General features: G+C 37.9%; 11 protein-coding genes across 12 annotated transcripts in view; 5 read left to right on the top strand and 6 right to left on the bottom strand.

Moving 5' to 3' along the window:
- The window catches only part of LOC147236589 (mechanosensitive cation channel TMEM63B-like), an 8,134-nt gene extending 8,063 nt beyond the window's left edge, over positions 1-71 (top strand). Inside the window, exon 22 of the mRNA XM_086162873.1 lies at positions 1-71. This exon is cut by the window's left edge and continues 349 nt beyond it. Coding sequence (XP_086018999.1) covers positions 1-71 — 71 coding nt within the window.
- A 10,242-nt stretch (positions 72-10,313) lies between these two features.
- prokr1b (prokineticin receptor 1b) lies at positions 10,314-16,879 on the bottom strand. The gene is made up of 3 exons (XM_086162040.1): positions 16,788-16,879; positions 15,190-15,843; positions 10,314-11,556 (listed from the first exon to the last, which is right to left on the bottom strand). Exons 2-3 carry the CDS (start codon positions 15,654-15,656, stop codon positions 10,851-10,853), a joined length of 1,173 nt encoding a protein of 390 aa, XP_086018166.1. The 5' UTR covers positions 15,657-15,843; positions 16,788-16,879; the 3' UTR covers positions 10,314-10,850.
- Positions 16,880-22,905: 6,026 nt separating this feature from the next.
- Positions 22,906-30,664, top strand: bfsp1 (beaded filament structural protein 1). 2 transcript variants are annotated; one of them, XM_086171259.1, is made up of 8 exons: positions 22,906-23,427; positions 24,473-24,533; positions 25,084-25,179; positions 25,884-25,976; positions 27,331-27,438; positions 28,432-28,652; positions 28,865-28,956; positions 29,160-30,664. In XM_086171259.1, exons 1-8 carry the CDS (start codon positions 23,054-23,056, stop codon positions 30,146-30,148), a joined length of 2,034 nt encoding a protein of 677 aa, XP_086027385.1. In that variant the 5' UTR covers positions 22,906-23,053; the 3' UTR covers positions 30,149-30,664. The 2 variants fall into 2 exon arrangements, with proteins under 2 accessions (XP_086027385.1, XP_086027376.1); XM_086171250.1 differs by having other exon boundaries at positions 22,907-23,427; positions 27,325-27,438.
- Positions 30,665-34,872: 4,208 nt separating this feature from the next.
- On the bottom strand, positions 34,873-60,843 carry pcsk2 (proprotein convertase subtilisin/kexin type 2). The gene is made up of 12 exons (XM_086171238.1): positions 60,281-60,843; positions 58,455-58,556; positions 55,467-55,580; positions 54,926-55,034; positions 53,645-53,682; positions 50,404-50,480; positions 49,305-49,393; positions 48,642-48,817; positions 47,194-47,409; positions 44,543-44,643; positions 42,919-43,146; positions 34,873-35,767 (listed from the first exon to the last, which is right to left on the bottom strand). The coding sequence occupies exons 1-12, from the start codon at positions 60,461-60,463 to the stop codon at positions 35,281-35,283; spliced, it is 1,920 nt and encodes a 639-aa protein (XP_086027364.1). The 5' UTR covers positions 60,464-60,843; the 3' UTR covers positions 34,873-35,280.
- A 14,405-nt stretch (positions 60,844-75,248) lies between these two features.
- LOC147236585 (otoraplin-like) lies at positions 75,249-76,768 on the bottom strand. The gene is made up of 4 exons (XM_086162029.1): positions 76,585-76,768; positions 76,317-76,456; positions 76,087-76,197; positions 75,249-75,984 (listed from the first exon to the last, which is right to left on the bottom strand). Exons 1-4 carry the CDS (start codon positions 76,694-76,696, stop codon positions 75,961-75,963), a joined length of 387 nt encoding a protein of 128 aa, XP_086018155.1. The 5' UTR covers positions 76,697-76,768; the 3' UTR covers positions 75,249-75,960.
- A 2,452-nt stretch (positions 76,769-79,220) lies between these two features.
- gtpbp2a (GTP binding protein 2a) lies at positions 79,221-89,614 on the top strand. The gene is made up of 12 exons (XM_086171273.1): positions 79,221-79,694; positions 80,783-80,809; positions 81,149-81,333; positions 81,609-81,717; positions 81,803-82,000; positions 82,170-82,344; positions 85,232-85,451; positions 85,609-85,744; positions 85,852-85,910; positions 85,993-86,164; positions 86,471-86,635; positions 87,551-89,614. The coding sequence occupies exons 1-12, from the start codon at positions 79,518-79,520 to the stop codon at positions 87,731-87,733; spliced, it is 1,806 nt and encodes a 601-aa protein (XP_086027399.1). The 5' UTR covers positions 79,221-79,517; the 3' UTR covers positions 87,734-89,614.
- Positions 89,615-90,417: 803 nt separating this feature from the next.
- polh (polymerase (DNA directed), eta) lies at positions 90,418-95,831 on the bottom strand. Its single transcript, XM_086171187.1, has 10 exons — positions 95,594-95,831; positions 94,946-95,080; positions 94,635-94,867; positions 92,834-92,997; positions 92,651-92,754; positions 92,445-92,564; positions 92,197-92,320; positions 91,831-91,896; positions 91,539-91,711; positions 90,418-91,443 (listed from the first exon to the last, which is right to left on the bottom strand). Exons 1-10 carry the CDS (start codon positions 95,728-95,730, stop codon positions 90,537-90,539), a joined length of 2,163 nt encoding a protein of 720 aa, XP_086027313.1. The 5' UTR covers positions 95,731-95,831; the 3' UTR covers positions 90,418-90,536.
- Positions 95,832-97,309: 1,478 nt separating this feature from the next.
- On the top strand, positions 97,310-102,677 carry vdac2 (voltage-dependent anion channel 2). Its single transcript, XM_086171190.1, has 9 exons — positions 97,310-97,455; positions 98,785-98,857; positions 98,965-99,014; positions 99,568-99,720; positions 99,831-99,883; positions 100,626-100,853; positions 101,189-101,339; positions 101,423-101,480; positions 101,719-102,677. Exons 2-9 carry the CDS (start codon positions 98,791-98,793, stop codon positions 101,808-101,810), a joined length of 852 nt encoding a protein of 283 aa, XP_086027316.1. The 5' UTR covers positions 97,310-97,455; positions 98,785-98,790; the 3' UTR covers positions 101,811-102,677.
- Positions 102,678-107,181: 4,504 nt separating this feature from the next.
- tmem216 (transmembrane protein 216) lies at positions 107,182-118,051 on the top strand. The gene is made up of 7 exons (XM_086171226.1): positions 107,182-108,047; positions 113,671-113,733; positions 114,437-114,450; positions 114,539-114,632; positions 115,133-115,225; positions 115,743-115,944; positions 116,051-118,051. The coding sequence occupies exons 2-7, from the start codon at positions 113,724-113,726 to the stop codon at positions 116,064-116,066; spliced, it is 429 nt and encodes a 142-aa protein (XP_086027352.1). The 5' UTR covers positions 107,182-108,047; positions 113,671-113,723; the 3' UTR covers positions 116,067-118,051.
- LOC147236581 (catechol O-methyltransferase domain-containing protein 1-like) lies at positions 107,954-112,310 on the bottom strand. The gene is made up of 7 exons (XM_086171214.1): positions 112,226-112,310; positions 112,009-112,127; positions 111,339-111,444; positions 110,794-110,912; positions 110,467-110,521; positions 110,241-110,374; positions 107,954-110,155 (listed from the first exon to the last, which is right to left on the bottom strand). Exons 1-7 carry the CDS (start codon positions 112,278-112,280, stop codon positions 110,003-110,005), a joined length of 741 nt encoding a protein of 246 aa, XP_086027340.1. The 5' UTR covers positions 112,281-112,310; the 3' UTR covers positions 107,954-110,002.
- A 145-nt stretch (positions 118,052-118,196) lies between the features above and the next one.
- On the bottom strand, positions 118,197-120,585 carry LOC147236579 (catechol O-methyltransferase domain-containing protein 1-like). The gene is made up of 7 exons (XM_086171203.1): positions 120,463-120,585; positions 120,246-120,364; positions 119,576-119,681; positions 119,025-119,143; positions 118,698-118,752; positions 118,471-118,604; positions 118,197-118,385 (listed from the first exon to the last, which is right to left on the bottom strand). The coding sequence occupies exons 1-7, from the start codon at positions 120,581-120,583 to the stop codon at positions 118,233-118,235; spliced, it is 807 nt and encodes a 268-aa protein (XP_086027329.1). The 5' UTR covers positions 120,584-120,585; the 3' UTR covers positions 118,197-118,232.
- Between the last annotated feature and the right edge of the window lie 23,594 nt (positions 120,586-144,179).

The following is a 144,179-nucleotide window of genomic DNA, read 5'->3' as shown; positions in this document are numbered from 1 at the left end:
ATGCAAGGAGGTCTGCCATCTTGGAAAGATATATACAGCAACACAACTTAGACATATCACAGTCAATCTGAACCAAACATCCAAGGACATACATTTTAACAAATATTCTGCTAATATGCATATCAAATGCGTTCTCTTTGAGAAATCTTTGGTCAATATGTCCATTCAATTTAAAGTTCTACTTATAGATATGTATTTTACTAGAGTGGGCAGATCCAACAATAACATTGATTTTATGCATCATCTGCATTTGCTTATGTTTCTTATTTATCTTTGGAGATCAATTTTAATTCATGGCCCCGGACCTGTGACTTTTCCTGGGGCCCCTGGTTTTTTGCAATAAGATTATGAAATATTCATATTTCTAATTATTCATCTCACTACAATTCACTCATTCTCCCTTGTCCTAATTAATCATGACATGACCATTTGTATGACTACGCAAATGTTTTTGTATGTATGTATATGCAAAGATACAAAAGTGAAAGAACAGTAATACAAACATGCAATGTATGCACACGCATATGTATGCTTATGTATGAAGTTTTTTGTGTCTATTGAAGAATAAAGATGGTACTTTTTGAAATCACATTATTTATCTTTAGCATTACTACAGAACAAACCATACTCTCTTTTAGGATGACTTTTGTCAGATTTTTACGGAAAACAAGGATAACTACGCATATGAGGGAAACAATAATCCATCCCAAGTTTTCAGTTTGCACTCTGTCTCATATACGGACATGCCATATTGAATTTTTGTTGTTGTGATTGTGCTCTGCTCTCAAACTTGAAATTGTGAACACAATTGAAAATCATCAAATGTCCACCATTTTACTAGGAAGGGGACTCATATAAAGATTTCATGAGACAATGTGTGAATATTCAGTAGTTTGCAGAGGCATGGCGTGTTTGTCAGAAAGAGGTAAAAGGAAACTATTGGACGGATAAAAGAAACCTCTTTAAATTATCAAGTTCTCTGTTACCCTTTGAATTTAACCACAAAAAGCAACCGAAAAACTATTTGAGCAATTTTGCCCGAAATTAATCCATCATGAGATTGTGAGAAACCAACATCTCATTATTTCTTGTCTAAGGCTAACAATTACTCAGAGTTCAGAGTTACTCAGAGTTAACTAAGCAGTATAACATGCTATAACCATAGTCTTTTGTAACTCCACAGCCAAATTTGTAGTTCCAATCAGCAAAATATAAAAAAGGGTATAAATATATAAAGTCAAACACCTACCTTCAAAACTAGTTTAACTTTGAAAAAAATAAAAAATAAAAAATAAAATAATAAAAAATGTTGAAACCAGATTTATAAGCAAAAGCTGTAAAAAGATGTAGAAAGCTTCTAACTGTTAAATATCACTTCTAATTGAGAAAACTACCACTACTCATCACCAATGATCCAGTCTTGTCAAGTCTCTTTTGAATAATATTCAGGGAATCGGGGGCTAATTGGAATTGGTTGTAAGCCTCTATTCAAATATAAAGGCCACTATTTACAGAAAGGGATTCTCAAGTCAGCTCTTTATATTATCTCACCTCACTTTCTAACCCAATTCACAGAGACGTGAGATGAGGTGAAGGGCAGACACAGGAAATCCTTTATATCACACCAAAATAATTTCATTTGAATAATGCATTTGCACTGTCAGAATGAGTTGCAAAACTGTATGACTTTGCCGGTTTTGAAATTAGCTTTGTGAAACAGCTTTGCTAGTTGTCATATTTACTTCTTGTAATCACTGATTAAAGATCTTGCAGAAATAATAGAACATCCCATTTTCAAGAGAAAACTAGAGACTATTACAGATTACTGGCACTCGCCATTCACCATCATTACATTTGCACACATGTGTGTGTCACAAGTGAAACACAGGGGGGCACTATAGATCAATTAAGGGCTTTAGTATTTGTCAGCAAAGTGAGATCTGGCTGTTAATATCCTATGGGCAATTTACAGCATTGAAATACATTTTGAAAAGTAGATTACATTAATCAGCCGGCTGAATGTCTTTCATGAGCCTGCTGTGATATGTATACATCCTGCAATCAAGGACCCAGCTTTCCCTCAAATTTTAATATACAAGAAGCACGGCTGTGTTACTAGATTTCACAGATTTATTTATGCATAATGACTTGACAAGGCAGATTTGTATCTTTTATCATGGGCATGTACTATATGTGCTGTGGATTCAGGAAATAAAAAGATCAAAGTAGGTCAAGTGAAGTGAATACTGTCAAGCCGAAAACACTTTTTCCTTCAAGCCTCGACTCCTACTCAAGTTTTACTGCACACGCTTGTCTTCACAAGTGTTCAATAAATACTTTTCCCCAAATTTAAACTGTAAAATGGAAAATGGTTCAAAATTTATGAACAAAACCAGTTCTATGCAATAAATTTTATGGCTGTTCCCGTGTCAAAGCTTTGAGAGAGAGACTATCTTCCTTTAACGGCAAGGTCTGTGTTGCATATGTTTATAAAATTAGCGTATGTTTCTTTTGTATTCTAACTTCAAAGATACGTTGGATTCAAAAAGTGGATGTGTAAGATTAAGTTCTCTCTTTCAATAAAAAAGTTTCAAATCATCTTGGAAAACATGCACTTTCATTATGTTGCGTGATCATCTGGGGTTCAGAGGAGACGCAGTCTGACAGCAAACCATGAAAATCTGATGAGACAAAGCTACTCAATGCTAATTCCATTATTGCCTGCGTTTGTACAAGTATGATTTAATAGACTTCACAACAGTGAAACAATTTATGACCTGGAATATAAATATGTATTGAATTAGTAAAGCCAAAGATGATGATAATGCTTTTAAAAAACAACTACAATAGCAAGAATCATTGATACAAGTATTGTTTTAGTTAAAATAAAGGCCTGATTTAAGTCTTTAAGTCAAACAGAATATCCACCACTCAAACAGAATATCTAGATGCCACCATGTTATACAATATTGAACCTGAAATATCCACCTACTTCATGACCTTTTCTTGTTGACACTTGACAAATGGAAAAGGAGACAGTCTGACATGATCTGGGGTACATAGAACAGCTTTTAAGAGGAAACAAGGTCAGCTTGCGTCTTGCCCTCCTAGAAATGTCGAGGTATGGCGTGGCCCCTTCGCATAACGAATTCAGTACATCATGAGAAAGCAATGAGAACGTTGACTGATAATTGCAATTTTCAAAGATTTTTATCTTTGTTGAGAAAATGCAATTAGCAGTGCTTTAATTTGTATGCTGGAACAATCCCACCATAATGTCATATTTGACAGTTTTATTCAAAAGCATAAGCTCATACTATTTACATATAATATTGATGGCTAAATTTTCACCCACTCTGGATCCATTTTCACTATCCGTGGAACATGACAGCTTCATCAAAGCTTAATTATAATTACTTTGTGCATGACAATGAGAACCAGACTCTCCATACAAACAGCTCAGCTCCCTTATTGGTTCTGATTATGGTTCTTGCATTTTTGAAATATTTTATGTGAATATTTCAACTGGCAATGTCTGGTATCTGCGGCCTTCACCATGAAAATGAAAATGTCTCTGTGTAAGGTCATTATTTAACATTCAGCTTGCAAAGCAAAGATGTTCTTTTTTAGTAAGCATTGATACTGACTATTTCAGGAGGGTGTGGTGAGATATGGTAGTAGGGCAGGCAGTAGCTGAAAGAAAAAAATGTTATGACCAATGATTATCATTTAATAGACCCAAAGCAGCTTCATAAAGCAATCATATTTTATGACATGCTTCAAAGTAATGCATTGTTGCTATTTGTGCTACTCACAAATTTAGATCGCTTAGAAATTATTTGTCCAGCTTATGTCATAATATCATGAGACTCTTGATGCATTTTACCAAAAAAAAAACAAAAAAACTGTCACTTAAAAGATATGATTGCTTTGTCTGCTTGTGTTTGAGCAATTGTTAATGACAGGGAATCTTGTGGTGGTTGATGGATATGAGAATGTTTACATGCTGACTTAAGAGGGTTAAGTCACAGTTACAACTCTTGATAATGGGATGGAAAGTCTGATTTGATTCTTGGTGGGGCTGAAATGAAAAGGGATGCTATGTAGGCTACTGCATGATGCTGTCCTTAAAGTTAGGAATGACTCAATGTCTCCTAAGCACAAAAAAAACATTGGAAAAAAAATGGCTTAATTTTACCCCTGATAGTTCATGATTAAAATACTTAAGAAAATCCAATCATTCAGACAGCACTGCATCAAGAACCACCATTTTCCTACAATAATTAAACCACATGGACTCAACATTACTTTGGAAAAGACAATTGTGAAGCACCGCAATGTAGAGATAAATCAAGAAATAAAAGTTTAAATGTGAATGTACCATACCAAAATCCTTATTTTTAATGTAACAAGAAACAGAACGCATAGGTCTGTCATGGATAAAATAATCATTTTTTTTGAAAATGTGATACAATTATTATGAAAGGGTATTGAATCCTGAGATTCTCGGTTTCAACAAATTAAGAAAATTGTAAAAAATGTAAAACAATACATACACAGTAGCAAAATATGTTACTGCTCCAGAGCAACAATCGACAAAAGGTAAAGTTGACAAATCAGTAGTTGTTCATTTAAGCTGTTAACAGAACAGTATTGATCAACTGTATGGAGGGGGGCACTAACTGAGGTGAAATTACTATCATTATTCATGGCTAACCAACGATTTGCTGTCACCAAAAGTCTCCTGCCTGCAAAGCTTAAGGCAATGTGAGTATAGGGAAGCAAGCGTTACAAGTGCTTCCGAAAATGGGTTACCTAAGAGCACTGGATTGCATTTGATAATCATTTGAACATGATTGCTGCTGGCAACAGCAACTTGATGTGAAATGGGTTCTGCCATTTGCTTTTAAATGGAGTAAAGTGAGAGGAGCAAGGTGTATCCTAACACTGCCTTTATGCCAGTGGTTATTCACAAATCTTCTTTAAAAATAAAAAAAGATGTGTGTATCTCTTTAAAACCAAAAAATAGGTCTTTAGCTTTAAATGTTAATAGCCAATTGTTATGTTGTTGTATTTTCACTATACAATAATGATTAAGCTTTTCTATGAAAAAGGGATGAAAATGTTAAAATAAGAAGAAAGTCACTTTTTCACAACAGGCTTTAGCTAGATCACGATGTTAATTGTAAGCAGATAATGGATAACCAGGTAGATTTGCAAATTATTCACTCTACAGTTAAAATTTTTCTACAGGGATTAAAAAACCAGACCCAGGAGGACTGGGCTATAGCAACCGGTGGAAAACAAAAGTATCGCAAATGTACAAAATGTTATTGAGCAATTTTGGTTCTAATGAGCAAAAAGAACAAAAACACAGGTTTTGCGGTCAAGAAACATTTTTGGAAGACTTGACGACACCCAATGTCAAAATGGAACCATGTTGTCTATTTACAATTTCATGCCAGAACTTAAGGGAAGGCCCAGGTTGATGGCTTGGATTTTGGCCTCTGCACCAGCTAAGAATCCAAGTGAAAGTTCACCTCTGCCATCAATTCACTTTCAGAATACTCCTTCCATCCATTTCACTACCATGTCCTTTTTGGCAAATCTCCAGAGTGTGATTAAAAAAAGCGACTCAGAGTCTGTGTTGATAGATGTTTTTGTAACCCATGAACGCTACATACAAGCTTTGCTAAAAGCTCGAATCACAGGCCAGAATTACATTGACACTAGTACTTAAGAGTTCCTCCAATAGGCTTTGCAACTCAAACAAACCCTTTCCCCCGAGTTACTCTGAACACAGATTACACTCCTGAATGAAATTTCCATCAGAAATGATTGAGAGCAAACAAACAGCTTGACAGGCTCATCAATCGAAACATTTTTACACAGAGTCACTCTGGTGAAACATATGTCACACTTTGTTTCCAGGTTTGATTTGAAAACACACCATGCTAAACCAGTGTCAACCATCACTTTATTGCAAGATAGCTGCGAGATGTTTCTTGTTAAATACCCCAGTGTTTTCTTTTTTAACCCCATATTGCTTTATATTACATTAGTCATTTGGCAGATGGTTTTATCTAAAGCGACTCACAAAAAGTGCAATTCAGTCACCGGTCCAAAGTACCAGTAGTCGGAAGTCAGAAGTGATCACACTACCAAATAGCCATCTCAAAACCATATACAGGATGGTCTCAGAAAATTTGAATATTGTGATAAAGTTCTTTATCTTCTGTAATGCAATTAGTAAAACAAAAATGTCATACATTCTGGATTCATTACAAATCAACTGAAATATGGCAAGCCTTTTATTATTTTAGTATTGCTGATTATGGCTTACATCTTAAGAAAACTCGAAAATCCCGTCTCAAAATATAATATCATGAAAAAGTAATTTTTGTTTTTTTTAATTGCATAACAGAAGATAAAGAACTTTATCACAATACTCTAATTTTCTGAGACAGTCCTGTACACACACATTAATTTCTTCCTTTTTTTGTTTATTTTGGTTTTTTTTGGGGGGGGGGCTAAGTGCGATTAGTATGGTAGTGCTTAGTGAAGAGGTATGTTTTCAGCTCACGGCGGAAGATTGGGCAGCGACCCTGCTGTTCTGACCTTTTTCGGGAGTTCGTTCCACCACTGAGGAGCCAAGACCGAGAAGAGCCGAGACCGGTTCGATCGGCAGCCAGGGGCTCCGAGAGATGGGGTGGACAATCGCCGAGGGGGGTGGCTGATAATGACAGGTGGCTGTCTAGGACCACACCCAGGTTTGCAGGTTATGATGGGGGGGACAGTGATGTTCAGAATTCTACCCCTAGCATTTGCGAGTCCAGATAAAGAGACCTCAGGCTTACCCCTTGTGTTCTTGTACAGCCTCAGTTCTTGTACAGTGTTTCCCAACCTTTTTTGAGCCACGACACATATTTTACATTAGAAAAATCAGACAGCACACCACATAAAAAGATGTTTTTGATTAAATCAAATGAAACTTCGGTCTCAATTTACTTACCTTGTGTGAAATCTGCCCCCGTTTGGTTGAACACAAAGCTGATATTATTGCAGGAATTGAGGAAACACAATTAACCTTTCATTGTACTGTCTTGAGCTCCCCTTTTTTTACTTTCTTCTGATCACTACTCAAACTTCCGACCCTTCACCTGGGTCAGAATGTTGTAGACCAGCTCGTCCTGATTGAATACTTTTTCTTTTAAAATGGTTTTCCATTCCATATCACTGTTGTTGTCTCACTCAAAGCTTGAATAATTACTCTGCTGTTTGAGCAGCAGCAGGTAGATACACAGGTTAATTTACTACCTGTTGCCATCTAGTGGAAACGCATTTAATTGTTCTGCCTGTCACCGCATGCTGCCAACACAGACAGATGTACAGACACATTATTTCTGTTGAATAAATAATTTTTGGACCAATCAGGTGAAAGTGGGGACACCTGATAATCTGTCATGGCACACTAATGTGTCATGGCACAGTGGTTGGGAAACACTGCTCCAACCAGCTAATGCAAAACTATTCAATCCTCCACCTGTCTGTGTGTCCGTGTGTGTGTGTGTGTGTGTGTGTGTGTGTGTTCTTGGTTGTAACATCAGAAACAGGTGAAAGAACCAGGCTGCCAGCTGCTCCTAATCAAGATGGCACCCAAAGGTCACCTCAGAACTCAGTAACTTCCCGTTTGGATCAGATGATGGTGCTGCATTCAAAGGCCGTGCCCTGTTGTTATAATTTGACTCTGGTGCATTCAAGCCCTTTCAGCTCCTTTTCAACACATTATTAGAATTTTGTGATGTCACTTTGTAGCTGCTTGTCTGGCCTCAGTTTAATTAAATGTGGTGGGGCTGCGGTGTGATAACAGCAGAGACAGACATAACTGTTAGGCATGTTTATTTATGCCAATTATATCATGTTCTTCATTCATTTATAAGCACAGCGGAAGTACATTTCATTTTAACAGCAAGAGGGATGTTTTCTCTGGGGAAGATCCAGAACCTGTTGCAGGGAAAGGCCATCTGTGTGGCATGGTACTATCATTGTGTACTTAATTTCACATGTTACATTTGAATGAGTGATTAGTTGGAAAGGATCTAAAAAAATTAATTGAGACTTCTTTAAAAAAGTGCATATGACTGAGAAGTATGCAGAGACAGCAGAGTTGTTTCTGGCAACGTGACAATCAACTTTAGATGTTACTTTCATATCTATAATTGCATTTTATGAATAATTATTGAGACACAATCATTGGATATATTTTCATGAACTCAGATGATTATCATCTCTAAACTGATGATATAAGCATCTTTTTGTCACACATTTGAATCCTTTCCAGTTATTTTTTTAAGACTATCCAACCCTGATAAACACAGAAAACTGTTTCCAACTTTTTCAAGCCCCCAGGAAAAGCAAAGGTTGCTGCCTGGAACATCTCTATACATGTCAGTCACCTTTTTTACTAAGGTAACACACTGACAGTTAATCTAAGACAATACTTCATTGATCCCCTTTGGGAAAATTCCAAACTGTATAAACTGTTAAACCTCCAATAACAAAATTATTTTTAAGATGAAACTATACTTACAAACACTATTGAAAAGAACCCCTGTTTTATTCATTGTATTGACAGAGCTACACTCTCCCAGAACCATCATGTTCCAGTACACAGCTCTGATTAAGCTGACTGGCAACTAAACATGTTGTTACACAAAGAGGGAAAGAACAGTTTAAAAAAAAAATAATTGAAAAAGCAACCGGACATTATGTTCAGATTAAATTAAATTCTTGGTCTGCAGGGCCCAGAACAATTTTGGATCATTGTGCCTTAAACCAAAATACTGCAAGAAGTTATATTTGTGTTGCATATGCAGAGAAATTGAATTTCTTGCGGTAGTGGTGAGTCCTAGTTAATTTCCCCTCTGATTCTTTTACACATTTGAATTACATCTGACATTTGGTAAGGTCACACAAAAACACCAATGTGTCGCCTCGATACAAGGGGTCCAAATATAGAAGGTCAACAAAGACATATAGATTAGATGGCTGGCCTATGTGAACTGTCTGTGTCTCTCTAAATAAGTGAATAAATGAGTGTTAATTGCTGTACAGAGATGATAAGTGTCTCCTTTTGTCCTGAGTAAACAACTCAAGAGGAGTGCAAGCAGATGTTGACTTGATGGTCTAGAAAAAGGGGGTCCTCATGATCAACAAATGGAATATCGAAAGATACGAATTAGAAATTGATGGGTAGAAAGGCACAACAAACTATGGATCCTAATACGAACAACTGCAATGAGGTGGAGGGCAGTCAAAAATCAACAATAAGTGGTTACTCTGAATGACTTTGTATGAATTATCCACATCTGTACATAGTAGGATTATCTTGCTATGTCCTACTTTTAATTTGGACATTTATGTAATTCAATCAAAATGGTAATAGCTGTTAGGGCAAATCTGTTCTTAATTGATACCATGGGCTTGTTAAAAAAAACAGATGAATAAAACACAAGACCAAGTCAACTTCTGAGCTTATGAATACAAAATTGCCATTCTAAACCCCTGTTTAAAAAAAAGAAGTTATTTTATTGCCAAACTTATGTTTTCTGGATCTATAATCCATACACCATTGTTTTGAGTACAGTGTCATGCAGACAAGGCAAAAAGTAGATAGGTTGAGCTCTAATGGAAATGGACAATGGCTCACAAGGGGTGATGAAGTGATGAAATATATAAATCACAACATAAAAGTAAACAATGCAAAAAGCTTATACAGAAAAGCCAGTGTCCAAAACTGAAGCAAACTAAAAGTCAGATTGAGGTCTTTCACCTATGAGTGGATGTAAACTCCTAAGTATGACTTTCAAAGAAGAGGTCAGAATAGTTGAAATCTGCTTTAGTGTACTTTTTAATGTGCATTCGGTAATAAAATGTCAGAACATGATTATCTGACAATTTTGATTGTTGATGTGTTCCATGTCAGATATACTTGTCACATAAAATGCATATGAATAGCTGCAATGTATTGTTTTGGGGAAAAAACGCTTGGAACACTAAGGAGTTTTTGCTTTCTAAAGAATAGAAGTAGATAGTAAGCTTCTTGGTCATGTGGTTTATTTGTCTCTCACTGCAAGAAAGGGTTAAAGCCACTTGCCAAGAAAAACACCTTTTGACATGAATTACTAAAAATGAAAAAAAAAAAAAAATTCTTGTAAAACCAGGTTCTTGTAATTTATCATTCTTTATTACCACAATATTTTGAGGAAAAAAGAATGGCAGAGATGGCAAATCATGTAAGAAGAACTACTACAACTACCGCCACTAGTGCGACTACTATTTTATTGGTCTGTTACAAAAACAATAAAATACAAGTCACTGAATGGTCATATTCAAGAGAAAAAAAAGACACACAAAAATATGTAATCCATGGTCAAAATGTGAATTTTATTCAGATCCTCCTACAAATCTATTACAATAAAATAAAAAGTATAGAAATATAAACATTACAGACAAGACAAAATTATTTTTAACTTGTAGTAGCGTCTTTTATGTACAAGAGTTCCATTTGATCTAACATTTCACAGTATACGTTGTAAACTCACAATATTCATGGCACAATAAATACATTCTCCTAATCCCTCTCGTAGTAGTACTATAGTATTTTCCTTACGACCAAAAACATTTGAACTGTTGTCTTCTTACTTCTTCTCTAAGGATATGATTATTTTTTGTGCTTCTTCTTTACAATCTTCCCCAATTTAAAATCGAACCGGTTGAACATATTTTATATCAACATCACAGCGAAAGATGTAGTATGGGTAAATGAACAATCCGAATCGCAATAGCCCTCAGCTTAGATGGATGCATTCAATCTCCTCTGTCACTGGCATGGACATGGTCCTGATATCAATTTCATCAACAGGTTTACTTGGGGCATATGTTGACCTCCAGCGCAACAATACAATTTTCTTCAGATACTTAACTGTGTTGTTTTTAACACTGACAAAGCAAAAAGTGTTGATCATGCTGTTGCTCATGGCAATACATTCAATTATATAGAAGGCCACCAGTGAATTCTTTTCACGGGAGATCAGCGTTGGATGGAAGTCTCGCAGGATCGTGAAACCATAGTATGGTGCCCAGCACAGGATGTAGGCTGTTAAGATCCCAATGAGGACCATCACGGTCTTGCGTCGACAGCGCAGTCTCTTTCTAATTTGCACTGTCTGGAAACCGGGAACATTCTTGAACCAAAGCTCACGGGAAATCTGGGTGTAACACAATGCCATTATGAAGACAGGCCCAACAAATTCTACCGCAAAAATGAACATGAAGTAGGAGCGGTAGTAGGCCTGTTGGTCAACAGGCCAGATCTGAGCACAGAAGACTTTGTGAGTGGTTGGTGTGGTACCACCATGAGGATACATGGTTTCAGAGGCAAAGTAGGCCGATGGAACTGAGATCAAAATGGGAACAATCCAGACACAAGTTATCAGGCAGTAGGCTGTTTGATACTTCATACGAGGTTGCAGAGGATGGACTATGGCCATGTACCTGGAAGAAAACACATAGATTTGTATCTAAAAGGTAGGGGAAAGATTCGAATGCAATGTAATAAAACAGTCTGCATTATTTGGCAGTCCAAGTGCTGTGCATATTCAATGGCTTTGGTGAATTGCTTTTGGTCATTCGTTTAAGATACATTTTCAATATATGACCCATTCACATTTCTACATTATTCAGTGAACTGAACTTTCATATTGGTCGGTGCTATTTTTGAATGAGGGAAACTTTAAAGGGCTTTTTTCGCCATTCTTTAACCCAAATGGAAAGCAATAGGGATCGAAAACCAATTCTTTCTTCAAATTAAATCAATCACCATCATAAATATAAAACTATTTTCTTTACAATCTAAAGAGTCAGCTCTTTAGCTGAAATTCTACAAGCTCGAAGACCCATTATATTTTTTGCAATTACCCCTCACTAAAAAGGGTATGTATTATGGATAAAATCTCACGGTATAGAATGTTCTCTTGTTTACAAACCTATTTTGGGCTCCAATGTGATCCAGGTGATCATGAAGTATCAAATGCAGTTCAGTCAGTTCAAATCAATTTCTTGTAGTTGTTATGTTAGCTAAGAAATTATATTTTTAGTGCTGGCAGATTGTCAAATCCCAAGAATCAACACATTTTTATTTTTACATTGATTGCTAATCTTCACGAATCCCAAACCATAACTATTGACCTTGGCTAATTACTAAGGCATGGGTATTAAGTTTGGAATTTCCAACCTGCTAAATATAATTTTATTTTGCAGATGGTCAGCAGTCTTCTTAATTCATTTTTTTGTTTGTTTGGTTGGTTTTGTTTGTTTCTATCATGGACACTTCAGGCTGTGGTCTGATGGCTGTCAATGTCTTTATCAAATATTTTTCCTTTTTTTACTGAAGGAACATTTGCAATACACACTATATATTGTTTTGAAAAGGGACACGTGCCACCAGATGACCTACTTTCAAAGCGTTTTCGGTTTGCACAATAGATCCCGTGCACACTGAACTTAAACGCTGTATTTATCTACCCATATATAGATAGGCTAGGTCAAAAATATTTAAAAATTGATTAACAGTTTGATTAGAAAATTACACTAAAATAAGAAAATCTGTCTCAGCTAACAGTATCCTTGGAATTCACATCATATTGACAGACTTTCAACTGCAAAGACTAGAACTCATTGGAAAATTATGTAGTTTGAGTGTGGGTTTAGAACTGTGGAATCTTCACATATGCATTAATGTAGTTCTGAAACTAAGATTTAACATCATTCTAATTTAGAACTAAGTGTTGCTGAGTGTTTTAGTTTCACCCAACAAATAACAAATTCTTTCATACCTTAAATCACCCTTCGATCAGCTAGGTGATCTGGTGCTATCTACCACTGACTGCTACAATCTTGCCCATGGTGGGGGAATACAAAGGTTGTTACAGGTTTAGCAAGAAGATTAAAGAATAGATAATAATATGATACAGCAGCTTGGACGCTGAATCTATGCACAACGGGACTATTTGGAATAGATGCCCACTATCAGAAAAAATCAGTTGATATCAATCCACATAAATTAAATCCACATGGGGCAAAGTCAGGAAAACAGCACCAGAACTTTTAAATTGGTGCAAGATTATGGAATTTATTGGATATAATTTCTCAAGTGTTTGACAATTAGTATTAGAATTTACAATTTCCTGAAGTGAGATGATGAGACATGCAAGAATGTTGGAACACACAGTGGAGGGGAATTGTCAGGTATGGTGTGTGACAGAAAAGGATCGCCAAGAATGAGGGGAAAGGTGCGCAAGATGGTGGTGAGTCCAGCTATGTCGTATGGTTTAAAAACAGTAGCACTGAGGGAAAAACAGAGATCTTTGGGAATGACAAGTATGAGCAAAATCTGGAACAAGTCAAACAGAGCACACATTAGATGATTTGGAGATAAAGTTTGAGATGGTTTCATAAATGTACAGAGGAGGAATGTGGAGTATATTGGTCAAGGGATACTGAGGTTGGAGCTGCATGGCAGGAGGCCTAAAGGGCAAACCAAAGAGGTGATTTATAGATGTATGTGGAAGAGCATAGATTAGTGAGTTAGTGTGCGAGGAGAGGCTGCAGAGTAGTGTTAGAGGGTAAGCTGTGGCAACCCCTGAAGGAAACCGCTCCAAGGAAAAATAAAGTAGGAAAGTATTATAAATTACAACGGATCTTGTATCCATTAATGTGTCACAACTTTATAGCTATTATTTTCGATATGATGACTTTTGTTCTATTTCACAAAAATGATTGTCTGACAAGCAGAGTCTGTGTTACTCGATTGAAAGAGGATGAAAAATCTGATGCTTTGATTAGTTATGGACATATCATGAAAAAAAATTGTGAAATAATAAAATAATAACTGAAAAACTGACCGCAGCTCACAGCGAAAATGTATTTATGACATTTTCATGGCTGAACAACCTACAAAAAAAAAAAATGATACTGGAAAAAAATATATTGTTCTGGTTGGGACTGATGTAAAATAATGGTTCCCCTGATAACTTTATCCTATCTATTTTTATGATATGGTATTTGCATTGGCTTCACTATTATAAATCTTTGGCATACATATGTCACAGGTCTGTCAACAGGACTAATGGTACTTGACTGTTTTGTTTTATTTTGCCTCTGGTATTTCTTCAACTACATCAAGCAATTCTGCTTTGCAACATCATTACAGCAAATCATAAAATTACATGTGCTGTTTTTCAGCTTGGGAGTTCATAGTTTCAAATTCCACTGCAGTAAAACATACACATTTGGACTTGGTTAGAAATGTAAAACAACAACTACAAGAATGTAGGGCTTTTTATTTGCTTGAGACTAGTGTGCTTTGATTCAGAATTCAAACATGAAGACATAAGCCCCATTCAAAACATAACAATTGATTGCTCCCACATCGGTAATTTGTACTTGTAAAGATACATGTAAACTAATGAGGAACAAGAGGCTAGGCCAAGGCCTGGCCAAAATCCCGAGTGACTTATTTTATCCAGCAAGGCAGTATGCTGTTATTTACAGCAGATTTTAAAATGTGCTTTGTCATCATCTCAAAATAAAGAAGAAACCTGTGATTACCTTTAAATTTTTTATACAATTTCTAAGTATTTGAAATATCTGAGGTGTGTCTTGCATATCTCACTGACTTGGAGCATTATAGCTTGAAGCATAGAGCTGCTGTCCAAGCTGTCGTATTTGAATTGGGAATAAAAAACATCTTGAACCAAGAACAGAGGAGGGCAATTTGCTGAAACTTCTGAAGGAGATTTTTTTCACAGCAGTTTGTTTGTTGATTCAACTGGATGTATCTTTATTAAACCTTGACCAAAACAAATAAAGTTGAAATGTTTAAAACACACAAAGAAAATCAGATGAAGGAAGAAGATTTTTTACTATTTGTTAGATTTTGAGTCTGTTTGAGACTGAATACACATGGTACTTCCTTTGACAAGCAGTCTTTCATATTAAAAACTGGCAAAATTAAGGGAAAAAATACAAACAGTAATGGGTGTTAATCTTTTTCTTGCAAAAAGCATACCTCTGACACTCACAGATTCCCACTCACATACAGAGAAGACGCAAAAAGAATGGACCCACCTGTCGATTGCAATTGCAAGCAAGGCATTTGTGGACACGTAAAGTGACACAGTCCGGAGGTAGTTGACAGAGGCACACAGCACAAGCCCGTGATTCCAGGAAAGTTGTTTGACTACATAGTAGTCCACTAGGAAAGGGCAACACACCACTGCCACAATAAAGTCTGAGATAGCCAAGTTTGCAATGAGCAGGTTAGTTAGGTTACGGAGCTTCTTGTAACGTGTCAGTGTGGCAATAAAAATAAAATTTCCCAACCCACAAACAAGCATAATACATACTAACACCACACCGATTACGATGGTTGCCACAAAGAAGGCCTGGCCCTGTGTGGTGTCTGGGATCTCATCAGGAGGGATACCATAGTCCATATCATTATAGTCAATATAATGATCCACTTTAATGGCTGGGACCGTTTCTTGCATTTCTGTGTAAGCAATTACCATATGGCTGATGTTTAATTCCCCCATGTTTCTGCACAAACACTTTTTTTGCTTCAGTAAGAGATCAATTTATGTAAAAAAGAATTTGATCAGCTAAATTAAATTATGTTTTACATTAGCCTAATGGATCAATGGAAATACAGCTGTTGTAATGCTTGTTTGAAGGCAACTACATGAGGGCGATGAATCACCATTGGAAACACCTCATCTTCACCTGAAACAGAAAGGCTTTATCTCAGCATTATTCATGCCGATCAGGAGTCACAGCAATATGATATGACACTACGTGATATCAGTGCAATAGATGTTACATTGATGGTGTACTTGATGTTTTACTGACATTCTGTCCTGAAGAATGTATATTGGTTGGATCATTATTTCAAGCAAATGCCTTTTGGTAATTTATCTCCACCAAAAGCTTAGCCCGGCGTGATGACTAGGCATTTAATTTTAAGGTACTAAGGTGTTCAAATTCATACATGTTAAAAAGCAACCAAATAGACATCTTAATTTTAATAAAAAATTAAATAACAACGTATGTGAAGTATATCGGATATTTCTTAAATGCAAATATGATGGCAAAAAGAAAGGCAAAGGATGACTTTGCTACAAATGTCAGTGTCGCATGACGTCGTTTAGTTATCTTCGTTTTTATCTGTCCTTAACTTTTTAAAGAACTTCTGGTGATGCATGCAAATGAGGCATCTTACACTAAAAATGCACCATTATTTAAAAAACACAGATCTGACCATGACAGCCAAGTTTAATAATCTTGTGACATATTCTTAATATATCAGTATGAGTGGAATATGATGATGGGATTTTCAGCACACACATTCACACAAAAGCATAAACACATATTTCACATTTTGCATTACTCTGAAATTGTTGCATGCATATCTGAACATTTTAACGCAATCATATATTTCAGTTTCATCACATCTAAAACAAAAATATGAATTGCAGTCTATCTTTTTGGAGGTTTTCTCTGAAAAAGTCTGAATATTGCCAAAAAAAACAGCCCAAATCTCCAAATAGACGACTATGGAGCAAGGCAATTCAAGACAGAATAGTAATGAACCAGCCAAAGAAATATCTGTGTTCTGAAGGGGATCATTTGTTCTGGAGGGAATGAATGCAAACAGTCAAAGCACTTACCCCAGTGCTGTAGATTATGTAGAACATGCAGTCTTTTCTGCCGGGCGTTAAGTCCCTTTTGACTTGATGGTCTTTCGAGGATCGGAGAAAGGTTGCTCTTCCCGCAGCTCTGGAAATGACGGTCTGCTTCCTGTGTGATTTGATCTTCACTGAAGCGCTTCTTTGGAAAAAAAAAATATTAAAGAAGAATAAAAGTCTGTTTCCTTGCTCCAAGCGAGTCAATCGGACGATGACGCGCAGCGCGTAACACGTAACCCGAAGCGCGTGCAGGTGTAGGAGGTTGAATCGGCTGAAGAGGCGTTTAATCCGCCTTGTCAAAGTGTAAAATTGACGTGCGCTCAACCCACGCACAAACGCACACACACACACTTTTTGCAAGCACTTCAGGATGCTGTGTTACGAATACATGTTGCAAATACATAAATGCATATCACTAATTTTTATTAAATTCCATGTTGGAAAGGTGTGGCCATACAGAACCTCATGTTTTACTGGTGCAGATGTGGAAGGATTGACTCCAAATACTATAACTTGACCCATTGTGTGCAAGAAATAGATGTCCCAAAATCCGGTTGAGTGTTGAAGCCACATGAACCCAGGCTAGTGTTCTCAGAAAGAATTTACAATTTCTTTGAGTGCTCACATAATAGGAAGTACTGGAGCTTTTCACTGATCCTCAATCGGGTTTCGAAAGCATAATGTGGACTTTGCATTCTGAACATGAAGTGTGTCTCCAAAATTGTTTATGGAACATGCTGGCAAGGTTGAAAAGTTATGCTATTACATTTTGAGGATATGGGCTGAAGAACCACGGGAAAGAGCTGAGAGTCAATGAAGGGCATTAGAGAAAAGCTAAAAATATACAATGGAGCAAATAGTTGCCCATCAGTTGCAAGTAAAGTCAAGAGAGCAGAATATGGCAATAGTTAACTCACTCATTCCTCCTATTCTTCCTAAAATGTCTGCACTGCTGTTGCATGAACAAAGAGTAACCTCACATCTTCTCACAAGTTCTTTGGCTCTCCAATGGTACGTGGCTTGATCTACTGCAACGGCCCCACCAGGTGTCCAACATTGCTATTCATTTGATGACTATTAAAGTTAAAATTGTATAATTTTGGTTATTACCATGTAACTGTCGGTGCTAATGGTATTAATAGCGATAGATCCATGTGCCTTTGTATCTGTACTTAACTCTCGTACCCTTCTCTGTTCTCTGTTTCTATAAGACACTTGCATTCTCTCTCAATGTCACCCTCTCTCTCTCACGCTCTCTTTCTCTGTGTGACTGTGTATCCTCTGTAAAATAGTTTGATACAGATAGATGTTAAAAAGAATTCCTGAGGTTTTCTTTCTGAAAAAAGGTAGTTTTTGCCTGCCGCTGTCGCCAAGTGTTCGCTCATTGGGGAATGGTGGGCTTCCATTCATCAATTTAAAGAGTATGGTCCAGACATGCTCTACATGTAAAGTGTCGTGAGACAACTCTGTCGTGATTTACCGCCACATAAATAAAAACTGACTTGACTTACTGTACTTAGATATTGATTATTCTGTTCTGAATCGCATTGAATTATAGTCTACCGCTGGTGTTTGCTACAACCTCAGTTTCTGCAATAGGCCCTGCTGTAGTTCAACCGTCCTGTCTCTGAGAGAGTGAACAGACAGGGAGGATCATTAAGGTTATACAGTACCTCTCATCTGCCAACGCAATGATTGCAATCATAGTCTCAGCTGCCCTATTCAGACCTGATATAACATGCATTCTGTGTGATCTGATCACAAGTGGACAGATCCACATATATCCCAAGATGTGTGTGGGTAAGTGATAAGGGCTTATCACTCACCATGGGGGTGATCTGAGTCACATGGGCCACATTCTTTAAAAAGTGTGATTACAGCTGTAACTTAGGTCACAGCGATGGAACATTACAATCAATCTACATGTGCCAGGTACAGACTTTGCTATCACTGGCGATATAGTCACTTGCCTTGGGTGGCAAATACTTGTCGGCTCTTGCATTCTCAGTTTCTTCTCAACTAGTGCTAATGTCTGTGGAGCAGACATGAGAAAAAAATACTTTTTAGCCACATCAAGAAGTGGCCATTATCACATTGAAGGACCAAAATCATCCCTCTTGTAAATGCAAGTCTTGTCATTTGAATGCTGATGAGAAAGAATTTTTTGTGACACACCTGTTTAAAAAAACTTATGTACATATGATTAGTATAGTCATGGACACATATAGCTCCACACTGCAATATATCCCACAAATGGGCTCTTGTTTGCCCTTGTAAATAGCTAGTTGAGCATTTTGAATGGGCGATGGAGGCTGCTCACCTGATATTCCAAATTTTTGTGACAAAGTCTACAAATCTGAGACCAACACCAATCATTAACACGTGTCATGGTTTCTTTCAGTAAATGTGGAATGTTGTTCTTTGGTTTGACCATACTAAGAACAAGTGGCATCGAGATCTTAAGTTTATAACCACAGTTAGTTCTCTCAAATGTTTTGAGCATTCATTGGTGTAGTGTGAGATATGCTCTGGTTTGTTCGCGGTTGTAGCTCATCTTCCTGTTTGGTCTTGATTTATCTCACATTGTAGTCAGTCATAACTTTGTTTTCTAAATGGGTAGGTTATCATAAAATTAGCTGACTTTATAAGTAAATATGCCTAAATAGTCTTATTCAATTCAATTTTGTATTTTTTTAGATGTCTAAATAGAAGTACCACCACTTTGTATCAGAAAAGTAAAAGGATAAATGAATAGATATAGTGATATGTTTGTTGGGATTTCACTCCAAAAAGTAGCTTTACTAATTTGCCATATTTTGGTGTTTAAAATAGCCAGGCCCACACGTTTTCAGACAGTCATTGTTTATTGTGGTCATAGTTAATCAACAGGGAGAGATAAGGTGAAAGAAAAGCCAGCAGGATATTTCTATAGCGCTACTTAGGACTGGCAATAGGAACTAGAACATGTTGTGTGAAAGATTACAATGATTGCAGAGAGCCTGCAAGTACACAATACTTAGATTAAATAAATCAATTTATATATCTTTCATCCATAATGGACACACAGGAGAGGAAGAAAAACATAATGAGCTAACTGATTTCCCATTTTTAAAGATTTATTGTCCTCTTGATATCAGGCTGGACTTGGATAGACTTGCTAGATTGTATCTACGTGGCACAAAAGTCCCAGCCAGCAGGATAAACTGTAGAGTCTACAGTTTATGTACACAGTGTAGACCCTCATTTCCAGCACTGGCGAGCTCCCTAATCTCACCCTGACCTTATATTTACAACTCTCTAGCAGAATGAACATAGATGGAATGGCGGGTATTATGATGGTTGAGTCTCCTCTAAGTGATTTATGGCTTCTGTGAGACACTGGACAGGGAGAGATGCTCTTTCATTCATTCTTGCATTCATTATCCATACCATTTATCCTGTAGTAAGGGTTATGGGAAAGCTGGTGCATATCCCAGCTGCCAGTGGGTGAAAGGGGTACACCCTGGAATGGTAGCCAATCAATCACAGGACCACAAATAGAGACATACATTAACTCCCTCGTTCACATTTTTGGGAAACTTGGGGTCTCTAATTGACCTGTTGCATGCATATAGACTGTAGGAGAAAACCGAAGAGCCCGGAGGAAACCCAAACTGACAAAGGGGGGACATGCAAACGCCACACAGAAATTTTCCCAGGGACATTTTTGCTGTAAGGCAGAAGCGCTACCTACTGCGCCTCTTCTGGTTAAGATGTTAATTTCTGAAAATGTTATGGGAGAATAGGTAGCACTGAAAATAATCCAGGCAAAATATATAAATGAGATTTTATATTTTGTTGAGCTTGCCGACGTTTGTGGATCATGGTTTGTCCAAAAATTGCTTTTTAACAGTTTTAGTTTTTTCATTCTGTGCAATGTGAAAAAGCGACCTATTTGTATGTTTAAACAGAATAATTCACACCAATCTGCCACACACTTAAAACTACTCACAGTTTAAATTCAATGTCATTGCAGTTACTCCTGTTAAAGTTTATCTTATGGCAAGCAGTGAGTGGTCCGATTTCTTGAAGATAATTTGTGAGACACAGAAAAAATTGTGTTGCTAGACACCTGGTAAAACTGTGTGGCCTTCCATGTAAACCACAATTTATGACACAACAAATCCAAACGGCAATGCCTGGTGAACCAATAACAGGCCAATGATACCCTTATGCTAGTGGGGAGGGAAGGATCACTCTCTGCACTAAAGTTAATGCTGGCTGTGATATAAAGTTGTTGGTCGGTACAGGAAACACATTGCACTTTGCTGCACAATGAACAGCAAAGCCACAGAATTATCCATGCATTGAAAAAAGGTGGCCTTGCCTGATGAATAATATTTTCATCTGCATTATTACTGTGGAGTAACCTGTCCGAAAAGGATTCTGTAAAAGCTGTGTCACAACAAACTACAGTGAAAATCTGCTGTATGAATACTGGCTTATATTTTACCTATACACATTGATATGTTGCTTTTTCCTCAAAAACAAGGCATTATTATCCATCCATATGCTTGGGAAGTTGATGTTATATCTCAGGCCGATAATTTTATTTATAAAAGAATCACTGGCCTATTCACAAATCATAGGTCGTAAATATTGTATGATAAGATATGTCTTCATGTTAATAACATTTTTTTAGGAAAATTAAAATGAAACCAGATTACAGTTTGAAGTTTGTGCCGGGGCCATCTTTTTAACCTTTATTTTCTACAAAATTTACTTAATGTTCTGGGAAAATGTTATGAGGATATTTGGGGCTTTGAGATCTATTTTGCTACACACAAATAAAAATATATTGTTTTTTTTTAAAAATAATGTACAACTGGACTGATTCAGCTATTTTGCCAGATGTTGCATGAAAAGCTTAGTCAGATGCCCTTCAAGAAATATAATTTTTTTAGCCATACTTCTCGAGTAGGAGTGGTAAGAAGTAATTGGTGAAGGCTAAACTGTGGCAGTAAACCATCATTTAGATTGCAGTATATTCAGCTATTTTCTTATAGTCATCAGCTCATATATCTGAAATAGCTTTGACATTCATTTATGCTTCTACAAATGTGTTGACCTTGGTATATGTTGATCTACACTTATACACATTTGGTCAGAGAACAAGATAGAAAGCAAATGTCAAATTTTTTTAATGAGCATGTGTCACTGTATGTAGCAGTTATTGCTTAACATTTATACTGAAACCATCAACCCTTGAGACATGTCGGTTTATAGCTAGGGGTTGAAATAAACAGAAGAAGTGATGTGAAGCCATGTGACGTTGACAGCACAGGCTCACAAGAGAGTAAGTGCTGTTTTGGAGAAGGGATTTTACACACATTGTGACATTAACTCGTTACCGTTTCACCTTTCTGTTTTCTTTTTTTGTTTTACTACAGATCGTTATTTTAGGTGTTTGCCTGCTTCCGCTTGAAGGCTTTCAGTACAAACTCCTTTTTTTACAGAAAATGCTCGGATTCGCGGAACATCACACTTATAGTACCTCGACTCCAAGCTTATAAAACAGCAAAACCTTTTTTAAATTGAAAAACTTGTATCTGTTTAGCAAAGTCATAGGTTACACTTGACTGCTTTGATCTGATTGAAGTGTTATTGTCCATTCTTAACACTACCATAATATTTTTCTGATTGTAAAACCAAATTTCTCGCACTTTTTTAGGATTATGAGTTATGCATTCGTGATTGTGACTCAAAACAGGATTTGTATCGACTTGTAAACAACTGTTGGTTTCATAAGCTTGGGTCATTTTGGTCTGTTTGGTTCTCTACAGTCCACAAAATTTGCACAGCAGGAAATTTCGCGTCTATCCTGTCGTTAGCTAACAGCCTCCCATATCAAACAGGGATCTAAAAATAAGCTGACTAAGAACCATAATAATGGTGTGTGACCACCCAGTGCTTTCCTGGACTGACCATTTGTGTGTTTTTGTAGTTTCGCTTTGTCATCATCAGCATGGCTCTTCTAATCTCTGCCACAATGGCAACAATAAACTCTGGAAGGCCCCAGGCTTGCAGCATGTATGGCCACAGCAAGGGGGTGGTTTTCTGGGCTATTTCGCCACCAGCCAGTGCTGTGCAGTGTTTAGTCTAGCATGAGACAGCCAAGGGTGAGCACCCAAGTTTTCACACAATAAAGGAGCTGAAGGGGAGCTAAAACTCCAGGGAGAGCATCTGCCCGGGGAGAGACGCATACTACCATGTTCAAGACCAGCTACCTGCGTGAGGTGCGCAAGGAAAAGTACGAGCGCTCAGATGTGTTCGATGAGGAACCGGAGTGCTCAGAGTCTTCAGCGGGTATCTCAGCAATCCAGGGCTGGGAGAGCCTTCAGGAGCTCAACAGCCGTTTTGCCCGGTACATCAACAGAGCCAGAGTCCTGGAGCAGCGAAATGCTGTTTTCCGAAAGCAGCTGGACACTCTGCAGCGAATGGAAGAGGCAAGTGGCCTAGAGGAGGCCTTCACAGAGCAGATCGAAGTCAACAGACAACGAATCCGAGAGCTGTCTTCCGACCGCAACAAGTTGGAACGAGAGCTGAAGGATGCTTGCAGAATGCTGGATGAATATACAAGCAAGTAAGAAAGTGTGGGATTTGGTCTTCTTTGTACGTTAAGGTCAGACTCAGCCTTGAGGGATTGCTTAGCTTGACCTAGATGTTTAAAGATTTCACAAAACAGCGTTTTAGATAAAGGTAACACGGACACTGTATTATACCTTCCATTAATGTTCGTTGCCACCCAATTAAGTTGGGATTCAAAATTAAATTAATTAAAATTAATTAAAAAATTTCCTTTGTAAAGGTCAATTTCTTGCTAGTGTTGAAGGTCCCCATTACATTCTCAATATTCATATAATATTTAGGTACTATTCGTTGACAAGGACCTTTGTAGTGTTTTGGAATAGGTTTACATTTGTCTTACACAAGAAGCTAATTGTTTTTACAACAATCTGATGACAAGAACAAAAACTGCTCCATTAAATGAGTGATGCATCAAGCAGAATATTGACTGATTGAGTCAGTGGGTGAAGAGAGATACATTTCAACGCGTGAAGCATTCTGTTCACCGGTGTTTGCAGGTGAGGGGAGTTGGAAACATGTCTTATGTAACTCGGATTACCAAAATAAATTTTGAATTGGACAGGGAATGTTCACTTTCACCTTTTTCATAAATGGGTGCAATACAACCTTGAAACAGCACATATGTTGAAATAATCAGGACAATTATGTTTTTTCAAAAACTTACAGAACCTTGAGCAAAAAAAAACAAACAATATAAAGAAAAGTATTTAAGAGAGGATATGAAGTTAGTTGGTGTGAGAGGAGGATACAGAGAATAGAGTTAGATGGAGAAGTTTGATTCGCTGTGGCGACCCAGCTCAAAAGCTGAAAGAAGATCTGTCATTGTAAAATGTCATGCCTATAAAAATATTATCTTACATTTGCACTTATTGTCTTCCACATATGAACTGATGAATGTAGATGAAACTGCTTTTTTTTTTTGCATATGTCCTTTTTTTCCTTATTGTCTGATTGTTTAAAGTATTTGCTCTATGTATAACTTTCCCCCCTTGCTTCACATGCATAGATTCGGCACATTACTGTTGCATTTTGTGTTACAGATACAGAAATGAATGTGACTTTCAAGAGCAGCTCCGGAGCACTCTGGAACAATTAAATAAGGTACAGCACCAGTTATTTATTTTTAACATTTTTTTCAACTAAGATTTTACACACAGAAAAATATTTTTTTCTTTCCATGTTAGATCAGGTAAACTTGTAACATTTCCAGCAAACAAAAACCAAATTGTTTTGATGAAAAATTTAGGATTCTTTCCAAGCCCTCATCATCATGCCAATCCCCTGCTTTGACAGATGTTAACAAACTCTGATGTGACCAGACAATAGCTTCGCCATTTTCGAGCCACTGGCTCCTTCTGTTCTCTTCTTTGTTCCTTTCGTATAGTCATTGTATATTGATTGTTTTCTCTGCATCATATTGAACGACTTGTTAGCTTAATGGTTTTGTTATTTTCTATTCTAAGTGATAAATGAACCATTAAAGAACACTGTAAACATCTGTTCTTTTCTGTTCTCTTCTCTTCTGTTCTGTTCTGTTCTGTTCTGTTCTCTTCTCTTCTCTTCTCTTCTCTTCTCTTCTCTTCTCTTCTCTTCTCTTCTCTTCTCTTCTCTTCTCTTCTCTTCTCTTCTCTTCTCTTCTCTTCTTTTACAGGAGGCAGACAGTGCTCTGTTGAGAAACTTAGAGTTTCAAATACAATCCCAATTCTTGCAGGATGACATTAACTCCACCAGAGATAGACACAAGAAGGTCAGTGGTTCTAGAGTAAATTAAAAACCAAACATAGCTTTTTCCCTTTATACTTACCCAAGATGATACACAATAGTTTATCATAAATGTATTCTGTATTCCCCATATTCTGTTCTTATCGATGTATACACCGTGAAAGGTACATGAAAGGTACAGCAAAATATCAAAGACATCACAAAGAATATGCTTTGTAGTTTTCTTGCTGATGTAAAAATGAAATCATGACAGCCTCAGTGAGGGACCATGAAACTTTAACATACTACTTGGGAAAGATGTACTTTTTTTATAATATAATAAAAGGAAAAGTACACTGCCCAATTAAATGGTAGCACAGTGTGTGGCCACAAAAGAGCTGAGACAAACAAAAATGCTCTTGCAAAATGCGTCTGACAGAGGTTTCTATAGGCAATAGCCTTTCTCTGTTTTTTACCCTTTGTCTTACCCTTACACTTTACCCTTTAGTGCTGCTTTTGAATATATATAGATACAACATGTAACATTGGATTTAATTCATTATCAAAATGACTTATGCTCCAAAGCTTATTTATTTCTCGGTGTCAATTCACCTATGTAAATTTAGAAAGGGAATCCTATTTTCTGCATTCCAGTTAAAAATATACAAAAATAATTTTAGAGCACCATATTTTCAGGCTTTGTATTCCTTTTGATACCCTTCTGAGTTTTCCTCTATTCTGTCTTAACAGAACCTTGCAGAGATTCAGACCTACGTAAACATTTTGCAGCAAATCAACCAGACACTTCCCCTCGTTCCCAATGTGTCAGTGGGCATCTCTGAGGTGAGGTCACTAATGCTGTCACTGTGGGTCTGTGTGTGTGAGTGCCTGCTTGTGTCTGTGAGTCTGTGTGCTATAGTCCCCGAGGGAGAAGATGGTGCTTGCATGTGTGTCAACCCTGGCTATGTGTCTGGGGTTGATGAGGTTACTGGCTTCTTCTCCCAATTGGTTGCCTGAAACTGCATTTGTCTCTGTGTTCCTGAAAGTGTTGTTGTGCTTGTGCAGCAAAATGCACTGACAGAAAAACATAGCATACATGAGCAAACCAGCAGAAAATTCAAATGAGGCAAAAGTCAAGAACAAATACTAATATGTAAATTTCTTAATTATGTCTCAATTATGTGATTGACATTCTTTGAGGCAGCACGGTGGTGCAGTGGTAAGCACTTCTGCCCCGCAGCATAAAGGACCCTGGTTCAGTTGCCACTTGGGGGGCTTTCTGTTTGGAGTTTGCATGTTCTCCAATTTCTGCCAGCAGTCCAAAAACATGTAGAAGGTCAATTGGTAAAAAGAGTGAATTGTTGATTGTCCCTGCGTTTGACTGGCGACTGCCCAGGGTGTACCCTGCCTCTAGTGCACCACTAGCTGGGATAGTAGTGGGCAGGAAGATAATGGTTGGATAATTGAATTGTTTCAGCAGAATTTACAAACATCTTAGATGCAATGCCACTCTATAGGTTGAAATTATTGAATTGGCTAAAGACAGTAAAAGAAAGTATAGATCTTTTGTGATCTTGTGGATCTCTTCCATATCACTTCTATATGTACTATATTGATGACCAGTTAATCAAAGCATATTCAAGAGGAGAAATAATGTCAAATGTTTCTTCACCAGGGTATCACTTAATTATCTAATGGAAAATGAGAGCATTGATCATATGAGAAGGTGCCTTCTCACTGCAACCAGATAAATGCACATAGATGAGAAATTATGACTTAATAGATATCACCCTTCATTTAAATTACATTTATGTGTTTCCTGTCAACTTAGGTGCACTTTGTACTCACCTTTGTATTTGTTACTCATGCCTTCTTGAGAAAAATGCCCAAAAATGTTGAATGGCTTGAGAAGTATATGGAAACAAAATAAGTTCAGGTCAACCTCTCACAAAAGTAAGAACATGCGAAAACGAGATCTCCCCATGGATTTCAAGTCAAAACAATTGAAATATTTTAATTAATTTCACTTGAAAACATTCAGCCTTCTTTAGTTAGTTTGGTGTCTCAATGTTAATTATGAAAGACAGTGCCTTGGACTTTCCGGATCTCGGTCTGTGGTGTGTGTGTGTGTGTGTGTGTGTGTGTGTGTCCTAAATCATTATTTGTTTATTATATTTGTTTCTATACGAAGGAGCAGGAGAAGCTGTTGGCTCAGAGAAAGGTGCCGGGGCTCCAGAGTCAGCTGGAAGAATATAAGAGCGCCCTCTGTCAGCTGCAATCTCAAAAACAGCGTCTACAGGCTGAGGTGGGTCAGATGATCACCATGACAACATGACCTTTACGGACATTTCCCCCCTCTTTCAAAAGCCAATATACATATTAAATACATAACAATGATTTTTGGTCCCTTTTTGACAGATAAAGATAACAGATAAAGACATCACATGTTTGGTTCGAATGCATTTGTCCCCTGCTGAATAAACTCAAAACTATATTGAAAAGTTTTCTGTAATCCATAGCCTACAATTCGAGAAAATTTAAAGCAAAGATCATAGACTGGCATTTTTAATAAAAAGGGGAAAACAAGGGAAGCAAGTGAAAGCAATTTCAAGAGATATTTTGTCAAAATAAATAACTCACCACTGTTTATATAATTTTTTTCCTTTCCCTCTGTCTTGCCTATCAGGTAAAGCCTCCATTATAGAGCACCTGCTTACCACAATGAAGTCTAAAATTTTATAGCATAAATATGCCACTAGATGTCAGTTGCTCCCTACTCATTTCATTTAAGTACACAAGAAATCAGGTGTTTGATAGAATGGCTCGCCATTGAATAGAAACACTGATGCCCATAGAAGCGGTATTTGTTATTTGTAATGACTGTTTTGTTCTGACAGGCTCATTCCAACAACATTCCACTGAAAGCCGCAAAAAATTCTTTATTTTGTTATTCACCATTAACGTCTGATCTTTTTGGATTAAGTAGTTTTAAGATGGAAAGACATGAAGACACATAGATGTCGTATATTGACATTTTGGTTCTGTTATCTAATCAGAAAAATGCATTGTTTTGATAGAAATTACTCAAAAAGCAGTAAAAGTTTGTCATTACACTTTGCATTTATTATCTCCATTAAGTTTTATTATCTTCCCTACTGTCATCGGCAATAAGTGATATTGTATTATTAATGAGTTTTGAGGGCACTGTTATAGTAAACTGCTGTAATGGGCTATGCAATTTTGTAAAAATCATTTAATCAAAATGCATTAATTGAAAAAACTTGCCTCCGTCCCTCAGACTGCAATGCTGGAGCAAGCCATTAAAAATGCACAGGAGAGTTATGACGATGAAATCCAGATGTACAATGAGCAAATTGAATGTCTGCGGAAGGAGATTGAGGAAGCTGAGAGGTCCCTCGAGAAGTTTACCAGTGAATGCCGCCACCTGGCCATGTACCAAACATCTCTGGAGAATGAGTTGGAACGGTATAAACGGATCATTGAGAACGAAGACAACAGGTAACGATGACATGCGCCCACAGACTCATACACTTGAGGTATAATTGTAGAGGTTCATATAATTGGATTCATTATAAGTTAAACTGTATTCACTGTGAGGGAAATACGGAAAACTTTTTAACAAAGTAAAAACTGGTAGCAGAGTTGGTTCACAAATGTCCCAAAATCATGTGCTGGTACATTGGTAAATGTTTCCTTGCTCTCTCTTGCAGGTTAAATTCAGCAATAATTGGCACTCCCATTACCCTGTTTACCACGAATTACCGCTATACGCATACACCCTCTGCATCAAATAGAGGGAGAGGTAAGGACATATTCAGCACATTATTTAGTTTTTTTTTTAATGCATATAGTAATCTGTAATTTTGTTCGTGCTTTATCTCAGAGATTAAATCTCCGTGCTCTTGTCTCAAACGATGTCTTTGTTTGCCTGTGGACAGGCTATCTCTAGCTTTTTCTTTTAGTCTACTAATTCAGTATTGCTGAGTGCTTAGACTTTGTTTGCAGATCTCACCCAGGCCATACAAGATATCACAAACATCAAGCCCCGCCAGAAGATCTTGGCAAAGAAGGTCCTGAAGAAGAAAGAGTTGACCCCCAAAGATGTCATGGATAGTGGTATAGAGGAGAAAAATGGGGCAGCCGCTGGAGAAGCTGCCGATGAGGAATCAAAGGGAAACTTCTCTGAGGAGGTGCAGGAGGAGAGGGTGACAGCTAGAGAGCACAGACCTGCACTCACTGTAATGTCTCCACAGGACGTTCCTGATGGAGCTCAAATAAGTAAAGCCTTTGACACTCTTTGTAACATCGTAAGAGATAGAATGAGGAAGTACAAGAAACCTGAGCCAATTGCTGACTTTTACACAAAGGGTCGTTATGTCCTTGTAACTGGCGAAGGAAGTTACGTTGACCCCTGCTTCTGCACCTCGACTCCATCTGCTGGCCACATCTTTGTCACTATCAGAGATGGGCCCTCTCCAACTGAACCTTTCAGACATGACACACCATCTCCCCCACCTCCCCAGCCCAAACCACTGCCCAGACCACTAAGTCCTGAGCAACCTTCCAAGGAGGGAAAGGCAGATGATAAGGGAGGCAAAGGAAAGGATAATGGTGGCAAAGACAAACCGAAGAATGGGGAGCCTCAGCCTATGTCGAAAGATCCAAATCCAGTACCTCCACCTTCCGACCCAAAGTCTGGCCCTAAAGATACTACTCCAGCTACCGATCCTGCAAATACAAAAAAAAACAATGACAATGGCCCAGGTGGACCCATTCCAACCCCAAAGCCTGCTCCTCGTGGCGCCAGTACCAGCTCAAGTTCCAGCACTAGCACCAGCTCAAGCAGTTTCACCCCAGATGCCATGAGCTATGAGAAGGTGGAGGTGGTGGAGTCAGTAGAGAAGTACTCAAATGGCCGCAAGGTGAAGGGTTATGAAGAAACTTCCATGGTGGTGGAGACTATGATTGAGAAGTCCAGCAAGAAGAAACATTAAAAGCCACCTGAAATCATCTGAAAGCTTCGGTCATATCCATCAAAGTCGAATATGGACTACACCCTCAAGAAAATAGTAATGGAAACAGACCATCCAAACACTACTGTCCAAAAAGAAGACAATGTGTTTGTCTTTAACTGAGACCAACCATGATTCAAGACCAACTTCACATTCCTGCTCTGATATTCAATGCTCTATTTGCTTGCAGTCTCTGGTCTTGCGTTCAGAACACGTTTTGATGATTTCATAAGTTATGCTGTTGTTGTTCGACTTGACATGCATGCTCATGCTATAGTCCTTTACTGTCTGAAAACTTGGGAGAAATAATACACAAAGCTCCATGCCACCTCTAAAAAAATTACAAAAAGTGAGTTGTGCCACCCCTCTGAAATCTGTCTTAGAATTCCAACTTTTCCCCTAAGCTCATTTGTTCAATTGGATGCCACTGCCTGCCCTCAGCACAATTTTGCTGTGTATTAATTTGCTTTGATAATCAAAATAAAGAAAATTCAAACATCAATTGGCTCCCTTTTTTTACTTGGAGTCTGACTGTGCGCTAAGAATCTCACAAACCCAGGGCTATGAAAGTCAAAATTGAACTATCTACAAGAATGTATATTCTTAAACTCTATCACAGGTGGTTGCAAATGTTCACTGCCTTCCAGTCGAATATGTCTCAAGAAGAAAGACAATATTAACACAATTATTTGCAATGAAGAAAGGGTATATGTTCAGCACAACTATTCAATTTTAAAATAGATTTTAAATCTATCTTGGTTCATCAAGGGTTGAATAAATCAATTGATGAACTGAAAAAATGAATAACAAATTGGCTTCATTGTGAATTATGAATAAAATCTTAGGTGTATTACATTACATTAAATTACAGTAATTTGGCAGACGCTTTTATCCAAAGCGACTTACAAAAAGTATAGAATATAAGGTATATAATACAAAGTGTATATAATCAAAGTTAACAACTTTTATACAGGAATAGCATTCAGCATACACCTGCGCTTACTTAATTAAATAAAGGAACTAGATGTTGAACTGCTGTTTTTCACTGCCATTATGTGATTTTGTGAAAAAAGTGTTTACTTGACCTTAATTGAATATATATTGCAACTATTTATATTGCATATGCATCATCTCAGTGCCAGTGTGGGGCCCATCCATGTGCGTACTCCCATCTTTATCCTACTGAGCAGAGTCCAGCAGAGATCACTTGTGTGTCTATTTGTGTCCATCTGGTCAAGGGTGTACCTGCGTCTTACTCAGTTCAAGTTGGGATTGATTGTAGGCTCCTGACGACCCTGCATGCAGGATAAGCAACATGAATAATAAATGAAATAAAAATTGTTACTTGCCTCAATATAAGGAGGTGACAAATAGGCTTTCCTCTTCATGGACTGAAATTCCATCTCAAAGGAGCTTTTGAACAGATTGCCGAAATCCAAACTGCAATTCCCAGATCATTTGGTTGGTTTCTTACTTGCAAGCTTTGTTAGTATCCCAATGGTACTTGCTATTTACAAAAAAAAGTTTTTAAACTTCTATGAATCACATATTGAGCAGAAAATTATTATTATCACAGCTTGCCACTCCGATGCCCAACCTTTGGATTAAGAAGCAGCTACTCAATTCAGAGGCAGTGAGAGGACAACATGAGCCGTGTGAAAGCAAGATTTAACAAATATCACATCCAGCGCATTACAGTTATCAGCCAGTCTTTGGTTCTGCGGAAGGAATGAGTGCTTCACATGTTATTGTCACAATAACAGATCACAAACAATATGCTAACACTGATTTACCCCACCCTTCAACTTCAAGTAATGTTGTTTTCATCTGTGATCTGGGTAAAAACCAAGATACATTTTTTGGCCCATATTTGCTAATTATTTTCCCTTATGACATAAGGGAAAATAATTGGGTGTCACAGGGTGTCACGGGGTGTCAAACATACGGCCCGCGGGCCGGAACCGGCCCGCAAAGGGGTTCGACCAGGCCCGCAGGATAATTTTGAAAGTGAAAAAATGCATAAGAGACAAGGATTTATTTTGTTAATTAAATGCAATTCAAGAATTTTCCGCTAGGGGGCGCACTATTTTGGTCAGAGTAGACGGCAATCTGCATCACTGAGACGGACCAATCAGCAGACGTTATCAATGTACCACCTGCTGCTTGTTATGACGTTTTTTCTACCCTGTTCTCCACCTCCCCGCTACGCCCTCATTAGCCAAAATGTCGTTATCAAAGTAGAGAAAAGTAGTTAAAGAGTGTAGAATTTTCAAAGAAAAACGGACTACGTCCTATTTATTTACGGAGACGCATGGGAAACCTTCCAACAAGTTTCGGTATTTAAAGAATATAATATACGGCGCCACTACGAGACCCATCAGAGCGAAAAATATGACAGCTTGCAAAGACAAATGAGCAGAGATAAGATCAACGAATCGCTGGCCGGTCTGAGGAAACAGCGTCCACTTTCACCCATAGCCGAGAAATCAGCGAAGCAGCGGTAAAAGCCAGCTAGCTAATTGCTAGTGAAAATGTGCAATTTAAAGTTAGTCACCAGCTTCACTACAAACGAGTATGGTGGAATTCAATTTTCATGCAACTCCATACATTTTCAGTATGTATTGTATGTGTATGCATGTTTCATGTATGAAGTTTACACATTTACAGGACAGGTGAACACTTTCTTCCTTACTCATTTAATAGCACTCTTTAGTTTGTAGGGTGTAGGCAGGGATTCAATTCAGATTTTATATGCACATGTGTAAATTGTTTAAAAATCCCTTTCTTTATAAGTCTCATTTAATCTTAAAGTGCATTACTATATCTTTCAATACCAATTACTTGTTAAAGTTTTGTGCCTTTGTACAATCAGTGGGATCGCATGATCACATGATTGCAATGCATACATGTGAATGATAGAAGTAAATTTCACTTTTGTCGAAGGAAATATGAGGTGTTTCATGCAATGTTTTGTAAAGGGATTGTTCATGAAATTCCAAGATTTTCCAAATGTTCTTGTACTTCTTTACACCAAAACAGAGGAAAGACATGATATTTTGGTTATTTATTGCTGAGTATGCCATTATTTTATTGGTCCGGCCCAGTTGACATCTACCTTGGCCGTATGTGGCCCGCCATGGGAAATGAGTTTGACACCCCTGCCTTATGTGCTGGATTTGATCAGTCTTTGTTTCATGGGACAACAGTGTAAATGTAACACTTTGCACATCAACCCATAAACTGATCTCACTGATAGACACGCTTAGCTAGGACATTAGTGTGTTGTCTGTTTGCTATATGCTGTGTGTTTGTTTGTCAGCTTCATTTTGTTGCCATAAAACTATTACTGGTTTTCTTTCAGAAATCCACCCATCTTCTACCGCTTATCCTGCATTCAGGATCACGGGGGATGCTGGAGCCTATCCCAGCTGTCATCGGGCAAGAGGCAGGGTACACCCTGTGCTGGTCACCAGTCAATCGCAGTGGTAGGCAAATAACAACCACAAATTAAAATTTAGAATTATTAAAATTATTATTTAGAAGAGAAAATGGCCTGCCATCCGTCAAGAATTTGAACAACAAATATTCTGTTCTGGGGTCTGATTTGAAACCCTTGAAATTTGATTTAGATCAACCTTAAAACTCTGAAATTCTAAAACAGCAAGTGTGAACTGAGTGTGCGTATGCTAATGTGTGTTGAACACCATACCCAAAAATGGAAGTCTCACAAGCAAGCTTGAATTTTTTGTGTTCGTTATTATGGTGATCCCAAGTCTGCAACTAAACTTTGTACCTCAAGGGCCAGTTGACACTGTGAAAGGAAAGAAAACTGAAAAGGAAAAAGCTCAAACACATTTAAAAAATAGAACTCACATTAACAACTTTGAGCAATTTGTGCATACATCTTGGCATGTGATTCATTTGAAGAGAAAATATTACAGCGTAATAATATCAGATAATACAACATTTTTTTATAATTGAGATGACTACCAGTCTGTTTATTCGATATAGTTAGACAAAATATAATACTTTATTTCCCATTATATGTCACCAGATTTCTACAAAGTATGTTTGCCCTGCTCCTCTCCTTCCTGCCATAAGGCAATGTTTTTTTCCCCCTGGTGTTTAGGCGTTCAAGGAGGCAGCAGTAAACATCTTAAACATGCAGTGAAAGCTACATTCCCTTTATGTTTTTCTCATTAACTACAATATTGATATGTCAATCACACATATATGCTACATTTGCCTAAAAATAAGGAGTACTTTAGCATGAGTCTCAGTACTCCTCCTTGTATAAGGGAATTCCTCCTTTATTCAGCAGCACATTATAACAAATAAAATCAAATAAACCTTGAGTAAGATTCAACCTGGACTGCTGCGATCAAGGTGCTGTTTGTGGTAAATGCTGCAGACTTGTTTACATAATGGACATTCTATCACACATTCTCATCTCTGTCTATTTAACTATTTGCTTTGGTCAAAGTTTTGGAACTTTGACAGAGCATGGCATGCTACTTAAACACACATGGTTAAGAAGTGTGTTGCGAATTAATCAAGTGCCTTAATAAATAGCTGAATAGATTTATTATCATAGATTATGAAATATGAACTGAGAACAACAAGCTGCAACTCAATCATATTCCTTTTCTCTGTTATACAAATATTGCATGTCACAAAAATATAAACAAAAAGAAGTATCACTGATCTGTTTGCAAGATAATAAACTTTAAGTTGAATGACACAGAAATTTACAGTCACAAACTGTACAACAGTTGGCAGAAGAGAGGTACATGGCGATTAAAGCAAAATCATGTTAGAGTGGATCTCATTTGGCTTATGTACAATTGTGTGAAAGTGTAAAAATGCAGTGGTATATTTTGCTTTTTCTGTGTAGAACGGATTACTGGAGGCTGTACCTTTATTAAGATTGATAACAGGCAACTGTTCGAATGTTGGGGCTTAGCATTGAAATGCCTTATAACAAAAAGCAGGGTGAGGAAAGGTTGACAAAAAGGGAAAAGGAGTGGCAAGAACATAGGAGATGCACTGAAATTTAGAGAATAAAAGCACAAGAAAAGAGGGAGTGGTAGAGTTAGAGACATGCAGATAAGATTTTAGTTTTTACTCAACAAACTCTTCAAACTTCTCTCCACTGCCTCATCCAGCTCCTCCTCCAGCTCCTCCTTTTTTGACATGGCAAGTTTGGACTGATAATCACGCACTATCTGGTCTATGTAAGGGGCACTTTGTGTTCCATGCAGCATGAGGGTCCACTCCTTCAGGACACCTCGCTGAATCTCCTCACCTCGAAAGCCCACCTCAAGGACCCAGGTCCCACGAGGGTCCTCGCCCCAGGTATGTGTGGTCATGAAGGGCCACTTGTCAAACCCTACTTTGGAGTCATCATCACGGGGCCTCCGGCTCAGTAAGATGGACTTTGTGCCCATGGGAGAGGTCATGTTAATGTTGAGGTCACCACGACGACTAGCGTTGACAGTGACCACTGCTTGTACGTGTTCTAAGTAGCGGACAAAGTTGTCCTTGCCTTGGCAGGCTTCAGTGGTGATGGCTAAAACCAACTTATTGCCGGACTGGATTTTACTGCAGGAAGAGACAGATAAATCACATTAAGACAGTGTGGTACAGAGACAAATAATATATCATCCACATTATCCTCACAGTACATTGGAATTTAAAATGGAAAGCAGTGGAAATCAACCAAAATGTCAAACATTTTGACAACAAAGTCTGTTTTAATGACACCATCAATCATTGGAAAAGATATAAAAAAAATATATTTGCACTATTTTATTATCTGTCAAAGAAGTAGGTACTGTGCGGTGACATGTATGAAAGACACAAGGAAAAAAAAAGAATATTGAAATGCTCAGAAACCAGTTATTTGGCTATCATATTCAAGATTTAAAGATTCAAAGTGTTTATTGTCATTTGTACAGTGTGGAAACCTGTCCCTGTACTATGAAATGCATTTGGATTTGTATTGGTATGGCATCAGTACGGTTCATGATATGCTCTTTTTTATAGAAAATCATAAGTTCAACCCATCCCAGAAAAATGGAAAACTCTGTTCATTGCGTCATTTTAATGTGTTTAAGCTTGGATAGCTAGTTCTATTAACTATACAATTTGAGGCATTTGAAATAATTTTTTTTTTTTTGTTCTACAATTGCTCATTTTTTCCTTCGACCATTTCTTGTGATTTTTAGGTTATTTCATACCTATATGAGATAAGTAATTTGGAATTCTCAGAATAATTTCCTTGAGAATGTTATTTCTAGATATGGGATGACAGGGTATTTTCATATAATTTTATCTAATATTATCCTTTCTAATATTTTACACCAGACATTTGATATTATTATATTATCCATTATATTAAAGACATATCTACAATCTTAAATCTTTAAAAAACATTTATTGGGAGGAAGTGGATGGAATATCAGGTATCCAAGTTAACAATATAGAAACATATTCCCTGCCTAAGCCGCAAAATGAAATAAAACAAATACCATATTTTCTGAACATAATCCGCACCAGCAAAAATAAACAAATAAATATATTGTAAAGACCCTGCGGTACTGTTAGCGGAAGTTTTGAGTTCTGTGTTTTCCAACTGGCAGTGAATGTTGCAAGGGAGCTAAGGGCATGGTGGGTGGTGTGAGCACAGAGATAGAAGATAAGTGAAGCCGCCGTTGTTTAATTGCGAAAATAAAGATACAGTTTGATAAAATTACCAAATCATCATTGTTGAGCATGTCGATGCAGACATTACTTTGGTGTCAGAGGTAAAACACCGGAGTTTAAGCGACCAAACTTTGCAGACACTGTGAGCCCACACAAGCTTACTTCTTCAACTGGAGGTATGGCGGCACAGTGAGAAAAGACCAACGCTCGTCTGTCAGTCAAGGAGTAGACAATGGACAACGTTTGTCCGGGTACGTCGGGGCGTGAGGCTGAATCTGACTGTGTTACAGAGCATTATGCTCGCTTGGGACAAGCGGTAGAGAAGCTAGCTGCTGATCCTGGTTTTGGCTCACCAAGTGCCGCAGGCAGCAGCGCCGGGAAAGGTGTAGTCAATGAGAGACTGGCCGGTCCCCACCAGTATTCGAGAGCTTAAGAGCTTCATTGGGCTGGTGTCCTGCTACAGGCGGTTCGTGCATGGGTTTTCTTGCATTGCCACACCCCTGCTCCGCCTGCAGCAAAAAGACAGTGATTTTTCCTGGACGCCTGAGTGTGAGCAGACCTTCGGCTCCTTGAAGGAGGCCCTGACTGAGTCACCCATCCTTGTTCCCCCAGACCAAAATCTGCCATTCATCCTGGACACAGATGCTTGGCAGGATGAGATGGGGGTGGGCAGTGTTGAACCAGGTTGAAGCACAGGAGCCCCTGTGCTGCCAATAGCTGTCAGTACTGTGACAAGAGGGAGGCTTGCAAGAAAGAGCCCCATGCAGTTTAGAGAAGGACCAATCTGCAGAGAGATGCTGGTTGTGGACGAACCATATTTGAGAGCTCAGCAGGGACAGGATGCTGACCTGAGACCAGTGCTACAGTGGGTGGAGTCAAGACAGAGGCCACAGTAGAATGCTGTGTTTTCGCCGACAATTAAAGGTCTGCTCACAAAGTTTGAGGCTCTCCGGGTAAAAGACGAAGTGCTACTGGAAAGGGCCTGGGAAGAGCCAGCTACAGGGGAAGAGAGGTAGCAGGGGGTGGTTCCTAGAGCACTGAGATCAAGTTAAGAGCCTCACATGAAACCATGGGGTCAGGTCACTTTGAGGTCACAAAAACCCTACGTTGCATCTGGCAAAGTTTCTACTGGGGTGTGCTCAGGACATATGTTGAAGACACCAGCGATGCCACCAGGACCAGAGTACGCCCTATGAAACTATGAGATGGGGGCCGGGGTTGGGGACTATGTGGCTAGGGACCTGGTGTGGGTGTACAGTCCAAAGAGGAAGAAGGGTCGGAGCCCTAAGCTTGACAGTCAATGGGTGGGGCCTTGTGAGGTATTGGAGTGACTGGCGGAGGTGGTATATAGGGTTCAGCTGCCCCCCAGGGGAGGACGGGTCATCCTCCACAGGAATAGGTTAGCCCCATACAGAGGTGACGCTCATCCATGTCGGAACCCTGGGCCTCCAACACTTACCCAGAGAAGTAAAGCAGCCACACCCCCTGGCCCAAGGACTGCTCCCATCCCAAAACTCACCACAACTGCAGGTGCAGCCACTCTCATTCATTCAAAGGCTTTTTCTGGCTATATCGATCATAGACAAATGTTCATTTTGCTCCAGTCATGTTTATTTTTTTTTTGCAACTGTCTTACAACTGAAAAAATATAAAGGAGAGGGAAAACATGAGAAGAATGAGAATGAAAAATCATCACAGATAAATTACTTTGGGCATCCCCATAGCTGTGAGTGAGCAAGCACAAGTGCAACAGAAGAAGCTACTTGCAGCCCACCTGTCTTGTCTCTGAATGCCTCTAGAAGTATTTGACCTATTTTCCCTTAGAACTATCACCACTAACAAAGCATCAAGCGTCTTTTTGATCACATATCCCTGTAGGATAACAGTGATGAAAAGTGTCATGTCTGCTCTCCTTACTGTGAAATTTGTCTCTGGCAAGGCTTTTCTTGGGTTTTAAAGAAATTGCTTTATCCTGAAAAACGATCAGGATCAATCCAAAAGATTTACATATGCTGGATAACTAATTCAGTATCTGTTTCATTGTGTTTTAATGGGAATATTTATTTGTATTTATATTAACTTTAATTTTCAGTATGGTCAATTGGGAAAGAGGATTAAGAATTTGAGTTTTCAATTAATTGAGTATATTTCACTTTGTTGATTCTAGCACGTGTCAAGGGTTTTCAGTCATCCAGGCCAGCGTTAATCTTTGTCAATTTTTGTCATAGCAACTGAACTAAAAGTTTTTCTTCTTGAAGATGAGTTGCAAGACCTCAACAATAGCAGCCAAAGAGGTTATTGAGAGGTTATTTTCTTAATTTCGGCTTAATTTTTCATTCTTTCTTTTTGTCAAAATAGGATCGTTCAGAGCATAACAAAAAAGTAGGTTGGTGTCGGTTTTGTTGGTTTTTATTAGTTGGAAAGATATACTGCTGTTTCTAACTCTTCGGGTAATGGAAAGAAAGAGCGAGAACACAGCAGGACAGGAGTGGTGTACAAAGGCGATGAGGACTCTTAATAACATTATTGGAGGCTCAGGCTGCAACACAGGCAGAAGAAAATGGGGGGAAGGATGTACACTATCAGGGTCAACATGGAATGGCAGAACACCACTCTGTCGGAAAAATGATTAAAGGAGTATGATGCTGAGCACAGCGAGGACAGTACACTAGTGAGCTGATGAAGTAAACTGCAATTCCTAGAAAAACAGAACAATTCACAGTAGGGTGTTTTACAGTTACACCCTAGAATTCATGCAAGGAGACCTTACAACATGTTTTTTGTAATAACATAACTGTTATTTTTTAAAATGAAAATGTATGTTTTGTGCAAGAGGAAAAAAAAAAGTGTGGGAAACCTTGTTTCTTCCTATTTTCAACAAGGACTTTATATGACTCATTTACTGTATGACAATGATGATGTTTACTCATTTGTAGGGATTTATAACCACATGCAGGGTTTGATTTGTGTCCAAGTACAAAACATCTCTTTGCTACAATAGCTCTTTGACAATCAAATGTATAGTACAATAGATAATATTACATAATACAATTTTTTGAAAATATCTAATCAGACTCCCTCTTCTCCTTTATGCTTTTCCCTTCAGGGGTCGCCACAGCGAATCAACCTTCTCCATCTCACCCTATTCTCTTTATCCTCCTCTCTCACACCAACTACCTTCATATATTTAATATTATAAGCCTATGACACTAAATCACACCTGCATAGCATTGTGCACAGCCATCACTTTTTCTAGAAAAGTCATACCCAAAATGTCTGTGGAGGTTCTCATTCATCCAGGTCACAGTCAAATTATTGTCAAAATGCTACGCAAAGAAGATTTTGACAGCAATAAATCATACCCAAAATGATTTTCATTGTGTTGCACAATCTGTCAATTCATGAGCAAGAAATATAACAAAGTTAGGTCATAAGGCAGGGAGAGAGATAATACATTGCTCTATGTTTTTCACCGTTGACACTTTATCATGAGGTGGGCTTGTAGTAATTATCGCTCTACCAACCACAATAGACATAGCAGACACCCTATGGAACTGCTATGGAAACAATGAACTGATGAAAAAAATATGACAAAGCCAGTAGCATAGCCTCTAAATCACGGCTTTAAAATCAGCTTGTAATACAAAAATGTTATATGTTTGAGGTGCTCTGTTCAGGTCGAGCAATCTGGAGTGTTATGAGTTTTCTTTTCATATAATTATTGAACAAAATAGCTTTGTGCCCACTGTAAATCTGGTTCATTAACATATGAAGGGTGTTTGACTTCACAACAAACTGTGGGCTAAATTTAGAATTTAATCGCTCTTGAATGCTTGAAACATCTAGTCCATGGTGAAGATGATCAATGTAAATATATATATTTATATTTATTTATTAGGATATTGCCTAAATCTCAAATTTACTTAGAAAAAAATGACACAACCTTTGTATGGATATTACAATTACCTTTGAATATGTGTGTGTGTATGTATGTATGTATGTGTGTCTGTTTGCGTGTGTGTGTTGGGGGGATTGAGTGAGGATTCGTTCAAGGAAATAAAATCGCAATACTCAAAGAGCAAAGATCAGTTTTGTCAGTAGATCGTGGAGCCAATCTTATATTGTCATACGTCCTCTGGACATACATTGGAGAGCACTATAACTGAATCATCAAACTGGAAGAAGTACAGGCAAAACACATCTTTAAGTGACGAAGGGGTTTGAATTATAACCATGCCTGGGGAAAAGTGGAAGTGCTACATTCTGCATAGCTAGTCCGGTTCTCTTGGGGATGCAAAAAGATAAGGGTAATCTGGTACTGCACTCAAGAGAGGCCCTGCCATATGTTTATAGTGTTTTCAGGCACTAATTAGATACACTAAGGAGAACTGGAGATGATGATGATTGTGTAGAGAAAGCCACCTGATGTTGATCAGAGCAACATGCTGTTAGTGTTCACTCAGCAAAGGGTTCACACAAGCAGGCAATCACTCCTGAATCCCTTCATGCCCATCAGTCATTCTAATTGACAGAGTTTCCAGGGCATACTGAGGCATTCGTCGCAGTGTAATTGAAGAGAATAAGGGGACTAACCATGGCAAACCACCAGGCCATCACATGACTCTGACCCTTAGCTTCTGGTAGGTGGATTGAATGCACAATCTTAGTGAGGCAGGCAGAAGGTGGCAAGAAAAAAACAAAGATAAAAGTGTGAGGAAACAACGGCCCCATGAAGAGATCAGGTGGAGAGAGCGAGAGACAGACAGTGAGACTGTGAAACCAAGATTGAGCAAACCAGTGAGAGATAGGGACAGAGATAGCCTGCAATTTGAGTGAAGGGGCCTATAGATGAAAACAAAAGAATATAGTGTGGTACAAGGAGAGATAATATCAAACACAGATGGGATAAGATGCCAAGACAGATGTTTTAACCGCAGCTGCTGAGGTAAAAGATAAAGGGAGAGACTTGGAATTCATTCAGAGCTGCAGCCAGTTAAGGGAAATCTTATTAAAATATGCTTCTCGATGACATAGCACCCATAGATTAATCATCAATACAAAATGTAAGAAACACTACATTTTACAACTTAGTAAGATATTAAAAAAAAAAAAAAATTAACATATTAAGACATATGTCGTGGACATGGTGCAAGCAAATGTGGGCCCTATTCTGTAGTCTTTCCTGGGCAGTTATAGCATTCAAGAATAGATCGAGATGCTGAATTTGTATTTCTAAATTCTCGAATATCTGCACAATGTCCATTATGTTGTTTGACCTTAACTGTAAATATCTATGGAATATCACTATTGAAATTTTAACTGAAGAGAAGTCATTTGAGATAAGTTTCTTTTTGATTTTAAATTGGATTCTTGTTTCTTATGTCTGTGGTTTGGAGGTTTTGTTTTAGTAGGAGTGGGCAATTTCTGCCTGGTTTATGGTTCGATTCTGACAGGGGGCCTTTCTGTGTGGAGTTTGCATGTTTTCCCCTTCTCTGCATGGGTTTCCTTTGGGTTCTCTGGTTTTCGCCCATAGTCCAAAAACATGTAATAGGTTAACAGAGACCTCAGGTCGTGCACTGTCGTGTCCCTGACAACAAGATACTTTGGTGCGCTTTGATAAAAAAACACTTTATGACTGAATATGTTAAAATTATTGGTAGACATCATGACCTTTTTTAAAATTTGAATTTCAAAACATTTTTATTCCGTAAGATATCAAGCCATAATCACAACAGTATAAAAAAAATTAAAAAGATAAATTACATTACCACTTATTATTTAACATATCCCATGTTTGTATATTTTGTTTTAAGAATTCATGTAAGGAGGCATACTCACCTTAATTCATCAAATGTAATGTGTTAACCAACAGCTTTATGAAGCACATATTTCACTTGGTTACATATCATTTAGGTCCATTTATGCATTTTGTGCTGATCTTTTTTTTATTTGTTTATTGAGGACATACAGAGTGTCATGCCTAATGCAACATGCAGTTGGAGCTGATAAAAATACATAACTAATGTCATGATGGTAAAATGACTTACTGGGACTCCTGGATGGATCCAGCTACACAGTGGAAACGCTCAGGCACTGTCTTCCACTCTTTGGCCATTTTCACCATGCCACCAGCATCAAGCACGCCATATCCAAACAGGTGGTTGAACTCAAGACCCACACCATTCCTCCTCCACTGGTGGACTTCGTCATGGAGCTGATTCCTCTTTGAGGTCAGTACTGACAGGTGCTGCATGTCTCTCCATGTCAGGTTTGGGCTAATGTATAGAAGCAAGTAACCAGAGAAGAGAGGAGTTATGTTAAACATAGTCCATAGCCCGGGAGACAAATGCAACCTGAGCAACAAGTAGTAGAAAGAAGGTTCATGTTCTGAATAAAGCCCATGCTTTCAAATGTCTAAAACCTGAAGACTTTGCGCTTTTAAACAGATAACTACCTTTTCTGTGTACCCTTTATCTTGGCCATAACAGTTTTGTTCTGGCTGACTCACTGACTCCTGGTGTTCAAGTGTGTTTGGGCAGTTAAAAGGCTCTACACACATTCAAACTGCTTTTGGTTATTTGCTGTTGGACAGGATGAACATCCGCGCCTCCCGACAGCAACATCATTATGGTGTGTGCAAAGCAAACAGTGTTCTTTACTCAACCCCACTAGCTGGTGTTGGTTAATGGCAGCAGATTCTTTTCAGCCTTTAATGTGCAAAATAAAGTGCCCGAGAGGAAGGCAAGGGTCTCCACGGAGGTTTGAGAAGCAGTAGATCAACAGCTTGTAGAATAAATGAGTCAAAGCTTTGGAAAATTGTTTCTAAGAATTTTTCTCTCCTGAAAAGAAAAAAAAAAGGTTCCATATACAGAAAGAACTTCGACTGAAATACTGAAGTCAGGTATTTAAATCTATATAATTTTTTTATCAATGTGATAAATGTGCATGTGTAAATATGTCCTTCTTGTGCGTACGTGAAGGGAAAATTGTAACACTGAGCTGAAAGTGTAAAGATACAAAAACAGCAGAAAGTGTTAAAAGCAAATGCATGATTTATAAAATGCCCAGTTCTTTGTTTTCTCTCATGATTTAATTTTTAATCCAAATTTTCCAAGTAGGACTCACTGTCAAAAACAGTTTTATTTTCTGATGACAATGAACAGTTTGTTTTGACCCATCTCAAAATTATTGAGTGAAAATATTGAAAATACTACATCAATCTATGGGCTTTGGCATTATCGAAGATAGCAACAGTTTCAAATTTGAATCAAAATTCTATGCTGTAATTATTCATTGGCACAAATTAGCTGATGAAAATATTACTTATTATGATTTATTCCCCAAGGCTTTACAATCCACATTTACACAAATCTATGAACACTGGTTTCATGATTCAGATAGGTTAAGGATAGGTCAACATGGAGACTGATCAAAGAAATCAAGGTCATCAATTCAACACCTGAGCTGAAGGACTCACCAGCTCAGCCATAAAAACACCCTCATTTTGATATCAATAAAATAATCTGGTATAATGTGGTCATTCAAATACTAGTGGTATCTAGCATTCTCGTGAGGGCTTCTCCCTCTGCCAGATAAGTTGAATAAGGTAACAAAACACAAGTCAGAGTTGTTGGGGCAATTGTTACAATATGAAGACAGTGAACTACATACTTAGCTTCAAGAGCCAGAGCAAAAACACCAGCTGCCTCTGGCGCTGCTGCAGATGTTCCAGAGTGACGTAAAGTGCAGTTTCCGTACAGGTCTGTTGTGGCCTGATATAACCAAAAGAAAAAGAACAGAAGTGTAGTTACGAGAAGGCGGTACCTTATCCACTGAGCCCCACATCCACTGATTAACAAAAAGGAAATATACTTAAATGCTTTTACATTACTGGTGGGGGTGTACTGCAATTCTTACAGCAGGCTCTGTAAGTCAAATCTCTATGAGAACGTGTTACATTTTGAATTGTAATTAAATATGATAGAGTGGTACATTTTAATTCTTGCCTGATATTAAACATTGGAGAAGAATATTGTAGTATTTATCCCACACTGACTATCTGCCAATAATATAAATGAAAATAAACCACCGAAAGTGAAATCCTTTGAGAATGTTGGTGATTTCGAATGCTGAATTGTAAATGATCACAGTGCAGAATTTAGCTTTGACATTCAACTGTAGTGTCACCAGAATTAACTTAGCCAATTCTATAGCTCAGCTCATAGTCAGCTGAAAAGGATTATTCATGATCATATGATGCCCAGCATTTAGAAATCAGTTCAGGAAACAGTTTCAAAACAGTAATTTAACTGTCTCTTGTCTTAATAATGCTTAAATTCATGTTTTTGCAAAAAAAAAACTTGCCAAACTTTTTAAGAAGCATGTGAAAACTGAATCAACATGATCTCACTGTCCTTTGGTACTAATGTGAGTGAATTGTGAGTGAATGCAGTAAATGTAGTAAATCAGTCATGTTAGGTGAACAAATGTTGGAGCCATAAAGGTTCATTGTATTTAAGGACATGAAGAGCTCTTGGATTAACATGTTAGCAAACAATTTATGGTTGTATTTATTACATAAATCTTTATTTTTAATGTGATGGTTAATTAGAAGTGATATGAGATTGATTGCAATTAGAGTGGAAACCCTGGGGAATATCTGCGGCTTTGTCAACAGCCAGAAGAGATTTGCATAATCACAAAGACAAATATTGCTTTCTTTGTGCACTGGGATTTTTTATATATACAAGCATAGTATAGATTGTAAAAAGGCTTAACAGTTCAGCTGGTTTACAAAATAATCCAGTTTCATAACTTTGACCAGAACATCACCATAGGGCCCTAAGTCAGGGGAGAGAAGCATCATATATCAAACAGTCTGCATCTATCACATAGATAATATGACTATGTATTATGAAGTTGAAAGGACTATTGAATTAAACTGACTCATCCACTCATTTTTCCAGGCTTTTTCCCCTGGTATTAATGTTTCTTCAGATACATCTCAAATAGCTATGAATGAGCCCATGAGCTACAGGCCATTTTTCTTCTCTGCATTTAATCCTGACATTCTCTTCCTTGCCTTCAAAATGTCATTAATTTAATCATCCATGCATTCATTATCTATACTGCTTATCTTGCACTCAGGGTTGCAGCGGGGTTGGGATAGGTCCCAGCTGTCACTGGGCAACAGACAGAGTACATATACAGTAACAATTCAGCCTCTACGTTTGACCTAATGCATGTTTTTGTACTGTGGGAGGACACATTGAACCCTAAGGAAAGTCATGCAGACATGGGGAGAACATACAAACTCCACACAGAAAGGCCTCTTGTCAGAATCTAACAAGGGACCTTCTTACAGTGAGGTGGAAGCATGAACTGCTGAGCCACCAGACTGGCCTTAACAATTTTTGGAAGAAAATAATTTAATAGATTAATAAATAAAACACTTATCAAACCAAAAGCCAAAAGTATGAAAATACTGTACCACTGACAATTAATACTTTGAGTTCCCTCTCCTAAGTTAAAAGAAAAATCTTTATTACCTGCTAATACAACTATAGCAATATCCTATATGGAAACATATATAACATTACAAACATATTCAAACAAATAGATTTTTCTGGAAACAAACCTTGGGATTTCTTTATTGCGATACTGATACCGACTTATGACTATACTCTGTCTTTGGTACATGAATACATTAATTGAAATAACACTGGTGATGAAATCAATCACACTAGACGAAAATATTGGAAAGCACAGACCACAGACCACAAACTTAACCAGTAACTCTTTAAGCCATAGCATTTTTTGTCATGTTTTTGTTTTTTGTCACGTTTTTATATTTTTGATAAAAACAACCTGGCAAAATGTAATACTGTAAGTGCTTATTTCTCCACTCTGCTTTTTTTTAAACAACCTTTTCATTATACCTTCAATATCAATATAATAGTGAAAGCAGTGAAATAATGGCACAGGTGGATGTGGAAGATGTGGAAGGAGAGAGCTAGTCCTCTACCGTGCCTCTAATTTTCAAAACCCGTTAACAATTACTGCACAACAGTGCCTCAAGTCTCATCACTGGTTTTGTCAAATCCCCTGTACGGCAATGGACATAATGCCTGCTGGCCAAACTGAAAACAAGCTATTTATTTGTCAGTCTATGAATAATGGCTCACTTTTGAGACTGAGTATTTTGGTGATGTAATTTTATTCGTCACCATCAGCAACTTCTGAATGTTGAACCAATTTTTTCTTAACAACTTAAACACCAAATATGTTTTTATGTAAACAATCCGTGTTTCAGTGATACTCACAACACCAGCCTCTGGGTTCCTCTTGCGTCCATTGCTGAATGTAGATGCCAGAGTAGAGGAGCAGCTCTCATCATAGAGGGCTGTGCGTCCATCATTGATGGCTGAGTTGATGGAGATTGTCCACATACTTGAGGCATAACCATCACAATTGCAGTCGTCATAGCTACCACCATCTCCTGATGCCCACACATAGATGCTGCCTTTTCCTCCCCGCCCCTGAAATAGTGTTACAACCATGCTATCTGAGTGAATAAATGATCTTCTCTGAACCACATTTTAGAAATCTATGAAAGTAGAAATGTATGAAGGGTCAGAAATTGATACTCTGGGAAATTTGTCCTGTCTGGAATTATAAGCAGTCATTCATGAAATCTACTAACACTGTGGCTACAATAGAAAGAAAACATAACATTTTTATTGAAATCTAAAATCAGTAAATTTACATTTGTCGCCACTAATGAGATACATGCAGATTTCAATTCTTCTTGAAATGTTGGTGCTTCTAGTAGCGCATGTTCCCATATAAAAGCTGAAATATAATAAGATAAACATTCCTGAAACATCTCAGATTTCAAGCCGGCTGTGGAAGAGCATCCACTTCAGCAAACGTTGAACATGTTTACACGAAAGGCCAAGGATGAAGTGGAGCAGGAGTGGTATTTCCTTCATTTTCTGATGTTTCTTTAGGTTTCCTTGTTTATAAAGCAAAGGACTGAGCTGTGTGCTGCACAATTCATGTAAACTGCAAATGCATTTACATCACACAATTAATACTTGATGTACAAGAAGCATCTCTCTCTAACATTGGGGATAATGTTACTTAATGTTCACCATAATTATCTCCATCAATGAAGTTTTTTTTTCTTGCTTTATTGCTTTTGCTTTATTTTATCGTCCTGAAGCAAACCGTGTTTCAAGTGCTACACATGCTAGTTTTAGGAGGTAAGGGGAAAACATGTTTGTTTCTTTCATTTCCTTTTTAAAAAAAGTATCTGTCTGGTATATTCTTTACATGACTTGATATTACAGTTATTTGTGCAATGCTACCCTGCACATTAGAAATTATATTTGATCAGGCAGGAAATTGTCACCATGTCAATGCAGTCAGTTTAATCAGATTGAAATAATGTAAGTCAATGTAGTGTCCTTTCGAAACTTGAGAACAGTTAATGAAACGCAGTTGAGAGCCCTGCTGAAGTTTGTCTGCCCAAAAAAAAACTAATCGGCTGCAACCTTGAAACTCTCTTCTGAATGTGTGTGTGTGTGTGTGTGCGTGTGTGTGCATGAATAGTAAATTATTCCTAAACAATGTTGAAATTAATCTGATCCACAAGTATTGGACTGGTTAAAATTATGTAATATTATCATTATTAATAATAATAATTATTATTATTATGATAATAATAATGGATAAATCATTTGAAACCACTAATGTCCAACTACCTTACCTTGTTTACACCGTCAGCCATTGCCTGAAGGGTTAACTCTCGGGGTCCATCCACAGTCTTGCCGTCATCAGTTGGTCCCCAGCTGGCACTGTAGATATCAATTACTTGCGGCATATGGCTGATGGATGAAGCTTCAATTATATCCGTCATAAAGGGCTGGTCCAACATCCTAATACCTGAAGGAGGACATGTCCACATAGTTCTTACATTTAAATCCTTTGAACTTTTCTTGAATGTGCATTATGAATCATTTGTGCTTCAGGAAGTCTGCGTTGTTGAAATAGTTACACAAGGGAGTATTTGGGATGTAATACCAATTATGTCTAAATAAAAGAATGCTGCATATCTACACATTTGTTATAATAGCAAGAAAGGCATGTCACCTGCCTGGCAGCATGTTCATCAAAATATGATTAACTGGTGGTCCATTGCATCATTTTTTGTGGCTCTAATTTCAAAAAAATCCATAGATGCTTTGCCAGACATTGTAATGCTTTTCCTTTGCAATCAATGACAACAATGCTTTCACTTTGTTATAAATCAGCCTCTTCTTATCTATGTTGCTGTCATCATACCATCTTTTTCATGTGTATTTCCTGGTGTTGCCGTCTGCTCATTGTTATTCCTCTTGCTGGCCAACTGTAGCTTCATTATAACACCCACCTGCCACCTTGGAGTTGTAGGCGACTCCCACACCGCAAATGTTGTTGTTGGCTGCTGCAGACACCTCCCCAGCGCATCGTGTGCCATGACTGGTGACAGCAAAAGGCAGAATATACTAAAGATGATTTTGAGTAAATTTACATAAATTTACATATCCTATATTTTGGGATTTGACTGGGATCATTTTTTTAGACTTTGTATCAGGCTAGCTGATGACATTGGGCACTACCAAGAAAAAAAAAAAAAGGTTAGCCACACATATGTTGAAATCAACATTATCACTGTAAATTTTATAGCCTAACGGACTTCTGCCCACAGATAGTGTAAACTTTACCTTTGGTGTGTGAATATAGAACCTTTTCATGATTCACATATATCTCTGTTTTAAGAGAATTTGTATAAGAGCACATGGATGAATGTCTTCCCTATCAGAAAGGGTACGTTTCTGCATATTTATTTTGTTTGTACATTGTGTGCTATGTTTCGATCTCCCTCCATCCTTCTGCTCCCCACAGGAATATTTCTGGGACACAAATACTCTCTCCCAGCATGCTTTGCTACAGACAGGAAGCTATTTATAACTAGCTGATTAGTCAGTGAGTTGTGGCTGACAGTCAGCAACTGCCAGACTGAAAAATTCAAATACTCCCATTTTCAGTACCATACAGTAATGCAAAGACATGTATCTAGATCTCTGCTAATATGGAGACTGTGGTAGAGGACAGATAGATTAAGAGTATATGTCACTTTGTTCCGTCATTCAACATGTATTGTGGTGGCAGTGGATCATTCACTGGGAGATTGGGGGCTGATAAAATGTTATCAGACAGAGGGTCACCCCGTGAACAATGAGACCCTCAGAGGAGACTAGACTTATTGTGAACTTCCTATATTAACCTTATCTCATGACTAAAAATAGATGTTGTGTTTTCTTTTGTGCTGTCGAAGACACTGCCTCTGTTTATACTGCATCACTATGTCTTAATGGCACTATGTGAAGAGAAAATCTAGTCGCCACACTCTCAGGAAACCAGACATTTGTGCACACAAAAATTGAATTAATATGTGTATAAACAGAGGATTTCTGGGGGAGCTTTACCTGTTGAACCAGTCATCTGTGTAGCGTGGAAATGGGTAGGGGTCATTGCTGCTGAAATCATAGCTGGCATCTGCATTCTGGAAGGAATAATTGGGCATATTTATAAAACAAATACACCGGAAGGAAAAACAACAAGAGAGACACATCAGATGTATATTTCAAAGAAGGGGGCTGACATTATCAGAACATTTTTAGTCTCCGGGAGTGGATTTTTTTAGCTTCCCTGTCTGTCTGTCTGTTTGTGTTTAGTGGTTGATTGGTTTATTCATTTGTTTGCTTTTCCACCCAATACACATGTAATCAAATTATATTTTAAAAATAAAATTCCCAAATCACTTTGGAGATAAAACGGATTAACATTCTTCTCTACAAGGAACAGGGTCACTCACAGTTAAATATGACGGGTGTGTGAATAAAATGGTCTTCGCAGTCAACAAGTCCTATTATCATACCTGACTGACCCTGGGGGAACAGAAATTTAAGGCCGCTAGTTACTGGACCTGTCTTCTGACAAGTAATCATTCCTATTGATGAGTGTTTCTTGGATATTTTGTGTGTTTTGATAATGATATATTAAGCATAATGATCAAGTGTAACTAAACTGTAGAACAAAATAACTGTAGTGATTGCATCAGTTTGAGAAAATAAGAACCCAAGAATGTTAGTAGATGAGCAGATTAAAGATATAATAATGCGAAAACGTTTCGAAAATTGAAAATCAAAACCATGATGATACATGAAATGGATGAACAGAGGTAAACATCTTCAAGTAATAATGTTTAGTACACACACGCATTCTTACTCAAAGCTCACATCAAAACACGTAATGTGTCTTTTACTTCTAAAACTTACTCTGGCTATTTCTACCAACTCTGAACCTTGGGGACTTGATATTCATGGGCTATTCCTTTTTTATCTTTGCACCTAGTAATATGTCCATTGTGTAGCAATGATGGTGGATAAGAGACAAATATGGTTATTGGAGTGCAGACAGGGATTACAAGAGGTGACTTGGTCAGCAACAAAGAGAGAGGCAAAATAGAAAAACCTGGGTTGATCTAATGGAAATTTTTTTTCAAACAAACGTAGGCTTACCAGAGTAAAGGGGAGCACAGCTGAACAATTCAGAAAAGAACACGCTGTTCAAAAACAAATTTGTGCTCATGACATTGTTTTTCTTAATGAAAGTGAAATGCTGAGATCTGGAAATAAATGATGTTCCCATGAATCTCTTGCTGTGCACTTCATATTTTTTCATGTCATTCCAGTTTGTTCTTCCCCTGATTCCTTATGAGTAGCCTGGTATATAGTACTATATTTTGCCAGACACAGAAGATCCTCACCTGCTCATAGTCCTTTACCTATATTATAGTAGTATCTGTAAGGGAGATGAGAGTGAACTCTCATCGTAGACTCAAATAATTACTTTGCCTACAGGAGGCTGAAACTGAAATTATCTATCTGAGAGCGGGAATTATCAAATGAATAATGTTTTACTTAACATTACTTATTAACTTTTTAACTAGTGTTTTACTTAATGTCCACTTTCTCAAATAAAACAATCAAAGATATTGCTACATATTAACATTCAGGCTACAAAGAGAACGCCCCCATATGTTTCTTATGGTTTATTCTTTTAATTGTCAGTTAATTTGATGTTTATCTGAATATCTGACACACACAGTTCTCGTGTTTTTACATAGGACAAGTCTAACAGTAGTTGCAATATGAGGTAAAAGTGTCATTTAGACAGACTAATACCGTAGCTTCTTTGGTTCTAGCAAAAGTTACAACATACATTTTGAAATTTCAATACCAAGATATCTTTGTTCATCCTCACTTCATCAGAAAACAACATAAGAGAGAATCTGTGTGGTAACAGTACATTGTCATAACTGGCCTTAATGAGGTGTGCAAAAGGGGGATCAGTAATATATTCTTTGTAGGTTACATAAAGATGTGTCTCTTCAACCATCTCTCTTTAAGGTTCTTCATTGTCTCTAATGTACAAACTGTATAGGTACAGGGTTAAGTGTATGCACTGCAGTATCCAAGTACAGTAGTAGTATAGATACAGCCCAACATACAAAGAAAAAAATACAAGTGCAATCTAATTGCTCCTGTTTAGAAATGAGTTGAAACTCAACTTGAAATTGATTTTGATTGTAATGCCATTTTTTATAAGTAACATTTATGACATTCACAGATGACTGATCATCTGTGCCTGTCATCTGTTAAAAATAAAACTCAATTCAGTTTATCTGATAAATGTTCACCATGCAATTGTATAGTAAGTGAAATTTCTCTGTGGGACATAATCTACCTGTATTAATTTTATCTCATGACCTGTTTTATTAAATCATCACATCAAAATCAAAAATCTTAAAATCAAGCAATTTAAAGAAAACTCCGCCATTGGTATACTTAATGTTTGGTTTATCAAAACAAGTTCATGGATAGCTCTGAAAATACACAATAGAGTATCACTGAAGGGTGCAGGGCCAAAATATCTTTCAATCTATGCTAATTTATTAATTCAGCTGATAGAATTACAATGCAACGAAGATATACTCTCACTCTACGCTAAACACACTCAAGCAATGCAGTTCAGAATGCTTTGTATACCCAAGCTTAGTGTTATATTTGGTCAAAGGCCCATCTTTTTTGACGAACAAGTAAATGCAGAGGCAAGCCAACATTATAGTGTGAGCAAGGAACAGCATTATGCTATGAAAAATCAGGCACACTGCACAAGGATTTTATGCTGAAGGAAGCTGATTTGTATTAGCATATCCTCGCAAGACAACCAAGCACACAATGCAGTCAAGCTGACGATGGCAAACTTTATGGCCAAAACAAATACAAATGTCCCTATCCCCTTGTTGCTCTGTACGTCCTTCTTGTCCTTTTAACATTTTATCAGTATTCTGGAGATAGCACATCACATTATGCAGCACCAACTACCCTGGCATTATCTGTGCTTGTGACTGATCGGCCTGCCATTGTGCCTGCCACAGTGCAGCTTGCATTAACATTAAATAGCTTGGCTGGCCATCTTCCTGTCTCTGTGTCCTCCAGGAATACAAGGAAACTCGGCAGCTATGAATTCAACTAGAGAGACACCTGTCATTGACAACAGAATGCACACACTAAACTATCAACTGGGCTCCTGGTTCAGTTATTAACACCACCTTACAGCAATAAAGGAACATATTAATTTCAATAACAGTGAGGTACTCACATAATTTGATGCCAGGTCCGGATGCAGGTAGTCAATGCCTGAAATGTGATTTTGACATTAATCTGAGAGGTAATGAACTGCTTTGCAGCACTGACCCACATTTTTCTTCTGCCAATTCTTCCTTTAACACCATTTATGATGTGTACCGGTATATATATTTTCAACTCTACATTAATGCTTATTATTGTATGCATTGGTTGAATATTTGGTCCTAATTAGTCAGTATAACCAACTTACTAGGGCCTTACTATAAGTACCGGTAACTATACTTGACAATTACCAGGCCAGTTACGCCGTATTACTTTGACCTCTTCCTAATAAAAACAACACATAAGGAGGTAATTCCACATTTACACTAATTATAGATCACATAAATCATCTATGATTCTTTTAAAGAGCATTAATTATAGCATATTGGGACTGCTAGTGAATTGGCCTTTAACAAACCCTCACCTTCAAGTAAATACAGACATTTTTTATACACAGTTTTAAATTATGAGAGGTAAACTAGACAGTAAACTTTCAGCATTATAATTTATATACATGTGGTACCTAATAAGATCTATACATAGTATGGTGCAAATTAATATACGGTCACTATTCGCAATCAACAAATAGTAAATAGAATAAGATTAAATAGAAAGGTGCATTACTAGATGCTTTGTCAAAGTACATGCATGCGACAGATTTTTTTTTCCATTTGTTAATACTGTAACAGATTGTAAAGTGATTTTCTAAAGGTTTTTTTTTTTTTTTTTTTTAATTGTGCTTAAAACAAAAACCTAAGGTGTGCATCTGTAAAAATTGTGATGCAGATTTTCTTTTTTCTGTGGCGGTTGATGTAGATTCATGTTAACTGTGCAAACAGAATGAATTAGGTCACACCATATTTAACTGATGATATTGAAGTATAAACAAAGAGAGAAAAATACTTGGAGTTCATGTTTCCAAATACTTGTCATTTATATCCATAGATGTGTGTTAAATGCACTGTCATTAAGTTTATTTGTGGCAGAAGAATAGATTCTCTTTTCAGTCATGACATTTGGGCTCCATTAACCAGTGGGTGAGGAAATAATGACAAATCAGATACAACACATGCATAATTAAACTAAATCATTACTGGAGTAGTCATCACATATCCCTAAGAGTATTCTGTTCGTGCCATAAATTATAACATAAAATAGGGTCTGTGTCCATCACAGCATAAAGTAATCACACTGTGGACTTTCAGGTCTGTGTTAGTGTTTTTCGAAACAGGAGTGAAGTATGTGAACTCACCATCATCCATGATTGCAATGGTTACTCCTTTGCCAGTGTACCCCAGTTGCCAAGCTTCGGCCACGTTTAGATCCAACCCCGGAGTCCCGTCTGCCTGGCCTGTGTTAATCTAATCATTCAGACAACACTTAAGACATCAGTGACTTATAGTACACAGGTGAGTTACCTTAAATGAATTGAGCACTGTGGAGAATTTGTGCATGCGTATGAAATTGAAAATGAGAAAGGTAAATGTCAGTGACTGCTACATTACTAAACTCTCTGTACATCCATCTGATGTGCCAGAAAAATGACCTTAAGTCTGTGCATTACAATGGCCATCACTAGCCAATTACCGCTTAACAAGTAGGGAGGAAACCGGGCAACAGAAATTCAGTGAGGAGGTGGTGTGAATGGTAATGGCTAATTAAAGAATGAAAAACAATGTTGATTCAGAAAGTAGCGGGGAATATGTCTGGTTTCTGTGTGATTAAGTTCGAAGAATGCAGGTTGGTACAAAAGGTCAGGCTGCATGAGAATGGCTGATTAGCTGATTACTCACCAGATACCACTGCTTGGTGAACAGAGGGTCGCTCATGTTGACTTCAATATCATTAATATTTCTGTAGCCTCTCTTCTGACGGCTAAACCCCTCCTGCTCTAAAATATTCTTCACCTGGGAAACAATGCAAAATAATAGTATGATCTCACGTGGAAAAAAATTCTGTTAAATAAGTACGTGAAAAAAGATGAGTTAAAGGGAAACGTGCGTAACAATTTATGAATTTTTGTAGTGTTCTGTTTTTTTTAATCATAAAGAAGAACGTTCCAAATGTAAATAAAGCGGGCTATTCTCTTGTTCCAGTTATGAGGTCTGCAGCTGGACCCAATGTTTCCCTACTCACCTGCCACTAAAGAAATCTCCCCATGTCTACATGGGTTTTCTCCAGTTTCCTCCCACAGTCCAAAAACATGCAGCAGGTTAATTGGAAAAAACTGGGAAATTTGCCCTAAATGAGTGAGTTGCCCTCAGTGCAGGATAAGTGGTAGATGATGGATGGAGGGATGGGTGGATATTGTATTATCAAACTGCTTGTTACCACTCTTTTTTGGAGTACAGATGAATTAATTCAAAATGTATGTCTTTTTTAAGATGAATTTTCAATCTCCCATGTAACTTCATTATTTATTGTAATTTTAATGCCCATGAGATACTAATAGATAATAACGCAGAACAACATTCACAGAATTAAAACGTTTCATTTAAAAAAAAACATTGTATCTTGTGTTTACCTATAGCAAATACAATTTGAGAAAAAAGGGGCATTGTCAAGCATGTTTACCATCACAGATAAGGGAGGTGAGCAGCACTTAAGATAGCCTTTCAAATTTCTGTATCCTTTTCCTCCAGATCTGTCTTTTATTGCATGCTCCTTGTAATCAGGAAGAACACACACTGTAAATCTGTGCACCTATAAATCCTGCAAAATGACAGACCTGAGAAATGACTAGCAGTGTCTTCTCATGGCTTTTTCTCTCTTGAAGAATCCTTTTCTCTTTCTTGGATTCAGTCACATGTTTCATTTGTCATGACATAATTTCATTCGCATTTGGATTGAAACGACCAGCACTTTCTCAATTATCCCAGCATTTTCCCCCTTCTCTCATCTATCATCAATTTATTCCATCATTTGGCAGGAGTGCTGTTATTTCCCCTGAGACAGGATGTCACACTGCCCACTCACAATATCAAACTGTGCCCATTCGCCACTGCCAATTTCTGCCTTTGCCTGCTGCTCACTCACAACTCACAACACTTTAAATCAAAGACCAAGCCAGCCTTCCCCTTTTCCCCCAGGCTTCATTCCCGCTTGGCTTTTGGAGGTGGGTTTCTGGGTCATAGAATGCAGGTCATTTACAAGATTTAGTCTATGATTTTATCTTCCTGATTTGTGTATTAGGATAATGGGGGACAAAAGTAAGAGAAAGATGCAAAAACATGGTACAAGGGAAAAGAGTAAAAGATAGCTAGTTCCCCAGTTCCAACAGAATAAAATCATTTTGTTTCAGTGCTACCATTGCAGTTATTTGCACAAGGTTGCAAGTCTGGAAAATGTGGGTCTTAAAGGCATCTTTAAATATATAAAATGTTTTAAAAGCAAAAAGGAGCACTTACAGGTCATACTGTTTCTTTGAGAGAGAATCATATCTGCAGTGTTACAAGATATAACAACTTGAAGGATGAGTGAAAGACATTTCAGCATGACAAACAAGCAGCTTTAAATCCCACAACCAAACCGGATCCATTGCAGTGATGCATAGTAATCAATAACTGCAGTGTTGCATATGAGCGTGTCAAGCCTCTGATTATGCCAGATTCTGGAATGCAGACCTGACTGTCTCCATGCTGTCTCACTTCCATTAGCAATATTAGCTTGCTGAAGTGGCTCACATTTATTTTCATTAGCACCTCAGCCCTGCAATTAAGGATGTAAGTTGATTGTGTGCAGGAGTACCTCCACTTCCAGTCCTTCTAACAAAGGGCAGAGCTCAAGTATAAAGCATGCTGTTGTTTGAATTGTACTGGATTTATAAATTGTGAATATATTTTGGAATGGCCTTTGGAATAGTATTTCACACTTAATGAAGTAGCATTTTAAAATTTTGAATAGTGTTTTCTCAAGCCCGCAATGACATCCCCTGACGTCCAAAGCTATTAAACTAGCTTTCATAAAAAGGTGAAGAAATCAATCAATATATCAATAAAGTATGAGTGAAACTGAAATGAAATGAGTGATTTTCAAAAAGTTTGTTCGTAATTTCAAAGTTTTACAGCTAATGCAATGACTGAATTATCATGGACTATGTAGTTAAACATGTATGAGACCATCATATATGACCTATTCCATTCCATTTCAGATGCTGCCACACCTGCTGTGACATCTTTAGTTATGTATCTGATTAGCTTCATGAGAGGGGTTGAAAATGATAAGTATACATGTGCAAAAAAAAAATATTAAGATACATTCACAAGTAGTTCTGTAATATTTTCAATGTATTAGCAAAGCCCAGTTATAAAAAAAAAATTGCTTAAGAGACGATTATTGTCATAAATATTTCCAGTGCAATAACTATTGTTCATTAGATGCAGGATGGTAATTTTTGTAGATTGAGCTGTGACAAAGAATCATTGTTTCCCGACCGTCTTAATAAAAATGATAAATCTCTGTATGGAGACTCTGAAATTATTACAATCTCAAATACAATAGGATATCACAGTAATAAGCTATCCAATATATTCGCCCTATTGTTTAAGATGTAAAATGCAATATCTATGCATCTCAAAGGCATATATATATAGATATATATATATATCTATATATATTTTTTTTTTATGTCAGTCGCGCTGTTAAAGCTCAAATTTCACATTGCATTTCCTTTTGATGAGCTGATAATATCCACTCTTCATGTGAAGTAAAAGGAGGAGCCATGTAATTGTGTGCACGTGCAGATAGTGAGATTTTCCCAGTGTGTGCCCATGTGTTCCTACCCTCCTGTCTTTTTGGAGTCGCTGTCTGTGAATACTGTGTTTGCTCCGCCTGTGCGGAGTGTCCTGAGGATAGAAGTGAAAAAGCCCCTCTCCGAAGGGAACCTGGATGAAAAAAAGGGAGGGGAGGAAAATGGAGTAGAGATGAAAATAAGAACGGGTAGAATATACCCAGCAGTCACTAGTGTTGTGAGTGTTACATCAAAATGAAATAATCAGACATGGAGGAGGAGAAGGAAGAACATGGAATCCACCAGGACTGAACAAGGGCACTGATTTCCTGGCTCTCACAGAGGGCCTACTTTTGTGTATTGAAGCACAATATGGGCAGCAACCATAATACATCACATGGGCAGGAAAATTAGATACATCATCCAGGGCTTTTTTCCTCGAGCACTGTGCACAGATTAAAGACCCCCTTATGCTTTGGTAACAGCCAGGGTGCAGGTCAGTCCTCAGTGTAAATGCTCTCAGATGTGCCTGTCAGATCTAATGTAAAAATTAAATTCTCATGCAAATACTAGATTATTTCCATTTCTTAATGTTCTTATTGCACTGTTTTCTCAAAACCTAACATTTAATTTATGTAGGATTTTTTTGTCATTTGAGCATAGATGATATAAGCATTTTCATTTTTTTCTTTTAATGCTCTATGCATGCCTCCCTCCCATCGAGCCACATCTTGTTAATTAAGCAAAAATAGAAGGTAATTCAAAGATTACACCCATTGTTTAATGGCACATATCCTATTAAGACAAATATAGCTGCAGATTACATAACCTAAAAGGCAAGGAGGCAGTAAAGGGGGGTGGGGGAGGTGATCTACTGTACAAAAAAGGAACTGCTACACAATAAACACAATAAACAGTATCATAGAGATGAATATCTGTATTGTTTAGGTAAAAATGGGGGAAAAGGATGATCATCATTCAGAACAGCCCAGACACTTTCTTGCTCACTGATTCGCTTCACTGCATAAGGCCATGGCAATTTCACACACAATTATTTTTTGACATGTGACAAGGCATACACATACCCAGATACACACAGTTGTTGTGTGAAAATTATCACTCTCCAATGTGTGACTTGTTATGTCTTTTTACATCTATGGATGTGCGTTGCATTTTTGAAGGGATTAAATCAATTGTGTTGCCCCTGGAAAGCGTCACCCAATGTCTGGAGGGGAAGGCAATGCAAGATAAATAACATAAATGACAGAAATGTTTTTTTAAAGAAAGAATAGTTTTTGTATTGTTTGTTGTGATTTAGATTTTTTGTTTGCTTGTTTGTTTGTTTTGTTTTGTTTTGTTTTGTTTTCAAAACAGATGCCGACTAACATAAGCTTAAAAATACACACTAAACTCTACTGGAATTCAGTGACTTCTCTTGGATGAAATTCAAGTCCTTCATGTTTAGATTAAGCCCCTGCTATTGCTATAGGTTGCGCTTTTAAAGGAGAATTCAACACAGAGGTGCCCTTTCCTTTATAGGACAATGTAATGAGATATATCCAAATAAACATAAATGGCCTAGACACAGTAGTGTCCCCTACAGCCTTGGGCTGTGGGTATCCTCCTGATCAGTGTCTTTGTTTTCGAATGAATGCCGTCATCAAATTTAGGGAAAAGTGTTGTGAAGTGAAATCCCAAGAAAAAAAAACCCTCTCGTCTGATGCTTTAAATTGCGCATGTGAGATCGCCCGGAAAAACATACAATTTATTGTTTCACCGTTTTTATTCGTCGCTGCAAACCACATGCACGTTTCAAGTTACCTTAATGGACGAACGGTGTTTCTTAACCTCAGAAATGCATCGCAATGTGAGCCTTACCTTTCGAGCGCCGTGGAACCCATGTTGTGTTGCAAGTTGGTGTGCTTCATCCTGCGCCTCCTCATGCAACTGAACCAGAATATGGTCCGTGAAGACTCTGTCTGCAGCCTGTGTCGCCAACAGCAACGCGTTAAGCAGCACTATAAATCCCACGGCTGTCCCATGTCGGGGAGATCCGCGCATCGTGACTGGCTTCTGTCAATCCGCCTGTCTGCCTGCCCGTCGGAGTGAAATCAGTGCGCGGGATGCTCCTCGCTAGAGATGGAAGGATGAGGAGATGAAAGAGGTGGCGGGGGATGAGGAGGAGGAGGAGGAGGAGGAGGAGGAGGAGGAAGAAGAAGAAGAAGAGGAGGAAGAGGAGGAGGAGGAATAAAAACGGGGAGGTCGAATCAAAGCATTTGCGGGAGCATCTCCTTGTTGTCAGCTTATGAGACCGCTGGAAGTTGGACCGAGCTGTGGCGGCTGTTTTGCCCGGGATGATGAAGCTTTATGATCTGGACCTCAGTTCGATCTCTCCTCCTCTCATCTGTAATTCAGTTACCTTCCTTGCTCGGGTAGTTTCTACGCGTGACGTTGTTCCAATTGGCTCCGGAGGGTGTGTCTCCACATTTTCTTGGACAGAGAAGCACGATTGCACTTTTCAGCACCTTGGAGAGCGCCTCCCCATTACAGTTGAGGGGAATTTGGGGGATCATTATTAGGATTCCAAATCTGGGGATCCAACCCCACCACACACACACAAGCTCATCACATGCAGACAACTGTAATGTGTATTTGCTGATTGCTATTTTCCTCTTCTTTTCTTTTCGCCTGCTCCCTTCAGAGCTCTCCAAAGCATATCAACCCCTCCTCATCGAACCCTATTCTCTGTATCCTCCTCGCTCACGCCAACTTACTTCATGTACACTTTCACTACATCCATAAATCTTCTTTTTGTTCTTGCTCTAGGCCTCATGCCTGGCAGTTCTAACGTCTGCTTATTCCAATTGTCTGAGAAACAAAAATATGAAGAAAGTTCCTTAAAGGAATGGGCAAGTTAAGGGGGAAATTCTCAGAGGGAAAGATATTTCCTTTAAAACTGTGTTAAATCACAAACAATTTTGCAATATATTTTTATAAACTTAAGCAGGGATCATGCAAAAAACAATTCTGATTCTAAAAATTATCAGTTGTAATTTAGGTAATAAACTGAAAGACAGACAGTGTCTAATTATTCAAAACCATAATCAATAATTTGATTATGCTGACATTTGAGAATGTGTATTTTTTTAGATGTGTTATATGTGTTATCTAAAGTCCATAGGTGACCTACAGTTGTACACCACCATTCTCCGTTATGCTTTTACCCTTTTGTTGAAGGCTGACGTCTGTTATAAGCACTCTGACCCATTGTAAAATGGCATGTAAGAAAAATCTCTCCAGACTACAACTGGTCATTTGGACAGGACCATCTGGTTGTTTGAAAGAACACTGCAAATCAGTCTCCTCATTAAATGAGTCCAGCCTCCTGGGCATGATGGGATATATCTTCTGTGGATTTCAGTTAGGTGCGAATGTGAGACAATAGAGAGGCAGAGCTAGAAATTAGATCCTGTGGGTGTGATGATTTCCCTTGCAGAAAAGCCAAAGTGAATACTTGCTGCTGCACAGCTAGCAGCCTTGACTATTTTGGTTCTTTAAATAGTGCCATAAAGACTTGGTAGTGGCTGTCATAGATTAAGTAAAGATGCTCCCTCTCTGTGTGAGTCCCCTTTTATTCAGCTACACATTTAAAGAATAGCAGGTTCTCCCATCAAAAGCCCTCTGCTCAGGAAACACAAGAAACACCATGTTTAGATTCCATCTGTTGGATAGTGGTATCTATTTATTCTATGAATTGAAGCCACATTTGACACATCTGAATATTTCAACAAGGGGGTGCACACGCATAAACAAAAGCAACAAGATTTATCAGTGTGATTACCAGAACTAGCGGGTGTTGTATGGATTCCAGGTGTATTTTGTGATTTCATTCCATAACTCACTGATTACAAATGTTTGGTGTTTTTGTCTACAGTGTTATTTTCCTTGTGAATTATTCATATTGACAGTATATGGAAAGACTAGGGATAGCCTTGTGAGGACTGTAATATTATCATTTCTGTTTACCCGCCTTAACGAATGCTAATTCATCTCAGTAATGATTGTTTTCGCTTGTCAGTTTTAGACGGCTTGGCAACGTGGGAATAATACAGCGCACGAATCAGGTATAATGGCATAAGACGGGAAAATAATGAAGGTGGGTTTTCTGCAACTGTATCTGCTTTTCCAATAACTAGTTCCATCCTCCCTGCAGTTCTCCTCCCACACTCCTGCTGCTCTTCTGTTTGAGGATTACTCATTTAGCTTGGGGAAGCCAGATTCCTTCCCTTCTCTATCACTGGAAAATTCTTCACCGATGTATGCTTATAACTGTCAATCAGGTTTTGCATTTATATTCATAGGTACTTTATATTCTTTAACACCATGGAAAATATTCAAGAGGGCGATTTTGCCGTTTAGACAAATCACCAAGTATTTCTTCTGAGTCTCCCCGTGGAAAGACTTATTAACAATGACACCTCTGTTCCATGTAGGTGTGCTTGTAATTAAAAAGATACATACTCAGTTTGACATGGCGGATGCATGTCAAAGTGTGTACATGTCTAATGCAGTTTAATAAGTGTGTCGTTATGCACCCCAAGCAGTCATCTGTAATAACCCTGTAAGTATATAAACACGTCTGAAGAACCAAGAAATATTTTACAGCTCAAATGAACCACTAGTTAATTGAGTTGCTATATTTTTATACATGATTTAGAGGCTATTACTTTAAAAGTCTCTTTTGGCATTCAGAGACCATAGCTGTGAAAGACGGTTGAGTAAAATGGACCATAATTTGTTTTCACCTTCCTTTTATCTCAAATTAGCACTGACAGGATTCGTCATGCAGTATAAGCCTGAATTAATCTACTTTGATTGCTGTTGTTGGATTTTGTGATAGTTAATTCATTTAAAATGAAAGCAGTTACACGTCTGTCTCGAAAGTCTTACTCTCGTCAACCATCAGATGCCTTTTTTCATTCTTCTTTGTCTAAACATTTCAACAGACAAAATTAATACGTTTTTGCACAGTATTGTAATTAAAAGAATATTTAATATGTTACCATTTGATTTAAAATGTGATATTTGATGATTCTCATTCACTTCTCTCAAAGTCATATATTCTAGCTAAGTTTAAAATGATGATGAAGATCATACATTAGACACTGTGAAACACAACTAAATAAAGAACGAGAAAATCCAATTTTGATTATCAATATTTACTTAATGAGTCGGCACACAAGTGTCAGTGTTTTTCAACACCTGTGTGTTTCTCTTGTTGAATGACATGACAGTGAATGAAAAACCCACTGACCCTGTGGTAACGCATAAGAGCAAGCCTTGCTTTCATTGTACATAGAGAGTATTAGTTTAACTTGCAATCCAGGCGTGGCAGACACAGCTTATTTTCATTAAAAAGGGATGTATTGTAGAGAAGCAGAAAGGTGTGTTCTTGAATTTGGAATCAATACTTTGACCGCATCAGCTTGTTGATTTCAACCAAGGGAAAGAAAATGTCTAAAAGGAAATAATTTGATCATGCAAAGCTGTGGCTTTGTATTGAGTTCAGTGTACTGTATGTGCATCTATAGATTTGGGGGACGTGTTTAGAATCTATAATCTTTTACTCTTATCCAGGATGGAGGGATTTCAGGCTCTGTCATTTTGATGCGAGTTTTAAAAAGTCAAGAAGAGATTAGACAGGCTGCTAGAAGCTGATACAGCACAGATAATCAAGTCCCCAGATAATCCACAAGAAAAAACACATTCATTTTTAAACCGCACTGACATTTTGTTGCAAAAGCACATTATTTCAGAAACATAACATTCTTAAGAGTAAGACCACTCTAAGAATCTGACCACTCTTAACATGTTGCACCTGCAAGGTGTAATGATAGCAGTGTCCTGCAACAAGGTCTATATTGAAATGCTCGTTTTTTTTCTCACTGAGGTTGTTTCAGGCCACGTGGCAGTGACCCTAACTTTATCCCATGTCAAAATCTTCTTGACTGTCACTTGATATTCATGATATGACGTGACATGCTTGACTTGGAGAGGAGACAGATGATTGGAAAAAGTGATCGTCTTTTTTCAGAATCAGAATAAGAAATACATTTTTTTAAAACAAGTATCAATATTTTTTCTTGTAAATGTAAAGTAAGATTTAATTTCTAAGAGGAAACGGTTACATTTTAGTGCAATTACCATAAATCTTCCAAGCTACAGGATGTGCAGACCAGCAGAGACAGCCAAGTGACAGCTTTCATCAAATGGTATATTGTTGATGACAATAGGGAATAAGCTCAGTGGAGCTCAAATATCAACACCACGACATGATCTACTTTCATCCCTCTGTTGAAAATCTATCATGAATGCCATGTGTCCATTGCCGGTCACATTTTCATGTTAGAAAACAAACAAGATGCTTGGTAATTATTCACCTTGCATTTAAACTCAGCAGATACTCATGGGAAACTAAGTTGTTATGCTTGCAACAGCTCTTAATGCAGAAAACAAAATCCAATTTAGTGTTAAAATCCTTGAAAACTGTTCATTTGAACTTTGAAGTCCTTGACTTACTAATTTACAATTTCCCTTATAATTCCTGATAATATTTCCAGATGACAGGACTTGAGCAAAAATTCTTCTCTCGTCCTTCACCATAGCTGTCTGTCATTTTAGATGCAGCTCTATCTGTGCCAGTCAGTGTTATGAGACACAATATCTTGGACTGAGTGGAGGATTGTAGTATCCACATTGATTATAGTATGGATAGTTTCAGTATCTTCAATTTTAATGGTTTCATTCTCTCCCTCGCTCTTGCTCTTTATCTGTTTCGTTCAAGGCAACTCCCAGCCTCTGGCTCTGTGAGATAAGATGCCATCCTTGACAGATAGACAGATATCAAAACCCCCTGAAAAAACCATTCATAATAACATGACAAATGATAAAATATCATTACCATAGCATCTTTTGCTGCTTATTTTTACCTTTGACTGTGGTCTTCCAGTTATGGATAAAGACAGTTTTATATTCTTAGTTCCTAAATTCTGTTTTGACCAAACAGTTTACCAATAGATTTAATAAAACATAGCAGTAGCAATAATTATTTTCATTATCATGATTATTTTTATGATGATGATGATGATGATGATGATGATGATGATGATGATGATGATTATTATTATTATTATTATTATTATTATTATTATTATTATTATTATTATTATTATTATTATTATTATTATTATTATTATTATTATTATTTTTGGAAATCTGGAGGAAATATTATTTCATTATTCTTTATGCTTGTTTAAAATGAAAGGCTCATGATGAGCAAGAAGCTTATACTCGTTTCCTTGGGAAAAAGGTTAAATTGTTATTACCCATGATATCTCCTCTGGAGGCTTTCCGTGAACCCATAACCTAAGAAGTTCAAACTGCATTTATACGTCACAAAGGAAGTAGGAGCTAATTGCATCTCATCTACAAGCGCATTGGACTCTAACACCACATTGTACAGATCTATTACTTTCATCAGACCAGCTGGAGAAGTAGATAGCAGAGAACAACATAAGGTTATGTTAGGTTTGATGTGCCATAAGGTCAGAAAGGCCAATACAGTTGAGCAGAGTAACTGAATTTGTCACTCATTTGTCTGACTTCATTCATTCCAGCCTTTTTGCCTCTGCAAATCACCAAGTTATTATTCATTACCTCTCACCTCCATCTTATCCTCCCCTACTGAGCTAAAAATTGTTATGTTGACATGTAAGTGTTGTTTATGTCCTCCTCAGCAAGGCTGAGGCTGTCTCAGGATAGACAGTGGGAAGGGTAATTCAGGTTAGCACAAACAACTTCTTTCATTTCTGTGGTCCGGCAAATAGCACTGTGATGTTTTTATTTTTCTCCCAGCAGGATGCATGAAAATGGGCCACCAGTGATATTCTGGAGAGTGCTTCTGCCTGGTTTTGAGTGTGCCTTGAGATTAAAACACGTCTCAAAACACTCAGATGTAAAATTGAATCCAGTCTCCTTGTTTCCTTCCTCTTACTCTACAATTTTTCATCATCACTGTGGAAAACAAATGCAGAATTTGAAAGCAGGACTATGATTTAAGCTTAACTCTTCACTGGGCTCTATAATTACTCATCTATTAAAGCCAAATGGGATTGTTACATCATAAATATTCTCCACATTGTCCTGTACAAGTATTCGCAAGCAGACGCAAGAGTAATACGAAACATTTAAACTCTTGTTTTTCAAACAATATCAGTGTGAAGTAGGAGATGTACTGTCTCCAGCAATTCATAGGTCTTAAATATCATAATTACATACATTATCAGTACATTCTCAGAGGTACACATATCTTTTCGCACATTTTTTTTCGCACAGCCTTTGAAATTAGACGCCAAAGATGGATAATTCTAATAGAAATTACCAAAAAAGTTACAATTTCTTCACTTATTCAAGTTACCTGTTTAGGTCCCTGCATAAGTTAAAAAGAAATGTGTTGGCATCATTTTGAGGCTTGGCTTCAATAGCTCTATATGAGCTCTGTAAAAACACTTCACCAACACCAGCCTGAGGCTTTGGTGTTTTGTCCCTGTGAACAGCAACTACGGAATGATCTGAGTAATGCTGCTACCTACTTTGTTAGTCAAACCATTTTCCCCAAATAAATTTTGTGTAATTGGAATAGAAAAACATCTGTGCACAGAACAGATTATGCGTAATCACAACAATTAATTACCTCTGTTTGCTATTTATTCCAAGGTGAGTATTCTGTAAGCCTTAGTGAATGCAGTACCAATTAAAGGGCATGCAAATCACCAACAGAAAAGAATTTCTTTCATCAGAACGGTGATGAAAAAACATCTGGCCTAATTTGATTTGTAAAAACATATTATCTGACAGTGAGTTTTTTGGTGATTTTCTGTTCACGAATCTGACACTGAAAAAGGCGAAAGTTTATTCTGTCATTTAATGACTGTGTTTTCAAATATAGATTATTTTTGCAAAATGATGGTCTTTCTAATCAAAGGTGTCCAAAACAGCCAGTACACACTGCTGCTGTCATTTTCTGACCATGAATGAGTTCTGAAGCATTTGAAAATTATATATTTGACAATCACCTCTGGGATAAATAGAAATGATAATTCTTTGAAGAGATGTTGCAGTTACAGATCTGTATCAAATAATTATTCATCTACAAGCAAATATGCCCAAATGAGAACTGTGAAAAAAGTCAAAAATGTTTGTGCTCGCAGTCACTGAAGCCATTCCAAATGAGTAGAGGGCTCAATAGTATAGCATACTAATAGCATACTAATTTGGGGTGTTTGAACCTGAGAAGTTGCACTAGCCCTTGTTAAGGTGGAAGTGGAACTATAAACTAAGATTTTGAATTTGATAAATGTCTGGCAATTTGACGAGCAGCAGAAGAGTAATTAGCGATATAGTGCTGTTTTCTTGTTTACATTAACTTTTCAATACACTGAGAAGTAATTCTCCCCTCTGAGATGAACATTTGTGCTCAGCTTGCAACCAGATATTAAGCTGATAGTATGACAGCAGTGGCTTAATTGCTGTTAATGGTGTATCATGCTGAGTACTACCCAACCTGCCAAAATCAAACACCATAAACAAATAGATGTTAATGATTTATATTGGCCACCATTGGAAATCAAACTCTTCCAATCAAGTCTCTTCACCTTGACTAAGTTCTCAGCACGGCGGAACCCTGCCAACTCTTCCATTCCTTTTTATACTCGCATTTAGTTGTCAGCTAGGTGAGACTGCCCCAATCTTTTGTCTTGGCAACTTTCATCTTCAGTATCTCTGTAATGTTTGGTGGGACAGAGTTCATATTATTTGAGCAACAGTCTGGTCCTTTAAAACAAAAAGTAATAATCAGCACTACTGATGACCACTGTCAGAGGCAATGAACAACTCTGTGTCCTCAATAAACATGTGCATGTTTGACCTGTTTGACCCTTTTTCAAAAGCAGACAGGGCAGGAGACCTTGGCTAGAAATGGTGACGCTGGGGGCAGTCCACACACACAGCACACACAATATTTCAGTGCGTGGGCTCTGATGCTCTTTCCATTAGGACAATAGCACTAATGGTTGCGATATCTCGGAGGTTTCCAACCCTCTTTCCAGTACATCCATACTAGCAGCCAAAGAACACAGTCCATTAAGAAAGCAAACAATGGATATTTCTGGTATGCTGTACAGCATACGTGGCTATACGACTAGCAATGAGGGAGGTAACTTGTGCTGTAGCACTTTAGCAACACACAAAGTCACAAAAATAGGCTATTTACAAGCTCAAAAAATAGCCAGGAATGAATGAATGAAACTGGAGGGAAATAACCTGATCAAGAGCAATTATAACCTGTAAACCTTACAGTGAATCTAAACATATTAACACAATCACTTGACATTTACGCTTCAGTTGCTGTGAACAAAGGTTACAATGGACACGGAACAATGCTGTGAAAAAAAATATCAATGTTACAATTGTGTGTGTTGTGAGTGTGCTTTTCCATAGCTGAAAAGGTCTTTTATGTGTGAACATTACACACATAAGCTGTAGCCATGACTCATGGAAACAGAGTTTGTCGCCTTTCAGCAGACTCTTAACACAGATGTGAGATGTTGCATAGAGATCCAGCCTGAGATTATGTGTTGGTCACAGTTTCCTTTGAGTTCACTTGTTGCACTGACTTGAAAGGAGCGAAGTGATAAGACTGCCATTCTATGAAGTAACCAGCGCTAATTAGCTGCTCTGTGCCTGTTAAATGTCTCCAAATTTACTTGACAGAAGAAAGGTAATACATCAACATATTTCATATTGTTTTCCTTTCATGACTTTTCTAATGATATTTAACATACTGGAATATTATAAAGCTGTGCGACTATTATCAGTTATTATTAGTAGTAGTATGTTATTTCAACAAGGCAAGTAAGCCATGTAGGATCTCCAATACTTTGTTCACTATCTACTGATCCATTAGTCCATTGTAAAAACAGGCAACAACCAAAGTGTGTAAATAGCTTGTGCAGTCTCGCTATTCCACAAGAGTCAATAAAACTATGTGCTCAAATGCATTTAGAGATGCTCAATCAGAGTCTCATTGTTCATTCTGCCCCAACAATTTGTGAGGATACCCCAACCAATCAATACAAGGACCATTAAGCTTAACAAATTTGATTCGTCTATAAAATGAACCACAGGCCCTCCAAAACAGCAATACACTGCAGGGCAGCCTGCCAAACCAGAACAGCTGAGAGCAAAGCAAGTTCCAATTTCATTGTTATATAACATTTTCCCCACACATCTAATGAGGACACCTTAACAAATATAGGTTCAAGATGTATTTATTAAAATACTGTACAGATATTACTCAGAATAACAAGGCAAGGGTTGAAAGATACAATGGGTGACCATAAAAATGCAGAACTACATGGCTTAGAGGAATAAATATGGACTTTCTTTTGCAAAATTTTAAAAAAAAATTCCATTAATTAACCTTTCAAACGTTTTTGAAATCAATTTTACTTACATTTGTTACAAAGTCTTTTATGGTTTTCAATTGTGTTTTATTTTGCTGCTGGGTTTGTTTTGTTTTGTCTACTTTTTTTATTTTTTTTTCTGTTTCATACAAGCAATGATGCATGTTGGGTTACACAGAGAAATATTACCATATGATTGTGGTCGTGTTTTGTACATATACAGAAACATGGACGCACTATGACACACGCACACACACTCACGCACACACTCATCAAGGAATCCTCTGGCAACCAAATTTTATTTCAATACATCAGTGCCTTACCTAGCCCCACCGCTTTTGTAATGGGTAATTGGTTGTCATGACAAACACTCTCCTTCTATTCGTAGCTTAGAACTTATTGCAAAAACCACTCTGTAAAAACATTTGAGGACAAGACAGATTTTAGAAGGTTTTACTTGCCTCCACTAAAAAGCTACTGAAGGACAAAGCCCAATTTTTTTCATTATTAATTGCCTCCTAATTGTTAATTGTTGTATAATGTCTGGAGATTATTTTTGATATACATGAGAAAAAATCAATTATGAACTCTAAAAAGGACTTAAAAGGAGATGAATTCAATCATTTTCATTAGTCTTAAACTGAAAAGCCTTGTACATCAACGGTTTTCCTTTTGCGATAATGTCATGATATATAAACCTCAAAAACCAGCAGGCAGCATTTCCAAGACCTTCAACGATGGTATTACACAAACACATGCATTATTCATATGAAATATATGTGGCCTGTGAATCACAAAACTGAACTGAAACAATGAGAAGAGAACTGTATTTGTTAAATGTGGCGAGTGTTTTCCTTGCTTTTAGCTGACTCAAGAAAATCAATGAATAAATGATAGAAGAATATTGAAAATATAAGAAAAACCTTAAAAGTCTTGTTAGAGCCACAGATTTTTGTAAGGTATGGCAGTCGTATCATCCATGAGGGACAATGGAACTTTAATGACATTAAAAAGCATCTAATTATTTGACTTTTTTCAGTAGTTTAAATTACCATACTCTTGAATCAACCAGTTATTCTCCTGCTGATTTGAGGCAGAAATTGGCTGGGGATCAGGTTAAGTGAAGGAAAAGCCCTGGAACTGGCAATAGACAATACAATCCTCAGGTGAAATCAAATCTGTTTTAGTGAAGGCTTATTGAATGGAAGAGACTGACTATTGTGTGTAAAATATGCAATAGGTACCAAACACATTCCAGATAAAACAAGACAAACACATTAGATTTGGTTAAGACAGAATGTAATTTTAGAGGTTTTAGTAGAAAGCTGATTTAGTAAAATAATTACATAAAAGTAATTTTAATGAGGTGAAGTCACCAACATGAGAAAGAGAACAATCAAAATCATTATATTAGCCTTATTCACCATCTAATGATTGTGATTTCCATATCATGATGACACATCTTACTGTTTTGACCCAATTTCATCACAATGAAGAGTTCTCATCTCATTATCATGTATTTTACACATGAATTCAACCTTTTAGAAATGAACCACAATCAACGTTACTGAATAGAGTTGTGAAAGGGTTGTACTCTGTTATCACTGTAATGTCATAATTTCATTTAACTTTGTCTTTCCTCCCTGCATCCTTGTGGTTGCAGTTATGAGCACACCAAGTGATAACCAAGCCTCACGGGGACCGACTGAGAATGGACATGAGAAATATGATGAAGGGGAAAGGAGTGTGTCATGACAACAGAGGCTGATGAGAAAAATCATAGGTAAACCATTATTTTCTTTTTGGTTGTTGACAATATTAGTCAAAGCTGATCATGTTTAGTTATATGATACGGTTATATTGGCATTATTTCTATTTGTTTCCCATGTGATCCACAGCAAAATCTGGGGGGGAATCACAGGGTCATGATTTACTCATCAGAACTTTGTTGTAAATTTTGGACTGTGCGGCTTTGTACCCCAGAACCTCCTCTGCAATTTCTGGGGAATTAAAATTGATGAAACAGGAAAATTGTTGTTTTGTACAATCATTACTGATTATGATGGACTGTATTCGATTTTCATATTATCCTTTTGGAACAAACTAAAACAAGCTATTTGGATGTGCTCTTTTTTTATTTCAAGCAGCCCTTAATATCCTTGTGATGCTGTTCATTTCCTCTGTTTTACTTTCATCATTATGAACTGCAAGAACTTCATACAGTTCAGCCACTTCCATGTGATATCTCATATCTCATTTGAAGATCTATTTCCTTTAAAGACAGACAGACAGACAGACAGACAGACAGACAGACAGACAGACAGACAGACAGATAGATAGATAGATAGATAGATAGATAGATAGATAGATAGATAGATAGATAGATAGATAGATAGATAGATAGATAGATAGATAGATTAATTTTGGATGGGAAAAAAGAAGGGGTAAAGGAAATGAAAGGAATTTGTTTTTCCTGGGCTGGAAAGGTGAGAGGCGGTTGTCCTCAGAAAGGTGTCACAGTTACATCCACAATGGTTGCAATGTACAGGAAATGTATAAAAATATGAAGATGACTCATAAAACCTTCTCTCCACAAATGAAGACTTTTGTGTCATATTTTATTCCTCTCTTCCAGAGTAGAGCTGGTTCCTAAAGTATTAGGTATGTAGAGTACTGAGTTTTAGAAGGTCGAGCACATGAAATCAGTGGTTTCTTTGTAATGGATTTGTCAGAGAAAATGAGTAGAATTACATGAGCTTGTGCAATTACATGAGTCACAGATATAACACTGACACACAGTCACACACAGAAAAGAAGAAGATAGTGAAAAGAAATGTTGCTGAAGATGTGCTTTTATCACTATTGTTAACTTAATTTGTGACTATATCTTTGAGATTCAGCTTCAATATACATGACATGGCAAATCGGCAGTCAGATATTCTGACACAAAACAACACAGACAAATGTGATTTGAACTGTGGAAGATATCAGGAGAGACACCCTTGCCCTTAGGCTTTTCCACTGATTGATTGATACTGGCTGATTGACTGATTTAGTTTAGAAACCTGGCATTTTCTGAAACTTGAAAGAAAATCCACAGCCCCAATCATTCAAGAACCATTTAGGCACTAAAAAATGTAAATAAACCAGACAGTCATGTTGCCAACCCTTAGTACCTCTAATGTCAACTACAAAAATATAGATGCCTTGTAAAATAAATTCTAATTCAATTCTGTATCATTGTAATATTTTGGTAAACATTGAAGACAAGATAAAAAGTTTGCTTTTTTTACCAAGAAATGAAGAATATGATAAATATAGTTGTTGCTTCTCTTCACCACATCATTAATGTATTTTTATGTCCCCTTCATATCTTAGGCAGCTATTCAGCAAAAGAGGATGACTCGCAGCGTCAGGTGCTTTTTCATAATGAGATTCATTGTGTCAACTATAAACAAAAGAATACAATGCACTTCCAGGCTCCAGGTAGATTTTAAATGTTGTTCAAATAATATTAAAAAATGTTATTTCTGATGTATTGCCATTATACACAAGTGATGAATGTGTCAATGATTAAGATGTCCCGTATTCTTTAATACAGGGCTGAAAATGTTTCTGAGTGCAAAACGACTGATAACTGCAGTCTGCAGACAGCAAATGGGGGCGGCATGGCACCTCAATGGTGAGCACCTCCCTCACACAGCAAGAAGGTCCCCGGTTTGATCTCGACAGGGTGCCTGTCTGTGGAAAGTTGGTATGTTTTCGCCTCATTATACATTCAGTTGCATATCTTTAAGAGTTCAGTGGATGACATATTTACCTTTCTTAGTAAACTCCACCCTTTAAAAAACAATCTGTTGTTTGCAAGGGGTGATCATTTACTGTTTCATTAATATCCTTACTGTATTTGGGCCACCAACAGACAATATGTTTATACTTTAAATGTCCAATCTTTGTTATCCTCAGTCATTTCTGCTACTGTCATGCACAACATTACATGTCTACTGAAACCTGTTAGTCATTTTCCTAAAATGATCTGGTTTCTTTTGTTCCTCAAACAAAAGTTGAATTTTTTTTTTTATTTTTTATTGAGATTAAGTATTAATATCAGCAAAAGACGGTTAAAATTAAGTAACATTTTTGTTAATTTTAAAAAACATTTTTCACAGCATCAAATACATTGTATCAATTGAAAATAGCAAAATATTAAACAACAACTGATGCTCCTCTAGTCTAAAATGTCAAGCTCAGGTGCTCAGCAGTTGATTTCACAGCTCTATGTAGGTGCTGTGCTGCTTGTGGAAGAGGTGTGTATGTGACATTAAATGGAAAAAAAAATTAAAAAAACATGAGCGCATCTACTGTAGCCCCTGTTCGGCAGCTGCTCCTTTAAACAGGGAACACACGCACACACACACACACGCACACACACACACATCAATCTTTTCTGACACAGTATCCTTGCCTGTCACCATGGTAACACCCTAAAGCCACAGCTGTCTGACAGAAGATTGACTTTACTCAAGAATAACTTGCTGTGGTTTGTGTATTTTGTCGGTTTACATTAATGCACATGCATATACAGCAATGGGCAATCAGTGTTAAATGGGATGGACAAAATGCCTTTTTTTTCAGTAACTCACATATTTTCTATTCTCTTATTATAATTTGATATCTTCTTTGGACACATATTTCAATGAACAATGCAAAACAACATGAGGGATGTTTTTGTTCAGTGACATTTGTTGTTAGCTGTCTATGTTTTTAACAGATTTGTATTGATCTAGGTAGAGAGAGGGACAGGACATTGATCTCATGAGTGACAGCCTTATTTTCTAAACTGGAAAGCCCACCTTTCCAGATATGCCTGGGGTAAGAAAAAACACATTAGAAAACCAAGCCCCGAAGATCAATATATGCAGTTGTCACCATTCACATAAGAAAGGGAAATGAAAACTCATAAGGGCACACTGAATTTACTTCCAGTGAAATAAGCAAAACCACATTCAATGTAGATGTTACATTCACCTTTAAACCTGTGTGTGTGTGTGTGTGTGTGTGTGTGTGTGTGTGTGTGTGCGTGCGTGCGTGCGTGTGCGTGTGCATGCGTGTGTGTTAAATCAGATACTTTGATGGGGGGGTGGGGGATTCTTTTCTCCAGAGTAATAAACAGATGAATATTGTCTTTTCTAAAACAGAAATAGGTACAGAAAAATCAATTATTTATGCCTTTCACGATTGATTATATAACTGTACTATTATTTGGCTGTGGTGGCCCTGGGAACTAAAAGCACTGCAATTTTAACAAAACACAATACACAAAGAACATTAAGAAAACAGCTTCATAAACCTTTAATATTTAACAACAGATTTGTTGCATTCAGAGAGAAATTATGCAATTATCATAGAACAGCGTACTGAGAATAACCATTTAAGAGTCTGGTTGTTTTTTGACAGTATTTTTTTTTTGTGGCAATTAATCTTTAAGATTATGTTTTTGTAGATAAACCAAAAAATTAACTAATACATTTCTGACCGAGACATAAATCAAAACATAATATTTAGCAATTAATATATATTTTTAGGGATAAAAAATAAAGAAGGAAAATAATTGGCAGCAGAATCAAAAACAATTGAAAATGCAGCAAGCTAGAACAATTTTTCAAATCAATTTCACAATGTCAGTGAGAAGGGATCCTGAGCAGTTCAGCTATCCAAAACATTTTTAAAAATATGTCGCCAAAATTATCGAGTACTGTGACCACATCTTAAGTTGTCGAACATCTAGAAATGACCAGCAATTTCTATTGTTGTGGGAAAAATGGCTATTTAGCAAAGGATAGTTATGTGCATCAGAGAAAGGGATCTACTATATGACTTAATCTGTGGCCTGTCAAGGTCTATTGATTGATTTTATGTCAGGGACAACTTCAAATGATTTTGTCTTGCAAAAAATGTTCTGTTCTACATTTGTTGCCTAAATTACTAAATTATGCACAATAATTGAAGAAAAAGAAGGCTTCAATCTGTTACTTCTTAGGCACAGGAGAAGTCCATATCCTGGAAAAACAATCATTTAAAATCAAAATTAGATCAATTTTTTTGATTTTTCAAACTCTTTTTTTTATTGTTTTCAACTGAAGAGAATGATTATTTACATACAGTTGTGGCAACTTTGACGGCATCTTGAACAAACTTTTGTGTCTCATTCACCACAGTTGCAGGGAAGTATCCAATGATACCCATCTGGTCCACATAGCGATCACTGTAAACCTAACAATAACAGCATAAATGGGTGGAACGTCTAAGAAAATGGCTTTCCTGACATATTTTCATAGCAGCTGCTCATTCTCAATGGCTTCTGAAAATCCTTTCAAGCAGTTGCAACATACACTTCCAGACCAGAAGACTCCAGCGCCTCCCTCTGGCACCAGTTTAGAATACACATAAACCATTTGACCTTTTCGGATGTTGATGAAACGGCAATCGGGGGCTATGAAGTCATCTAAAGCCATGGCCATGGACAACACATCTGATAACACACATAAGAAAAAAAAACTGAACCGCATAGGTCATCAACTTATCAAGTATATCTTTAAAATACCGAATCAATGATTGTTTCCAGGGCAAAATCAGTTTTCAGTTGTGTTTGTGACTTACGTGAGCACTCTGCATCTCCACAAATCTTGTTGTCCGCTAGTTTATCCATGAGAATGGAATGTGCAGTGTGCAGTAGTCCTGCATAGAGCAGAAGGACAAGAGAACACTTCATTTTTTTTAAACAGAAGAACAGAACTGAAGCGGTGATGAAGATAAGTGTGGATGCAGTAGTGATTATTCAAAAACGCCACACACATCTGAAAACATTTCTTTCAGCCAGGGGGAATGGGCTGAACCCTTACATCAGAGGCGGCCTGGCCAATCAGTGTTCAGTTTCAGAAATGTTAACCTCTGAAACTATTCACTATCCACAGGGGAGTTGGCTGACATTTCTTAAAAACCTGAGTCCGAATGGAAAAAAAACAACTCAACAGTTGTACTTTTGGCATGTCTTGAGCTCTGTAAAAAGTTGTTTTCATTTATTAAAAAAAGAACAAGTACTTGTATTCGTATGTGTATTTTACTTTGGACTGAACAAAGTATGTGTAACAGTAAAAACGGGCGGCCCTCTGCTGTTTCAATACTCTAGTTCGGGTGAAGCACCACCTGTCGAGCTACTCGGGTAACCACAGCAAACTTATTTCTCAGTAAGAAAAATCACAACTGACTGAATATGGTCACCCAATTTTCGACCCTTAGAATGGTTTGGAATAGTATTCTTGACATTACAGAACTGAAGTCTTGTTTTGCTTTACCAAATGACAAAACAATTATAGAAAGTTTCATAAAATCTTAAAAGAAATCCCTCTAATCATGATGTGACAATATGAGTAAAATGCTTCCAAAAAGACACAATAAGATTGATCACACCTCAAAAATTGAGCTATTTATTGATAATGACTGCAAACATAAAGATTTTACATAAAGATTTTTAAACCCACACACCTCCAAAATTGAAGCGAATTTGACAGAACTTCATTGAATGCATAAAACCAAATCCTTATGAAAACACAATATTGTAAGAACAAAGCATGTGCATGAGCATCACTTTTAGCTGCTGAAGAAAAATTATATATATATATATATATATATATATATATATATATATATATATATATATATATATATATACATTAATTAAAGCTTAATTAAATTGCATAGTCAATTTTAATTACATTCTTAATGCATTTAACACATGCACAGAACACAATAACTCAATACATTGTCTTTTTCGATTAAATCTTTGAGCATAAAAAATCAAAGACAGGACAGTAAGAGTTACACAAAGTAGTTTGCAAACTCTGCAGGGGGGTCATTTCAGGTGAAAATGATTTGGAATCTCATGTATGCCACACTTTCAGCAGAGACAAGTTTTGCTCTGGACAAACAGATGCACTGAACTGACAAGAGATATTGGAAGATAACAGATTGGGATTTAGATCTAGAAATTTTACTAGGTGACAGTGACCAAGACACTTTGATTATTTAAATTTCCTAATTCCTGTGTGGAAACCACTTCAGACTCAGACTGCAGAGCATTTTGTTCTTTTTTTTTTGCTTGTTTGTTTTTTTGTGTGTTTGTCTGTGTGTGCATTCGTTAGTTTTTGTTTGTTACATCATAACATTGGTCTTCATTGTGAAAGAAGAGAATGGCTGTACAAAGTAAAGGTGAAGTTCAGTCAAATATTCAGTTATATTTCTGTGTCATACACAACGCATGGTGGCACTGTTGCTCTATGATTGGTGTCACTGTTGATTATGCATTTTTATTTTTGCAAACGCACTCCAGAAACGTGCAGTGAATTATATGAGTACTCTAAATTGCCAAGACGTGTGAATGAGAAAGGTTATTATGTCTCTGCATGGGGCCCTGTGATAGACTAGTCCATAGTAAGGTAAACCCCGCCTCTTGCCTAGCTGGGATCAACTCCAGCAACCACGAGTGCAAATATAAGCGAATGAATCGAAATTCATCTATTGATATAAGCTCATATGACATACGACATAGACTATGTAATGTTTCTCGGTTCGAGAAATGTACCGTGTGTACAAGAACGATCAGTGGGACGTTAGAACGGGTGTTTGCTTTAATGGCAGAGCACATTCCAGAGTGAGAAGAAGAAGAAGAAGAAGAAGCCAAGTATCGGTTGGATGATACCGCTTATATAGTATACGTATCGTCGACATTAAAGCATCTACGTCATGGAATCAACATTAAGGGATCAACATTAAGGCATCAATATTAAGGCATCAACATTAAAGCATCAACATAAAAGCATTAAAGCATCAACATATTCCTACGGAATATTACAGACTGCACCCTCACATTGCTGATAACTAAATTATGACATACAATGTTGACTACCCCCTAATATTACTGATAACTAGATATTAACCTTCTGGCCGCCCTCGGCAGGACGCTGACTGAAGGGGCCGTGTGTGACGTCGGGATGTCACTGTGACCCCTATCCCCAGCCCGACCCCCAGCTCACGCTGTGAAAGGGGAAGCTGGCTGATAGGGCTATCCCACCGCCTGTGATAACTGTGTTCGGGCATTGCAATGCTAGTTCGTATTAGGAGGGTACTTCCGTTTTCGTCTGACGCAAAGCGCTGCAACGCAGCGCTAATGTTTGCTGTGGTTACCCGAGTAGCTCGACAAGTGGTGCTTCACCCGAACTAGAGTATTGAAACGGTAGAGGGCCGCCCGTTTTTGTCGGACGGGTGTATGAATCAAGCATACCGCTTCATTTGGAAGTGTTACGTAGCTACCCTGTTAACTCACAAAGCTTCTCCCTGACCAACAGCTCCGCTGTAATTGTTCTATTTGGGGAGTTTGGGGTGGTCTGTGCCTTTCCTATGATCCGGTTGCTGTGTTCTTGGGATAGTTTTATTCGATGTTTTTAAATTCCTGCATGTGCGCGCTACGACATATTTTATCGCTATAGATTCACCTAGGTAGTGGAAAGCTTAAGAGTTAGGTCCCGAAGTACCTGATGGATGCGCGGGTATCAGAGTTATTCGGTGCAGGAAATGGGCAAGACTCGGGATCTCAAGGTGTTGCATCCAGTATGAAGTTGGGGAAAAAAGCTTCGGGAAAGAACAAGAAAGCAAAGGCTCGATCTTTTCGCAGCTTCAAACCAAGCAATAACACGCCGTATCTACCTCCCGAGGTAAGGGCACAATTCGACAACAAGGGCGGCTGTCATCTCAATACGATGTTAAGTTCATGTTTTTCGTGACACATGATGAGCACCCCCAAACACATCAACTAAAAATCACGTGTATTGCTCTTTTATACATAAAGTTGATTTTCGTATTCTCGATTGTCCTGTCATTTACTGGCTATGCCCAAGTGCCTTTTTCTGAACTTTCAGTGACACGTAGGATAGCTAGTCGGTAATTGAAAGAAGAACAAAAGAGAAAAGCGTAGAGATTGGTTAATGTAAAATTACGGAGATATCTAGTTTCATGTACATTTGCTTAGCAGCAAAATGTGAGTTAAGCAAGTCAAAAGTCACTTGTTATTTGTGGGCTGCTAGTGTGCTAGCTAGCAGCTAGGAAACAGCTGTGTTTGTAAATATTTACCAGGGGGCGGGTATCTGCTCGACCGTCCTGTGTCGCGATAAAGTAACCCCCCGCACTTAAATGATACTATTTTACTAAAAACGACTGACACGTTTGCATATTGCATATTGCTTTATCTTCTCAACAACTTTAATGTTCACAATAAGCTAGCGGAAACTTTTCGCTCGCACCCATTTAGAAGTATTCTTACTATATAATTATATCTATTCCAATATTGCAAAACAAATTATTGCTGTCTGTTTACAGCCAGATTGTGTTAATGGGCATTACGCTTTCGGCAAAATGCTCAAATAATGCGACATCTCAGGAAATAGTTTATGGCTTGCTGCTTCCGCATACATGTCAACAAAAGACTTCTTGCTATGATCTCAACTGCTTTTATTTTTGAGGGGGTTGTCCCTCGTAGGAATACTGGTCAGTACGTTATAAAAATCAATTTTTACATCTTTATAGTAGTAGTAGTAGTAGTAGACTAGTGGTGGTAAATCTAATAGTTACGTATTCAAGTAGGCTACATTGTTAGACTAAACTGACAAAAGTATCGATTCACATTGTACTGACCGCTCAATCGAAGTGGTTTTCTTTTGTCTTTTAACAAATCAGTGATTTTATTTTTTCCCTTTCCTACAGTTTGTTTTCTCTCTGATTATTTGATTCTCTTTTCATATCTTAGGCTGAAGAGGGTAATATAGAGTACAAGGTGAGCATGTGTTATATGTTCCACAGACATTTTCTTCAAATTTTCTAATGTGCTTTTCTAATATGTTCATGGTAAACTTCCTCCCCCATTATAAGAATGCTACCTTGAAGATCTTCAATTAGCACTTACCCATTAATATACTGTTATGATGTGTGTTACTATTGCTGAGAGTATTGTCTGTTTAAAACACATTGCTAATCAACTGTTTGTTGATTAGCAATGCCAAGATTGGTATCTTGATTATTGCTTTCCACCACATTATTTCTTTAATTAATGCCTTTATATCAAAAATCTAAGTTTAAGTTTAGCATTTATGTCTATATTCATATACCTGTCTAGCTGAAGCTTGTGAACCCCACACAAAATCGGTTTGAGCACTTGGCAACACAAATGAAGTGGCGCCTGCAGGAGGGTCGAGGTGAAGCTGTATATCAAATTGGCGTTGAAGATAATGGAATGTTGGTGGGACTCTCAGAAGAAGACATGAGAGCATCATTAAAAACACTCCATAAACTGGCCGAGAAGTGAGTACATATTATGACTTATTTACATTTTAGGAAGTCCTCATTCAGTTATTAAGTCCATGATATTAAATTATTCCCCCAAAACAAACAACAGGTCAAGGTAAGTAAAGAAGCTAATAATATGTAACAATAATAATAATAATAATGTTCTGATCAAATGTAAACCAATTTCTGATTTTCCGAAACAACGAAACATTGCTGCATCAATATCACAAATGGCTGATGTTTGATTCTACAATCCAAACTCTGCATGTGTTTGTTCCCTGGTCAAAAAGGGTGGGGGCTGACATCACCGTCCTTCGAGATCGAGAGGTGGACTATGATTTTGAAAAGCCTCGTAAGATTGCAGAAGTTCTCATTCGCAAGGTGCCAGATGACCAGCAGGTCAGGATTTTCACCGTAAAACCAGGGTTTGTCTTTTCTGTGTAATTTTTCATTTTTTTTAATGTTTCTTCATCCGTTTTTGCAGTTCCTGGACTTACGAGTTGCCGTATTAGGTAATGTGGACTCCGGCAAGTCCACTTTGTTGGGTGTTTTGACACAGGGTGAGCTGGATAATGGAAGGGGAAGAGCAAGGCTGAACCTGTTCAGACATCTTCATGAGATCCAAACTGGGCGAACTTCAAGCATCAGCTTTGAAATCCTAGGCTTTAATAGTAAAGGAGAAGTGAGTACATTTACTTGCCCAAGTTTGAGGAATTGTATTTGATTTAACCCAAGATGTTAATAATGTTCAGGCATAACCTATTACTATTCAATTACTATATAAAAACAGTATATTTTGCACTTCGTTTTTTTGCATTACAACTTAACATCCCCCACTTGGCTTTTCTTAGGTTGTGAATTACAGTGAGTCTCGTACAGCAGAGGAGATTTGTGAGAGTGCTTCCAAAATGATCACATTCATTGATCTGGCTGGTCACCACAAATACCTAAAGACCACCATCTTTGGCCTTACCAGCTACTGTCCTGATTTTGCAATGCTGGTTGTAAGTGCTAATACCGGCATTGGTGAGTATTTAATAAATTTGTAAAATTTCCCCATCATATTAGCAGGAGGTATAGCAACATCTTAAAGAAAGATATGTGAAGGCCTTTATTTACAGTGTAGTTTTGAGAGGCGGAAACACACAATCACTACTAGGATTTGAACCCAGGCCTCCAGGGAATATTACGACCTGAATGTAGCACCGTAGACCACTCAGCCATCCTGACACTTCTCAAGTTCGCATAACTCTGCAAACTCAAAGTGAGAAGGTGACGCTACGCTGAGCAGTCTGTTCCAGCTAAGAATAGACTGTTGCTTGTGAACCACAGTAGAGGCTTCCTTGGTGTGCGTATTAAAGCCTATTCAAAGTGTGGAAATGTTAAGATGTTTTTGGTTCATACTGTGGCTTGCACTCAAGCTGCCATGTAATACAAGTCATGGTTTTGTAGGCTGTTTTAGGGCAAGATGGTACGATAGTGGTAGGTGCTTCCACCTCACAGGATGAAGGACCCTCGTTCAGTTCCCTCAGGGGGCCTTTATGTGTAGAGTCTGCATGTTCTGTCTGTGTGGGTTTCCTCCGGGTTCTCTGGTTTTGTTACACATATGAATGAGAGAGTGAGTGATTGTTCGTCTGTATAAGTGACAATCAATCAACTACGGTCAACTGGGTATACCCCGCCACTCAACCAATGACACGGCTCTGGCATTCCCACGACCCTAAATGCAGGATAAGTGGTAGATAATTGATAGATGGATGAAATGCCATTACAGCTTAAAAATGGTAAGGTTGACCAAACTACAATGCATTGCCTTATTTTCTTGTGCATAGTAAATAGGGGAGCAGTTAGGGGTCCAGTGTCAACAATAACACTTTGTCACAGTATGAGTAGCCAGAAATCGAACCAGGAGTGTTCGGTTCCAAAGACAATTACGTAACACCCTGCACCACGCTATTTCAATGTGTGCATGGATACCCATTTCAAAGTGAACTTGTTACTGGGAACAGGCCTTAAATAGGTGGCTGCCTGTCTGGTTGAACAGACATAGCGTTCATCTTCACCTCAACTTGACTTTGTAGCTGAGCCTTCCTGCTATGACCGCGTTTCTCTGAATTTATGTCATACACCAAACATCGTCGCTTGCTTGTCACTACTGCTCCAGAAATATCTCAAATACTATCCATCCATGCAAGGATCTGTGACCTACAAGATGTACCTCTGTTCAGACACATGGATTATTGGTGAAACTGACACTTGCAGAAGGGTCACTCAGCAACTGTTTTTGCCAACAAGTCTGACTTAACAGCAACGCACAACCACTAGATGTTTTGGCAGAGAAACACATGGACTAAATTCACCATGTTCTGTACTGGACATACCTTTAAAGTAATTTGGGATTGTAAAGAGGGATTAGAGATTGATAAGAAGTTGTATTACAACACCGCATTTAATCATTGAATTGGGAAAAAACAGGAAGACTAATTGTCTTCAAATTCAAAGAAAAAAATAAACAAAACTCATACCCTTGTCTCGAAAAGATAGTTTTTTTATTTGGATTTTCTTACTGATGCCTCTAATGTTCTGTTTGTATGGGTGCCTGCTCTAACGTTACATCCAGAGGAAATTGGGGTGAAGAATGAGGGCCATGTCTGTGGTGGTTCTCAGTCATTCAGATTATGGTGAATTCTTGTCGAGATCTTCTTGTCTTAAGGCAACTGGACTTGAAATTCTTCACTTGAAGTTGTTTCACCCCTCATCAGAGAGGGCTCTTCAGTTCTAATGACCTTTGGGGAGTTTCCAAATATGGGGTTTGTGATGATGTCTACATTGGAGAGGCCAAACAACCTCTGCACAAACGGATGGCCGAACACAGAGTCACCACTTCAGGACAGGACTCTGTGGTCCACCTACACCTGAAGGACAGGGGCGATTTGCTTGAAGACAACAACATCTGTATTCTGAATTCATCCGAATTCTAAAAATCCTCTCTGAACTGAGGAGGGGGCCACAGACACAACCTTTCACAAAAGTACAATGCCGTACTGGGATCAATGACAAGACGTATTTGCACACAGGCAAGCCACATCTGCACCCTCCAAACAACCAGGAAAGATCCACTACCACCACCCCGCTAACGTCCACATGATTCTCAGTTCATGTGATCCAACAGGTTTCACTCCTTTGTTTAGATTTACCTTTTCATATTCCAATCCAGGCTATCCCACTAAGTGGCTCATTTGTTCCAATGAATGACACCTCAAATAGCATAACAACCTCCCTTACACCTAGTTTCTACAGATCAACTCTTACAATTACACAACAAGCCACCATAACTTAGACTCGACCAAACGCCTAGCAGTTATATTAGGAAACTCCCCATAGGTCATTAGAACCGAAGAAGCCTCTCGGATGAGCAGTGAAATTTTTTCAAGCGAATTCAAGACCAGTTGCCAAGACAAGAATGAGCGTCGTCCTCAGTATGCCACAGGCAAATAGGGGCCACTGTGTCTGTCTGCAGGTCATGAGCAATATCTTTAGTTATGAAACAGTGCTGTGAACCTCTGTAATTTTTAGGTTTAACTATAGAATATGATCATTTCAGGCCAAAAACCATACCAAATACTCAGACCCTGCTACCACAAAATTGAGAAATGAGAATTTGTCTCTGTGCAAAAGGATTTAAATAGGACCACAGTTTAAAGTGAAGTTGGAAATTAACCTTGTTTTTTGGGACATGCATTTTGAGTTTACATGTGATGGATCACTAGATACAGTGGAGGTTTATTGCATAAATACAGACTATTAGGAGTTAGAGCCTTTATATATGCAAACTACTGCATTTGGCTAGTAAAGTTGATCCTAATTCTGATTACATTCCTCTAATTGAAGCAAAATGTCTACATTCTTTCAGTTGGAACAACACGGGAGCATCTTGGCCTAGCCATGGCCCTGAAGGTCCCAATCTTCATTGTCATTAGTAAAGTGGACTTATGTACACGGGTGACTGTGGAGCGTACAGTGCGACAGCTGGACCGAGTCCTGAAACAGCCAGGCTGTAATAAGGTGCCAATGGTCATAGGCAGCACAGATGACGCTGTCACAGCAGCACAACAGTTTGCTCAGTCACCAAAGTATGAAACATTTACATATATGAGCATATATGTGTATATGATTAGATGATTCTTGTGTGAAATTGCAAGTGCTTATAATAGCAATTCCAAAAGAAATGACTGTGTGTGCACCTCTTGTTGTTTTGTTCTGATCATTTGACTTTTCTCTCCATGGCAGCATCACACCAATATTTACCTTGTCCAGTGTGTCTGGAGAGTGTCTGGATTTACTCAAAGTCTTCTTCAACATAATTCCTCCCCTAAGCAACACCAAGGAGCAGGAAGAGCTCATGCAGCAGTTAACAGAGTTTCAGGTAAGTCTGCGACACAAGTTTACATGCAAGCTTGACATTAAAAGCTACAGTTTAAACAACTGAAGGCTTTTGATAATTTGAGTAATGCAAGTAACGTTCTGTTGCAGGTAGATGAGATCTACACAGTGCCTGAGGTGGGGACAGTGGTGGGAGGTACCTTGTACAGGTTAGATTGTTGGAATATAAATACTTTTAAATTTGTTTACTTTTGTGGGATTTTTGACTCAATAATCCCTTTTGGACCTTAGTGGTATTTGCCGGGAGGGAGATCATCTTGTAGTTGGGCCTACAGACTCAGGGCAGTTCCACAGGCTGACCGTTGGGAGCATCCAAAGGAACCGTTCGACATGCAGGGTGCTTCGGGCAGGTCAGGCTGCCACACTTGCACTTGGCAACTTCGACCGGTCATTATTACGCAAGGTAAGACAGACTCTTGTAATATTCATTTTTTTACTGTATTTCAAAAAGTAGGTTAAGCTCAAAAAGTAAATCAAACTCTGGGAAATATCTTGCATCTTAAATGCAATTAAAACAGCAAATGTATTTACTTTTGATAGGAAGAGCCATAAGTATAAATGTTGAGGATAATGTAATACTTTTTTTTACAATTTACGGGGCATCAAAGCAGTAGTAAGATAGATATATGTGTTTAGTGGGACAATCAGTTGAATTTGCCTGCAGTTTTGTGGACTTTTAAAAACTAAACCATTCATTTTCCTCTTTCAGGGTATGGTAATGGTGAGTCCAGAGATGGACCCAACCATTTGTTGGATGTTTGAGGCAGAAATTGTTCTACTCTTCCATTCCAAGACCTTCCACAAAGGTTTTCAGGTTACTGTGCACATCGGTAATGTGAGGCAGACTGCAATCGTTGAAGCTGTGCATGGCAAGGTTAGTACACCTATTTACTAACAACTATCAAATTGTCAAAGGCTACTTATTGAATGTCTGAAGCCAATGTTCTCAGACTGAAATGTTTCCAGGGCCCAATTGACCCCTCTTTAGTATATTATTAAGTGATTATTTCAGGTAAAAAGTAGTTTCTTAAGCTTTTGCTAAGAGAAGAAGCAAGTTTATTTTTAATCATTTTTAAATGATGCGTTGCAGGATGACAAGTTTGTAACTCCCACTCAGACCACTAAAGTGAATGGGGAACAATTTTCAAACATAATTAAAAGCTGTACAAAAGAACATATGTATACATTCTACTCATCTATCTCAAGTCAAGTATGTCAAATCCGTGACATGTGAATTTGAAAGTTGTCTTTGCACCAACTTAAAAAAGGCTCCATATTGCTGCTTAGCTTAATTGCTGTGTATATTTGTGTGTAAGCCATCTGAGCCTTTATCTGCTGAGCTCTTAGCTACCCTCAAAGCACAGATCTGCAGGTGTTAGAGCCTTTTACTGATCCAGCCTGTCTCTGTGTATGTGAACAAGGGCTTTTATGCTCAGCCTGAACAAAGTGTATGCATTTGTGAAAAATTGAACCACTCAAAGCTAAATAGCTGCTCAAACTCCTTTGAAATTTCAACAAAGTATTTGCAGTCTTTAAGAAATTCTGCATGAAGATCTATCAGCGTGCAGACAAATAAGAAATGACTGAATTATGGGGAATGATTGGACACAAATTTGCCCATGGTTACCCTACCGAGCTAACATTAAGTAGTAGGTACATAGAACTGTGGAACGTGTACTTCAGGTGCACTGATATGTTACCTTTATCTTTTGTCTTCATTCATTATCCCCAAACCCACATATTAACTTTCTGATTCCTCCAATTCTTATGATTGATGAATGTGATATAGGAGGAGCTGAGGACAGGGGAGAAAGCAGTGGTTCGTTTCAAATTCATCAAGCACCCAGAGTACCTAAAGGTTGGAGCAAAGGTGCTCTTCAGAGAGGGTGTGACCAAAGGTATTGGCCATGTCACCAAGTTGCAACCCATCACACAATATCATCCGTCCCACACTGATGAAGAGGAAGTCTAAATATTGTCAGAATAAGGAACCAGAAAAGACCGTCCCAGTCCCACAACAAAAGTGCTTTATAAACAAGCTTCAGATTCCACATATGGACAGTCAACACGGTGGCATACACCAGAACATCACATTGGATTTCATTGCCTTTTTCCAAAGCTTTTTATTCCCTTCACCAATACTTTGCTGCACATTTTAATGAACTTCTAATATCCTGCTGTCTTGTACAGATATTCTAAGAGTGTTTGTTTTGAATATCATAGCTGAGAGGAAGCATCTGGTATGTAAAACCTTTAATGTTAAATCAAAATAGTTGCGTCCAAATTGGAATTGGACATTGTGAACACAGTTGCAGTGAACAGACCAGTAGATTGCTGCCAGTGTAAATACCAGTAGATTGCTTTCAGGTGATGGTTTTCTCATACTAGCCATAAAGCTAAGGTGCTAGCTGCACAAATTACTCCAAAACTGCACCTTAACAGACACATTCACATGCAGAAATTTGTGATGAACCTGCACTGAATCATACCTGCCAGTGGTGATCTATTGTGAGATGACAATTGTTTACTAACTTACAAGTATGAAATGTTTGGACATGGTGTGGTGTTATCAATGTTCTTATTATCATTGCTTTACAGCAGCTTTAACCAGCATAGTGCCTGACAGAAAAAAAAACTCTGATCGTACTGTACCTGAATATTCTATTGTGATAGCTTTTTCCTAATAGCTGCAAGTGGATTCTCTGAGGTAATAGCAAAAGAATTGGTAGTCATCTTGGTCCTCAGTGACAGCTGGTCAAAGCCAAATAATGTTGATTTGAACGCTAATGTTGACATGGGCACTTTATGTAGCAAGGGTAAACATTGCATAGTATGCAGTGCTTAATCCAGATTGATTATGTGTATCAGATTACCATAGTGATTCACTTCAAAAATCACCCATTTAACTTTTTTCCACATCAATTCATCATTGAATCGTGTTTTTACTGACAAGTTATGCCTCACGAGAGGGGTGAGATAGTAATGATCTCACTGCCTATCATGTTAAGTGTTTTAGTTACTCAGGTCAATGTAGTTTTTTTAGTAGACAGCATTCCACTCAAACTACACAAGATAATGTTTATATTGCTGACTTGGGGGGCTAATCTCTGGGAAAGATTAGACCTGCAGATAATTTCTGCTGAGGCGTTACATATTTTACAGAACTTGTAATTGATGCAGTTATATTGAAACTGCTCAGTGGAAAATGATGACTTTTTTCAACATTCTCTTCAGTTAAGTTACTGATAACTTTGAAGAGGTATAACAGTGCCTGATGGAACTGCCTTTTAACGCACCAAAAGTTCCATAGTGTTGTTACAAATTACTTCAGTTGGTGCTACTCCTTGAAACAACTATTTCTTTGAGAAAGTTGAAAGAAAAAAAGCTACGCTTTTAAAGGCTATCATTTGGCCTTATATCTCTTACCTGCATGCTGATGTGATTATACACACATTGATGTCCCACTTACATTATAAACAGGACAATTCAAATATATTCTGTTTTGTTGTATCAATGTTGTAATGCAGTTTGTGCACTCAGTAGAGAAAAACTAAGAATGCATTTCAACCAAAATGTTTTTAGCATTGAGTATCAGATGGCAGTTTGTTTCAAGGCATCTGACGGGGTATTTTATATATCTTGTACTACATTTAGATTTTATAATGATTTCTACTTTTGCAGTCTTCTTAATGGCCCTGATACATCTTCCCTTTTTGAAATCAGTTTTATGACTTGTTTTCCCTTTTAAAGTGTAATATTTTAGATTTGGGGGGAGTGGTGCATGGAATGCAATATTTATGTACAGATCCAATATGTGTATTATGGTGTACATGAATAAAACTTTATCTCCTTAGTAGTAACTTCATTTTGTTGGTCACAGTTGGCCATCTTAGCATAAACTGTCACTGTCTTCAACTTGTTCATGTTTCAAATGGCATCATGTTCCCAGTTCTGTTTTTCTTAATCTACACCTTGGCTGATGCAAGCAAATGTGAAATTCAACTTTTTTGTAGTACTCACACCACATAATAGGTTAACCATGGGTAAAGTACATACAACTTAAGGTGACTCATCTCCTTATGCAACAACTTATCTTGAGGACATTTTTTTCAGACTTAACAAACCCATCTAAGGAATGTAAGTAGAATTGGGTAGATACTTCTGTCAGAAACATATACATTTACTTTAAATCATTTAAATTCTGAAATTCAATACATCAAGCATATGATGAAAATATGCAGATTCATCATGAGCTCACTTGTCCACAAGCTGTACAACAAGTAGATGTATAATTCAAAGGTAGTTTAAATAGCATACAAATTAAAAGGTCTGTTTAATGTCAGTAGCTATAAAATGCTACATCAGCCTTGAGCATTCATTCAGGAACATTTGATAGTATAACACTGAGGAATCTTTTCACTACTCATTGACTGCTTTTTTTTAGTTTCATTTGTAAATATATTTGCTAAAATATTTACCTGAATACAAATAATTTACTGTATTGTAAACATCTGTTCACTTCCACCATTGCTCAACCGAAACGTCTTCCTATTTCATATTGTATGTAGGCAATTCGCAGCCTGGAGTTATGTCCAGATAGCACTTTTAGATGTTTGATATATTAATTTTAAGAATAAATTTTTCCTTTCACGAATAACTTTTTAAAAATGCATTATCAACTTTAATTGTTTTTCTCTTACATTTACATTCTTGAACAATACAAGCATTTATTTAAATTTTAAAAAGCATTTAAAATACAGCAAATAGGAGTGTCCTTAACTTCTCTTGAAAAAGGAATCCAGGGTTCCCGTGCTTCCACTTTGGGAGCGAGGTCTTTTTGGCTGGTTTCCCAACTGACCTTTAGATTTTTTTTTACTCCGGGAGGACGGGGCTGCACCTGCTTGTCCTATTCTCAGGGGACTTTGAGAGACACTGGAAGAGGTGTTGGCGGTCGAGGGAGACAGTGAGTTCTGGAGATCCAAGGCAAAATGATAATCACTATGTTCAGGCATTTCCCAGACTAGCACATCCTGACCACAACGTTCACAATTTATCAGGTCTTCTCTCACGCCAGTGGGAGGGTTGCCATTTCTCTCAGCCTCAGTATATTGTCTGTCCCTCAAGTCTTCACATGGCTGTTGGCAAGATGTGAAATCCGAGTTACCCTTTACATGAGTGGATATTTCCTGTGGGTCTGATTTAACACTGTCTTCACAGTCTACAAGACTGACAGGTCCTGATCTATTTTCTGGCTTGCTTGAGGTTTGGGCAGAAGTTGGTGACCTTTCAACACTTTTCTTGTGAAAGAAAGAAGAAATTCCAGAATGCAGGTTGGCTGAATTAGCTTTTGAGTGGCAACAAATACTTAGGGAAGTAACAGGCTGATCAATATCTGTCTCCAACTTTCTACCTGTTTTATATGGGAGATTCATGCTAACTTCCTTATCGTCCTCTCTTTTTGTTATTGTCTGTCTTTGTTTCTCTGCAGATTTTTGAAAAGACTGAATGCTGCCCGTGTGTTTGCATGCAATATCATTTTTCAGTGATGTGGTTGTCTGGTTGGAGGGGACAAGATTTTGTGTTGAAGAAACATCACTGGAAAAAAAGCCAGCTATCCCTCCTGCTGCTGGAGCATCATTGAATTTGCCAGCAGAGAGGTGAAGCATAGTGAGGGGTGGCGTCCTATGGACATGATATAAGAAAAATCACAATAAATAACAGCATCACTTCAGGGATTAGTTGAACATGCGTTAAGAGATGTAATCATGTTGATTTACCATGCTGCCTGGTGGTTCCCTGCTGTGTTGAGACTCTTGATAATAGCAAAGCTATCAGTGGATATTTTAGAAGCTTCATAGCGTACCAAAGCACAGCAGCGAGAAAAACTGCTGGGCCTCTTGTCCCCCAGCTGACGTACACCAACTGTTAACAGCTTTGCCACACGACCATTCTATATCAGGGTTAGAAATGGCCAGTTCTGGTTTGAAACTTAATTTGAATTACTGTATAAAACATGTCTGTGAACTCAGAAATGGATATGTCCACTCTTATAAACTAGGATGCTCTCACCCGTTCTCTGTCCTTGGACAGCCTCTCTTCCAGCTCCAAAGCCAGGTGATGAAGCCAGTACTGCACCTTATACAGAAGTAATCAATTTTTAAGCCAATCTAAAAATAATTAATCATACACATAACAATTTGAAAAATAATGATATAATGACCATTATTTAATAGATGGGTAAGCATAAATAGAATACATTGTTAATGTTAGTTATATGACAGGAAAAAAACACCCTGGATCTGATAGTAATAAGCAAAAATAACTACATTTTGAAATTACTATTTTTTTGACAATGTGAGATCAAAAAATAACAAAAAAAAGGACAGCTCTGACAATTCGTTCAATAAACTTGTGTAAACACCAGAGAAACACTACCTGCTCTTTAGTAGCCAGCGACGTTTTTCCAGGGAAGTTTTTACTGCAGCCTATTGACTTCGGAAGCTGTCTGGGTTTAACTGCTTCAAACTCAATCCCCCGACAAAGGTCATACAGCCACTGACTACGGGGAGGATCATAAACACTCAATGCTGTGGGTGCTCAAGAGTTAAATCAGACATTTGTCTGTTTTTATTTCATGTACAAGGTAGCCATAGACAATGGTTACATTTATTTGATCACCTTACCCAGTTTTATCACCAAAGTGCTGACTCAGCTCAGCCTTAGAGAAGCGTGTAAGTTCTCCCATGTTCTCTATTCCTAGAGTTTCTGTAATGGAGGCGCCCATTTTACCTCCCAGATTACGGCTGCAGGAATAAATATGACGTACAACAAAGTTAGTTACTGTATGCATCAATGTGATTTAATATGTATGTCATATGTATAAACATACATCTTACTAATGGGTAAAGAATTGAAAAGTTCAGTCACAGACTCCAAAGGCAACACGGTTTGTCGATTGGGTTTGTTTAAACCGCAGGCTAGTTTGGCCAATACCTACAAACAAAAGAAGGGACCATGTGGAAGTTTTGCAGTTGTACCATACAGTTAAATACTCAATGACAGACTTTACTACCTTGTTGTGTGAAATTCCAGCTGAACAGCGTAAACCTGTGTTTTCCTCTACTGCTGCTCTCATTTCCTCTACAATTACAGCCCCAACGGTTAGCTGAAGTTCTGATGAGTTGTGCACAGGTAAAGATGCCAGCCACTGCTGGAGACCTCGGGACCTTCGCTCTTCTGCAGGCAAACATAAAAATATTGTTGAATAACAAGCTTCAAAATATCCAGTTTGGAAAGCTGGAAATTCAGTCCAGAGCTGAAACTCAAGTGAGGCAATATGGAATAGACAGGGATTTTTTTCTTCAAGATTTTATATACAGTGCAGTGAAACATACAGCCAGGGCAACTAAGGGGTGGCTGAACCCTCAAGAAAATGTTTGGGGGGAGCTGAAAGTCCATATTGCCCAGTGACTGCCCCGAAACTTGAAAAATCTGGAGGAATGGGTCAAAATCCCTGCTGCAATGTATGCAAACCTGGTCAAGAACTACAGGAAACATCTGGTCTCAGTAATTGCCAACAAAGGTCTCTGTACCAAATATTAAGTTCTGCTTTTCGATGTATTTAATACTTATGTGATGCAATAAAAAGCAAATTTATCACTTAAAAATCATACATTATGTTTTTCTGAATTTTTGTTTTAGATTCCATCACTCACAGTTGAAGAGTATCGATGGTAAAAATTACAGACCTTTCTACATGCTTTGCAAGTGGAAAAGGCCGAAAAATCAGCAGTGTATCAAATACTTGTTCTCCCCACTGTGCAAACACACACCACACACCCACCCGGTGTGTGTTCTGAAAATTATCAGAGGTAGTTTATTTCTACTTTTAACTTAAAACTTTTCACAATTATTTTAACAATAGAAATAGTATTAGTATTTTGAATTTTAAGTAATAAGACTTGTTTAATTTTCTCAATTCGAATTTTCCTTATAGTTTCCAGTGGCTTTTATTTATTTATTTTTGTTTTATTATTGCACATCTGCCTCTTCCAGACCTTTGATTGCTGAACTAGAGAACCTTAATTAACACACACACGGGTATCTGGTTCACTGCACTGCTGTTTTCTCTACCACGGTTTGGTTTTTCTTATTTTCTTTTTGTTTTTACATTGTTATTACTGTTTTCTATATTTATTTTTTTCTTATCGTAATGTTTTCATATACCTGGCAAATGAAGATTTAATTTCCCCTTGGAGATAAATAGTCATCTAGTTATATACATACATATACACACACATAAATACACACACACACACACACACACACACACACACACACACATATATATGCCATTTTTAGGGGATTTTCAGGTAATATTGATGTTTGGAGAACTTCTTCCAGGTGTACAGGATAAAGGTTGCTGATTGTTACAGACAATTTGTAGTTGATGCTTTCATATTTTCTTTTGTATTTAAATGGGGAATTCATGCTGACAATTAAGGCAACCAACTTTTTTTTATTGAACCATGACAATTTCCCATGATAATTTTGAAAATTATCAAATTAATTTACCGAGTGAGTGAAGAGGATACAGAGAATACAATTAGAGGGAAGGGGCCAATTTGCTGTGGTGATCCCTGAAGCGAGTAGACGAAAGGAAAGGAGGAAGAAATAGATTCGCAAATATTTTGTGAGCTGACAAAGCTTTTTGATAATCTATATCAAAACAAAGTTATTTACAGCCATTAGATCAATGTCTGAACACTGAAAGTACAATTATTGTCATATTTTGTGGACTATAAAAAAACAGAAATATGTCGATTTATTTAACAGTGGTAGTCAGCAATTTGCAACTTTTGGTTGGCGTTTACCTTTATCCAAGACAGTGTCCTCTTTAGCAACTTCTTGGTCTGAAAAAGTTTGCGGGTAACCCTGGATGTAGGTTGTCCTCAGCTGGTTTGGCTGTATTTGTTTGTCTGTTATGTCCTTTAGCCGTTGTTGAACGGCAGCAGTCAAATCCATGTAGGCTTCATCAATACTGGCTCGCTCAATCACAGCAAAGCGAGACATCACTTCAATGACTTCCACGCTTGCCTCCCTATAACTATACAGGTTCATAATAGGATTAAAAATAAATCAAGGAGATGTGTCACTAACATAACAAACTGAAGCAAGCACTTACAATGTCAAGTCTGCTTTTCCGTGAGACTCGCGTACTCTTGCCACCTGGAGATCCTGGCACAGCTGCTTTGCATCATCCACCCACATGTTTCGTGTGACACCGTGAGTCCTGGCCTCATAACTCACAGCAATGATACTAAGAGGATGGGTATGTCATTAAAACTTATGTTAAAGTCAGACAGAAAAATAATTAGAAGATGTTAAATTTGAGTATCCTGTTATCTGTAGGTAAACCTGTAGAGCGAGAAAAGAAGGTGGCCGAGTTTCCATCACGGAAGCCACAATTCGAATCATCCTTGCAACTGAAGAGACGCACGGAAGCTGGACGTGTTTCGAGCATGGATGACTGTAAGACTAATGCTGACATTGACTGATCATAAAATGAAGGCGCGAAAAAACATGCATCAGGGCGGAAAAGAACATGTTTCAAATCAGAAAAAAACAATTTCAAGATAAAACCTATCTATCTTCTTCCGCTTATCCGGCACTCAGGATCGCGGAGGATGCTGGAGCCTATCCCGGCTGTCATCGGCCGAGAAGGGGATACCCCCTGGTCAATCGCAGGGCCACATAAATAGACAAACTTTGTGCTTTATGAAACAGTCAGTTGCACCGATCGTAGGTTACAAAATCTCTGTCAGAAACCCACCTGCCCCCTTTCCACGTCTTGTACTGAGCCACAACGCAGGGAGTGTTCTTCAAGGCTGGATTTAGCCTCTGCTCCACCTGGACGTAGAAGCAGTCCATATCCACCAGCGCCACCACTCTCTCCCTCCCGTAATCCATTACCGAACACGCGAATCGGTCGGCGACAATTGACGGCAAGCGCAAACAACGGCGATAGGTAGTTAAACAAGGCGCCAATCGCGCTTTCGGGTATCGTCGCTTTGAATAGACGCACCTACTTGTGTAACGATGATGCCATCAATATGCGACGACCAACCAGTGAGGTCAAAAATGTTTTGTTTATTTAATTTTTATGAACAAGATGTATAGATAAATATGTGTATCGAGAGGTACATTTATAGTGGTGCTATAATGATTTATTTCCCGTGAAAAAATATGAAGTTTGGTTTCATGTTAGTCCTTTTCCTTTTATGAAAGTTGCACCAAAGAAACAAAGTCCCTTTTCCTGATGCAGTCTTCATGGTAAAGAAATATGTCCTTATCCTGCAGCTGCAGAGAGAATCCAGTTCTCCTCTCGGTAGAGGCTTGTACATTTAACCAGTTTTTTTTTGTTTTTTTTTTTTTGAGTACAAGCAATAATAAATAAATAAAAATAGATGTACAATACATTCTTCATGTAGTCCACAGAAATCACAAATATCAATTCTAAATCTTCCTAATGTTTCTTTGCTGGATATATTTCGTGTGTAATTTTGTGAGAGACTTCCTCGAGCTTATTGTTTAGACAGAATTTATTACTAATCAATCATACTTTATTCCGATTTAAATCATTATATAGAGAAGACAAAACACACTATAGCCATAGTAAGTTTTACCTACCAAAAGATCCCTAATGTATTTATTTGAACATTTGTCCTTTGTAACATCAAGGTCAAAAAGGTTGTCAACCTGACAACCTGAGGCGCTATCCATCACCGTTCAACATTTTCATCTCTCGTGGCAATCAGATGTATCACTTTCCATAAATTTGAGGCAGATGCTGTGTTTTCAATATTTCCTTCTATGTTTCTCAGTTGAAAAAAAAAGAAGTTACATTTTCTACAACTGCACATAACACTTTTCCAGGTACTCCAAGGGTCCAGTGATGTATATTGAGCTACTCTGAATTACTGCACACTCTTGGTAGGTAATGCCTGTCTAATTAGTGCTCAAGGAAATAATAATTATTCTCTATCTGTAATAATGTTTATTAAAAGAAACTAAATTCAAGAAAAAAATCGTGTCAATTGCTAAGTATTCCGAGAAAAATTGTCACGCATATCCTTGGTGGTACAGGTAGTAAATGTAGATCAAGTAGCAGTAGTGTAAATTGATGCTGTCTTCTCACGCCATACTTTATATAACGTAATAACTTGTCACGTGGTTTCTATTTTGAATTTTTTTATATCTACATAAATGTTGGGGATTTCTGTCAGTGGTGTTCGCTTTTTGACATTTGACATACAGGTTTTTTCTTCTCAATAATGCCCGATTTGCTTTACAAATGCATGGAGCTATATTCAAATCGTAAGCTTTGGTCATCTGTTGTATATCAGGGGGAAAGTGTAGAAACGTGTGTCCTGCGTAGGCAGGCTGCTTTAGTGTTGTCGAATTAAAAGAAAGGTTTTTAAGAAAGTCACCGCTCACTATTTACCGCTGTGTATTTCTGATCAGGCGCATATGCAGACGCCCTGGGTCCTGCGGCAGGATATGATAGGTCTGGATTTCGTTGCAGTGCAGTCTCCTTCAGCTCGTCCTCCAACCGGTGACGCCTGCCTCTACAGTGCGGTGTGAGGAAATCTCATAAAACTCACTTTACTCAGTCGTTACTCCCATCTTCTACCGGTAAGAGATCTATTCAATCAGCATGGCATCTTTAATCTACTCTGTAACCCGCGGGATTCAGTGCCAAAACTTGCTTTAGAGACACCGGTACTCTGGTAGGCTAACAGTGAGAGCTAAACTAGCAACTCACGGCGTGCGGTGTCTGTCACATGTCAAGGAATAACAACGCAGCAGTTGAGCTGGTCTTCATATGACGGGTTATTCGGCAATATTTACTCATCGGAATTTTAGTTATGAATGTCAACCTTCTGTAGGACCTGCAAGTTAACCTCACGTGAAGCTTCCTCGGGCCTTGTAGCGGTACGAGTAGAGCACACAACTAACACTTCATTACAATTGGCACCGGCATACTCCTTGCCACGCCTCGATCTGAAAGCCAACTAATGCAGAGCAGTAATTGAATAACAAGCAGAACTGAACTGGACAACCGGTGGTGCAAAATGGCTTCTCTCGCCATAACCTTGTCCATGGGATATTATGCATCTAACCTGGTGTGCGTGTGTGAGAGAGAGAGAAGAGCTGTTACATGTCCATACATAATAAGTCATTTATCTGTATAGTGAAGTTACCATCATGGAATTGCATCTGATGGGGAAAGAGGAATTTCAACAACTTTTCATTTTTAGAAATGTCCATTGTGAAAATGTCCTGTAATGGATATCAAGACTAGTGAGTCACCTACAAGAGATGCTGGATATCAGAGTCAACCCATAAATTAGTCATATCTCCTTAATTATTAGCGGTGTCATAATCAGAAAAGCATTTTTTGAGGTGAGGGAAATTTGAATACTCATAATTTGGTGGGTAATTTTTAACAATTGTTAATCATCTGTGTTTAACCAATCCTGAATGAACATTTGCATTGGGCGGCCACTGAGCAGTGGGGAGTAGTAAAGGATTAAGTCGCCATCATCTAATAGCCACCTCGTTTCACTTTTCAGAATGTATTTACTTTCTTGTTTAGTCTATTGGGAACATCAAATGGCTACATCATGCATTCAGTTTGAATCTCCAATTTAGTAAAATTGTTTCATGGTTTGACCCTACAGATTATGTCTCAGGCCTCAATCCTGCTTCTTTCACTCATGCCATCAGCTTTGTACTTCTTGCACATTTCTGACAGATCTCCTAAATTCAGGAGACATTTCAACAGCTGTTGAGTCACCACGTTCATTTTAAATACATTGAACATTACAGTGTATTTCTGACAGATCTCCTAAATTCAGGAGACGTTTCAACAGCCGTTGAGTCACCATGTTCATTTGAAATACATTGCACATGACAGTGATGCAGTGAAAATAAGAGTTGTATTTCTGCAATGGTCTACAGAAAAAAATGGCTGTTCCTCCTGCATATGCTGATCTGGGAAAGTCTGCCAAGGACATTTTCAATAAGGGATATGGTAAGGATTTCTTGAATTGTAATAATAGTTGCAGATGTTGCAGCAGCCAGGTGTAGGTGAAATGGCAGACTTTCTCTAATAGTTTTGAAAAAATCTTCTGCCCTCAGGATTTGGCTTGGTTAAGCTTGATGTCAAAACAAAGTCAGTCAGTGGAGTGGTAAGTGTGGTTTTTTTTTTATATATATATATAAAATTCCACTCAATAAAATTTCAAATACATGTAGAATCCTGTAGGTTTTGTAATTTGTAATAAACACTTGCACTGTCTTGTGTTGCATCAGAACAATTACAAGCTGCCATCCAGAAGATGGTTCAGTTGAACTTAAAGAAGTATCCAGTAATTTAAAACCTGTTGTGTATCACATAAAATAAAAAAATGTCATTTCATTGTTAAATGTTTTGTTTCTAAGTATGTACAATGTTATATTTATATAAATGTTATTTTGCACAATAAGAGGGGTCAGGATTAATAGCCAGTAACATGTGCCTGAAGGTTTGGTGACACTTGAATGCAAAGATAATTTATGATTAGTGTCGTGTTTTTTTTTTTTCCCATCCAAAATTATCCATTTAGTTATTAAAGAAGGAATCTTGATTTTTAGCACTGTGATGGTAGAAACTAGTAACAATTCATGTGAAACTTAATGACCAATTGTAAGGGTGCAGAGAGTCCTGTAATTTCTAATTAATTTCCTCTTTGTGATTTTAAGGAATTCAAAACAGCTGGCTCCTCCAACACTGACACCAGCAAAGTAGCAGGCAGCCTTGAAACCAAATACAAGAGATCAGAGTATGGCCTGACATTCACTGAGAAGTGGAACACTGACAACACCTTGGGAACAGAGATTACTGTTGAAGATCAGGTAAGAAAAATACACAGGCCTTTTATTCACCTAATGCTGTCACTTCAACTTCAATGGTTTAAAAATGCCTAATTGTATTTGCTTAATCCCAACCCCCAATGATTTTTCAGATTGCCAAGGGACTGAAGCTGACTTTTGACACAACCTTCTCGCCAAACACTGGGTATGATAATTTGTTGCATATAAGACCAGATATGTTTCTTATTTCATGTAAATGCACTAGAAACTGTTATTCAAAAATGATGTATGCTCTGCCCCCACATGACCAGGCAACCTGATATGTGCTTCACATGTTTAACAAGAGCTGCAGCTAGTTATTCGACCTTACTCCTAACATGGAACTAACTTGCTGATGGCAAAACATAGTTATCAGTCAGCCAACATTTGTCTTTGAATTGGGATTTTTTGTATTGGGATTTTTTCCCTCTTTTTATATTTCACTCAGCTTTACTAACATTTCCAGGTGCTGATGCCTAAATGTTTTGATGTCTTGTATACCTCACATGACGATTATCATTTAAGGCTCAAAGGAAAGCTCTGGCCCATTAAAAGGAGACTGTGATGAAAGTGAACTTGTATAGCTATAGTGAAAATAATAAAGGGATGCTTGCGCGCGTGTGTGTGTGTTTGTAAATAGCAGAACAGATACATGGGAGAAGGGACATTGTAGGGATGGTTATAACTGGTCTCAATCTCCTGCAGAGAAATACACATGAAGATCATGCCGAAACTTTTGTTTGTATGTGGTAGAAGTATCTAAACCACAATTTAAATGTAATAGAGATTGAATTGAAAGTGTTTAAATATAAATGTAAACTGGAAAAACGTCTTCAAGTTCTTATGTGAAAGCTCATTTGACAGTGACTGGAGCTAAGTGTTTTTATTTTCCCCCAATGTTTTGACAGCAAGAAGAGTGGCAAAATCAAGACTGCCTACAAACGTGAGTACGTTAACCTGGGCTGTGATGTTGACTTCGACTTTGCTGGCCCCACCATTCACGGAGCGGCTGTTGTTGGCTATGAGGGGTGGCTTGCTGGTTACCAGATGACCTTTGACACCGCAAAATCCAAGATGACACAGAACAACTTCGCTATTGGCTACAAGACAGGAGACTTCCAGTTACACACCAATGTGTAAGTAGAATACTTTAAAGCTTTGTGCTGCTTAGCTCTGACATCAGCTTTTCTTTAGCCACACCAGAAAATAAGTTACTTGAGCATATATCTTTTCTCTCAAAATCTAAAACAGTTTGTACATGTGTTGTTTGATTTTCTACAATCGGACCAATACAAACATGGCCCCTTCTACATTCTTTTGTTATAAAGAAAAAAATGTATGTTTCCTTATGCCCAGCCTTTTCATTTATGGCAATTAACAGATTAAAGCTACAGTGAAAAACTCTTGATGTTGTTGAACAGGATTAAATGGCAATGCTCTCAGTGAAGTCTTATATTTATCCTCTTCAAAGCAATGATGGAGCTGAGTTTGGAGGTTCCATCTACCAGAAAGTTAGTGACACACTGGAAACTGCAGTCAACCTGGCATGGACTGCTGGTAGCAACAGCACACGCTTTGGCATTGCAGCCAAGTACCAGCTGGACAAAGATGCCTCTATTAGCGTGAGTAATGCAGAAGCTTACTGGATGACTCAAACCTTTTTTTCTATCTTGTACAAACTTTCTTTTTTTTTTCTCCCTCATAGGCTAAAGTAAATAACAATAGCCTTGTTGGTGTTGGGTACACTCAAACTCTTAGACCAGGTGAGTTGTTTTCAGATGAAGAGGTTGTATTCAAAATGCAAACAGGACTTCTAAAGTCATGTGCTTTTATTTTGAGATGCATGCATGCAACACAGCAAATATTAAATAGTCAATTATAAACTCTGTGAGAAAGAATGATATTGTACTTATGGAATACTTGATTGACTGCATTTGCTGTCAAGTGTCACAATGTCTTACCTGATCATACTTTGAAAATGTTCATTTCTTTGCTGGATAGGTGTGAAGCTCACCCTCTCTGGCCTGGTTGATGGAAAGAACATCAATGCAGGAGGCCATAAACTGGGCCTGGGCTTGGAACTGGAAGCCTAGATTTCCTACAAAAGGGATTAGGGAATATCAGAAGAATTTGGCCTTAAATGTAATTCCAACTTCTACCAGCAAGGGGATCTTGAGAGATTGGTTCAAAGACTACAGGTATAACAACAAACTTCAGTACCAGGGCAAGTTGGTGCTTTTTGTCTCTGTTGCTTTCTACACTAATTGTTGAAGTCAAGTCAGCTGGTGGCATTTTATTTATATATAATGTCGTTCCTGTCCAGCACTGCCATAAAAATGAAATCCATTAGAATCCCTTTGCCTGTCATCCACTCATCCACTCTGGTTTTATTGTGATCAACCCAAACTCAGACACTCTGTTTTATGTAAGAACAATCTGTGGGTAATTTTTTGTGGTGTCACTTCCCTTTTTTTTTTTTTTTTTTTTTTTAAAGTCACTGATCATCTGATATGCCTCAGTTTTAATCTTTGAACCTGAAGTAATATTGGCATTTTCTGAAATTATTTAAATGCTGCTGCAGTGTTCCTGTTGATGCATAGAAGGACAAGCCTAAAGCTCTGTTTTGTTAGTCAGCCATCACAGCCTTATGATCTGCTTGCGAACCTCCCTTAAACTGGGCAGTTTTTGGGTTGCTTTGAATAGGGTCTGTGGATTTTGAGGGAAACCTGTACACTTGGCTGACCAAGCAGAATTAATGTGTACAAACAGACAACTGGTGCACTTGGTTACTGTTCACAGTAAGGTCAGATTTTATTGTCTGGAAGAGGTTTAACTAAAGTCAAAATTAAGCACTTAAGGTGCTTCCCACTCCTGGGTAGAGGCAGAGCCCACAAGAAGTCATCGAAGTCCTTATGTATATGTGCGACAAGATTTTCAATAAAGTCTTTGAACTTCACAAACGCATTCACTACATGTGATCTTGAATTTCCACCAGCAACCTAAGGCCTTTTCGAGATGGATGAATCTGGTGTTGATATTCTGGGTTCCTATTCATTTTTTCACAAGTGAGAATATGCCCAGCTGGTTTTAACTCACCATGTAAAGCGGTTGACCCCAAGGTATTCACACATCTCAATGGAATGTGTCCATTAAGAATCAATTTTGCATATTGCATTTTTAAAAGGGGGGGCACATTTCATGAGGGCAGGACACTGTTGCCATTGATGGATTTAATTTAAAACCACCAAGAAAGAATTTTAAGGAAAAACCCTCTGTTATAAGACTTAAGTCTTTAGTTCTGAGTATAAAGTAAGTATCCTGTCTTTAATCAAATGATCAGTTATTTTTCACATCTCTCAAGGACAAATGGTCCTTTTTTCCTGAAACAGCAGTCTCGGCCAGACAAAATGGTATTCAATTCTCAACTTTTGTTTCAATTTCACAATTGCAGTAAAAGAAGGGTCAACAAGGTTTAAAAGCAGTCTTTGATTTCAAACTCAAACTGCTTTTGGGTATGGCTAAGAACCATTCAATTTGAATATAGTGCTTGGTATGAAAACATGACTCGCAATTATTTCAGCAACAACAAGATACAGGTATATCGAAAGTGACTTCAAAGGAACAATTTAGTGAAATATATTGTGTGGTAAATCCATGTCCCCAACACGTGCAGTATATGAAAGTGACTTGAAAATGCCATTTTCACTTGATTTAGTAGAAATGGCAAAAGTGCCTATCTAAACTAACCGATTGGAAGAGCCCAGATGAAGTTAAAGATGACCAATGGTATTGTGCTTTGAGTTCCGCTGATGATAATACCTATAGTGGGGCAAAAGGTATTTAGTCAGCCACCAATTGTCCAAGTGTTCCCACTTAAACAGATGAAAGAGGACTGTAATTTTCATTCCACTATAAGAGGCAGAATGAGGAAAAAACATCCAGAAAATCAAATTGATTTTTAAAGAATTTATTTGCAAATTATGGTGGGAAATAACTATTTGGTCAATAGCAAACGTTCATCTCAATACTTTGTTCTATACCGTTTATCGGCAATGACAGAGGTCAAATGTTTTATGTAAGTCTTCAGAATGGTCCAAAATACCACAGTTTGTGGTATTTTGGACCATTCCTCCTTGCAGATCTCCAGAGCAGTGATGTTTTGGGGCTGTCATAGGGCAACACAGACGTCTTACAAAGCCAATCCTTCGTTGTTGTGTGTGATTGTGATCATTGTCAGACTGAAAGATCCAGCCACCTTTCATCTTCAATGCCCATGCTGATAGGAGGTTTTCACTCTCACGATACATGACCCCATTCATTCTTTACACGGATCAGTCGTCCTGGTCCCTACTGTGGAAAAACAGCCCCAAACCATAAGGTCTCCCCCCCCCATGCTTGACAGTAGGTATGGTGTTATTTGGATACAACTCAGCATTCTTTCTCCAAAGACGACAAGTTGAGTTTGTACCAGAAGGTTCTATTTTGGTTTCATCTGCCCATAGGACATCCTCCCAGTCCTCTTCTGGATCATCTAAAGGCTCTCTAGCAAACTTCAGATGGACCTTGACTGGCTAAAGACGGGGTACATATCTGGCACAGCAGGTTTGAGTCTCTGGCAGCATCTTGTGTTCCCAATGGTAGCCTTTGTTACTTTGGTCCCAGCTCTCTGCAGGTCACCCACCAGGTCCCTTCTGAGTGGTTCTGGTATATTTGCTCACTGTTCTTGTGGTCATTTTGACCCCAGGGGGCGAGATCTTGCGTGGAGCCCCAGTTGGAGGGAGATAATCAGTGGTCTTGAATGTCTTCCATTTTCTAATAATTTCCCCCACAGTTGATTTCTTCACACCAAGCTGCTTACCTATTGCAGATTCAGTCTTTCCAGCCTGGTGCAGGTCTACAAATATGTTTGTTTCTGGTGTCCTTTGACAGCTCTGTAGTCTTGGCTTTATTGGAGTTTCACTGTTCGAGGTTGTGGATAGGTGTCTTTTACACTGATATCCAGTTCAATCAGGTGCCATTAATACAGATAACGTCTGGAGGACAGAGGAGCCTCTTAAAGAAGAAGTTACAGGTCTGTAAGAGCTAGAAATTTAGCTTGTTTGTAGGTGACCAAATACTTTTTTTTTACCAAGGAATTTACCAATTCATAAATATCTTAAAATGTGATTTCCTGGATTCTTTCCTCTCATTCTGTCTCTCATAGTTGTAGTGTAGCTATGATGAAAATTACAGGCCTCTCATCTTTTTAAGTGGGAAGACTTAAAAAACTTGTTTTTTAACTCAGGAATGAATGCCTTTTGACCCCCACCTCCACCCTGGATACTGTTCCAGACTTCTTCCCCCTGTCTTTACATTCTGAAGGTTTACTAGACTCTTAATAGCTAATGTGCTGATCACTGATTCTCTATTCTTAGATGTATCCAGAGCTGTTTCAGAAGCCAAAGTGGTTACTCAGCCTTGTATTTGAGTAGAATTGCCGAATGCATGAGTTTAGTCTAATTCCTTGGGGTCTTAGCAAGGATATCAACAGTTTCATAGATCTAACCACAGATTCATTTTTTTTTTTTTTTTTTTTATCAAAGGGCTGGAATTGATTGAGAGGGATGTCTGGCTTGAAATGCTCTACTTTTACAGCAAGAATTTTCAAGACGTCAGTGTTTTTGATGGCTTTGTGCTATGCTTAAGTTTGTATCAGTACTGCTGCACTGATTAGTCACTGCTTAGGTTTGTTTTGCCTCTTTGGAATAATTTTCACCATCAAGAACCCTTCTGTCCACACCTTTGTATTCACATACTGCACTTTCCACACATTGCACTTGATTTTTAACCAATTGCTCACTTTCCTTAATACTGTTTTTACTATGCTTCTCTCCCTCTTTGCCTCTTTTATTTTTGTAGGCAAAGTCTGGCTGATCAATTCCTGCTTGTCTCCTCCAAGTCTATCTCTCAAATTATAACATTTCGATCTCCCTGGTCATCTCTGTTATAATCTCTGGACCTCCAGGACTGCTCTGACAGTGGAGGGTGTAAACAGGGGACTGATGGTAAATGCGGGACAAGGAAGTGTGGCTGTTGTTGTTGTGTTAATTGGGGTGTAATTAAAGCCGGGCTTTTTCACCTCTAAGAAATTTCCTGTGAGACAGGGATTATACATTATACAAGCATTATTTATTCATCATTCATTCAGACAAGGCTGGTAAAATTAGCTAGGCTACTAAAAATATATCAAGAAAGGGAGATTTTGAGAGGTAAAAAAATTATAGCCCTTTAGTTGTTTTTGCATGTTCCTAAGGGCTTGTTTTTTTTGCGTTCTCCTGATTAAATGGCTTCACTGACTGTCTGACTATAGGTAGTGTGGACTAAAGATGGCTGCTGAAACTATTAATGTATAAAATGTGACTTAAAATATTTATTTATATTTTAATTTCTCAAAATAAAATTGAGGTACAAATGTGTTGAACTGCTGCCATACCAAATCTAGTTTTAACTCACAGCAGCATCGCACATCACTTTAATGTCAGAAATGTGTAGAACAAACATTTTATCCCTCGCTTGATGTAAAATGCACAAAATATCAATATACAAAATTTTAAAAGTATAGGACTTCCTTTTTTTTTTAATCTTATTGTCTTTCCTAAACCTCACCTGGCAGTATCTCCACATCGAAAGCCATCTTCACATTGACCAGGCTTTGGTACTCCTTCAGATAACCAGACATGTTAAACTTGCAATTTTCAAGTTTATTCTCAAATGATTTGATTGTGTTCTTGAGCAAAAGAGGCTAAGTCGTGATCAGCAAGCTGTTCCTTTAAATTAAATCCATATCAGAAAAATTATATCGTGTGTGTGTGTGTGTGTGTGTGTGTGTGTGTGTGTGTGTGTGTGTGTGTGTGTGTGTGTGTGTGTGTGTGTGTGTGTGTGTGCGTGTGTGCGTGTGTGCGTGTGTGCGTGCGTGCGTGCGTGTGTGCGTGTGTGTGTGTGATCTTGATAGTGTTTCTCCCTGTCTTGGTAGCCATGAACGGATAGTTTTTGCAGAAACTGATTTGAATGGGGTTCTTGTGTCACAGAAGAAAGATATTTCAAGTCCAGTTGCCAGAAAAGATTTTGGCAAGGATTAACCATGGCCTGGATGACTGAGAACCTCCATTGACATTACAGCACATGTATAAAGATTGTTTGTACATCATTACACACACATCTCTGCTTTAAAATATTGAACAGTTGCTAGTAGAACATATCAAATAAAAACGCGTTGTTGTCACACCATCAATTATGATTATTTTACAGACCGTTTCTTTATTGAACCCTACTGATTACAGTACGATATAGTAGCCAATGGGGGCAGTAAATCACCGCTGTTGCAATTTCAGTTGAAAGGCGAAGAAGAATCTCTTCCTCCACGCTGTTTCCATAGTGATTAGACATGGCGCCCGGTAAGTTACATGCTACAGTGGCGTTAAATAAACTTGTCATAATCCATTAATGTCCCGTAACGTTGCTTCATTTGACGCCAAATAAGTTTCTGTTCCGTTTTCCATCAGTTAATAGGGCTTAAGGTTAGCTGATATTCGTTAACGAAAGTCAGAACAGGTATCAATATCCAAGAGCTAACCAAATAAATGGAAGACTAAAATTACGTGGTAAATTGGAATGCTAATTTAGTTGTTACGAACTTACAATGCGATCATCGCTTGGTGTTTAGTATCTAAACATACTGAAACCCATCGATAAAATTCTATTAATTTTATGAACTGTAACTACTATTTTGTAATAACCGCGGAGCATGATGCTCGCCTGTGTCTAAGAATGTTTGGAGTCAAGAGTGTTTTCGGTTTCTTCTCACCCTAACACCCGCCTAGGTTGTTGGTTGATCTTGATTTGAATTCTTCGTTGGATTAAAAAAATAATAAAATGAATTATATGCCAATTGGCTAACGCTGTTTAGACTGCTTAATCGGTTGAATATAAGATTACTTTCAAACATCTAGGACTCACAATATTTCTGCCATTCTTATAATAAAACGCGCAAGAATAGTATGGCTTCTCCCAATTGATTATATTATTGACCATATGGTAAGCTTCATCTGTAATTTACCCATTTGCTCTAACAGCTATGTTCTATCTGTTTCCCTGCAGCAAGCCAACCAATTGTATCCTTCACTCCATCTGATGACATGATCTGTTTGATTTATATTTTAATTTTTTTAAATTTTCATCTTAACCACCTTCTTATCAGCTGTCTCCAACTGTTCTGCAAATCCTCTTGTACCTCAACAGTTGGTACTTTGCTGCTTTCTATGTGGCAGAAGTTCTGATGTTTATCTACAAAGGTCTGTTGGCATGTTTGGTGCACCACACTACTATTTCAATTAAAAATTTCAATTAAATTGTTTCTTTGGTTTTATCCACTTTGATCCTCCTGAATCTTTATATGAGTAATGTTGAAAACATGTAAATAATATTTTACATTTTATCATCAGGAAGTCAGTCATATTGAGCACTATGTTATTAGATTGTAGTTTTTTTGTCGCGTTCTAAGTTCTTAGATTGTCATTTTAGACAAGATATATATATATATATAAATATATATACATATATATATATATATATATATATATATATATATATATATATACACACAGGATTTCTGCAGGGTCTTAAAAAGTCTAAAATACAATATTATGAATAAATATAGGTTGAATACAGTAAAAAGTCTTCAACAGAGTTTGCCAGGTCTAATTAGAAAAATAATGAATGTTACAAAGTTGAATTACAGAGTTTGGTTACTCCTTTTCTATTTTTTTTTTTTTTTGATGGGGTGTCACTTTATGTTACATTGTTGTATAACAACGGAAGAAATACAGAACCCATATCTATTAAAGGTCACTGCCAACAGGTAGGGTATCGGAGCTATGCAGTTGCACTGACTGGTCGTATGAAGCCAACAAACACTTGACATGACCCCCAAGCTGCTCGCTTGCGCAATTACGCACTGCTCCAGTGTTCTCCGCGCACAGCAAATCTATACTGCACAATAAAATCCAAGCTGAGTTGTAAATAAAATAAATCTGTTTAATTTATTTACAGTTCAGCTTTACTGTGGGAATACTGTGGCTTAGTGGGAACATTGGACATGACTAATTTTTGTCCCAGAGTGTTAACATGGAAGCCTGGCTTCAGCACAATGGTTAGACCCTCAATTAGTGACCTTTAAGCACTGTTTGGATCCATGCCAACATTTAAAGTGAGGGCACTCTGGATATTGCATATCATTGCAAAACATCAGTCATATTCCAGTAAAGAAGATGTCGGTTGGGTTTTTATGACCATGTTCCCAGATTCAGAGATTGCTATAACATTTAAATGTGGAAAGGGCAAGAAAGCTTATATTTCTCAATGTGGACTGGCACACTTCATTAAGAGGGACCTCATCTTAAGTTAAGAGCCTGTTCGTGCTGATGTTTGACTAAAATTAAGTACTTAAGATCAGGGTGAAGGATTTGAAGTACTTAGGGTCAACAGTCCCAAGCAATGAAGTGTGTGGAAAAAAGGGGTAGGAATGTGTTTCGTCACCTTGGAACGGTTGGAGAAAAGTGTCAGGCAAAAGGAAAGGTGTACAAGATGGTGGTGAGACCAATGAGGCTGTATGGTTTTACAATAGTGGTATTGAGGAAAAGACAAGAAGTGGCGCTTAGCAGAGATTAAAGTGTTGAGATTCTCTTTGGGAGTTACAAGGATAGATTGGATGAGGAATTCTGGGTCTCTCAATTTTTCTAATAATTTATCCTTTTCCATTATCCTTATCCATTCTTTCATGGACCAACCATGAGCAGTGTCTCTTGTTCAGTGTGTCTTGCTCTTGCTCAACAACATTTCGACACAGTAGGAGGAGCCGGGAATCGAACCAGGAATGTTCGGTTCCAAAGATGATTGACTAGAACAAATATTGGAATAGAACAGAATGTGCCTTTTATATATTTCATACTCTTGCCAGTATGGACAAGAGACAGGTTTAGATTCAATTCACAATGGTCTTAAAAGGTCTAAAAAAGGCTCACATTTGACTTGGTGAAACCTGCAGAAACCCTTGGTTTAGCAAGCAATCTTTTAACTCTGGCTTGAAGTTTTATTCTTTTTTTTTGTAGCCCCTTTTTGTTTTGTCATTGCACTCACTTTGATATGACTCCTTATATGAATTTGTATTCAGTATTTTGAATTAAATGTGCTGACCAAAAAGATACCAAACTATGTTGTCTGCTTCTGTTTAATGAAACTTTGCGACAGTTTAGCGTTTCATAGCAATTGTCAGACCATCCCCCACAGTGATCATGCTCAGATCGATCCTCTCATCTTTGTGGAGCTTCTTGTTGAGAGCATCCATAGCCTTGGAGATGTTGTCATTATGGGCAGGATTTATAATCTTTCCACTGCATAGCACCTAATGATACCCACAAAGTGTTTTCATGTCATTTGAAGTCACAGAGCCCAACTGGCATGGGCACATGTCCTTACACTGTACTTACATTGTCAATTGCAATGATGCCCCCTTTTCGTATGAGCTCAAGGGACTTCTCATAGTAGTTGTCGTAGTTGGCTTCATCAGCATCAACGTAGACAAAGTCGTATGTTCCAGCTTCCCCAGCTGCCAATAATTGCTCTAATAAGACAAAGATAAATGTTGCATCACAAGAACTTTTTTGCATTTTTATTTTTTCAAAAATCAAGATAAAAATGTATAAAATCACTTACCCATTGTTGTCAATGCTGGTTGTATTCGTACATCTATGTTTTTCTCAACTCCAGCCTATTTAAAAAAAAAACATCTATTATGGCATTTGATCACAAGGCAGACACTGCAATTAACTTTCTTTCAATTGTTGATAAAACACTAGGGATTAAGCCAAAGCATGACTAGACTTCCTAGTTTTCTGTATCATGTCACACCATGACTCACTGAACTGAGCTACTGTTTTGTGAACACAAACTGGGAGAAGGTGGGTGCTGATTGCAGAATTTGTCACAAGAGCAAAGTCAATCTTACTCAACTTGTAAAGTGTATGTTTACACATATAATACCTCTTTAAAAAATGGTTTAGCAATGTCCACATAGATTTCCTCTATTTCTAAAGCAACTACATATCCATTCTCTGGCATTGACAAAGCCATGCTGAGTGCGTTATATCCTGTGTACATCCCTGCAAGATACAATGAGAGAAACAAGGTCAGAGATTCATCAAAAAATGTTTACAAGAATGTAACACTTATAAGGAAAGATAAATGAATTAGTAAAGACTTGGAGACCTTTGTAAAGTTACATTGTAATAGATTACCTAAAATTCTGAGGCTTTAGCAAGTTCATTAAAACATGTGATTCCTTTTTTTTTTGGAAAAATTGAAGTTGTGTATCCGAACAGATATTTTGTTTATTTTTCCCCAATCTATTTACATATAAACTCATGTGTTTGTAAATTAAGTTTCCTTCTTCATTTCCCACTCCAAATTGTAGTTTTGAAGAATTGTTCAAGTAATATTAAGCTTTGATAATTTTTTTGTTGTAGCTGTATTTTTTTTTTTTTTTTCAGATTTCCTTTTTCATTAATTGAGTTTGAACATCATTTTACCTATTTCAATAGCTCTTGTTGCATTGATCATTTTAATGAGAAGTGCCATTAACTGGGCTTGTTCAGCTGCAGTCATCATTGCACTCCATTGATCTTCAATGGTTCTCTACAGGAAAAAACAGAATTTACTTGTCATCATGACCTAATTAACCAACATACAAACATATGCAGTCAGTGGCAGTTTCTCTGAAGAATGGCACGATCTCTTACACTGCTCTGCCTCCCAGTGGTCAAAATAACAACTACTACAATGTCTTTGTGTACTGTGGCAATTATGTATTTCCAATATATTTAATGTCATGTAGAAAGTTAATTTGACAAACAAAATCAAACTCAATCTGCTTTGACTGTCCACAGGCAATGCCATTAGCATCGAACAATATTTAATGACTTCAACTTTCTTGATCTCTAACATAAATGTCTCCATGCTGGTTTAAGCGTTTTAATTTGTTTTTACAGATATCTGGCCATTATGCACAAAAGTGACTAATGACATTGATAATTTCAAAGGGTGACCTTAAAAATGTGAAAGTAATATTGGGTTGAGACGTGTTCATTTATCAAGCCATTCCGACAATGAGCAGAGCTGCTATTCAGAACCACGAACAGTCCAGCTGTGAATAAAGTCATATAATTCTCAAGTGCATGTGAGTTTGCAGATTACTCTTACCAGTCTGAGTTTTGTGAGGACTGGATGCTCCCTCAGAGAGTTGTTCACAACATACTGCAGCACAGGGTCATTCTTTCCATCGCTGTGGCTCTTCCCAAGAGATGCAGACTGTCCCACTCCTTAGTGAACCATAATAGACCATCAGATGCCATCACAAGAAATTCTTGCAACTACCTTATAACCCACAAAATGTCATTCATGCTCAATGATCTCATACCTGTTAGCACAACAGAGAGTGCAATGCCGAAGAATAATTTGATATCTACAGCCATGCTCTTGTTTTAACTGATGGACAATACTGACTAGCTTTGAGATACCAGTCAACTGCCATCGGTGTCACTATTTATATCAAGAAATCACAGGACATTAACCTCCTGTCTGTTTGTTTTGGTTAGACTTTGAGACAGAGTTGGCATATTAATTATTCTTATAAACCAAACAGTATAGTCTGATGTGTCTCATCTGTGATGTTGTTTCAAGTATTTTTTTTTGTCTTAACATCACAAGATGAAGAGCCCCTTTTGTTATATCTTTTTTTTTCAGACATTTATTGATATTTTCTTTTTTCCATAAGTTTCAAGCAAACTTAAGGGCAGGTTTGACCCCTGTCTGATCAGAATGTTGTCTATCATCAAATTTGTGGTTCTGTTGGTTGATGTGTCGGTGCGGTACAAAAGAAGTCTTCATCTTATATTCTTGATTTAAGGAATTACAAGCTTTGATGAGTGAAAATACATAATTCCTACAAAACTTTCGCAGAAACCTTGTCTGAGGACAGCCCAGAGTGAATTTCATAACTCAGTTGTTTTCTGAATGCAGTATTGTGCATCTGCAACTTCTTCTTCTTCTTCTTCTTTCGGCTTTTCCCGTCAAGGGTCGTCACAGCGAGTCAACTTTCTCCATCTAACCCTATTCTCTGTATCCTCCTCTCTCACACAAACTACCTTCATATCCTCTCTCACTACATCCGTAAATCTTCTCTTTGGTCTTCCTCGAGACCTCTTGCCTGGAAGCTCCAATTCCAGCATCCGTCTACCAATATATTCTCTCTCCCTCCTCTGTACATGACCAAACCATCTCTGCACATGACCAAACCATTATTGTGCATCTGCAACTATTTTAGCATCTGCAACTATTTTATGTTTTCATGGTCCTGAAACTATAATCGTGTGTGTGTGTGTGTGTGTGTGTGTGTGTGTGTGTGTGTGTGTGTGTGTGTGTGTGTGTGTGTGTGTGTGTGTGTGTGTGTGTGTGTGCGCGTGTTGAGAAAAAAATCTAGATAGTGTTTCTCCCTGTCTTGGTAGCCATGAACGGATAGTTTTTGCAGAAACTAGTTTGAATGGGGTTCTTATGTTACAGAAGAAAGATATTTCAAGTCCAGTTGCCAGAAAAGATTTTGACAAGGATTAACCATGGCCTGGATGACTGAGAACCTCCATTGACATAACAGCTCATGTATAAAGATTGTTTGTACATCATTACACACACATCTCTGCTTTACAATATTGAACAGTTGCCAGTAGAACATATCAAATAAAAACGCGTTATTGTCACACGATCGATTGTGACTATTTTACAGACAGTTTCTATAATTAAGCCTACTGATTACAGTACGATATAGTAGCCAATGGGGGCAGTAAATCACCGCTGTTGCAATTTCAGTTGAAAGGCGAAGAAGAATCTCTTCCTCCACGCTGTTTCCATAGTGATTAGACATGGCGCCCGGTAAGTTACATGCTACAGTAGCGTTGAATAAACTTGTCATAATCCATTTATCTCCCGTAACGTTGCTTCATTTGACGCCAAATAAGTTTCTGTTCCGTTTTCCATCAGTGAATAGGGCTTAAGGTTAGCTGATATTCGTTAACGGAAGTGAGAACAGGTATCAACATCCGAGAGCTAACCAAATAAATGAAAGACTAAAATTACGTGGTAAAATTAGAATGCTAATTTAGTTGTTACGAACTAAGAATGAGACCATCGCTTGGTGTTTAGTGTCTAAACATACTGAAACCCATCGATAAAATTCTATTAATTTTATGAACTGTAACTACTATTTTGTAATAACCGCAAAGCATGATGCTCGTCCGTGTCTCAGAATGTTTGGAGTCAAGAGTGTTTTCGGTTTCTTCTCACCCTAACATACGCCTAGGGTGTCAGTTGATCTTGATTTGAATTCTTCGTTGGATTAAAAAATAATCAAATGAATTATATGCCGATTGGCTAACGTTGTTTAGACTGCTTAATCAGTTGAATATAAGAATACTTTCAAACATCTAGGACTCACAATATTTCTGCCATTCTTATAATTAAACGTGCAAAAATAGTATGGCTTCTCCCAACTGATTATATTCTTGACCATATGGTAAGCTTCATCTGTAATTTACCCATTTGCTCTAACAGCTATGTTCTATCTGTTTCCCTGCAGCAAGCCAACCAATTGTATCCTTCACTCCATCTGATGACATGATCTGTTTGATTTATATATATATATTTTTTTTAATTTTTATCTTAACCACCTTCTTATCAGCTGTCTTCAACTGTTCTGCAAATCCTCTTGTACCTCAACAGTTGGTACTTTGCTGCTTTCTATGTGGCAGAAGTTCTGATGTTTATCTACAAAGGTCTGTTGGCATGTTTGGTGCACCACACTACTATTTCAATTAAAATTTCTAAACAGACTCCTCAGCTCCTGTTACCATTTTAATGGTTACCTCCTGAATAGTCTGTGGAAATATCCAGCTATATTTCTATATCAATTAAAGCAAACCAGTCTTGTTCCAGTCATTAAGATCATGTTTTTGACCATAATTTTGTAAATGAAAACAGAAGTTATTGGGGGCTTTTCATCACTGAATTGAATCTCAGATACCAGATACTCAAAGCATTATATGATGCGATAATATTTTTAAATAACAATGAATGAAATTAAATTATTAGTAGCAGAAATGCTTGTTACTATTTGATCATGACCATCACAGGTCTCTGTGAGAGCCTAAGTTGAACCAAAAAGGCAAAAAGCCTTGAAACTTGATTTTCAAGTTTGGAATGAATTGAAAAGTCTGTTTCATACTTTGACTCCCGGGTTACAGTAGTGTGATTTACTCTTCTCTCTGTTGACTAGGTATTTTGCTGCCATACCCATCAGATAACCTGGCTCTTGATGTGGTGCTACTTGTAATCTTTCTTGGACTCGAGTCTTTAAGGATCTTTTATGGTGGGTAAATAAATCACAAATATACTAACTATTCTTTTGAACTGCATTAGAGAAGGAGCATTTTGCAGCATGATTTAGTGACATCCTGCAGGGACTTTCAAGATTTTAATGTAATGAATAGCCATCCTTGGGAATAACCTGAATACTTCATTTTTAACATTATAAGATTTTTCAACATTAAAAACTCTTTCAACCTAGACTAAGTATCTGATTCATCAATCTTTAAAAATTAAATTCTCTAAAATACTTTGGGAATGATGAGGATGGATAGAATCCCAACTGACTGCATCAGAAGGGGAGCACATGCCAGATGTTTTGGAAATCCAGGTAGTGATCCCAGACTGAGATGGATTGGACATTCAGAGAGGGCAAATATCCAATATATAGGTAAATAGATGCTGAGTTTAGAACTGCAAGGGAGGAGGCCTTGAAAGACCAAAAAGGAGATTTATGGATATAGAGTATAGAGTGTATGAACTAGACCTTATCAGGACTTAATGGTTATTTCTCATTACAGGCTGGAAGGGAAATCTGTGTGAGCAGTCTCTGGCCTCAGGAATTTCACTTTTCATGCTTCTGCCCAGTACAGCACTGACTGTCTACTACTTGCTGCTACAGACCTTTGTCCTTCGGCTGGAGTTCCTCCTCAGTGCCGTGCTCCTCTGCTTCTACAGCCTCCAATTTCTGCTTGGTCTCCTCTCCTTTTCTGCTTTCTCCAGGTGATCAAATACTCCATGTCTTACTTGTAGTTGTCATCACAGTAGCTTGTAAGCTAAATTCATCAGGGAATATTCAAGTTTGTGTCTGAATGATTTCTTGTTGTAGGTCCAAAGTGTACTGAGAGACAGGTGACTTCACTCAACACAGAGTGTGAGGACGTACTGTCAAAACTCTAGAGTTGAACTGTAGCGACTATAGTATCTATCTATTTATCTGTCTATAGTATCTATAGTATCTAGCCACCTTTTCTGCTGGTGTTATTTACGCACTCACCTAATAGTTAGGATATTTTCTATATGAGTTCCATTTCGCAGCAAATTATTTGGATAAGCAAACATGTTCAAAATGGTTTGTCTAAATTGTTTATTTGGTTTTATCCACTTTGATCCTCCTGAATCTTTATATGAGTAATGTTGAAAACATGTAAATAATATTTTACATTTTATCATCAGGAAGTAAGTCATATTGAGCACTGTGTTATTAGATTGTAGTTTTTTTGTCGAGTTCTAAGTTCTTAGATTGTCATTTTAGACAAGATATATATAAATATATATATATATATATATATATATATATATACACAGGATTTCTGCAGGGTCTTAAAAAGTCTAAAATACAATATTATGAATGAATATAGGTTGAATACAGTAAAAAGTCTTCAACAGAGTTTGCCGGGTCTTTAATTAGAAAAATAATGAATGTTACAACGTTGAATTACAGAGTTTGGTTACTCCTTTTCTATTTTTTGTGGATAGGGTGTCACTTTATGTTACATTGTAGTATAACAACAGAAGAAATACAGAACCCATATCTATTAATGTTCACTGCCAACAGGTAGGGTATCGGAGCAATGCAGTTGCACTGACTGGTCGTATGAAGCCAACAAACACACTTGACATGACCGGTGTTCCCTCTAAGCTGCTCGCTTGTGCTATTGCGCACTGCTCCAGTGTTCTCCATGCACAGCAAATCTACACAGCGCATAAAATAATATCCCAGCTGAGCTGTAAATAAAATAAATCTGTTGAATCTATTTACAGTTCAGCTTTACTGTGCACGGAGAACGCTGGAGCAGTGCTCGATTGTGCAAATGCGTGGCTTAGTGGGAACATTGGACATGACTAATTTTTGTCCCAGTGCGTTAACATGGAAGCCTGGCTTCAGCACAACGGTTAGACCCTCAATTAGTGACCTTTAAGCACTGTTTGGATCCATGCCAACATTTAAAGTGGGGGCACTCTGGATATTGCATATCACTGCAAAACATCAGTCATATTCCAGTAAAGAAGATGTCGGTTGGGTTTTTATGACCATGTTCCCAGATTCAGAGATTGCTATAACATTTAAATGTGGAAAGGGCAAGAAAGCTTATATTACTCAATTTGGACTGGCACACTTCATTAAGAGGGACTTCATCTTAAGTTAAGGGCCTGTTCGTGCTGATGTTTGACTAAAATTAAGTACTTAAGATCAGGGTGAAGGATTTGAAGTACTTAGGGTCAACAGTCCCAAGCAATGAAGTGTGTGGAAAAAAGGGGTAGGAATGTGTTTCAACACGTTGGAACGGTTGGAGAAAAGTGTCAGGCAAAAGGAAAGGTGTACAAGATGGTGGTGAGACCAATGAGGCTGTACGGTTTTACAATAGTGGTATTGAGGAAAAGACAAGAAGTGGAGCTTAGCAGAGATGAAAGTGTTGAGATTCTCTTTGGGAGTGACAAAGATAGATTGGATGAGGAATTCTGGGTCTCTCAATTTTTCTAATAATTTATCCTTTTCCATTATCCTTATCCATTCTTTCCCTGCAATTAACCCATCATGGACCAACCATGAGCAGTGTCTCTTGTTCAGTGTGTCTTGCTCTTGCTCAACAACATTTCAACACAGTAGGAGGAGCCGGGAATCGAACCAGGAATGTTCGGTTCCAAAGATGATTGACTAGAACAAATATTGGAATAGAGCAGAATGTGCCTTTTATTTATTTCATACTCTTGCCAGTATGGACAAGAGATAGGTTTAGATTCAATTCACAATGGTCTTAAAAGGTCTAAAAAAGGCTCACATTTGACTTGGTGAAACCTGCAGAAACCCTTGGTGTAGCATGCAATCTTTTAACCCTGGCTTGAAGTTTTATTCTTTTTTTTTTGTAGCCCCTTTTTATTTTGTCATTGCACTCACTTTGATATGACTCCTTATATGAATTTGTATTCAGTATTTTGAATTAAATGTGCTGTCCAAAAAGATACCAAACTATGTTGTCTGCTTCTGTTTAATGAAACTTTGCGACAGCTTAGCGTTTCATAGCAATTGTCAGACCATCACCCACAGTGATCATGCTTAGATCGATCCTCTCATCTTTGTGGAGCTTCTTGTTGAGAGCATCCATAGCCTTGGAGGTGCTGTCATTTTGGGCAGGATTTATAACCTTTCCACTCCATAGCACCTAATGATATCCACAAAGTGTTTTCATGTCATTTGAAGTCACAGAGCCCAACTGGCACAGGCACATGTCCTTACACTGTACTTACATTGTCAATTGCAATGATGCCCCCTTTTCGTATGAGCTCAAGGGACTTCTCATAGTAATTGTCGTAGTTGACTTTATCAGCATCAACAAAGACAAAGTCGTATGTTCCAGCTTCCCCAGCTGCCAATAATTGCTCTAATAAGACAAAGATAAATGTTGCATCACAAGAACTTTTTTGCATTTTTATTTTTTCAAAGATCAAGATAAAAAATGTATAAAATCACTTACCCATTGTTGTCAATGCTGGTTGTATTCGTACATCTATGTTTTTCTCAACTCCAGCCTATTTTGAAAAAAAAAATCTATTATGGCATTTGATCACAAGGCAGACACTGCAATTAACTTTCTTTCAATTGTTGATACAACACTAGAGATTAAGCCTAAGCATGACTAGACTTCCTAGTTTTCTGTATCGTGTCACCCCATGACTTACTGAACTGAGCTACTGTTTTGTGAACACAAACTGGGAGAATGTGGGTGCTGATTGCAGAACTTGTCACAAGAGCAAAGTCAATCTTACTCAACTTGTAAAGTGTAAGTTTACACATATAATACCTCTTTAAAAAATGGTTTAGCAATTTCCGCATAGATTTCCTCTATTTCTAAAGCAATTACATATCCATTCTCTGGCATTGACAAAGCCATGCTGAGTGCGTTATATCCTGTGTACATCCCTGCAAGAGTCAATGAGAGAAACAAGGTCAGAGATTCATCAAAAAATGTTTATAAGAATGTAACACTTATTAGTTAAGATAAATGAATTAGTAAAGACTTGGAGACCGTCGTAAAGTTACATTGTAATAGAGTACCTAAAATTCTGAGGCTTAAGCAAGTTCATTAAAACATTTGATTTCTTTTTTTTTCTGGAAAAATTGAAGTTCTGTAACTGAACAGATATTTTGTTTATTTTTCCCAATCTATTCATATATAAACTCATGCGATTGTAAATTAAGTTTCCCTCTTCATTTCCCACTCCAAATTGTAATTTTGAAGAATTGTTCAAGTAATATTAAGCTTTGATAATTTTTTTGTTGTAGCTGTATTTTTTATTTTTATTTTTTTTCACAAGTCATTTTCCCATTAATTGAGTTTGGACATCATTTTACCTATTTCAATTGCTCTTGTTGCATTGATCATTTTAATGAGAAGTGCCATTAACTGGGCTTGTTCAGCTGCAACCAACATTGCACTCCATTGATCTTCGAGGGTTCTCTACAGGAAGAAACAGAATTTACTTGTCATCATGACCCAATTCAACAACATACAAACATATGCAGTCAGTGGCAGTTTCTCTGAAGAATGGCATGATCTCTTACACTGCTCTGCCTCCCAGTGGTCAAAATAACAACTACTACAATGTCTTTGTGTACTGTGGCAATTATGTGTTTCCAATATATTTAATGTCATGTAGAAAGTTAATTTGACAAACAAAATCAAACTCAATCTGCTTTGACTGTCTACAGGCAATGCCATTAGCATCGAACAATATTTAATGACTTCAACTTTCTTGATCTCTAACATAAATGTCTCCATGCTGGTTTAAGCGTTTTAATTTGTTTTTACAGATATCTGGCCATTATGCACAAGAGTGACTAATGACATTGATAATTTCAAAGGGTGACCTTAAAAATGTGAAAGTAATATTGGGTTGAGACGTGTTCATTTATCAAGCCATTCCGACAATGAGCAGAGCTGCTATTCAGAACCACGAACAGTCCAGCTGTGAATAAAGTCATACAATTCTCAAGTGCATGTGAGTTTGCAGATTACTCTTACCAGTCTGAGTTTTGTGAGGACTGGATGCTCCCTCAGAGAGTTGTTAACAACATACTGCAGCACAGGGTCATTCTTTCCATCACTGTGGCTCTTCCCAAGAAATGCAGACTGTCCCACTCCTTAGTGAACCATAATAGACCATCAGATGCCATCACAAGAAATTCTTGCAACTACCTGATAACCCACAAAATGTCATTCATGCTCAATGATCTCATACCTGTTAGCACAACAGAGAGTGCAATGCCGAAGAATAATTTGATATCTACAGCCATGCTCTGTGCTCTTGTTTTAACTGATGGACAATACTGACTAGCTTTGAGATACCAGTCAACTGCCATCGGTGTCACTATTTGTATTAAGAAGTCACAAGAACATTAACCTCCTGTCTGTTTGTTTTGGTTAGACTTTGAGACAGAGTCGGCATATTGATCATTCTTATAAACCAAACAGTATAGTCTGATGTGTCTCCTCTGTGTTGTTTCAAGTTTGTTTTTTTTCTGGAAATCACAAGATGAAGAGCCCCTTTTGTTATATCTTTTTTTTCAGACATTTATTGATATTTGCTTTTTTCCTTAAGTTTCAAGCAAACTTAAGGCCAGGTTTGAACCCTGTCTGATCAGAATGTTGTCTATCATCAAATTTGTGGTTCTGTTGGTTGATGTGTCGGTGCGGTACAAAAGAAGTCTTCATCTTATATTCTTGATTTAAGGAATTACAAGCTTCAATGAGTGAAATTACATAACTCCTACAAAACTTTCGCAGAAACCTTGTCTGAGGACAGCCCGGAGTGAATTTCATAACTCAGTTGTTTTCTGAATGTAGTATTGTGCATCTGCAACTATTTTTTTTTTTTTGGTCCTGAAACCATAAGTGTGTGTGTGTGTGCGTGTGTGTGTGTGTGTGTGTGTGTGTGCGTGCGTGTGTGTGTGTGTGTTGGGGGGGGGGCATGTGATACTGTGTATACTATTATGGACAACAGGTACACAGGTACTGTATATGGAGGAAATAGGAATGGGGATTATTTTGCCTCTTGTTATCATGATTGAACACCACTGTTCAAAACAATAAAAGCTATGCTGTTTGCAATTCTGTACACAAGAGACTTACATCTTAAAATAACCACATACTGAGAGTAATGAACTTCTCACCAATGTGCTAACCAGTTACTATTTGCATGTAACATGTCAGCAGTTAAAAGTTTATATTTGCAGATAGCAGTTGATCAGACCAGAATACAATATGTGTAGTTTAATATACTAAATCAAAGGTTCCAAAAGACTATTTGACATTGAATGTTCAAACAAAACATTTAAATGTGAATATGAATTGCGCTACAAAATGATTTGGATGACAAGGGACTAATTTGTAAATTTGAGAGGCAGCGTCAAGTGATGTCTAGTTAGATTGTTAGTTAGTTGGTTAGATTTTCATAAAAGCAACAGGGCATGTCTTAACAAAGTGCTAGATCATAATATAAAGATCAAAATTAAATCTATCCACATTTTTCTGACTGACTTAACTGACTAGATTGAAGCCATGGACTATTCAATAGGACCTACTGTATATATCTCTATATCTTAAAATGGCCTTAATGCAAAATAACAAACAAGATTCAAATAAATAGAGGGAATAACCAAACTTACATGGAGAAATAATTACATATAATAACAATTATTTGCCAAATTACTTTTGGCTATCTTTAACTGTATTTATGAAGGTTTTTCTTTGACACACCAAATTAACTACTTTTATTTTCTTTACAATGAATAATATGAATTATACAAAATAGGAGACCTTTTTTTTTTTGACAAATCATTTTTTTACATCCAAATTGATACATCATTTCTTTTTACATTTGTCTTTTTTTTTCAAATGTTTGATTGCAACTCAATGTCCGCATGCTCTCTTTAATTGTAAACATCCATTTGACATTGATTCATTGCTGAGATCTTTTAGTGTAAAATCTTTTCATATATTTTAAGGATTTTGTTGAAAATGAGTTGGTAGAATCATTACGATCTGATATGTGGACAATCTTTACAACTTTTATTCAGTACAGAGGTGGAATGCGTGCTTCCCCATACTGATACACACTATGTTACGTGTGTGAAATGAACATTTAAAGGGTTGATTCTCCATTGTGACAGAAGTACAGAGACTAAGCTTGAGTTTTGTTCCTCTGAGCACACTGTTAAACCCATCTCCCGGTCTTCATGTAACTCCTCAGCTGCTTTGTTCTAACTTGACCTCCTGAGCTTTCGCTCACTTTCCAACTTATTCTCCTTTCACAAGTCATGTTTTAACATTGCTATTTCCTTCTTATTTTAAATCTTTGAAGCAAGTAAAGTTTAATGAGCTTTTTTTTCTCGAACAAGTCTCGTTATCATGAGCCGTATTTCCATCATGTTATGTTGAGACTTCAAAATCAAAGACTGAAATGGAGAAGATGGCAGCCAGGATTTTTGGGATGTAAGTGGGATGCGAGGTCTCTCCAAGGACATGGAGCTTCCTCTGTTTCTGTTCCCTAATTAAGAATGCACAGATCCAAACAAAAACACGCCACCAACAAGAACACATCAATTAAATGAACCATGACACAAACTGCCTCTAAAAAAAAATGTTTGAATTGTGACGAAAAAAGGAAGGGGGTGTCTATGAGTGTGCATACAGCTTCGCTGAGGTCCTCACGGTGAAATGAGATGCTGTGTTTTTCCACCATCCTCTTTCACTTTTTCTCCCCCGCCGCTTCGGGCCTCTGCTTATGTGACGCTAATTGTTTCTGCTACTTGTGCCAAGTACCTACTCTTCCCCAGCACATTCTACAGACAGGCCCTGGTCCCTCAGCTGCTTTTTGTGTCTGTTTAAGGAATGAAAAAATGTGTGCTGCCATCTGCAGCGAGCACACCACTGTTCCTCCTCCCGGCCGTGACTGTCAGAGTGCCACAATGATACACACTCACACACTCTCAGAGGTAGAAAAAAAGCTATGTGGTGGAGAAACAAGAAAACAAAACTGACACCTACAACTGCTAATATGAAACAAAATAATTCAAGAGGTTCCTGTTTTGATGTATTTAGCATCTGAGATGGGAGCACATTCTCACAACTAACTGTAAAAGCTTTTATGTTTTGCAAGCTATGCTTGGAAAAGAAAATTTAGTTGATTTAAAATGAGCTCCATATATATATATGCTGGGCTGCATTTGGTTCAACACATCAGCTATAAAAGGAAAAGCCTTTTCCGACGTTTCAGCAAAAGTGGGTACATTGTTGTTGCATTTTCCCGTCATTGTGTAGAATAGTACCGATATGTGACCAGCAAGTGGCAGTGTTGTTTAGCTAATCCAAGCATTTTAATTATTTTATTTATTTATTTATTTTACTTTTTTTATTTTTTTTTCCAAACAGGATCATGGCACACAGTGTCCGGCCCCAACTCCCCTGTCTGGGAGGTAATATCACTTTCCCCTTGTTGAATTGACCTGTGAAATGGTCTCGGAGGACACAGGGAAGCACGTATTGACATCCTTGTAATATCAAATGGCTTTTACATTATTTGTGCATTTATCACAGGTAGTCCCTTTGAGCTGTATTCTAATAACAACAGTGAGTTTGGCACACTCTCAACGCTCTGATAAGCCCGCATGAATATTTAGTGATGCTAATCACATTGAGAGACCGACGTCAAACAAAATGACAGACATTTCTCCGCGTTCAACTGACATCTTCAGATTTGTCTTCAGCTTGACAGGAACGTCTACCGGCATGACAAGTCTGTTTAAAGCGTCCGGAAGTGGCTGACACACACGTGCATATGCATCAGTGTGCATGATTAGAGATGCATTAACACTGATTCTCCTCAAACTGGGCCATGGTGCTGGTGTTTCTCAACACGTGTATCAGGCCATTTGCAGACTTCAGATGAGGTTAGAGCAGAATACTCCCAAACCCTGATCTTCAATCATGGAAATTTGGATTTATCACTGCTGTATTAAACAGATATATTTTGGAGGGTGAATGTTGAGGATCAGCCATTCAATTCTTTATCATCCTCTCTTTGTGTATCCAAGCCATGCAGAACAAAACAGAGGATCTGCCTTGGTGTGAAATGAATGGCAGGTGTGGTTGTTTGACTTTCAAATCACCCCGGCATCTATTCTATTAACCTCGTGTGTAAATAAATACAATATTCAATTTCCATGGAGTCACGGAATAGGTTGACAGTTCTCAAAAAGATCAAAAGGCAGCTGCTGGGCATGTGGGACACAGTGCAAAATCTTGGGTTTTTTGAAAGGTGTTGACACCTTAAGCATACCACAAAAAAGACAAATGTCACATCCCCAGAAACAATTACCATTGTTTTTTTTAGCCATCAGGTATCCCAGCTACAATCTTGTGTGATTGGATAGAACTACAGTGGTATGTATACAGTTCAGCTGCATCCGCAACACGTCGTGATGTTTGTCAGTGAAATCTGAATACTAATATTTCAGTGTGTCAGATATTTTACTTGTATATGCTCGCATTTCACAAAGAAACCAAGAATCTGTTTCCCTCCCTGTCCGCATTTACTGCTTCCTCCTTTCCTAAAGTCTAGCTCACATCTGACTACGGCAATTGTAGACACACTTGAGTTGTTAATGACAGTGTTGTAACCCAGACCAATTTTCCATTGCAATGAGACATCAGACTGTCTTAATTGAGTTGATTACAAGCTATCCCTTTGAGATGACCCCCTCTGGACTTAGAAAAACAGAGCAGAGAGAGACAGAGGGTGTGGATGTAGAGATGAAATGTTTCTCTAGGCATCTCATCACAGCGCAGGAGACTTATAGGATATGACTGCTTGGAAGCATGTGTGTACGTATGTGTGTATGCACGCGCCCACACACACGCAAGGGTCGATGTGTCCATGACAATGCTGCATGTGTGGCGTGTATGGAGGGAGCAGGCCTTCAGGGAGGTGTAAACGACGAGAGGGGTGGAACAGTGGCGAGGGTTGGGGGGGTTGTCGAGGTTTGAAATCACAACACAGCCTGTGTAATAGACCCAGACACACACAACATCTGAAGTTAATCCAATCAAGGAGAAGCATGGCACTCCCATCCGTGCAAGACACACAAACATAAGGTCAAGAGCAGCTTGTATTAGCCCAGTGATGCCAGGGAGAAGTGGTGTGGATAATTGACTTTCAGCATGTTTAAAACTCCAGGAGAGATAGAGATATGAAAGATATAAGAAGATGGGTTTCAGCAGGTCCGCAAAACCAAATGCTCAGTACACTGTCAGCAGGTTGATATTAACATTTTAGACAATCTTGACCTTTTGTTCTGTTTTGTACTGACAGGTAGTTCAACTGTTCCCTTAATTAAATGTCTGTGTCTACCTGCAGCACCTCATTACATTACGTTACATTACAGTCATTTGGCAGACGCTTTTATACAAAAGCGACTTACATAAAGTGCAATTCAGTCACCAAGGATCCAAAGTACCAGTAGTCGGAAGTCAGAAGTGATCACTCTACCAAAAAGCCATCACAAAACCGTATACATATGTACATACATTCATTTCTCTGTTTTTTGGGGGGGGCTAAGTGCGATTAGTGGGGTAATTGGTGCATTCATTTCTTTTGAAGAACCAAGTAGCCCTTATGTGATTTATCTGTCTTTTTTTCTGGTCTTGGCATTGTTTGATCCACAAATTATTTGCTGACTGCTAACAAGTAACTGGGCTAATTGTGATGCCTTGCTGTTTTTCAAGTCATGTATTACGGAGCTTTTAGAAACAGTTTTCGGGAAATAATTAGAAAATTGAAAATGGTCAAGCGATTTTGCTCAGGTAACAAATAGTTTTTCACAAAACCTGATCTATGTCTGTCAAACAGTGTTATTGCAATTTTCAGGATTACATAATGTACGACAATATCATATTGATTCATTGCCAGTTCATCTGACTTCTTTTGAGGATATGTTTTGATAAAAGTTATTTCCCAAAGTAACGTTAAAATATAAATGAATACATAAAATAAAAAAAGCATAACTCTCTTTTTTATTTGAACACTCAAATATAAGAGAAATATGATATAATAAAATTACAAATCCAAAATATAATCATTGCTCTGTACAGCTTTTTTTCCTGTTTTTTTCCCTCTTTTTTTTTTTTTTTTCTTTAAACCACTCCCTCACTCATCTCATGACACCTTATGGAAGTCCTATGATGCGTTTGGAGAAATTATCAAGACAGGAATCAGTTGTGCATACTTAGTAACTTAGTTTGTTGTATTTATTTATTTGATTAAAATAATAACATTATCCGGTATTGCAAATATTCATCAAGGTAATTTTACTGAAGGTAATTTCAGCTCCTCTCCAACAAGTTTTACCACATACTGCTGTAGAGCTAAAACTTTAAAGTGCTAGAACTGTGCTTACTGAATGTGTAAATGCCTGGATTTCAACAATGCAGAAAAACCATAGCAGGGGTGTCTGAGAGTATCGCTGTTTCATTTATAGTATAAGCAGATACACTAACAAGGGCCACAGAGCATAGTCCCATAACATCTGGGTATGGAAAGCAAATGTACTTTTGAGAGCAAAGTATACTGGTCGCTTTCACAGGCGACTTGGTTCCACCCATGATCGAATACAACATTCTAAAAGGACTATTTACTCTTTTCATTTCCTCTTGTGTATTACAGACGGAGGAGCGTGTGGCTTGCTGTATGAAAACAGGGCCTGGCCTAATGTTGCATGAAGACCATGGTGAATTCATATTGATGGGAAAGCAGCCTCTGAAGCCCAGCAGCCATGATTTTTTCATAAGCCACCGGGAACAAGAAGTCAGTCAGCTGACAGGTGCTAACACCACCAATTGTGCCGTGGATAAGAGATGGGACATGGAGAAAAGAAGGAGAGAGAGAGAGAGAGAGAGCAAAGGCAACAACTGGTTTCTCTTTTCTAAGTACTTTTTTGTGCAGAATGTGTGCGTGCTGCATTGTGTGTGCTCTCTGCATCCTGTTTCCTTCTGTAGCCGGAGAGGATTTCACGGAGGAGACTGTGTAAACACCAGAATGCATGTCAAATATGATGAGTCTTGATAGCTGTAAAACATACCCAAGGACTGCTCCTCACTTATTATCTGCAGCCAGAGCCCTGGAGCTATGTCTGCATCCTTCTGCCTTCTCTCCACGTATGCTGCGCCACAAGTCCCTCTCTGGAAAGCATTGATTATTTTGGCAAGAGCCAGGGAGAAAGAGAATTGCGATTTCTTTTGTTTTTCCTTAAGAAAAAAAAATCAGCAAAAATAAATATTTTTGAGAGCACGGTGCAGCCACATGAAAAATTATGAGCACATTGGGAAAGAAATAAAGATGATGGATTTGCTGGCTGACGTGTGCATGTCTGTGTGCCTTGTGTGTATGTGTCGGGCCTTTGGACTTTTGGCTTCTACAATTGGTGCATTGTTTTCCTCATGTGCATATCACTTTTGGGATTGTACACACAAAATAGTTTTAGCCATAATTGTGCAATTCTGTTTGCTGTATCTTTGAGCAGCTAAAGGAGCATGTGCAAAAAGAGTGACTAAACCTACAGGCAGTGTGAGGCTCCAGGGAACCACTTGAGATTGCAGGCAGAGGGGCTGATAAAGCAGCTAGCCATTCATCAGGTCAAATGAAGGCAGTAAAATTGACTGGAGAAACCCAGGCGGTGCCCCAGGATGGCAGTCGGTCTCTCAGTGGAGACCTGTGACTCACACATATTAGCAGGCATGCATGCATGAACATACACAACTGGAAATGCTTGAGAAATGGGAAAAGAGGAGGGAATGAATGAACTGGGAGGATGTGTCGGACTCGGGTCTTGGGCTCAGGAAGGGAGAGGGATAGGAGTATAATGGACCCCCAGTAGCAGAGGCCTCATCTCCTCTGCGCTATGTCCTGGGACTGAGGCTGTTGTCTGAGGTACACATGGCCTGCTCCACTCAGAGCACATCCATCAGGCAGATATTACTGTAATCCAGGGGTGATGCATTAGTGCGGGTGCCAGGAGGACAATGTGTATGGCTGATTGATACCTCTAGATGTCTTTGCCTTTGTTACCGAGTTGGTATGAATCAGCTCAATGCAACTTTCATGCTTTATGTCTCCATTTCAATTTTTTCCACAGTAATGCTGTTTGTGTTTTATTCCTAATCATACTACCCAGAGGATGGAGACATATTTCCAACATAAGAAAGTGCTAGGAAGTTACCAACTTATGAAAGCAATACATTACTTAAGCACTTAGGGAGCCAAATAGGACAGATGAAACTACTTTAGAGTATTGCTTATGTTTTTATAAGACTATATTAGTGTCTCACTAGTGCTTTCATAGAGCTTCTACCATCAATTTGCACAAAGACTCCATCTTTGTTTATATAAATCCCTCCTTGGGGTTATTATCAATCTGATTTATTTGCCCCCCTCATGTTTATTATTGTGTTTTATGGTTTATATTCTGTGTTAAATGCCATCAATAGGACTACAGAGCATGTGTGTCTCATCCCGCTAAGGATGAAAATGGTTTACGAACCTGTGAGTGCCAATAAACAGGGAGCCACAGCCTTTTGGCTGCACATCTTTAATGTTTTATGCATGATGAACTCAGTAGTTAAGCATGGGTTCAGGGCCAAATGGCATGATTTTGCAAAAGGCAAAGGATTAGGATTGAGCTGTGAACTTGTGAAAGAATTCTGTCGCATTGTTGTCTCTACCTGCCAAAGAAACTCTTTTGCCCTGTAGAACCAATATGATTGGCAGAAAAAGACATTGTCCTCCTCAGCCTGCCTAGTGGTGATCTGGTCATCTGTGCACAGTCATACTGATGCCTTTTTGGACCACTGAAGGGCTGTGGGAACTGCAGCCATTATATGTGAACTGTCTTAGGAAAAATGAGGCAGGCAGTCCTTCAAGGACAGCATCGGTACGGCCTATCCTGAGCACTACTGAAAAATGCTATGTAATTAGACAAAAACAGAAAAAGATAAAGAATTTGTTTATTAATGCTCCCTTGAAACACGTGGCAGTGGCAATGTCACTTCCTTAACCTCTTGGTTGATAATGATCCCTTTACAGATAGAATTTAGCATATTTTTCATATCCCTTATCCAAGACATGCACGAAGCTTTTGGATTGAAGCATTAAACCACCTATGGTAAGTATTAAATCTAAAACTCTCTTGGTCTTTTGAAATACTACTAATTTCCATCAAGAACACAGAGACCATTGCTTTATTCACTCTGATATGGATGTTAAGCTGTCATATGAATGTTTGTTTTTTTTCTTGGATGTGAGCTGGATTACTATAATGCTTTTCATGACAAAGAGATGTGGACCGCTGTCCAAGAGAGGAGTGATTAAATGTAAAAATAACAATCTTTTAGTCACTTTTGTTAATGTTACAAATGTTATGTCAGGAAATTTAAGAAAAGAAATTCAAGCAAATTACTGTGCAATAAAAATCTATATCTAAATAAACCTAATGCCTACTATCACACTGCTACAAATTGTTTTGCTAGAACTTGGGCACATTTGTTTCATTGTACACAATGCGTTGGGTGAGGAGAACTGACACAATTTGCTTCATGAGCCCCAGAGTGAGGCATTATTTTCAGTTTGGCAGATCTAGGATTTTCAGAGATTAAAAATGAATATATACTTAATGTCATTAACATACGGTTTCAGAATCACTGACTATTACTTACCATTATCATTATGTAAAGAATGTGAGACCTTGCCCCATTCTGAGTAGGACAAGTGCATGTGTATGAAGAAGTCACTGCTGCTTCCATGATCAGTAAATGACATAGTGACATAATTGTCCACAAATTTTCTTTAATTTCTCAGGAATGAAATACACGAAAATCTGAATACAAATTCAATTTCCCAGTTAAAACTGATTTGCTTTTTTTGGCACTCTTATTAATCAACATGCAATAATGAAGATTTTGAGGTTCTCTTTGCAAGTGATGAAGACAGATAGGATCAGGAATGAGTCCATCGAATGGAAAACATATGTTAAATGTTTTGCTGATAAAGGCGGAGAGGCCAGACTGAAATGATTTTGACATGTATAGAGGAGAAATAGTGAATATATGGATTGAAGGATGCTAAAGTTAGAACTGACAAGCAGGAGGCCAGGAGGAAGATGGAAGAGGTGATTTATGGATATAGTGAAAGAGAGCAGGAAGTTGGTGTGAGAGAAGAGGATGCAGAGAACAGGGTAAGATGCAGGATGATGATTCACTGTGGTGACCCCTGAAGGGAACAGCCGAAAGGAAAAGAAGAAAGGGGAAAGAAGATTATTTATCCATGTAGGCAGAGCCAGCATTGTTAATTGCAATCGCTGAATACACTAACTTGTCAATTTATCAGTGGAATATTTTAATGTTAGTTTTTTGTTTTATCTGAGACCTCACATTTCTTAGTATTCTAAATAAGAATTTATTTTCATATTGTTTACAAACATGGAACACAACAGCTGTTTTCAAATGTCAGTATACTGTATATGAAAAAAGTCAATGCAGAGAGCTGTGTACTGCCATACAACTTTCTTATAAAGTAGTTAATTAATATCCGAAATAAATGAAACATGGGATGTAAATCAATCAGTATATGTTACCTTAGGTTTAAAAACGTGATGCTTCAAGGTCAGGTGAAAATGTTGGTAACATCACAATTCACAGCCTCAAAACTTCACAAAGTTTAGGTGTCTGGTGTAAATGAGAAAATGTGTGTATTTCCGTGTGTTTCTGTCTCAGTGCCTGTCTCCGCTGTGAGTGACTCTTTGATAGCTGCTACACTGCGAGACAGACAGGCCTGTGCCAAGACAATGGCATCAAAAAGCAGACGATTGACAGCTACTGACAGCCATCTTCCTCCTAAACACACTTCAGGTCCCTGTGCTCTCTTAGTCTTTCTCTCCCTTTCTCTCTCTCTCTCTCTCTCTCTCTCTCTCTCTCTCTCTCTCTCTCTCTCTCTCTCTCTCTCTCTCTCTCTCTCTCTCAGCCTTTGCTGTATCTCCCTCCGTTCTCTCTGTGTCAGGGGAAATTGAGGAGACTGTGAGAAAAAGAAAGGGATATCATAAACTGGTACCTGTCATTGTGTTTTGTTTTGGTCAGGGCAAAAACATTCACAAAGTTTTTTAAAGCTATTCTGAAGGATTTTATACTTTTACAGCTACAGTTTCAATCTCCAGACGGCTTACGTAGTCACTGACAGCAGTTATCATATTTTTGGTGATTATTTTAGCAATGAATATTTTAAAAAAAAAAACATACTGAATGCATTACCATGCTAATAAAGTTTAATTAGGATGAGATCAAGTTTTTAGAGAAAATATTTTGCCATCTTGGTTTTGAGTGCTATTATATGCCTATCTTTACAAAAGACACAGAACTGCAAGTAAAAGAAGAAAGTGAAATCATTAAATCATTTGCAAACAGATACCTACATGCATACAAATGTGTACAAAATCAAGCGCTGCATTTGGGACAACACAAATATTGCCACACATTCACTTCCACACACAGCGTAAACTATGATTAAACACGCATCTATGCAAACACATGCACACGCACACACCTGGATTTCTCAGGTCGTTGCTGTGTTTCATCAGCTTCCTTCGGAGGAGTCAGTGTTCCTTCACCAAGTTCAACCTGTGGAGCCATTATCTTCTGACACACTTATCTCCTGCTAAATGATTTCTCTTCATCTTCTGCAAACCACCTAATCAAAGTTGAAAGAGGGGAGCTTAATGCCATTGAGAGATCTCCCTGCTTTCAACTAGATTCACTGTCATTATGAAAATGAATGTCGGCAGTTGAGAACTCAGATGTTCTTTCACATGATGACAGTGTCTCTTAATGTGCCTTATGATCTTTTTACTGTTGCTTCCTATGAATGAAGGTCTTGGTTCGGGACTTAACTAATCACATTACACATCTTACACATTGCATTTTGTTTCTATATCTGTTATGTGTCTTCCTTTCTTACTGCCTTGCTGTCATATGATGCTCAATGAGATCATTACACTGTGTTACAAAGAGCACAAAGGGAAGAGACATGGGATATTTCACAGTTTAAAACCAGTGGTCTCTTTATGTCGACTTTGGCCCCAAAAAAGAATGATTAAACTGGAATTGTCAAGTTTCTCATAGGGCTGTGTAAGAAGATATAGTGTTGTTCTGAAATGTTATTCTCAGTCTTATCAAAGCATTTACAATAAGGTATTTCTTTGTCAGGCATTTTAAAAATTTTGATATAAGCTCAGTATGTTGGGTAATAAGTTTCATGTTATTACTCAGTTTCAAAGCTGTCAAATTTATTTGATTTGTTTCTTTACACAACTCCTCTTATTCTTGGTTGTCAGATTTGCTCTGTAACTTCTGCGAAGAAGAATTTTATTTGGAGATTTTTTTTTATTGAAAGTACCTTTCACCAGTTGTATTTTTCTGAATTATCTTCCAGATGTGCCATTGAGGAATGGATGACATCTCTAGCTCACCCCTAATCCATAGCCGTCTGCTGGGCGAGTTTGCCTAGGGTTTATATGTGTTTACAGAGAACGTAATTACCTCTTTTAGACATGCAGCTGTTAGAAAAACTGATTTTATGGATCACGGCCATTGCCAAAAAATGTAAGCTCCCTTGGCTTAATTTGTCAATTATTAAATTAGAGTTACATTTTCTTTTAAGCCATTAGCTACAGGGTTTTAAAATCATTTTGCGTTATTGGCAATAACTTTTTTTGCATTGTTCACAAAGAAAAAAAATTAAATCTCAGTGATGTGTCTGGATTATTTTCCTTAACATGTCTAACAGAGTGTAGATGATTCATGGCAGATGAAGGCATTCTTCATAATTAGATTACAGCTTGATGGAATAGAATTCATTAATTATGAAGACAAATACACACAGCTTTTAATAGAGTTCTCATTTTTTTCCCTCTAACCTCACTGGCAGATTGTTCATTCATCTTTAGGCAGCTGCTGTTTTGATTTTCCAAGTTGTGGTAACACATTGTTACAGCAAATAATGTAAGCTCACGGACAGGTCAGCCTCTAAGTGATGGCCACAATATGCATTTGCCTTTAAAACTTAAAGGGGTAGTTTAATTTATCAAGGGTGTCACATGGCAGGAGTGAGTAATTATTCCCAACACCCCTGTCGACCACAGTGGTTAATGTATTCCTTAGCTCTAGGGGGAGCTGTCAGGAACAGGACACCCTCGCTGCTACCCTGCTCACTGACCATGTAAGATGGTCAGAAAGCAGGGCTTTTTCAACCCCTCTGTTGTTTTTAGTCTGCTCAGTTTCTCTGGCCAGCACTGTTCGCCCTCTTTCGTTTGTTATGTTCTGAATCTAGCCTGTGCCTTCATTGGATGATGTACTGTCAGTAATACCCTGATACTGTCAGGGTATGGAGGCAGTGACATTGAGCTTTGACTTTAATTTTGACATCCTCCGACATCGTCAATAATACTTTGTCTTTGGCAAATGTCATTCTGATACAACTCTAAATGCTATAGGCTCACATTCAAGTATTTGATAGGTGTAGCAACAGTAACCAGGTATGCAGGACTTGTCCAAGGGTCAATTATCTGCTCACTCAGCAGTTCCTTTCAACAAGCTGTTGTTTCCACTGCTCCCATGTGGCTGCGGAGCGATGAAGTAACAGAGAGGTTTTACAATTCTAAAAATGATTAAATCTGAGTGATGTGGTTCATAAGAGCAAAAGGATATGTATTTATTATAATAATGCAGTGTATTAACTCGGTCAAAGGTGTTTAATAACTATCATGAATTAACAAAGTTTAGTACATCCTACTTGACTGCAATGACTTTCACAGGGTTCAGGCAAATGCTTTATTTGTCACCACAAAACTACCCATGAGTGTCGCTTCAAGACAAAAAAAAGAGCCTTTGCTCTTGGACAGATAATAACTGTGCCTTTTACATCCATGAAAAATCTCCTTTTATGTATTGATTCAGTCTCACCCTGTGTCTCGTTGACTTACGCCCCCCTCTAATTCAGATTACTGGGAACACTGTACCCTTATCAAGGGAAACAATAAGCCACTTGTCAGCACAGCAAGAAAATATGAGGAAGCATCTGCCCAGTCCAGGGGAACTCATGACTCTGTGGTGAAGAAGTATTTCACTCCCTCCTCTTGTCTGCCCTCCTTCAATTTAGCATTCCCCCTCTGTCAGTCCTCCTTGTGACCTCAAGGAAAGTGTGATGGTAGCTGTGCCGTAAAGTCGATACAAAAGTGGACTTAATGTGATCAGCGGAGGATAAGTTGTGATGGAAATTGAATGTTGCTCCTCCAATGGGGGGTCTATGGATTTTACATGTACCATTTTAGGCATGTGTTGAGAGGCACAGGTGATAGACAAAAGAGTGATGCTTTGATGAAGGGGAGGTAACCCACCCTTTCTCATCTTCCACCCTCCAAATAGAAGCTCTGCTCCTGAGCCGTAAAGCTGCCATGGAGCTATGTCTCTGTCGATGATGGCATCTGACTCTTTTTTTTTTTTACCAGCCACCCCTGTGCTTCACGGGCTGGCTGTTATCTCCTTCCTCCCTGCTATGTCCCCCCTGCTCTTTAAAACAAAGGGTAATAAAGCTATAAATTGTGTGGTCTGCGGAAGGTATGGACATTCTGTCAGGGAGATGCTGTAAGAACTGCCATAAAGCACCCTCAAAGTCATAGCTAAAGATTTACAGTTATTTAACATCCTCCTCTTCCCCTAAATCACTGTGATAAGAGAATTAAGTGATGGCTATAGGTTCTTTGTCCTTAGTCTATTGATTTTCTTCACCCCTCAGAAGGATCCTGAACATTATAATTATTGAGCCTTGCAGTTTGATGCAGGTTTACAGAGTAGAGGAGGCACCGCCGGTTCAATTCTAAAACAGTTAAAACAATGGCCACTATTTTTCAATTTGCTAAAGGGCCAGCAATTATGCTTCATTTGCCTTGTTGGGACAGAAAATTATTTACCTGAGGCCTGTGCTATAAACAGCTTCAGTGTATTCTGACAAACCATCGGTAACTGCTCTATTTATCTTTAGGGTTTTTCATGAGGAGCGTGTCTCCTTTCGTTGGTCATTGCCTTTATACAATGATCTGTAATATAATGGCAGTTTTCTTGCTCAGATAAAAATCAAGGTTATCAGATGAGTGTTGTTGTTTATCCCCATAGCATGAAGGCTTTATGAAGACAGGATATCCATTACTTTACTTACATGAATTTTGACAGATATTGGCCTGAGGTCCCAAAGACATGACTATAATGGTGTATATCACACCCACTGAAAGATCTAATGACACTTCTTGAAAGATATTGAATTACCAGAAAAACGGGATAGGGTTCAGTTCTGTCATCAAGTGATACATATCATCTCTATAAATCCAACAGTTATACAACAATTATCTACTGTGTATGAGGATGTGTAAACGATGAACAGGTTGGATGAATTAATACTGTGATGCACATAAATAATAGTTCTAAAGACACCACTGTATAGACAGCACTGACATCAGGGGAACCATTTTGATCATACTTTTTCAAACTGCACATGTGCTGTATGTGCTCCTGAAGAGACTTCCTAACATCCAAGGATGTGGCACAGGATATTAGTGACTAGTGAAGATACAAACTTAACTGAACATTTGGTTTTTCATTCACTTTTTTTTTTTTTTTTTTTTTTTTTTTTAACTCTGTCAACATTTTAGGCAAAGAAAAAGAACATACGGGGACAGGTCTGAAGCTGTAGCTGTGCTCTCAGGTGTCATCCTCATTATACTTTCATCAGTTATCTATACGACTTATGCTGTCTGTACACCAAAGCCAATCCAAGCTTGAATTTGGTGAGAGGCTTGCATTTGGTGCGAGGCAGGGTACTGCCTTTACTGGTTGCTCATCAGTCACAGATGCACATATACAGACATAAAACCATTTGCTCTCACACTGTAACCTACAGACGATTTATAGTCTTAAATTAAACTACCGTATCTTTTTTAAACAGTGAGAGGAGGCCAGAGAATGAGAAAATCCATGCCGGAATGGGGAGAACATGCAAACTCCATGAAAAAGGATCCACAATATTCAAATCAGTTAACCAACATTCAACTTGATTCTCATTAACCATTTCAAAACATCAGATTTTGTGTAACAAATGTATATATTGTTGTTTTTTGTTTTGTTTTGCGACCCTGCCTTTCCAAAAAAAAATATAAAAATGAGATGAAACAAAATTGTTTTAAGTTTGACTTTAGTCATAGTTAAGGGCCTGTGAGTAAATACGCTGCCAGTGTCTGTCTGCAACTAGCCAGGAACCATCCAAAACAAAAGATTGTGTTTTAATGTGTTGAGAAATAAAACCAGCAGCAACCAAAATCCATTTTTTGGAGCCAGAATGAAAGTAGAAATAGAACACAGTTAAATGACAGTGGTATAGCCAACATGCCAGAGCGGTAGAATGCAAGAATGTAATCTTACTATTAGGATTGAGAAGGTCAGAAATGTACGCATTACCACATTTATGGAGAGATTTATGGACAGAAGAATTATGAGATTTAACCTGAAGTAAACAATCTATGAGGGTTTACAAGGATCGTAAAGATGTGTGAATTGTAATAGGTCTCAAGCAATTTGAAGTACTTGTGGAATGAAATAAAGAGGTAGTAAACATTGTTTGTCATTGTGTATGTGTATAGTGTCGTGGCAAATGGACTTGAATTTCCTCACTTGAAGACGTTTCACCCCTCATCCGAGAGGCTTCTTCAGTTTGAGAAGCCTCTCAAATGAGGGGTGATTTCGACAAGAATTCACCATGACCTGGATGACTGAGAACCAGTAACGTGTAGTGAGTAGAGGCAGGGGAGGCCGGGCCTCACCTGTCATAATGGAGAGAAAAAAAAGTAAAATGAAAAAATAAATTAAATGGTTTTATTTATTTTATAGTTATTTTCCACTTAACTTCACCATTTTTATTACTATCTTTTTTAAATCAGTAAAAAAAAAAATCACATTTACCGTTCAAATATGAGGAGGAGACGTGCGGTGACTATGGATTCCACAATGATTATGCTAACTGTTCTGGCATGCTATGCACTGAGACCATATTGCTGTCTCTGTGTATGCCACTATTAAAATTTTCAATCACTTGTAATATATGGACTAAATTTCCATAGTTTAGCTGAATAATGTTTTTTGTCGACAACTGTATCATGTTTCTTGTGCTGAGCAATTATAAAACAACTGCGATGAGACCATAAGTGAGGCCCGCAGTAACGGTGCCTCGAGGTAGGGGGCACTGGTGATCCCATGGATCCTTCTTACTACTCGGCTATAGAATAATAATTAGCAATAGCAGACTAGGTGGATCTCATCGGGCTGTATAGCTCACAAACAGTGATGGATGAATGTAAACCTCCTGGGCAGCATCTCAACTTTTTGGCCATAAGGATCTCAAAGTTGCTCCAACTGGTGGTCACCATTCCAGCTACGATAGCATCGGTGGAGCAGTCATTCTCAGCACTGAAAAGACTCAAAACATACAGTCGGAACAGCACTGATCAAGGACGACTTGATTTCCATTGAGACAGAGAGACTTTTAAAACTGAAGAAAGAAACGGAAGACTTCTACAAGCAAGTTAGCAATGCTTTTCTTCAGATGGAGCAGCGCATGGACTTAATTTATAAGGTAAGGTAAGAGATAATGACTTTTTTTTTAAATGTTCTTTTTTTCTATGGTACAGTTTGTATATGTGAAGAATGCTGATATGATATTTTAAACAAAACACGTTAACTGCTGCCAATAAAATGGTGAATAAGCTACTCTGAAGGGTTCATATGTTTGTAAATCTGACTGTGATGACATCAGTGCCTCACCAGCCATAGACCTCACTGCACGTAACTGCAGAACCTCCAGAGACATGTTGTTTATCATATGATGATATTAATGCATGAATGGTTCTTCCAATACTGGGGTTATTCTATCAGGAAAGAAAACATTTGGGCCTAGAATCCAACCCTGTGTGATACCACATAAAAGATGAGCAGAAGGGGGAAGGGGTTGTCAACAAAAAATTATATTAAATCAGGGATGGTAGCCAGTCAAGAATGGATTTGGTAACTATATGGCCAACAGTATCAATAGCTGCACTCGATGTTTGCATAATTGGTATATCGTTCGTATATTGTATAGTAAGGTTCCTGATGTTGTAAACCATCTACGTATACAATAACGTATAGTCCATGGCAGATGGGGTGTAGTTCTTTTCTTGGAGTGTTGCTCTTTTGACTGCAAGTGAAAAAAGTGTTCTTCACTTGAGTGGATGTTGTGACGGAGTTTTTTTTCACCATGGAAAGGATTCTGCAATCATCCACCACTGTTGTCTTCCGTGGATGTCCAGGCCTTTTTGAGTTCCAAACCTCATCAGTGCACTCGCTTTTTTTCTCAGAATGTTCCCAACTGTTGATTTGTTGTTGTTGATTTGCAAAACTGTTGATATGTTTTGCCACATTACTGGTATCTCTCTGATGGATTTTTTTTTTTTTAGCCTCAGAATGGTCTGTTTCACCATCATTGAGAGCTCCTTTGACCGGATGTTGTGTGTTCACAGCAGCAGCTTCCAAATGCAAACGCCACACCTGGAATCATCTCCAGACCTCTTAACTGCTTAATTGTTGACAGGTTACCGAGAGAAGAGCCCACACAGCCTTGCTATTGTTTTTTTTTTTTTTTTGCAGTGTGCTGAGTCAATTGTCCAATTACATTTGGTCCTTTGAAAAAGAGGCGGCTACATTTAAAGAGCTGTAATTCCCAAACCCTTGCTCCAATTTGGATGTGAATACTCTCAAATTACAGCTGAGTCTGCACTTTAAGCCCATATTGATTATATAATTTTATTTTCTTAATTTTTTTTTTTTTTATTTTTTCGTAAGCAGCTAAAATAACAAAACTTTTGTCACTGTCCAAATATTTCTGGGCCTAACTGCATATGTTAATCAACGTTCAACAAGTTAAGAAATTCATCTTGTGTGTTAAGTTCCAAGAGATTTCCACTCAATAAAGAAAGAGATATTCAATGTAGGAAAAAAAAAAAAATGTTCTTGCATTGAATTGAATCTTTATCTCACAAAGCCACATAATTTGACATGGGTAATGACACTGTCAAAATGCAAATAAATTCAGCAAAAGCAATAATGAACGTTTATTGTGGTAGGTAATTGTATCTAGCCTCTATTACAAATACAGTTAAACACCCTTCTACTGTACTTTAAGATTAATCACTCATGTAACCACATCTACGATTTGAAGCAGCAAGCATGAATGAAACACATACCATGAAATGGATTCAATAAAGCTTTGGTTTAATGAAGTAAGGCTAATTTTATTAGTCTTTCTTATACTAGGTGAAAAGATCACACACTCGCTGTACTTTCCTAGCAGAGCAACAAAAGCTGACCATCTGTAATCTTGAGAAGGTATTGGCAAAGGATCCATCAACCAAATAAATTAGTTGAGACTTTAATTCATCTGATACTACACACACAGTTGTTACATGTCTGCCGAGATCAAAACATCTTGACGGTGCTCTTCTTTGTCACTTTTTCCAAAATATATATCAAGTGTCCTTAAGCAATGGGTTAAAGAGGTCATAACCTTACCAGGGACCCAAAAGTTCTACATTTCTCCCACAAACAGAAGTTAGTTCTGGGAGAGGTGGTTAACTGAACTTCAACTTTCATGATGCATTTGTTTTCCCAAACCACTTGAAAAAACACGCCTTAATATAGCCTCTCAACTAAAGCCACAATGTCCTGGTTCCAAGCCCATTGCTGCCTTTTTGTTCAGAATTTACATAATCCTGTTTTTGTTTTGTTCTAACCACCACACAGTGATTTACAAAGATATACTTGTTTTTTCTATGTAAAAAGACATGTAGAAACACAAACGCACACATTCGTACTCAACAGAGGCCTCCACTCACTGCTGTCTGACAGTTGGCTTACTGACAAAGATGCAAGGGATATAATTAAATCATTCACCTTCAGCTTTCTAATTAATCAATTCACTTTTGGCATATAGGACATAAATTCATAGAGAGGGGAGGGGGTTTTTTTTGTCTACCTTGCCACAGCAGGATTTTTAGAGACTTTGAGAAGGGAAACTAAGTAGCTTTCTGGTTGAGGTTTTTCATGGAGTTTGCCTGAAGGCAATGTCGGCTGTGCAGGAGGACAGGCCTCACTAAGACATCTCTCTCATTGGGCCAAACCTTTGTAGTGCTTGTGATGTGGAATGGCTTTTGCCATCACTTAAAAATAGTTTAAAATTTAAAAATAGCCTCTGTGAAGATCTTTTATATCACTGGTAAAATGTACAAATATAAAACAACTGGTGCAAGATTTTGTTTTATTCCAATCAATTAAACATCTTCATCATGTCATTATCAAAACAGAAGAGATGTTTGTGTAGAGCCTGCTCATGTTCCCTGCATCTTTGTTTGCAGGCATATTTTGCTAGAATAGCTTTCCTGGTATGAATAAGTGTTTCTTTATGTTTTATTGTGCACTTGACTGCCGCCTGGCACTTGCTTGCCTTCGGTGTGTTTTTGTTGATTTCATTACAACTTTTTTTTGCATCAGATCTGAGTCAAAGATGCTCTGAAGACCTCTGTACAATGCTAAGAAGGCAGCCTGAAGCAAATTCTTCAATGCCATCCTTTTCCTTCTCCAGGAACATCAAGCATTTGAATCAATGAGCCTTCATCAGCTCTCTAATTCCCCCCCCCCCCCCATATCTATAGCCCTGTCAGTCAAATAAAAAAAATTACAGCAGTGCTATTTTCATTTTTCTTCTCAAGGTTTGTAAATTACAACCACAGTAAAGTTAAAAGCATTTGAACGACTTTAGTAATTTATTGTCAATACATTGTAATGAATCATATGGACCCATGAGAACGATTTATAATTTGGCCCTGACTGTTCGAGGATATATTGCCCTCTGAGATGCTGCAAGGATTTGGTGGCCGGTGTAGGCCCATTCATAATTCTGCACCAAAGGCATTTTTAATGCATAGCTACCCTTCCTTCCCTACCCTTTTACCTATAAAGGGATCTATATCGCCTCCACACATTGAGCATTTTTGTTATTTTCAGTTTCTATCCTGTAATTGCATTTTTGTTCAGTCATCACCAGAAGACTGTGTACACTGCATGTACAGTTATTAGGCAAGTTGTATTTTTGAGGATTCATGTTGTTATTTTAGAACTATTGTACACCATTATTAGGTAACTATAAATGACCAGAATTATTAGGCAACTAAATGAAAAACAATTGTTTTCCCTTCTCACTTTTATTTTCAACGATAAAGTCAGAATAGTAAACAAACTCAAAATTTACAAATCAACATTGCTGAAATTTCAAAGAAAATTGACCTCAGTTTACTAATATATCCACTCCTCTTTTTCATAACAGTCACAATCCTTCCATTCACAGAGTCAGTCCGTTTCTTGCTCTGGTCAGGATCAACTTTTTGTGTAGCTGCAACCATAGCCTCCGAGACACTGTTCAGAGGGGTGTACTGTTTACCTTCACTGTAAATTTCCTGCTTAAGAAGGGTCCAAATGGTCTCAATAGGGTTTAAGTCAGGTGAAGAAAGGGGCCTTGTCATTAGTTTTTCATCTTTAAGGCCTTTACTGGCCGGCCACGCATTACAATACTTTGATGCACATGATGGTTATTTTGAATAAAAATCAAAGTCTTCTTGAAAGATGCAGACTTTTCCCTGTACCACTGCTTGAAGAAAGTGTCTTCTAAAAATTGACGGTAGGTCTGAGAGTTGATTTGGGGCAATTTTCAACCCGAAAAAGGTCCAACTAGCTCATCTTTAAGAATACCGGCCCATACCAGTACCCAACCTCCACCTTGCTGGCGCCCGAGTCCAAGTGAAGCTCTGTGTCCGTTACTGATCCAACAATGGGCCCATCTATCTGGTCCATCAAGAGTCACTAAGCTCATCAGTCCACAAAAACCTTGAAAAATCTGTCTTCGGATATTTCTTGGCCCATTCTTGATGTTTCAACTTATGTGTCTTGTTCAGGCGTGGTTGGATTTCAGCATTTCTTACCTTGGCCACGTCTCTGAGAACTGAACATCTCGTACTTCTTGACGCTCCAGGTAGGTTGCAGTTATGGAATATGGCCACATTGGAGGATAATGGGTTCCTGGTAGCTTCATGTTTTATTCTTCTCAAATCTTTGGTGATTAAATTGTGTCTTTTCTTCTCGACACATTTCTTGTGACCCTGTTGACTATTTGCAACAAATTGGATAATGGTTCTGTGATCACGCCCCAATATTTCAAGAGTGCTGTATCCCTCTGAAAGACTTTTTTTTTTTACAATTTTTGGCTTTTCAGACTCAGTTAAATCTCTTTTTTTGCCCATTTTTCCTGAGAAGAAGCTGCCTAATAATTATGCACACCTTAATATAGGGTGTTGAGATCTCCTTGGGCCACACCCTCCCTTGTTACACAACTCCACATCATCTCATAGTAATTAAATCCAATAAGCATACAGGATTATACAGCTTGGAGTTGGAAATTATGGATAAAATGATGATATGGTCAAAATAATCACTTGCCCAATAACTGTGCACACAGTGTATATTAAGGATTTTGTTCATATCAGTACTGCATTTCTTTACGGATATCATGCAATAACTGTGGCTCCGGAAAGACCTAGTAAAATAGTACAATACCAGAACAAGTAGTCCTACCAGAGGTTATCATTCAAAACGCTCTAGTCGAACCATGCGATCAGCCATTTACGAGTAAAGAATCTTTAAGTGCACATACGACCTGCTGACCAACCCCAGCTGGTGGGACAATAAGGACTTGACTTTTGGGAATTGGAATACTAGGGATGTTCAAAGTACAGACACTGCTGGGAAACTATAGTGGCAAGATACGGCTTTCAACAATTTTCTTCGGGATAAATAAAGTTGTTCTTATTCTTATTCTTAAAAGTAGTCTGAGCTTCAGGAATGGGGCTGAGCAGTGTTATCAGTCAAGTTTTGAAAACCCCACCGCTCATAACAAAACCATAACACCAAATGGTAATGGTAATGGTAAAGGCAACCTCAGATTCAGTAGTGTATTTTTAGATTATTTAGTCATTCAACATAGGCTAATGGGTTTGCTGGATCCATCACACAATCACAGGAAGAGGAGAAAGGTCAGCCTAGGTCAGCAGGTTTGAAGCATTTTGGAGAACCTGTGTTTATTTATTCTAAACAACAATAATAGTTTGAAGCTGAAAGCAGAGAAGGGGACGTTTGTGGGGCATCTATGTAAACCATAGAAGTTTAAGACCATATAGACATAATGTGGCCATGTCTCGTTGGTCATTAATCACACCATTCTCTAGCTTGTAAACATAAATATGAAGGGGATATTCTGGAAATAACTCATATTAACGATAGTAATTTTATTTCTGTTGCCCATGAATGGAATCGAAATGACTGGAACCAACAAGACAACTATCCAGTAGAATTAATGACACATCAAAGATCAAGTAGATGAACCTCTAAGCAGGCAGGACGTTGATGGGATGATTTAAAACAGGAAACAGGAACAGCACAGTGTGCAAAGCTGAAAACATAACTAGTGAGGGTGGACTTATAATTGGCAACTACTTTTGCTTGAATGTGATAAACTCTGGGTTTTCTTTTTTTAATTATTGATATTAGTCACTAAATCATAAGGTCAAAAGCAAAATGGGAGTTATACTTTACTAGTATTTTAAGAGTAAATATAAAAATAGAAGAGAGGACAAGACTAGGGTCTTGGAAGTAAAATAGATAGGAATTAAAGAAAATCCA

Source organism: Fistularia commersonii, chromosome 2 (genome assembly GCF_037954325.1).
Source record: "Fistularia commersonii isolate RoL2024-O1a breed Wild chromosome 2, RoL_Fcom_v1.0, whole genome shotgun sequence".
In the NCBI taxonomy this organism is placed as follows: domain Eukaryota; kingdom Metazoa; phylum Chordata; class Actinopteri; order Syngnathiformes; family Fistulariidae; genus Fistularia; species Fistularia commersonii.
This window is presented reverse-complemented; position numbering and strand designations above follow the sequence as displayed.

Coding starts and splice junctions, on each gene's coding strand:
- prokr1b (XM_086162040.1), bottom strand. CDS start 15,656: ATGGGGGAATTAAACATCAGCCATATGGTAATTGCTTACACAGAAATG. Junction 11,557..15,189: donor CTTGCAATTGCAATCGACAG/GTGGGTCCATTC, acceptor GTTTTCTTCCAG/GTACATGGCCATAGTCCATC.
- bfsp1 (XM_086171250.1), top strand. CDS start 23,054: ATGTTCAAGACCAGCTACCTGCGTGAGGTGCGCAAGGAAAAGTACGAG. Junction 24,534..25,083: donor CTCTGGAACAATTAAATAAG/GTACAGCACCAG, acceptor CTTCTTTTACAG/GAGGCAGACAGTGCTCTGTT. Junction 28,957..29,159: donor TGCATCAAATAGAGGGAGAG/GTAAGGACATAT, acceptor CTTTGTTTGCAG/ATCTCACCCAGGCCATACAA.
- pcsk2 (XM_086171238.1), bottom strand. CDS start 60,463: ATGCGCGGATCTCCCCGACATGGGACAGCCGTGGGATTTATAGTGCTG. Junction 58,557..60,280: donor GGTTCCACGGCGCTCGAAAG/GTAAGGCTCACA, acceptor TTTTTCATCCAG/GTTCCCTTCGGAGAGGGGCT. Junction 55,035..55,466: donor TCACCAAGCAGTGGTATCTG/GTGAGTAATCAG, acceptor CTGAATGATTAG/ATTAACACAGGCCAGGCAGA.
- LOC147236585 (XM_086162029.1), bottom strand. CDS start 76,696: ATGAAGTGTTCTCTTGTCCTTCTGCTCTATGCAGGACTACTGCACACT. Junction 76,198..76,316: donor GAGTCTTCTGGTCTGGAAGT/GTATGTTGCAAC, acceptor TGTTATTGTTAG/GTTTACAGTGATCGCTATGT. Junction 75,985..76,086: donor CCGTCAAAGTTGCCACAACT/GTATGTAAATAA, acceptor TTGTTTTTCCAG/GATATGGACTTCTCCTGTGC.
- gtpbp2a (XM_086171273.1), top strand. CDS start 79,518: ATGGATGCGCGGGTATCAGAGTTATTCGGTGCAGGAAATGGGCAAGAC. Junction 82,345..85,231: donor AAGTGCTAATACCGGCATTG/GTGAGTATTTAA, acceptor ACATTCTTTCAG/TTGGAACAACACGGGAGCAT. Junction 85,452..85,608: donor CAGTTTGCTCAGTCACCAAA/GTATGAAACATT, acceptor TCTCCATGGCAG/CATCACACCAATATTTACCT.
- polh (XM_086171187.1), bottom strand. CDS start 95,730: ATGGATTACGGGAGGGAGAGAGTGGTGGCGCTGGTGGATATGGACTGC. Junction 91,897..92,196: donor CGCTGGCTACTAAAGAGCAG/GTAGTGTTTCTC, acceptor CTTCTGTATAAG/GTGCAGTACTGGCTTCATCA. Junction 91,444..91,538: donor GGGAACCACCAGGCAGCATG/GTAAATCAACAT, acceptor TCATGTCCATAG/GACGCCACCCCTCACTATGC.
- vdac2 (XM_086171190.1), top strand. CDS start 98,791: ATGGCTGTTCCTCCTGCATATGCTGATCTGGGAAAGTCTGCCAAGGAC. Junction 98,858..98,964: donor CATTTTCAATAAGGGATATG/GTAAGGATTTCT, acceptor TTCTGCCCTCAG/GATTTGGCTTGGTTAAGCTT. Junction 99,015..99,567: donor CAAAGTCAGTCAGTGGAGTG/GTAAGTGTGGTT, acceptor TGTGATTTTAAG/GAATTCAAAACAGCTGGCTC.
- LOC147236581 (XM_086171214.1), bottom strand. CDS start 112,280: ATGGCTGTAGATATCAAATTATTCTTCGGCATTGCACTCTCTGTTGTG. Junction 110,913..111,338: donor AACAAGAGCTATTGAAATAG/GTAAAATGATGT, acceptor TGTATCTTGCAG/GGATGTACACAGGATATAAC. Junction 110,522..110,793: donor CTAAACCATTTTTTAAAGAG/GTATTATATGTG, acceptor TTTTTTAAATAG/GCTGGAGTTGAGAAAAACAT.
- tmem216 (XM_086171226.1), top strand. Junction 114,633..115,132: donor TCTGATGTTTATCTACAAAG/GTCTGTTGGCAT, acceptor TCTGTTGACTAG/GTATTTTGCTGCCATACCCA. Junction 115,226..115,742: donor GTCTTTAAGGATCTTTTATG/GTGGGTAAATAA, acceptor TTCTCATTACAG/GCTGGAAGGGAAATCTGTGT.
- LOC147236579 (XM_086171203.1), bottom strand. CDS start 120,583: ATGGCAGTTGACTGGTATCTCAAAGCTAGTCAGTATTGTCCATCAGTT. Junction 120,365..120,462: donor ACTCTCTGTTGTGCTAACAG/GTATGAGATCAT, acceptor TGGTTCACTAAG/GAGTGGGACAGTCTGCATTT. Junction 118,386..118,470: donor GCATCATTGCAATTGACAAT/GTAAGTACAGTG, acceptor GGATATCATTAG/GTGCTATGGAGTGGAAAGGT.